At 45.1% G+C, this 121764-nt stretch overlaps 7 protein-coding genes, 1 non-coding gene, 1 pseudogene and 1 gene segment (V, D, J or C); 7 read left to right on the top strand and 3 right to left on the bottom strand.

Moving 5' to 3' along the window:
• Positions 1-1460: 1460 nt before the first annotated feature.
• Positions 1461-2402, bottom strand: LOC128329698 (olfactory receptor 10G6-like). Its single transcript, XM_053261275.1, has one exon. It carries the CDS (start codon positions 2400-2402, stop codon positions 1461-1463), a length of 942 nt encoding a protein of 313 aa, XP_053117250.1.
• Positions 2403-7738: 5336 nt separating this feature from the next.
• LOC128329697 (olfactory receptor 10G6-like) lies at positions 7739-8677 on the bottom strand. Its single transcript, XM_053261274.1, has one exon. The coding sequence runs from the start codon at positions 8675-8677 to the stop codon at positions 7739-7741; it is 939 nt and encodes a 312-aa protein (XP_053117249.1).
• Positions 8678-17399: 8722 nt separating this feature from the next.
• Positions 17400-18326, bottom strand: LOC128329696 (olfactory receptor 10G6-like; annotated as a pseudogene).
• A 7384-nt stretch (positions 18327-25710) lies between these two features.
• Positions 25711-26652, top strand: LOC128329695 (olfactory receptor 4E2-like). The gene has a single exon (XM_053261272.1). It carries the CDS (start codon positions 25711-25713, stop codon positions 26650-26652), a length of 942 nt encoding a protein of 313 aa, XP_053117247.1.
• Positions 26653-33884: 7232 nt separating this feature from the next.
• On the top strand, positions 33885-34823 carry LOC128329694 (olfactory receptor 10G6-like). Its single transcript, XM_053261271.1, has one exon. It carries the CDS (start codon positions 33885-33887, stop codon positions 34821-34823), a length of 939 nt encoding a protein of 312 aa, XP_053117246.1.
• Positions 34824-41835: 7012 nt separating this feature from the next.
• On the top strand, positions 41836-42780 carry LOC128330707 (olfactory receptor 10S1-like). Its single transcript, XM_053263933.1, has one exon. The coding sequence runs from the start codon at positions 41836-41838 to the stop codon at positions 42778-42780; it is 945 nt and encodes a 314-aa protein (XP_053119908.1).
• Positions 42781-49978: 7198 nt separating this feature from the next.
• On the top strand, positions 49979-50052 carry TRNAN-GUU (transfer RNA asparagine (anticodon GUU)). Its single transcript has one exon. It is a non-coding gene; the product is annotated as a tRNA-Asn (tRNA).
• A 38214-nt stretch (positions 50053-88266) lies between these two features.
• On the top strand, positions 88267-89196 carry LOC128329693 (olfactory receptor 6X1-like). The gene has a single exon (XM_053261270.1). The coding sequence runs from the start codon at positions 88267-88269 to the stop codon at positions 89194-89196; it is 930 nt and encodes a 309-aa protein (XP_053117245.1).
• Positions 89197-90549: 1353 nt separating this feature from the next.
• Positions 90550-92057, top strand: LOC128331988 (T cell receptor alpha variable 27-like). The segment is given in 2 exon segments: positions 90550-90662; positions 91512-92057. Coding segments are annotated over 2 exon segments (351 nt in total).
• A 6239-nt stretch (positions 92058-98296) lies between these two features.
• LOC128329692 (olfactory receptor 6X1-like) lies at positions 98297-102142 on the top strand. The gene is made up of 3 exons (XM_053261269.1): positions 98297-99209; positions 100757-100885; positions 101853-102142. Exons 1-3 carry the CDS (start codon positions 98297-98299, stop codon positions 102140-102142), a joined length of 1332 nt encoding a protein of 443 aa, XP_053117244.1.
• The last annotated feature ends 19622 nt before the right edge of the window (positions 102143-121764 follow it).

Genomic DNA, 121764 nt, shown 5'->3' with positions numbered 1-121764 from the left:
ATCCTTTCTTTTTTCATTTCATGTATATTGAAAGTCTCCTTTATCTATTAATCTGAGATGTTTTCGGTTGAGGACCATGATGAGCTTGCAGCCAATGGAAAAAAAAGAGAGAGAGAGGAAATTAACTACAGAAGACTATTTTGCATAGGGAGCTCAGGCAGAAGGAAACATCCAGTCGGAAGTTCCTTCTGATTTCAGAATAAAGGATCTATCTGCTGTTAGATGGGTCAACACACTATCAATAATGTGTTGGCTGAAAGTTCTTCACCCACAAGGACACTTCTTTATAATGTTGCATCTTCTATACATCCCTGCAGACCTCCTCTTTGTTCATTCCCACATCATGGCCATATGCACAGTTGGGAATTCAGGTGTTCATTTACCTCATATTTCATCACACACCAGCAATTACAAATGTTGTTTATTTAGAAGAAAGATAATTATTTTTGTTGATAAGCATTACAACTGGGAATCCGTTTGTGTGTGTATGTGTGTGTGTGTGTGTGTGTGTGACACGCGCGTGCACACACACACACACACACATGCACACAGTGTTCTTGCACTGAATTACAGCCTCTCCCAATACACAGTCACCTCCCCAGTGGTTTTGATGAGAGATGGAAAAGTACATTGTGTAGATCTGGAAGATTCACAGCTATTTTGAAATGGAGTAGTCACAATGAGCTTCCATTATTTGTGTCTGGGCCCTATCTGGTTTTGCAGATGTTTTGAGTTGATGGCAGATTGCATTCTGGCTCATAAATACATTTTAAATATTTTCTCCGAATGTAGCAATTTGTGTGTTGGGGCATCAATGAGATTGCTCATTATATCAAGAAAAAGAAATGTCACCTATCGTGGTGGCACCACAGCAGGATGGCCATAGCAAGAAGGAACTAGTGCTACTCTCTGTCCTTTGTGGTAGTTAGAGTGCTGGACTAAGACCAGGGAGACCCGAGTTCAAATCCTCATTCAGCCATGAGACTTGCTGGGTGACTCTGGGTCAGTCACTTCACAGGTTTGTTGTGAGGAAAAACTTAAGTATGTGTGATCATTAAACATCAATGTTTCAAAATAGAATCTAATCAAAGAGAGATATTTACCACACAGGCAGAACATAAAGAAGACTTTAGACTTTTACATGTGCATAAACAGATGAGTGGTACTAACAAACAAGTCTTTGTGGTTACAGAATTTTCTTGCAGAGGTCTTTTATATTTTGCAGGTGGAATTTTTTTAATATCCTGAAAAGGGCAAAAAACAGGATAACAGAGTTCATGTGACTATTCCATTCTGTTACCATGAAAGAAAACTGTATTTCTGTTTCTGTACCACTTGTAACACTAACGGGCCATAGAGTGCTGATATCCTCTTACCATACACCCATTCATTATACTAGCTAGAACAATAATTGTTTCCTTTGGCTTCCAGCAAAATCACCTGCAAGAAAATGATCTCATTTAATTAAGGGAGCACTGTGTTTTTCTGCTGCATAATTTCCTCACACCAACTTTCATTTCCTTATTCCTCAGTGTGAGTATAAGAGGGTTTATGAAGGGGGTCCCTGAAGCATAGAACATGGACAACACACCATCAAAGGAGTCCTGAGATGCTGGACGCAGATAAGTGTAAATCGTAGGTGCATAGTAGATCACCACCAAAGTGATATGGGCTGAGCAAGTGGAGAAGGCCCGGCGTTTCCCTTGAGCAGTGGGAATCCTCAGGATGGCAGATATGATATAGACATAGGATGTCAAGATCAAGAGGAAGCAGGCCATGGCGACCAACCCAATGTCAATCAAGGTCACCATCTCATTGATGGATGTATCCGCACAGGCCAGTTTCTGTACAGCGGGAATGTCACAGAATGTGTAGGTCACTTGGTTCCTCCGGCCAAATGGCAAGTGGAAAGTGAGGGCAGTCTCCATTGCAGAATGTAGTGAGCCTCCAAACCAGATTCCAAATGAAAGACAGAAGCAAACTCGGTTGTTCATGATGGTGCTGTAGCGGAGTGGTTTGCAGATGGCCAGAAAGCGGTCCAAGGCCAGCACGGTATATAAGAAACATTCTGTGCAACCCAGAAAGTGGAAGAAGAAGAGCTGAGACACACAGCCTGCAAAGGAGATGACCCCATTTCCCTCTGCCAGCCAAGAAATCAACTTGGGCACCACCACTGAGGAGAACATCACGTCTATGATGGCCAGGTGGCAGAGGAACCAGTACATTGGCTTGTGCAAATTGGGATCGAGAGCTACCACTGTGAGAATCAGACTATTTCCAAAAAGGGACAGTAAGTACATGAGGAAGAAGAAGAGGAGCAATGGGAACTTCAGGTCTCTGGGGTACAGGAATCCCATAATTTCAAAGTTTTCAAGCAACGATGTTACATTTTCACACTCCATTCATAGGAGAGCAAAACCTATGGCGATTATCTGTAATGGCTTAAGAAAGAAAGGGAATTGCAATTGATGTTAGAAATGATATTTACTGGCTGACATCCAGACACAGTTATTCAACGGAACCACTCAGGAGTTACTCTAAAGGACTACTTCAGTGGAATGTCCTTCAAGGCATTTTAGTCAGGATGTCAGCCACAGTTTGGATTCTTTTGTCTTAGTTGTATGTTTAATAATAAATTATAAATGTTTGTTCAGGTTTAAGTAGAATTCCAAATGCTTAATTCTAAGCAGCCAGTTTCCCTATGATGTAGATTTCTCCAGCTTCCCCTAAAGTGGCATACATTTTAATGTGAAAAGTTTTTACTCCCATGTCAGTTCTCTGGGTGTGTAGTCATAGTTATCCTTGAGGACTCTTGGTTTCGATGGGGAGTGGAAGATAGCCTTTGCGGTTACAAAATTTTCTTGCGGAGAGCTTGGCCACAGTGACTCATGCTCGATTTCCCCACCTATGCTGTTTAACATCTTCATCTAGAAAGATCTTTTTGTGAAAAAATATACTCTATATTCCTTTCTGTTTTCATCATTACCAGCATTTCTCCCCAATTTGCATTGTCGGCATCTCCTACCCTCCTCCATGAGACAGGGTTGTTTACCCAGTTAAACAGCAGGATGCCGGGAGAAACAGGGGGTTCTAGACATCAGGATAGCCCCAGTGATTACCTTTGGGGGGGTCAGGAAGGGCTCAGAGGGATGTATAACAGCTGCTGGGAGATGGGCAGGTGCAGCCCAAGAGGCAGCCGTATGGTGGAGAGGGAATAGCAAGGCTATCAGCTTCACAGCTGCGAATGGGTGCAAAAAAGGCTCACGAAGAAGGTGGAGTTGGAGAACAACTCCCCTTTGGATGCCAGGGATTGTGTGGCCAATTCACTTGCCTGGCCAGGGAAGAAGGAGCAAGTGGGGAGTGGGGAGGAGTGTCCTAAATGTAGGACTCTATGTAAGGCAGGGGCTGCCAGAGATGAGAAGATCAGCAGGGATGAGGTTTGTCTGTCTGATGGACTCTCAGATGGGAGCTCAGGCTTTTTGCTTCCGCTGATAGAGGAAAGAGTGGACTGAATATATGTCCCTCCTCCCCCAACTCTGAGGCAAATGTCTGAGCCTATAATTTAGGGCAAGAGGGTGGAAAGTTTATCTGGAGAATTCCTCCTCCCTAAACATGGACATGCATTTTATGCAAATAAAACATCTTTTCTATTCCCCCCCCCCAAAAAAAATTACCACCATTTTTTCCTCTCTTCCTTTCTCAGATCTTTCTCAATTTTGCTCCTTTGTTTTCAGTACTGCACTGATGTGTCCCTTTATCTCTCAGAATTCTCTTTTCCAAGTCTTTTGAGGAAGAGAGAGCTTTGTCAACAATACCCAGTAATCAACTGCCTCAGGTGGTCAGGAGAAACTCACTGACATCTGAACCATAAAATAACGTGTTCTTCTGAAATAGTCATCCGTATGCAAAGAAAAGACGCACCTGATCAAAATAGCAGCTCACTTTTGGCAAGATACTATTTGTTCCTCGGACATAGATTTATGCTGAAGACCTGCCCTCTGGCTCTGCTTCACATCTTGTAGCCTCTGCTTTATAGTTTGTCTGTGTTCCTTTCTTTTTCTGCTTCCCTAAATGTTTTGTGTCCATTGGGTTACTGGGATCTCTACTCATGAGACTTGAGTTAGTTATTGTAACAGTGGAACCTCCAGAGAGCCTCATTAAAATGCCAAGTAATTTGGGAGAATAAAAAGGAACCATTCCATGATGCAACCTTGTCCCTGGTTATGAGCACCTCAGCCCTGTTTAGGAGAACACTTATGGGAGAGGTGTCATCCTGTCCATGGTGACTTTCTAAATCACAACGGAAATCTAAGGCAGTGAAGCAGCCTTCTAAGTACACCAGTGTAGGCCAGCTCCTAGTCAAAGTTCCCTCTGTAAGCCCTCCCAAGAGATCATTAGCAGTGATGGAGCAAATTAGGAGTTCAGCACATGATATGTTTCTGTCATCATTTATTTTCCTACCGTCTATAGACTTTGTATTCATGGTGTGGGGCTTTAAGTTTTGTCAAACTTCAAAGAAAGATTTCTGGTAAAAAAAGGAAATTTAATCTCTAAAATTTGTTCCATTTTCTTGTGAATTTGCTTCCAGTACAATTGAGTCTTATTACAAGTCCAACACATATGGAAAAATGACCCTGGTTGGTGATTACATTTCCAATAGTTTTTTGAAAATGAATTATCTATCTTATTAATTATCAGAGGAGTCATGTACCATCTGAAAAACATCTTATACCGGTTTCCCCTTAGGTTATAACACATTGTAAATTTAATGTTTCTTTTCCACTGGTATTCCCAGTCAGAAATATCAATCGCCCTGTTGAAATTCTGCATCCACTTTATCATGCACTGTTTAACCTGCTCCATCTCTGTCTCATATTTCAGCAACAGATTATATTTTTTTCCCAACAAATGGTCCTTATTTCAGCTAATTAAGTCTTCAAAGTCAGTCAGTTCTCTAAATTTTCCACCTTGTATTTGTAACTCTTTCTGTACTATTGAACTAATCTGGATCTGTTGAAACCAAGGTGGTTGTTGAGATTCGAAATCTGACTTACTCTGTGTTACGTCTTGAGTTAGACTTTGCAAAGTATATAAATTGTCTTTCCAAAATTTGTACTTATAAGAAAATTCTTCTTCATAAAAGTAAACATTCAAAATTGACACCAAAGGAGATAGTCTAGGACTTATTCTTTTGTGGTATTTATCCCAAACACACAAAAGACTATGTCTGATAGCATATTGTTGTATCTCCAAATCTTTTCTCGTACTGGTTACCCACAAAAAATTATGCAGTCCTCTGGAAAGTCCAGAGCTCTCTCTATACTGGCAAAACAACCATAAGGGGTTGTAATCTAATCGGAAATCCAGGTCAGGCAGCTAGCATAATAATAAAGCTTCAAATTGGGAATGGCTAGCCCACCTCTCTCTTTTAGATCCTGCATAACTTTAAATTGAATTCTAGGATTTTTGTAATTCCAAATAAATGAATTTAGCTGCCTCTGCCACTTATTCAAAATCTTGTCATTGATCTTTATAGGAATCATTTGGAAAAGAAAGTTCATTCTTGGTAATATATTCATTTTTATTGCAGAAATAAATAATAGTAAGAAGTCACGGAGCCGGTGGGGGCTGCGGGGACAGGGAGCTGCTTGGCTCCCTTTGGCTCCCTTAGTCCACTTTATGGTGATTGTCAGAGTAGCTTCAAAGAGTCCTTCTATGAAGAATGAGGGTGCCATATTAAAAGAACATTAGACAGTGGTGGCACCAGAAAAACATGAGAGGGGGCACAGAAGGGTCAAAGTGCATTTATGGGTGGATGAGCTGAGTCCCACATATCAGGTTTCTGAAACAGAAATGGGGGCCAGTGGGGGAGCAAGCCACTTGTTGTGGGGTTAATTTGCCCACCCATGCCTCCACTCAGGAGCTGCCCTTGACCTTAGAGGATGACAACAACAGCTTTGATGGGGCTAAAAGCAAATTGGCAGTCAAGAGAATTGGTTGCACAGTCAACTCACCACACGCACAATGGGGTCAATCATTTATTCATTCATTTATTTATTTATACTGCCATATCTATCTATCTATCTATCTATCTATCTATCTATCTATCTATCTATCTATCTATGCAGTGTACATAATCCAAGTTACAATATAAAATACATACAATAATCAAAACACTTCCACAGAATAAAAACAATTAAAACAATTTCACAGAGTAAAACAACCACACAGCTTAAAACCAGGTTTACCTAAAAGCCTGAGAAAACAGGTGTGTCTTAAGGGTCTTTTTAAAAGCTATTAGAAATGAAGAAGCTCTTATTTTGACAGGGAGTGCATTCCAAAGCAGCCCAAGAGAAGTCCCCGCCCTGAGACTCCACCAGATGAGCTGGAGGCAACCCTAACCAGACCTCTGCAGATGATCTTAATAGAGGGCAGGGTTCATGACAAAGGTGGCACTCTCTTAAGTACCCTTCACCTAAGCCATTGAGGGCTTTATGGGTAATAACCAGCACTTTGTGTTGTGCTCAGAAACATTTCAGCAGCCAGTTCAATTTTTAAAAAATTGGTCCTGGCTGCCACATTCTGTACCAATTGTAGATTACAGACTATGTAGAAAGGCAGCTCCACGTAGGGTGCATTACACTAGTCAACCCTGGAGGTTACGAGCATATTTAGTACTGTTTTAAGTTAATTTACCTCCAGAAATGGGCATAGCTGACATATCAGCTGAAGCTGATAAAATGCGCTTCTGGCCGCTGCCTCAACCTGAGAAACCAGAGAGAATTTGGGATCCGGGAGTACTCCCCATCTACTTACTGGATTTTTCAGGGGGAGCGTAACCCCATCCAGAACAAGCAGATCTAAATAATCTATTGGGTCTTAACTTCAGCCCTAACCCGCCATCAGTACCTATGTCCCATTTGGATACAACTTCAGTTTGTTGTTAATAATAATAATAATAATAATAATAATAATAATAATAATAATAATTTGATTTCTATACCGCCTTTCCAAAAATGGCTCAGGGCGGTTTACAAAGAGAAATAACAAACAAATAAGATGGCTCCCTGTCCCCCAAAGGGCTCACATTCTAAAATGAAACATAAGATAGACACCAGCAACAGTCACTGGAAGTACTGTGCTGGGGGTGAATAGGGCCAGTTACTCTCCCCCTGCTAAATAAAGAGAATCACCATGGTAAAAGGTACCTCTTTGCCCATTATCTAGCCCATTACTGCCTCCAGGCAGGCATTTAAGGAAGTGTTGCCATTTCTTGATGAAGTTGATAGGGAGAAGTAGATTTGGGTGTCATCAGCATATTGATAACACCCTGCTCCAAATCTCCTGATGATCTCTCCCAGCAGTTTCATGTAGATGTTAAAGAGAATTGGAGACAGCATGGAGCCTTGTGGAACCCCATAAGGTAACTCTCACTTTGCAGAGCAACAGTCTCCAAGTAACACCATCTGGAATCTACCTGAGAGGTAGGGATGGAACCACTGCAAAACAGTGCCACCTAATCCCTCCTCCCTCAGGCAACCCACAAGATACCACGATCAATGGTATCAAAAGCTACCAAGAGACCCCAAAGCATCAGCAGAGTCACACTCCCTCTCAATACCTAATTAGAGATCAGGCCGACCAAGGCAGTCTTCACCCCGTAACCCGCCCAAAAGCCAGCTTGAAATGGGTCTAGATTTGAGCTCATTTGTGACCTTTTTGTATTAGCAGAACATGGTCATATGAATTCACTCATCTTTTCTCTATGCCACAGTTTCCCCAGCGCAGTTTTCATCTCCTTGTTCCTAAGTGTGTATATGACAGGGTTTAAAAATGGAGTGATTGTGGTGTAGAAGATGCTGACCACACCATCCATTGAGCCCTGAGATGTTGGCCTCAAATAGTGGTAAACTGTTGGGACATAAAATATGAACACCACTGTAACATGGGCTGTACAAGTAGAGAAGGCTCGGCGACGTCCTTCAGAGGTACTGATCCGCAGAATAGCAGAGATGATATAGACATAGGAGGTCAGGATAAGGAGGAAGCAGGTCATAGCCACTAAGCCAACGTCAACCAAGATCATAAGCTCATTGAGTGTTGTGTCAGCACAAGCCAGCTTCAACACAGCAGGGATGTCACAGAAGATGTAGTTAATTTGGTTTCTCTGACCATAGGGCAAGCGGAAGGTGAGAGTTGTCTCCAGCACTGAGTTCAGGCAGCCTCCAATCACTGTACCCAAGGAGAGGATGAGACAGACTCTCCAATTCATGATGGTGGTGTACTGGAGGGGTTTGCAAATAGCCAGAAAGCGGTCATAAGCCATCAAGGTGTACAGAAGACTTTCTGCACATCCAAGGAACTGGAAGAAGAATACCTGAGTCACACATCCTCCAAAAGAGATGAACTTTCTACCAGGAATGAACCCTGCAATCATCTTGGGAACAACCACAGAGGAGAAAGCCATGTCGAGGATGGACAGATGGCAGAGGAACCAATACATGGGCTTGTGTAGCTTGAGGTTAGACGCTACCACCCAGAGGATCAAGGAATTGCCAGAGAGGGTCAATATAAATACGAGGAAGAAGAACAAGAACAAAGGGACCTTCATCTCTGGTGGGTATGGGAACCCTGAGAGGACAAACTCAGTTGGGGATGTTTGATTTGGACATTCCATTTGCAAAAGACTTCTCACAGCAAGATAAATTCAGTCGTTCTTTAAATTATGAATAAGATTAAACAATAAAGGTCACTGACTAAGACAGTGAGATAAGTCCAGAGGAGATAGGTGTGGGGTACCTGGATGGAGATCATGAAGCTGCAGAAAGGAATAAGATATCTAGGAAGGTATTGCCCTCCTTCTACATCAGCAAAGACCTTGGTAGATCACTGAAAGCATCCTGGCTGTGGAACACAAATATATTGCATTTGTGAGGGTTATTGCACACTGATCGCCTCAGCATCCTTAACTGCATAAGAGCAATTCAGAATGAGCTGCCGCTTTGTCCTTATGCTTCCCTCTGTGTGGCTTTAGAAGATGTTCAGAGAGATGCTGTCATGGGGTTACTATCCCAAGCTACAGATCCTTGCATGAAGCACCAGTCTGCATGCATACACCCATGTTCAAGGGTCTCTGCACAGTCACCTGCAAAAATGAGAACTGCTTCTTAGTTTGATGACTCCAGTAGACCATACACATTTAGAAGGGAGCTCAATTTCAAAAAGTTTGATCAGCACTGATTTAAAGAACAAGCATCAATGCTAGGGGTAGAAATGGCAACCCATTCTCTCCATGCTCAGTTAGGCATTATATTTTTGCACATGATCAGGAATGTGATCTATGAGGAATTTGGAGTAGATATCACTACCATTCCAGAATGCTAGAGGTAACACCTAAGGAAACAATGGGGTATTGACTTCCTGTCTCCTCTCTATGTGTCTACTGCAAACATTCATAACAAAACATGAGAGCCTATGTCTTAAAGCTCGCCCCCACCCTCTGTTCAAAGGACTTGAAAAGAACTCATAAGTCCTGATTTGTCTAGCTTTTTTGGAAGTTTACTAAACTAACTCAGAAGACTCAAAAATCATCCAGGAGACCTTCAAAACAAGCATGTCACACAACTATTTTGTCCTGTTCTGTCTTTTCAAAGGCTATTGAAAGTTCTGTGAATGTATTTGCAGGGAACAATATCATCCAGCAATATACCCACCTTGCCAAGGATATGTACCCCACTGATAGTTACTGATAGCTGATAGCAACTGGCTAAATGGCCACTTTGATACAGTGAGGTGTTTCCTTCTGAATTTTCTTCTGAATTTCTCAAGATCCAATGGATCCATTCTTGGAAGAATGGATCAAAACTGTTGGTTTGTTGTAGTAAAATTTTTGTGCCTTTATAAAAATCATCGGCAAAGCTTGCAGGAAGTTACTTGTTGGCTTCGTATCATTTCAGCTTATTTCTGTTCAATAGATTGGATATTTTCCTGATAGCAGATGTAGCTCCTCAATGAGAGGAATACAATTCCAGCTCCCCCCAAATCTTCACCCAGTGACAGTATCCACTAGTTGATTCGAGAAACTCTGAAATCAAGATTTCCTTCCAAAGGGATATACATTCTAATTTGTGACAAAAGCAACATAGAATCCTTTAGCATTTAGAGTATCTGCTATATTGTGGTGAGATTCCTTTTTGGACCAGAGCACACATCGTCAGAATTTGTCCCTTGCTTCTTTTGTTGTGCATTAAAATGTTCCTTTAATATTTCAAATCTGTTTCTTTAGACTTCCAAATCTATTTCAGTTGGAGGACAATGTGAGCATGCTACCAACAAAAATAAGAGGTAATTAATTAGGGAAGGCTCTCTTCATCGACAACTAAGGTAGAAGGAAGCATCTAGGTGGGAGCTCTTCTAATTCAGAGTAGAGGTCCATCTGCTGCTATCAGTAATGTGCTGGTTGAATGTTCTGCATCAACAAGGACATGTTAAGTTTCCCCCTCATATCTTTAAAAAGGTGCATCTCCCGTGAGTCCCACAACTCCTCCCCCCTCATTCATTCATTTGATTTCTCATTGCCACAATGTCATGACCATGTGCCCTGTTGAGAATGTTTATTACCCACTCTTTCATCCATTTACAGTGATTTGAGATGTTGTTGATTTGAAGGAAAGATAATTATTTTTGTTGCTAGGAATTACACTTGGGAAACCATATGTGCAAACACGTGTACTAGCACTGAACTACCGGTGCTCCCAAAGCAAGGTCAACTCTCCAGTGATTTTGAGGAGAGGTGAGAAAGCATGCACGATATTTGTTGGAGGATTGAAATTTTGTTAAGGTGAATATTTGGAGGAATTTGCCTGCTCTTCAGGAATAGGAGGACGATTTTTTAACTTGTTATTTTGGTAAAAGTAACTTTATTGTTCCTGTTAGTTTAGTTATGGATCCTTTGCACCTATGCTGAGCAATAGAGAAGAGTTGTCTTCCTTGTATTGGATGGTGCCAAATAAAAATGCTCAGTATATTGGGATTGTTCGCCTACTTAAGTATTTCAGATGGACCTGGATTGGCCTCCTTGTGTCAGTTGATGATGATGGTGGAGAAACTTTACTATGATTCATGCTGCCTATGCTCACTGAGAGCAATATTTGTATGGCATCTCTCAGCGGCCTTTGACACTATCGATCATGCTATCCTCCTTGACCGCCTGCGTGAGTTGGGTATCGAGGGCACTGTCTTACAGTGGTTCCATTCTTACCTTAGCGGGCGTGTCCAGTCAGTATGCATTGAGGACAGATGCTCTGAGCCATGGCCACTCCTTTATGGAGTTCCCCAGGGTCCAGTTCTTGCCCCTGTCCTCTTTAACATCTATATGGAGCCGCTGGGTCAGGTCATTTCCCAGTTTGGGGTGAGATTTCATCAATACGCCGATGATACTCAGCTGTATATTGCCATCCCAGACCATTCTGGAGATGCTGTTTCTGTGCTTACTCGATGCCTGGAAGCTGTTAAGGTCTGGATGAATCAAAATAAGCTCAGACTGAATCCCACCAAGACTGAACTACTCTTACTCAGCCCTCGTACTGGCCAACAGCTGGATGTGAACCTTGTTTTAGATGGGGTGGCGCTGCCCCGAAAGAGCTTGTACATGACTTGGGGGTCCTTTTGGATTCGCACCTCCTGCTTGAACAGCAGGTGGAGGCTGCAGCCAGAAGTCCCTTTGCCCAGCTCCATCTTATTCGTCAATTACGCCCTTACCTTGATCGGCAAGCGTTAATGACAGTGACCCATGCCCTTGTTATCTCCCGCCTAGATTATTGTAACGCCCTCTATCTAGGGTTACCTTTGAGGATGATCAGAAAGCTACAATGGGTCCAGAATGCAGTGGCTCATTTACTTGTGGGTGCCAGAAAATATGACAGGGTAACACCTCTCCTGCAGTCATTGCACTGGTTGCCTATTCGCTACCGAGTTCAATTTAAGGTCCTGGTTTTGACCTTCAAAGCCTGTGGGGTTTTGCACCTGTTTACCTACAGACCCGCCTCTCCCATCCAGTTACATCCCGTCTGGTCAGATCTGGTCAGATGGCCCTTTTGTCGGTCCCCGATTTCCGAGAGGTTCGGGGAGCTAGAACCCATGAAAAGGCTTTCTCGGTTGCCACCCCACTTCTCTGGAATTCTCTTCCCTTGCAGATTCGTTTAGCTCCTTCTTTGTCAATTTTTAAATCTTTATTGAAAACTTTTCTTTTTTGCCAGGCTTTTACCCTGTAGTTTATCTCTCCCCCCCATTAGTTACCTTAGTTTTATTTAGAATGTAATGTTAATGCTGTCTTGTTTGGCATGTTTTTGTACACCGCCCAGAGTCTTCGGAGTGGGCGGTATATCGAATGTTTCAAATAAATAAAATAAAATAAAATAAAATAAAATAAAATAAAATAAAATCTCTGGAAATGATGCCAAACATAGCTTCAGAGGTGTTTTTCAACTGCACAAGATCATTACCCAAAACTTTGCTGTCCGAGTCAATGTGAGTTTTGTCTATGTGGATACTGAATTTATGGCTTCTTTTCAAACATATCTATCTGTGAATGAACTTGATCTGCAGAGATCCTTAGCAAAGGTTTGGATCATGACAGCTCAGGGGAATGGTATTGTTTTTGAAACACAGCTCTCTGTCCCTACATAATCTGTGAATGGCAGCTTGTATTTTGTGTTCTACAGCAATGCGTTACCAAGACTCCAGGATTTTCAACAGGCAATTTCTTCCTGCCACTCTGCATTTCAATTTATGAACTGGCAGACAACAGGTGATTGTACATGGCATAGAAGTGAGAGTGATCTGAGAAGAGCACTGGAGGAGGACCACACGAGGGCCAAAGTTCTTGAGGATTTATTTGAACCTGTATTTGAACCTGTGATGGTGAGAGCTATGGGATCTACAATGCTGTTTATGCCATAGCACACGATCTTCATGATGTACATTCATTGTGATCCAAGCAGAAAGCTATGGGAGATGGGGACACAAGGAATCTTCAGAATATTCATCCTTGGTGGGTAGGATCTTCTCTTAAACACAGCCTGAATGTAAGATGCTGCTTGGTTGTGTATATGGATATAATTAATCCATGTCTGAGGAGTTATTAGTAAAAGCCAAAGATGGGGGTCTGAAAATTTTCTGTGGAAATGTTTCCAAAATGCAGAATCTCCTGAAAAATTTCCATGTACTTCATTTCACAGGTGATGTGGAGCATCACTCAGCTCTCTAGTACTCCTATTGTTAAAGCCAACAATTGGAGCATCACCTATATTCGATTCTCTGCCCTTCTGCTCTGCTTTCTGTGCTCCTTGCTGTTCATTGGCTGGTCCAGGAAGATGACCTGCTTTCTCCGTCAAACATTTTTTGGAATCATCTTCTCCATTGCTGTTTCTTCTGTGTTGGCTAAAACCATCACTATGGTTCTAGCCTTCATGGCCACCAAGCCAGGAAACAGGATGAGGAAATGGGCAGGGAAGAGAAAGGCATTATCAGTCATCATTGTCTGTTCTCTTATTCAAACTGTCATTTGTGCTGTGTGGTTGTCAACCTCCCCACCATTTCCAGAGCTGGACATGCACTCCCAGGTTGGTCAGATCACATTGCAATGCAATGAAGGGTCAGAGGTCATGTTCTACCTTGTCCTGGGTTACATGGTGTTTCAGGCCATCATCAGCTTCACTGTGGCTTTCCCTGCCAGGAAATTGCCAGACACTTTCAATGAGGCCAAACTGATCACCTTTAGCATGTTGGTCTTTTGCAGCGTTTGGGTGTCCTTTGTGCCAGCCTATCAGAGCACACGGGGAAATACATGGTGGCTGTGGAGATCTTCTCCATTTTAGCCTCAAGTGCTGGATTGTTCTGCTGCATCTTTCTTCCCAAGTGCTACATTATTCAGACCTGATCTAAACAGCAGAGAGCAGCTAGTAAGGAAAAAGTATGACTGCACTGGATTATTTTAAATAACGGTGTGCACAAAACCATTTTGCCCAGTTTGGTTTGAGTCTGAACCAGTTTCAAACTGAACTGGGCATGTTCAGTTCTGTGCCCCCGAACAACCCCCTCTGGCTCAGCTCAAATTCGAGCCAGTTTGGGATTCTAAAGTCTTTTAAAATTGTTTTTTAAGACACTCACCACCTGGAGCAGCAGCCTCAGGGGCTGCTACTGCAGCCATGGGAGGGTCTCTGCCAGCTCCCCCTACCCTCGCCAACCTCCCCACAGTCTTCAAAAGGCCATTCTGACCATTTATTTGGTGGTGGTGGCCATTTTGGAGGCCACAGCACATGCGCCTGGGCCATTTGCATGGCTGGGTCATGACTCCTCTTACAGTATTCCAGATCTATTTCCCCCCTTCAGGACCACTGAGGTTGAAAACTACCTTTTCCTGGCCTGTGCAGTGGTTTGCCTTGTTGGCCGCCATCAGATCATGAGGCGCCATCAGATCATGAGGATGGCTTCACATGTCATGGCAGCAAGTAAGTACAGCAGAGCCACCAGTTCCTGCCAGGTGTGTGTTCTCAGTGGTGCTACTATTTCCGTGATGTGTGAAGCCAGAAATGTTGGGTGGAGTGAAGATAAGGTGACCATTATACATTCAGGAAGAGCGATCAGCAACAATGGAATCCTTGCAGGTTCCACCCAACACCCATTTCGCAAACAGGAATGTGGCCCCAGGATATGTTCTAGGGTATAACAAGCTCCAATTTCATGATTCAGTGTGCTTTTTGCATACCATCTACCTTGGAGTCGCCAGCTGCTTGGGTGATTTACTGTTCACGGGCCACCACGCCAGATTGTGTTCAGTTCTTCATGCCACTCTCCAGTTTGGCTTTCTTGCCTAGCCCAATCTGCCCAGTCTTCCTTGCTAACATAGGAAGCTGGTTCCATGGAGGAAGCACCCTTGTGGATTCACCTCTGTCATCTTACCCCTCTAGTCTTCTTGCTCCTGCTTCTGATTGAGCTGTCCCTGAGGAACAAGGTCCTTTGGTTGTTCCAAGAGCCCCGAGGTCTCTTCGCCCAGATCAGGTGATATGAACATTTGCCCCTTGCTGGGCCCCCACGCTATCCCTATTCCCTTTTCTTAAATCCAGATGCCTCTTTCTCTAAAAGCCTCTTTCTCTAGCCCTCTTGGGAATTTATACAATTAGGACTTTAACACAAAATGCCTCTTTGAAGTTTGTCTGGTTAGTAATATTGCTTTAACCACACATTTATTTCGCTGTACCCCTCCCTCCAATAAAAAGCTTTCTTTTGGTTTTTGAAATTTCAACCTTGCCTCCATCCCGTCTTTTCCTGGGTCCACAACTTTGTGTAAATTTAATCTGACATGGAACTGTTCCTTTCTGAGCTAATTTCCCCATGCAAGCCTGAACACAAATTTAGGGGTGTTCACCAGTCACCCTGGGGCAGTTTTATTGAGAAGACTTGGCCATTAAAAAAAGCAAAACAATATATTTCTTTTTGCTGTTGCTTTCCAGGAATGTGTTGGTTTTACATACAAAAATGTTGAATAGATCAAATTATTATTTTTAAATGCCCTTAGAGTACTTATGTGTTGAAACAAAAGCTTGAAAACAAAACCAAATAAATTGAAAAAATTGTGATTTTCACTCGTACAAATTACTGAATATCCATCTTATTACCTGAGGTAGCATGAGTGGGAGCAGGTTCTCAGAGGATGAAGTTTTAAACCCACACCTGAGAGAGGGAACATTTGAAAATTCTCAAATGAACCAGTTTGTCAGTGCACAAGAGAGGTCTGCATTCCTGAACCCCAGTGGAGTCTGTTTAGGAACATAGGAAACTGCCTTTTACTGAGTCAGACTACCATTAGTCCCTTCAGCTCATGATTGTATAAACTGATTGGCAGCAGCTCTCCAAGGTTTCAGGCAGGAGTCTTTCCCAGCCCTACCCAGATATGCCCAGGAGTGAAGCAGGGACCATCTGCATGCAAGCATGCATATGCTCTTCCCCATCCACGGAGGGGAACATCTTACAGCACTCACATGTTGTCTCTCATCCAAATGCAAACCAAAGCAGACTCAACTGAGCATAAGGGACAATTCATGCTCACTGGCACAAGGCTAGCTCTCTTCTAACCCTAACCCTGACAGAACTTGTGTGTGGGCAAAACGATACCTCATGTTAAGACCATGAATGGCCCAGGAGTGTGGAGAAACCACCTAAAACAATTCTCTAAAGTGAAGAACCCTGACATTTTATTTAAATTTCACTCTGAAGAAATGTTCACTCTAATTTTGTGTTTGAAATTCCAGATAGCAGCCAAATGGCAGGTCTGAGCTGTATCAGGATCCATGACATGGGTGGGGTGGGGTGGGGGGTTAACCTTTTGCCTTCACCATGGGTCTGATCTGGGTCACACACCTCCCCCCTATGGCTTGCTCTGGAAGAGCTCCCATTAGTGATGGTATCTATCTATCTATCTATCTATCTATCTATCTATCTATCTATCTATCTATCTATCTATCTATCATTTCTTGTAATGTACTCAAGGCAATTTACAATCCAGACACATTATTATATAGCACCATTTCAAAGGATACAGCCTGGGAGCACAGAAGAATGGGAAGGGGGCATATCGAGAGTATACCCTTCAGGACATCCTCGGACCTCTATGGGTGTCCTGATGCCCTCCTGGTGTGTCGCTTGATCACATGTGGGAGCTGCTCATCCAAATGGGTCCTAAACATGCACTCCAAATGCTTGTTGAAAGCCATTTGGATAAACAGCCCCCAAACATGACCAAAAGATGGGCTGGAAGAGTGTCAGGACATCTGTGCAGGGCATCCTAATGGGCGCCCTCTTGGCACATCCCTTCTTATTCATCTGTGCTGCTGGGCTGTATCATTTGAACTGGCCCAATATTAAACCAAATGAAAAGGGGATGTGAAAGGAAAATTAGCAAGTTCAGGTACAACAACGACAAATATTTATATCCCACTTTTCAAAAAGGTTTTCAAAGTGGTTTACATTGAGGAATAACAAATAAATAAATAAGATGGACCCCTGTCCCCGAAGGGCTCACAATCTAAAGAGAAATGTATGATAGATACCAGCAACAGTCACTGGAGGTACTGTGCTAGGGGTGGATAGGGCCAGTTACTCTCCGCCTGCTCAATAAAGACAATCACTGAAGCTCTTCTCACGATCCATGAGAAGAGCTTCTGTCGGGTCTGCATGGCTGGAAGCAAACTGGCAACCAGGTGAACTGACACAACTCTGGTTAGATAGATTGAAGCATAAATTATCCTATTCACACAATCAACTCACCACATAATGGAGTCAACTTGAGTTTATTTGAATGTCAACATGCTCAGAACATGCCCATGTGAATCTCCTCTTGCTTACTCAGTGTTGCTGTTCCATAGTTTCCCCAGAGCAGTCTTCATCTCTTTGTTCCTAAGTGTATATATGACAGGGTTCAAAAATGGGGTGACTGTGGTGTAGAAGATGCTCACCACACTATCTATTGAGTTCTGGGCCGTTGGTCTCAGATAGTGGAAACTCACTGGGACATAATATACGAGCACCACTGTAATGTGGGCTGTGCAAGTAGAGAAAGCCCGGTGTCGCCCTTCTGTGGTGCTGATCCTCAGAATAGCTGAGATGATATAGATGTAGGAGGTCAGGATAAGGAGTAAGCAGGTCATGGCCACAAGGCCTACGTCAACCAAGATCATAAGCTCATTAAATGTGGTGTCAGCACAAACCAGCTTCAGCACAGCAGGGATGTCGCAGAAGATGTAGTCAACATAGTTTCTCCGGCCAAAGGGCAAGTGAAAGGTGAGGATTGTCTCTAACATTGAGTTCAGGCAGCCCCCAATCATGGTCCCCAAGGAGAGGATGAGGCAGGCCCTCAAATTCATGATGTTGGTGTACTGGAGGGGCTTGCAAATAGCTAGGAAGCGGTCATAAGCCATCAGGGTGTAAATAAAACTTTCTGAACATCCAAAGAAGTTCAAGAAAAATATCTGAGACACACAATCTGTAAAAGACATGACTTTCCCACCAGGAAAAAACCCTGCCATCATTTTGGGGACAACCACCGCAGAGAAAGCCATGTCCAGGATGGACAAATGGCAGAGGAACTAGTACATAGGCTTGTGCAGCTTGAGGTCAGATGCGACTACCCAGAGAATCAAGGAATTTCCAGAGATAATCAATATAAACATGAGCAAGAAGAAGAGGAACAAAGGGACCTTCATCTCTTGTGGGTACGGGAGCCCAGAGAGCACAAACTCAGTTAGGGCTGTTTCATTTAAACACTCCATTTGAACAATACTTATCTCAGCAAGATCAAATGGGCTATTCTTTTTCTTATAGATGAGGGTGAGGTAAGATGCTTAACATAGAGATATGCAAACATGTGCCTGGGCCCTTCAAAGTGGGTAGGAGGCACTTCGATTTGCAGAGAGGGATAAGGTCCTGAGGCACTGGTGCCTTTTCCCGAAGCAGCTAAAACCTTGCTAGATGATTGAATGCACCCTCCTGGGGGCACTCACTGATCCACAATAGTAAGGGATATTGCATGTTCACTGCCCCATAATCCTGATGTGAACTGGGATTGGGGAATCCAAAGAAAGCTGCCGTTTTGTCCTTACGCCAACCTCTTTGTGGCTTTAGGAGCAGGTCTGAAAAATCTCTGTTAGTTCTCTGATAATTCCACTGTGTAGCTACTATCCCAGTTCACAGATCAATACATGTTGTATGCAGACAACTGGCTGCAAGGATTTTTGTACATTTGCCTGCAGGACCAATTATTTATATTAGGTTTGATTATTCCAGGAGATCATGTAAGATCACGTTTGAAGAACACTGACTTAAAGGAACCAGTTCCAGATGTAGTGATAGCAATGGATTTCCTAAATAATCAGTTAGACACATCACAGTTTGCTCATGGTCAGGAAAGTGATCTAAAAGGAATTTCAGGTGCAAACCTTCATCATTTCCAAATAGTAGAGGCAACACACAAGGAAACAACAAGCTATTGACCTCCTGTCTCCTCCCTATGTTTTGACTGCAAACACTCTTGCTATTATATTTGGAAACAGAGTCCAAATCTCAAAGATATTTCTCTCCCTTCCTCCTTTGATATTTCTCTTAGTTAACTCCTTTGTCCAAACAACTTGAAAATGCCCCAGAAGTCCTGATTTGCACACTTTTTCTATAAGCTTACAAATCTTCAATTATTTCCAAGCATTGGATATAGAATTTGGAAGACTAATAAACCACACAGGAGAACATGAAAGCAAGTATGTCAGCCCATCTTCTTAGCATGATCTGCTGCTTCAAAGACTACTTCAGGTTCTGTGAATACATTTGGAAGTCTGCATTCCAGCTATATAATCCACCTGGTCAAGGATACAAATCTCAGCTATAGCTACAGATAGCGGAAGCTTCTGATAAAATGACCTTTGTGATATACCTACATCTGAATAGCCCATGGTTTTTCTGTTCATTAAAACGTTGGTTATACAAAATGTAACTCACAAAAGCTCACAGAAGGTTACTTGTTACTTGTTGAGGTCTCATCTGAGCTTCTTTCTAATCGGTAGATTTAGCAGATATTTTACTGGAAACAAATCTGACATCCCAGACATACATAACTTCATCTGTCCCAAATGGTCCTTCACCCAGTGATAGCATCTAGGAGTTGATTTTTATGAAAATTCTGCAGCCAAGATATGCTCCCAGAGTCATAACTGTTTTAATGTGTGTCAGCAAATCTTGAAGAATCTTAAAGATTATTACCTGTATTGCAGTATATGTACAGTATTTGTGGATTAGAGCATACTTGACCAAGTGTCCTTCCAGTCATTTTCCCGTCTTTTGCTGTAGTTGCTTTAATGTCCCAAATCTACATGTCTCAGATGTTTTAGCTGGAAAACAATGATGAGCCCACTGGCAATGATAAATGAGAGCTAATTAGGGAAGATATTTTGCTTAGAGAGAGCACAGACAGAAGGAATGTTCTAGGATGGAGCTCTTCTTTAATTCAGTGTAGATGTTTCTCTGCTTTTATGGAGAACCTGTTGGTTGAATGTTCTGCACCAAGAGGAACATATTAACATCCCCCTCAGGTCTTTCTATAGTTGCATCTTCTGTGAGTCCCCAAACTCCTCGTTGCTCATCCTCACAATGTCATGCCTTGCGCACTGTTGAGAATTAAGATGTTTATTCCCTACTCTTGCTTCAAATGCTGGTGCTTACAAATGTGGTTTATTTGGAAGGAAGACAATTATTTTTGTTGCTAAGAATTGTACCTGGGAATCCATATTTGCAAACAAACAAACAAACAAACAAACAAACAAACAAACAAACAAACACATGTTCTAGCACTAAGAGAGGAAAAGAAATCTAATGCACATATGAAGATTTACAACTATTTTGAAATGGGGTTGAAACAATGCGTTGCCATGGTTTCCTTGTGGGCCCAAGGTCTAGGTTTGTGGAATGTTCTGTGTACAGCTGATTGCTTTCTGGCACATCACTACAATGTTGAACATTTTCCTGAATCTGGCAAGTTGTGAGCTTGAGTTGTATTGGAATATAAATGAGATAGTTATCACAGCAAGAAAAACAATCATCACCCATGGTGGTACCATCACGGCAAGATGGCCATAGCAAGAAGAATGGAGCTGCTGCCATGTTTGTGGGCCCTAGAGGGCTCTCTGTCCTCCTCCTGGTGCCATTCCTTGTACTATAGTTTGGGTATCTTTTCTAAAACCTGAAACTCAAACAGAGGCAGCTTTTTGACATTTCCCCCTGGAACTGAGGATATGCCTTGGTTAAGGGCCCAGGAAGGCTCTTGTTGGCCCTGGGATAGAATGTTGGGGTGGGCACCATTCCTGCCTCCCTCCTTCTGTCACTGCATTCACTACCGTCTACCAGCCCATGCCAGCATACCAACCTAGGGGGTATTGCTGCCACTGGGCACAGATGTGTGGGCTCTCCAGCCAGTGAGTACTTTCTTAGTTGACACAGCTGGGAAGCTCTCACTGGCTGGATGGGTTGCATGTGTGCAGGATCAAGGCAGCCATGGCATTCGGAAATAGCGGGAGGGGGTTGGTGTGGCACCCACTGACAATGATGGCACTGGGGAGGGAGGTGTTGGGTTGGCACATGCAGTGCCCACCAATAGCAGTTGTTGCAGCTGCTCCAGCAGCTGGACTGGGGAGTGAGGAGTGTCGTGGTAACCCCTGCACCCCTGTGGCCCAGGGACATTGCCCCCTAGCTCAGTGGTGGCTAGGCCACTGGTCCTGGGACTGTAGCCACTCCTAGGTTATGGAATGCACTCCCTACATGCATTTGTGGCTTAAATACATTATTGGCTTTTAAGTGAGCCATTAAGACTTATTTGTTTGGTCTAGTGTTCCAGGGTTTTAAATTGTTTTAATTGTTTTAAACTGTTTTAATTGTTCAGATTTTATTATTTATTGATTGATTTGATTTATTTGTATACCACCCTTCCAAAATGGCTCAGGTTTTTTATGGTTTTACATTTGATTTTTGAATGATTATATTTAGTTTTAGTTTGTAAACTGCCCAGAGCTGTTGGACTGGGTGGTGTAGAAATGTTAATGTTAATAATAATAATAATAATAATAATAATAATAATAATAATAATAATACCACCACCACACAAGCCATAAACATCTGGGCTATATCTATTAGTAGATATACTGCAGGAATAATAGACTGGACCCAGGCAGAGCTAGAGACGCTAGATCGTAAGACCAGGAAAATCATGACCATCAATCATGCTCTGCAACCCCACAGTGATGTAGATAGGCTATACCTTCACAGCTCAGGTGGAGGAGGAATGCTGCAAGTCCATCAAACAGCAGAGGAGGAGAAAAGAGGCCTTGAAGAATATATCAAGGACAGTGAAGAAGATGCACTTCAAATGGTCAATAATGAGAAACTTAATAGCCAATGAAACACCAATGAAACAAAGCAGGCCTACAAGAAAGAACAAGTAAAGAATCAAGCAGAAAAATGGAAAAATAAGCCACTGCATGGTCAATATTTGCACAATATAACTGGAAAATCAAACATCATCAAGACCTGGCAGTGACTTAAGAATGGCAACTTGAAGAAAGAAACAGAGGGTTTAATACTGGCTGCACAAGAACAGGCACTAAGAACAAATGCAATAAGAGCAAAAGTCGAAAAATCCAAAACAAACAGCAAGTGCCGCCTTTGTAAAGAAGCAGATGAAACCGTGGACCACCTAATCAGCGGTTGTAAAAAGATCGCACAAAGACATGACAAAGTAGCAGGGATGATACACTGGAAGATCTGCAAAAAATACAAGCTACCTGTAGCCAAAAATTGGTGGGACCATAAAATTGAAAAAGTTGTAGAAAATGAAGATGCAAAAATATTATGGGACTTTCGACTACAAACAGACAAACATCTGCCACACAATACACCAGATATAACTGTAGTCAAGAAAAAAGAAAAACAAGTTAAAATAATCGACATAGCAATACCAGGGGATAGCAGAATAGAAGAAAAAGAAATAGAAAAAATCACCAAATACAAAGATCCACAATTTGAAATTGAAAGGCCGTGGCAGAAGACCGAAATAATCCCAGTGGTAATTGGTGCCCTAGGTGCAATTCCAAAAGACCTTGAAGAGCACCTCAACACCATAGTGGCCACAGAAATCACCATCAGCCAATTATAAAAAGCAACTTTACTGGGAACAGCCTATATTTTGTGATGATATCTATAATAATAACAACAATATTGATAATAAAATCCAGCCATCCCAGGTCCTTGGGAAGGACTTGATGTCTGGATAAAACAAACCAGTCAATAACACCTGTCTGACTGTGTAAAAAAGAAATGATGATGATGATGTTTTAATATTTTTACATTATCATTTTGCCTAGTATGTTTCTGCTAGTTATATCAGCAATTGGTGCAACACAGTAATTGTCTGGCAATGCCTCTGTTTCCAGACTCTTTGGGGAACTTGACTTCCCTTGAGTCACTGAATGCATATAAAATATCCATATTACGTGGAGCCCCAAGATTTCCAGCCATACCATAAGAGCTTATATCAATACTTCATGAAGGGAAAAGAGCCATTGGTTATATACCCTGAACATTTAGAGGAGACTTTCTGAGCATGTTTCTTCCAAGTGTATCCTCAGATCGATTTCTATATGCACTGTTCCTAAACGTAGATCATTCCTGCAGAGAGAAAACTGGGTATTGTAAGCCAAAAAGAACTGTTTGTTTGTTTTTAAGGAGATGAAACACATTTGTATACATTGGTTAACATCTAAACTTAATTTCTCAATAGTACCACTAGGTGAGTAGTCTAAACTTAGGACTGCTAAATTTCAGTAGGACTGCTTCTATAATCAAGATGTCAGCCTTTCAGCTTAATCCACAGAAAGTTGAAATGTTGGAGATTTAAACATCTGTTGGATCCATTCTATGCAATGCTGGAGAATTCATTCAAATCTAGATTTAGATTTAGATGTTGAGATGCTATGGCTGATTAACGTAGTAGCTAATGTAGCATTTGCTACGGGCCCTGCGTTTTAGACGGGGTTAGATATTTTATCTAACATGGACCAAATAAAACAGGTAAAGTTTTAACTTTAATTCCCTGTTGGAAGCCGAGCATGCGGAAGCCCCGCATGCTCGGCTTCCAACAAGGAATTAAAGTTAAAACTTTACCTGTTTTATTTGGTCCATGTTAGATAAAATATCCCTTTCCTGCTAAATGTGCCTTTTAAGAGAAGGCCCAGCACAGCATTTGTCCAGTGGCTGTTGCTGGTGCCTACCACATTTTTCTTTTTAGAACGTGAGCCCTTGGGAGACAGAGAATCATCTATCCACTCTTTATTTTTCTATGTAAACCACTTTGAGGATTTTGATTGAAAAATGGTATATAAATGTTCACTGTCGTTGTAGTAAGTGTGAGTTTGTGGCTTGGTCTCCCATTCTCCAAAATATAGCAAATGAAAGAATTGAATTACTTTACTATGCAAGTAAATAATGTATGTTTTAATATTTATGTGCATTTTTTAAAAATTTAGGGCCCCTTTAGAACATATGCTACAGGCCCCGCACTAGCTTAATCCAGCCCTGTTGAGATGGTGTGGGATGGTGTCAAGTGTGGCCCACAGTATTGCGATGCCTAAGACAAGGTGTCAACATGCCACCTTGCCAGAAGCTCCTGATGGGGGCCAGCCGCTGTTCAAAATCAACCCTTGCAAGCTTTGAAAACGGCATGGTGGGCAGGGAGGAGGAATGATGGCCAGCACCGCCTCTTCTCTCCTTGTGCTTCTTGCAAGCTTTGCAAGGAGAATGAAGAGAGGCACTCCTTGCAAAGTTTGCAAGAGCCAGATCAGTCCCAAAGATCTGTTCTGATGGCAACAGGGTGGGGAAATATTGCCACCTGGCGAATGCCCCAATATTCTGCCATTGGAGGTGACTGCCTCATGAAAGGACCACCCCCAGATGGTGTGGGTCAGAAGGTTATGCTGGGTGTTTCCAGTGCAAATATGGATAATTAGTCAGTTCTCACTTGAAAATATGTTTGCTGTTCATAGAATATTTATGCAAGCATTCTCCTCTCTCTCCATCTTCACCTGCCTCAGCATCTCTTGCTCCCCTGCTAAGCCTTTCTGTTCCGTTCGGTCCCTCTGCTTGTGATGTTCATGCTTTTTATTCTAGTGCAATCTTTGTGTATTTTCTTATACTACTTTGTCTGCCCACAAGTAGGGACCAGCATTGGTTTATTTTGTTTTTTAAATGTCCGCAGCACTCTTTGTGTTCAAGTCTCCATTGGTTCCATTTCAGGCCCATCCCAACGTCTTTTCATAATAATTTGTACAGTCCTGATTCATTTGTGGAATCCCCCCATTCATTTCCCCTCCCCCCATTCATTTCCCCCTTTTCGATTTTTAAAAATACGTTAAACAGGTTCCTTATTGTTGCCTATGTCAGCAGCACCAGGAGTCCCAATAGGAAAGCATCTCCGGGTGGCAGCCATTTCTTTAACCTTAATTCCCTTGGAATGCAGTGTAGACTAAGGCATGTGGGTAAAAGTACTGTAAATGGCACACCATGAGAAGACTATGCTTTCAGCTTTTGCCGCTGCTGAACAACAGCACACAATTATCTATGGAATTCTCTGCCATGGGATGTGATGATGGTGATTAGCTTGAATGGCTTTAAAGGGGACTTAGACAAATTCATGGAGGACAGGTCTATCAATGGCTACTATTCTGGTGGCTATAGGTTACCTCCAGCCTCAGAGGCAAGATGGCTCTAAATACCAGTTGCAGGGGAGCAGCAGCAGGAGAGATGGCATGCCACTGGTGGGCCACTGTGGGAAACAGGATGCTGGACTATAAAAACCTTGGGCCTAATCCAGCAGGGCTGTTCTTATGAGATGGCAAATAACAAAAATAAAATGAGATTTTTTTTAAAAAAGAAAGAAAACAAAATCCTAAACACAAATGCGTAGACAAGAGAATTCCAAAAACAGAAATTGCTCCAAATTTTTCCCCCAATGTCTTGCTCTTATTGTCTCAAATTGTTCCCCACAAAACCTTTCTTTTCTTGCTTAGACAGAAGATCATGATCTCATAACAGTTGGAAAACAGACAAAACAGACAACACCAGATGAAGTCACTCAACCTCACGACTGAGATTCATTTCACCCTCCTTGGGTTTTCGGAGGTCTTGGAGCTCCAATTCCTTCTGTTCATGCTCTTCCTCACCATCTACATGCTGACTCTTTCTGGCAACATCCTCATTATCCTCACTGTACTTTCAAGCCCTCAGCTCCATTCTCCCATGTATTATTTCCTTTGTGAGCTCTCCTTCCTGGACATGTTCTATTCCAGTGTCACGGTGCCCAAAATGCTTACTGGCTTCCTTACTGGTAACCGAGCCATTTCCTTTGAGGGCTGTATTGTCCAGCTCTATACCTTCCACCTCTTTGGAGGCACTGAATGTTTCCTGCTCACTGTCATGGCATATGATCGCTATGTGGCCATATGCAAACCCCTCCATTACTCTGGGATAATGAGCAGGTTGGCTTGTGTCAGGCTGGTGGCTGGAACATGTCTGGTAGGGTCATTCCATTCCACTCTTCAGACTGTATTAACATTCCACCTCCCTTACTGTGGTCCTTATAAACTTGACCACTATTTCTGTGATGTTCCACCCTTGCTAAAGGTGGCCTGTGCAGAAACCTCTCTGAATGAGACTTTTGTCATGGTGAACATTGGCGTTGTGGCCTTGAGTAGTTTTGCTTTGATCCTGGGCTCCTACATCCACATTGTCACCACAATTCTCAAGATGCACTCCCAGGAAGGAAAGAGGAAAGCCTTTTCCACCTGTATCTCTCACCTCACTGTGGTCATCCTTCTTTATGGCCCTTGCATCCTCATCTATATGCAGCCAGCAACCAGTCATCCAGTCCTGAAAGTGGTCTCTGTCTTTTATACATCTGTGACGCCTGCCCTAAATCCAGTTATTTACACATTGAGAAATGAAGAAATCAAGAAAGCCATGAAGAAGGTGCTATTCAACAAGATCTTCTCCAGAAAGACAACATAGGAAGCTGCCATATTCTGAGCCAGACCATAGGTCCATGTAGCTCATCACGAGCTGTGATGATGAGTTGCTCTGTGATGAATCTGTTTGGTGGTTGGATTGCTATGTCTCTGAGAAACTTTACATTTAGAATAGTGGGGTGGAAAAACCATAGTGAATTTGGGTTGTTAGGTTGTGAATTTGGGTTGTTACTCCAAACCTATAAGAAAATATGGCAAGCTCTACTGGGTTGGACCACTGGTCTATCTGGTCCAGATTTTCTTTGAACCAGAAATGAACTTGCACCTGAAATCTCTTAGTTACCTTGATCCTGAACTCAAACCAAACCCCTGAATTACAGCAAGTGGTCACTGGTTCAATAATCAAGACACCCAGGATATTCTTTTGAGGGGCATTGCAGGTCCCTCTCTCCTCCAGCTAAATTTGGAGAAACTGTATTTCCCAGAGAGCCATCTGAAAAGAAGAAGTGGAAAAGACTGGTAGGCAGGGCCTGGGCTTGGCAGTCTTGCTCACCCATGGGCTGTTCTCCAGTCACAACACCTCAGTGTGGAAGATGCATGAACTGAGGCTAGAAGCTTCTTGCATTTCCTTGACACTACACTTCTTTGCTGCCATTCTAATATTCATCCGAATCAGGGGCCACATTTGCATGTAACGGTGAACTGGAGTTGCAGGGGCCAGAGGTTTTCCTACTGTTACATCCTAATGTGTGCAATTCCAGTTTGGTCTCTTCCGCGACCTGAGGTTTCACTCCAGAAACACCAGTTTGAACCCTCAGTTTGTAGTGTAGTTTTGGTGCTCAAAACCAGGGTTCCATGGAGCCTCCAGTCCATCCAAATGCAGCACTGGAGGTTGCATTTGGCTTGACTGGAGCTGAGGAAAGAGGTCCCTCCTTCTCCCTCTCTGTGATTGGCTGTGTGGGCTGTCCTTAATATATTTTATAATTATATAATTATTTTATAGTAATAAAATGAATGAATGAATGAATGAAGTATTCCAAAATGTGCTCAGAGGTTCTAATAAGGTATCTCCCTATACAACCTTTTCAGGCCAAATAAATGGATACAAATCTTGATGCTTGGCTATTAAGAATACATATATATATATATATATATATATATATAGAGAGAGAGAGAGAGAGAGAGAGAGAGAGAGAGAGAGAGAGAGAGAGAGAGAGAGAGAGAGAGAAATGGGGTCATACCAGCCTCCCCATTAGGTGGGGTTGCCATAATTCCAAACAGTAGATCACAGAAACGAATGGAAAATCTCACAACCAACAGGTACTTTGAGCTGGTTCTCGTGACCAACAACTAGACAGAAACAGTGTTCAGGTGGGCTTCAAGCCCCATGTGTAATCCCAAGCACCAGTTGGAGGAAATCAAGTAGGAGGAGGGGGAAGTGACAGTCTGCTAGCTGTGACCTGGGTAAGAGGTGGCAGCCAACCCACATCATATACCCACCACTGTATCAATGGTGGAGGAAAAGCACATCCCTCTCTGTGTCTTCCTGAGACCGAGGCTAGCAGACAACCACTTCCCTCTCCTTCTATCTTGATTTTTTCTGACACACGGCCATTTTTCTGGAGTGTGCATGGGGCTTAGAGCCTGGCTGGATGAATATCCTACCCTGGTTTGCTTGTGAAAACAAGCCCCTTCTATAACTCGCTCACCAAACCAAATGTCTATGTCTAGATGTAGAGGTGTACATGAATGGTTCATCCCAAACTGGTTCGCCTTGAACCAGGGCCACTTCGAAGGTTTGATTGCAGACCGAACTGGGGGGCAGTTCGGTCTGTGATCGGACCAAACTGGGCCTGGTTTGAGCGAACCAGTTTTGGATGGATGGTAAGGGGCATTCCTGAGGAGGTGGCATTGAGAGCAGTGGGGAACCTGCTTACCCTGGCAACTCACCACCTCTCACCCTTCCATCTAAGCAAGCGTGCTCCACGCTCCTTTACCAAGTTGGATTCCCTTTTACAAGTATATCCCACAATCCAGATTGGCCCAAATCAACTGTCTTTGTCTATATGTCTTTCAGCGTCTATTGACTGTTAACACCAGAAACATTGAATACAAACCATATGCTGTAAGCCAAACTAAATTACTCCTCAGTAGCCCTATTGAAATAAAGTAGTACAACACTCCTCCCTGAGAACTGGACTTCGCACTGATCATACAAAGTCACCCTTTTTGTTATCATTCTTGGGGTGGTTTTTTTTTAGCCTACTTTCCTTAATGAAAGCAGCTTATGAGATCACCCAGGTGTGTGTGTGTGTGTGTGTGTGTGTGTGTGTGTGTGTGTGTGTGTGATGATGTCATCCACCCTGATTCAAGATGGCAGACATGTGAACATTTTAGGCAGAAGGGGGCTAATTGTGAAGATGGTAATTTTCAATTAAGTTTATAGTGAAAGGAAAGTAGAACTTTCCAGAACTTCTTGTTGAGTTTTGATGTTTATTGTATTTCAACACTGTATTCTGCCTTGAATTATATAAGAAAGGTGGGATATAATTAGAAATAAATAAATGCATGAAGAAAGTTTTTTTAAGGTCACAAGCATAAGAAGGGTGACAATGTTACTGAAAAATCAACCAGGGGGTATCCTGAGTAGGAGAAACTGGGGCGGGGTCCAACAAGTGGGGAGGATACAACAGCTGCTACTCATGGGAGTAGCATGGGTGTTTATGGGAGGAGAGCTGGTCTTGTGGTAGCATCTCCTCTATCACAATTGTCATTTTTGCTAAGCAGGATACACCCTGGTTGGCATTTGAATGGGAGACTACAAGGTTGTTCACACGACCGGGTGGATGAATGGGGGAGGCTGACTGAACTCACCTTCCCCCCCAGACAAGTGCTGGTGTATTGCTGGGAGTGTGGACCACTCTTCCAGATGATCTGCACTGTGTTCCACAATGTGGAACTCCAGAAGCCAGGACAACATGTCCCAGCCTCCAGATATCCAACAATGCACCATGCGACATGAGCGATGCATTGGAGAATTTCCCCAGGAGATGCACACTCTAGGATCCTGTCTCTGTGTCTGCTGGGCTGAACATAGCTCCAGTGAACACATGACCCCAGAGCCCAGTTTAAGGCCCTTCTCCCAGGAACTGCTCTCTTATGAGATTGACAGGCCATCGAGACATGCATGCAGGCCAGAGGGCTGTTGTTGCCCAGCCTGGTTTCTAGATCCCTGCAAGCCCCAAGGAAAGGTACCCCAGCAACACCTTCCCCAGTTTGCCGCGAAGCAGGTGTCCAAGCACTCACTTTGGTAGTCGGGTCTCCCTGCAACACATACCCATGCGGTTGGGGGTTTTGCCCTACACAGCCAGCTTGCTTGCCAGGGATCACTCTAATCTGTGGGTGCCTTGCCCTGGGATGCCCCATGGTGGACAATTTATATATTCCACAATGCCGGTCCCAGCCTGGGCCATTTGAATGTGGACTATGATCTATCCCTGGTGTCTCCCTACTCTGCTCACCCAAGACCGCCCGGATACATGGAGTGGCCTGGACTCTTTGGGAGTCTGGAAGGGTTGAGTGGAGATGGGAAGGTATGGAGTTTGTTCTGCTATTAACCAGAGATACTAGGGGCCTCCTACAGTTGGATGACCCTAACTCATTAGGGCACAGTCCAATGGAGACCCAAAGCTCATGGAGCTTCTGGTCCTCTCCAGTAGGTGGACTGACCCTTTCAGGAGAAGGCTAATCCCTGGCCGGCAAGCCAACATGGGGGCAGGAATGTGTTGGGTCTTCCTAGACTGCTTGGCCCAGGTCTACCATTCCAAGAGCATGCTTTGTCACAGTGGACCAAACCCCAGGGGCTGTGAGCCGAGGGAAGCCCGGAGAGGCCCCAAAACCTCAAGCTGGTTCACTCAGCCCTAATGTGTGCACTGTAAGATATTCCCCTTGCTCTGGGAAGGGCACCTCCATGCTTGCATGCAGAAGGTTCCTAGTTCTCTCCCTGGCAGAGTCTCCAAGACAGGGCTGAGAGAGACTCCTGCCTGCAACCTTGGAGAAGCTGCTGCCAGTCTCTGTCAACTATTCTGAGCTCTATGGACATTGGTCTGACTTGGTAGAAAGCAGCTTCCTATGTTCACTTTAACCACTACAAGATGCTGGCTCTGTCTGGGTGTGAGCACAGCTAACCAGACCTCACCATGACAATTTTTCTTTGTTCTGGTGTCATCTTGAGCCATCAAAGGAGGAGGTGATGAGCGATCATCTCATAAGCTGAGGAGAAATTAGAATACAAATCTGAAATTAGCTTGAAGGTCTCCCTCACTTAAATCTATTTCATCACTAGTCTGTGGGACAATTGTGCTCCAGCCTCTTTCCTTCAGATAATGAAATAAGTCATCTGTTTTTCAGCTCCCCTTCCCTCCCTCCCTTGCTCCTCCCTCCCTTGCTCCCTCCCTTTTAAAATAAGGCTCATTAGAGTTTGCCAACAGGAGACATGGTTAATTTTTGTGTGTGTGTCAGGGGGTTGATAAATGAAATCCCACTGCTAACTGTGGATAGTCTTGAGGGAAAACAGATTCCTGAAATGGGGAGTGGTGGTGGTGGGAGTGGACATGATAACATAAATTACTTAAAATTACTTAAAATTAAGTAAAGAGTTGATCGAATCTCAGAAGAACCACTGGCCAAGATACTCAACAGAGGCAGGGCTATTCATTTATGCTTAGCATAGCTTCTGGAGTGACTTCTGTTGCCTTGTGATCAGAGATTCTCCTTCCAGTGTGGAAGGAACTCACTATTGGCTTCTTTGAAGTCTATTTAAAGAGACAAGACGAGAACAGCTAAGCATCAGCTTTAGATCTGCAAATGGTGGGTGGGTGAAATGTTGAAAAAGAAGGAGAAGGAGACTCTGCAAAGCACTGCAGCTTAAAGCTACTCTACAGGTTTCAGAATGTCCAGCACGGACTTAGTTGAAAGGTAAGATTCTAGCTCTAGAGTGAAAAATGTTGATGCACATATCTGAGCAGTGAAAGCTGAAATCCACATCAAAATCGAAAACTGCATTTACTGCTCCAACCACCCAAGTTGATTTGCAAGCTCTATTGGGCAGCCTCCAGATGACATTACTCCTGAGTAGTCTTATTAAAATGAAGCAGTTCTCAAGAACAATTCCCATGTAGTACTATTGAGTAACTTCATCTGTAGGTCAGCCAATAGGAATTGCTTCCAAATTAGGGTTGGAGTAATCAAGTAAAACTCTCAAATACTTAATTTGAAATAAAAGCTCAGAAATAGAAGTTCAGATGATGAACACTTTAAGTTTGGAATATCCACATGGATACTGAACACTTGATTTAGAAACCCTCCCCACACCAACACCATTTAAATAATTTCAGTCCTACTTTAAACATGTTGCAAATTGAATATATGATATAAACGGACTTTATGGCTTGGTTCAGACGTACAAGTTAACTAGAGTTGAGCACAGCTGAGGTTTCAGTTCTTAACTCCAAATCGCACCACAGACGTTCACCAAACCGTGGTTAGCCAAACTCCGGTTCAGGGAGAGGGAAGCCTCACTCAGCCGCTGAGGCACATCCATGCTGCCTCTATGATTGGAGCTTGGAATAGGCACAAAACCGCGGTTGTACATTTGGTTATACAACTGAGTCAACATCTGGGCATAATGCTTCTAAGGCAAAACCTCAGTTGTTGGCGGCGAAATGTAGAGATAGCTGAAGGTTTCAACTGGAGTTTGGTGAGGAAGATTCAAGTTAGCTTTTGGCCCGTAACTGCTGTTTTGCACGTTCAGGCATACTGCAGTTACAACCTCAGCCAGCTATAACTGTGGTTACTTTGTACATCTGAACTCAGCCTATATGTACTATATTAATCCAATCAAATCTCTTTATTTCAGTCAGCAACCAGCATAAGGTTAAAACAAATGTAGAAGATAAAATAGTCAAACTTCTACTACAAACTATAAAACCAAATAGACTAAAAAAGTCCTGCTGAACATAGATCAAGGTACTGAAAATGGATCTACCAAAACTACTAAAAATACATAACTTAGGATAAAAGGAGACAGCAGCATTCCATACTTGTGAGATTATTACATACAGATCAAGATTTAAACAGTTGCCTTCCCGACTCCTGAATCTAAAGGGGGTTAAACAATTCAAGAGCTCGGGAAAATTTAGTTGTTAGATTTGCTGTTACTATACAAATGATCCCAATACCTGAGTGCCCACCTACAGTTATCCACTCTATAGCTTCAAAAGTTACACTGGCCATCCATCACCTATTTCCCCGTTTTTAAGCTCTTAAGCAAAAGGAAGGCTGCGCTACAAAATTTTGCCATCTGTCTGGTAATGCTGGAATTACTTTCTTCCAACAGCCTGCCAATCATCTGAAGAGAGTCAAGACCTGGGCATTTAGCCATCAAAGGGTAAATGAGATCCCGACGCAGGTCTGTATAGAACAAACATTCCAACAGCACATGGGTAACCATTTCCACTTGTCTCTCCCCACATGGGCAGAGCCTCTCCCTATAGGGGGATGTACTGTATTATTAATTGGATCATAGCAACACAATACAACCTGATACAAATGCACAGTCAGGGGCGTAGCCACCTCTGGGCGACCAGGTTCAAAGAACCTGGGCCTCTGCCCCTCGGGGGCCATGCCTTGTAGCCCCAACACCCACCCCATGTCTGAGTACCATTAAATGGCCGGTGCTACATACACAATGTGGTCAGGAGTGGCTCTTCCCTGCCTTAAAGTAAGATAACGAATATATATGTGATTTATAGGAATGACATAGAAGATTACATGTAATCCTACTTGTATAGACAGTTGATGCCTATTCGGGAGGAGAGTTGGTCTTGTGGTAGGAACCCTGAATTGTCCCCTTTGCTAAGCAGGTTCCTCCCTGGTTGAATGGGAGACTAAATGTGTGAATACTGTAAGAAGTCCCCCTTAAAAGATAGAGCCACTTTAGGAAGGGCATCTGAGGTGACAAGTTCCCTCCCTGGCATCTCCAAGATACAGCTGAGAGAGAGTCTTGCTTGCAACCTTGGAGAAGCTACTGCCAGTCTGTGTGGACAATTCTGAGCTAGATCGACCAGTGGTCTAACTCACTATAAGGCAGCTTCCTATGTTCTTATGATATGGCATGCCATCTGTATTTTGCATTTTTGTACTTTGTGTTTTGCAGAGTAATTACTGAGAATACGAAGGTGGTCCCAGTTCACATCACAGACAAGTAGTGCATGAATGGAGTGTGAAAACCAAACAGGATGGTATCACTTCATCATTGTGGGTTTCCCTTATCCACATGACCTGCGTGTCCCCTTGTTCCTCTTCTTTTCACTCATCTACCTGCTGACTTTCTTTGGAAACCTGCTTATTCTCTTGGCTGTGGCATGTGAGCCCCGGTTGCACAAGCCAATGTACTGGTTCCTTTGCCACTTGTCCTTCTTGGACATGACTGTTTCCTCCGTGGTGGTGCCCAAGGTGGTGGCTGGATTTGTACAGGGTGGCGGGGCCATCTCGTTTGGGGGCTGTGTGGCCCAGTTGTTCTTCTTTCACTTCCTGGGCTGCACGGAATGCTTCCTCTACACTGTGATGGCCTACGACCGCTTCCTGGCCATCTGCAAGCCACTCCGCTACGGCATCCTCATGAACCGTAAAGCCTGTCTCTGCCTCTCCTTTGGAACCTGGTTTGGTGGTTCTCTGCACTCCATGATACAAACCAGCCTCACCTTTCACTTGCCTTACGGTCATGGGAACCAGGTGGGTTATATCTTCTGCGACATCCCAGCTGTGTTGAAATTGGCCTGCGCCGACACAGCACTCAACGAGATGATGACCTTCGTAGACATTGGCTTTTTGGCCATGACCTGCTTTGTCCTCATCCTCACATCCTACGTGTACATCATCTCTGCCATCCTGAGGATCAATAGTGCCACAGGTCGGCAGAGAGCCTTCTCCACTTGTGCAGCTCACATCACTGTGGTGGTGACTTATTATGTTCCCTTAGTGTTCATCTATCTGAGGCCAGGGTCCCAAGATCCATTGGATGGCGTGATTGCTGTGTTCTACACCACGGTGACCCCACTTCTGAATCCCATCATATACACACTGAGGAATAAAGAGATGAAATGTGCTTTAAGGAAGCTATGGAGCAGAAAGACATCTTTACCTATAGAATAATTCACTGTGCAGCTAAGAGGATTTTACTTGCCATTCATTGTTCTCATTCATAAAATGGGTATAAGACATTGTAGGTGCATACAATCAATGTATCCATTTTCCTGTGGGCCACTGGGGCCAGTCCATGTTGCGATTTGGCTGGTTCCAAGAATGTTGCTAGTTAAACTACTTCTTAAAGTTTGGGGGAAAGGAAGTGTGAGTCATGAGTGGGTTGAGTGGGTTTCTTTCATGTTGATTCAATTATTATTATTTTTTACCTTTTGAGATAGGGGTTTCTTTCATGTTGATCATGCCATTATTTATTTATTTGTTTTAGTTTTGGTGCTAAGTTCACATACAAAAGAAGGTTTGATTGCTTCATTTGAAGTGCTTGTTTTTGAAGATGACTTTTTTCAAATTGCAACATACTGGGGGTAAATGTTCCTACTAAAATATGTTTAAAATGAATCAAGCAAATATGGCCAGGACTACATATTAATTGGTTTTATATTGTGAATCACCCAGGGACTTTTTTGTATGGGGTGGTATGTAAATGTACTAAATAAATAAATAAATAAATAATTAATAATAATAATAATAATTATTATTATTATTTCTTGTTTACACAGTCAGACAGGTGTTATTGACTGGTTTGTTTTATCCAGACATCGAGTCCTTCCCAAGGACCTGGGATGCCAGTATTTTATTGTCAATTATTATTATTATGATTACAACACATCAACTACAGAAGGGCACACTACTCGGGACAGCACGAATACTATGACAATATCTTTAATTTATCTTAAGTTATCCTAGACCCTTGGAAAGGGCCCGATAATTACCAAATCCAGTCAATAACATCTGGTAGATTGTGTGCAAATAGGATAATAATAATATACATTGTCAAACACAGGAAGTCAGTTTCCAAGATCACAAGGCTGAAGTATGATTGTCAATCCTCCTGTCTGGCTATTAATCAATTTGAAATGCTGATATAAGCATATTAACTGATATTGTTTTGATTGTTTCAATGTTGTTTTTAGAATATTGTTTTAAAATTTTAAATTGTGTTTTAAATTCCTTGTTTTTAAATTCCTTGTTTTTGTTTTTAATTAATGTTTTACTTTTGTTTTTATCTTGTAAACCGCCCAGAGATGTAAGTCTTGGGCGGTATAAAAATATGTTAAATAAATAAATAATAAATAAATAAATAGTGAAAACTATATTTCTAGGTCTCTTCACATGTTGAAATGAACACCTACAGAGTGAGCACATCTGTTGTCCTGACTCCCACCTCACTGTGCTTTTGGCAAAACCTATGAAAATGTGGATGAACGTAACAACTGAATACTCCTGAGAGATGTAGAAACCCTTTCATAGGTAGGTCTCTGACTGTACATACAGATCCTATGTGTATACTCATTTTATACACATAGGCCCTTTCACAGGTCATGCTGTATGTATGCATACATACATCTCTTTATTTACGATCAAAGATCAAATATTGAAACATTTGAAATATTGAAGGACAGTTGACAGAGGAAATAGTACATCAGGGAATGAAGCTGAGGGTTCAGGCAGATAGTGAGGACAATGATGGTCTTCCCAAGCAAAGTCACAAGATATATGACTAGGAAAAAAGCAAAATGACTAGGAAAAAAGCAAAAAAGAAGCCCCAAAGGCGCTGCACTTCAGAAAAATCCAGGATGATGAATTCGATCAGAAGAGTGAGGTTGGCTCCCTCTGGCCTGATGGGCTGTCCTATTAAGAAGGAAGCCCACACAGCCAGCTCCCCCACCTCTCTGCAGTCTCACCGACCGCATAGAGACAGCTATTCCTGTTGTTGGAACACTGATAGGAGAATGCGGGGAGTGGGGTGAAGTGGGTCCATTGGAGCCACTGTTCCGTGCAATGTCTGAACCGGGCCACTGAGACATCAGGAACAGGGGCGACTGAGTCAACAAGAGTGATATAAAGAGGAAGCTCAATAGCCGCTACTCTTGGTGGCTTGATCCAGGCTCAGAGGCAGGATGCCTCAAAATACCAGTTGCCGGGGAGCAAGAGCAGGAGGGGAGGCAGGCCTTTATTTTCTGCTTGTGGGCTCCCCAGAGCCATCTGGTAGGCCACTGTGAGAAACAGGATGCTGGGCTAGATGGGCCTTGGGCTTGATCCAGCAAGGCTCTTCTTAGGTTGCTCACCATCTCCCAATGGAAAAGTTAACTGGGTGATGGTAGACATAGGTGGCAGTGGATGCTGCCTTTGGAGCAATATGGATGGAGAAGCATCTATCTGCTTTCCTCCCCCTCACCTGATGCCTGGTCTGTTCCCCTTTCCCCATGCCTAGGCACTACAGGGGTTGAGGGGCCCATCACGGCATTCCCTGTAACAGGGATTCCCAGATGTTGTTGACTGCAACTCTTATAATCCCTACCTGCAATGGTCTTTGGCTGGGGATGATGGGAGTTGTAGTCAATGGCATCTGGGAATCCCTGTTATAGGAAACACTGGCTGGAGGTCCAGGAGGACACCATAAGGGACCCAGTGCAAGGCATTGCCCCAGAGCTGCCCAGATCCTGGCACTCAACTCACCCTGGACCCTTGTCGTGCAACCTCTTTAACTCATTACCCAGGGACAGAGCCACCATTGGGCGAACGGGTTCAAAGAACCTGGGCTGTCCCCAATCAGGGGCTGTGAGCAAGGCCCCGGACACCCCCCCTGCATCTGACGTCAGACGTGGGGGTGTTATTTCAGCCAAAATTGGCCCACTCTGCGTTGGCAGCACGGCCGGAGTGACTCTCGAGTGTGAGATGAGCGGGGATTTGAAGAGAAGTCCCGGGAGCAACAGCGGCGGGGAGGCGGCAGGGCAGCAGCAGGGTAGTCGTGTCCAGCAGCCACTGATTGCACATGGAAGGGTGACTGCCCCAGCTTGCTTCCTGGCTCGCTTCCCAGCTTGCTTCCTGGCTCACTTCCCATCTTGCTTCCTGGCTCCTTCCCATCCCTTCAGCCTGGGCTGGTGACAGAGCCTTTGGAAGTGGAAGCTGTGCTGGCTCTTCGCGCAGGAAGGCTGTCTGCCCACCCGGAGCTCATGAATCATGAAGTGGGGCTGAATGTGCGGGACAGAACCTGTGCGAGCGGGGGAGTTGCAACATTTCCTCCTCCTTCCGCCTGACAGTGTGATTTGCCTCCGGCTCCTCCTGCCACAGCCATGCCTGCCTCCTGCCCTGAGGTGGAAGTGAGAGCACCCTCACGGCCACCGCCCTCGAGGGGGAAGAGGAGTAGCAGCTGCCTCAGAGGAGGGCGAGGTGGGGGCTCGATGCTTTCCCCTAGAGCAGCCCTCAAGAAGCAGGTGACTCAAGCAGGCTGGGCACCTGCACAGGCCATCTCCTCTCCAAAGGGGGCCACGCGGCCCCGTTGAAAGGAGGAGCTACAGCTGCCAAAATGCCCTCTTCCATATGAACTGTTACAGGAATAGGAATCCCGTGCCTTCCTTTGCATATGGTCACTCTTGTTGAGGTGAAAAACCCAAGGAGACCATGCCCCCGTGTCTGATGTCAGACACGGGGGCATGGCTAGCTGGGCGCATCTGATGTCAGGCGTGGGGGTGGGGCCAGGGGGCTGTGGTGGCCGCCGCCACACATAGGCCACCGTCAGCCTGCCTCTGCTCCTGTCATCACCACTCAGGGAAATGAGGAGCCTCAGCAATATGCTCAGATGGAGGTCTGAGGCTGAAGGAGAGAGCCTTGCAGAAGGCCACCGAGGGAACTCATGGCTGATTCAAACCAGGGATTTCCTCAGCCTCTAAGCTGCCAATGGGAATTAATCATCCATTATTGCTATGCTCCTAGCGGAGTACCCAGAGGTGTCTATTATATGTTCCCTGGCTGGATATGTGTCCCTGTTGGGAGGAGAAAGACAAGACTATTTGGCATGTCACTGGTGCAACAAGGATGGAGTGGACCCTGGGACAAACATTGAAGATGGGCCCTTGGCTTGCCACTCCCCCATCTTCTTCTTCAGAGAGGCATGAGGGGTTGAGCAAAGAGTTAGCTGTCACCCTGCTGACAGGCCCCGCTCCTTCAGAGATCCAGGGACATTTGCCCACCCCGTGTTCAATTATAGCTACCCCCACGCCCTCATTAGAAGCTTTCTTCATTCCCTCTTTACACCAGGCAAAGATATATAGATAGAGATATATAGCTCCCAGGTAGCTATAGATAATGTTCCCAGAGGGCCATAGTCTTTGGCAGCAGAAGTATATAGTTTGGGTCCTCAAGAAGGGGGCCATATTGAAAGCAGTGTTGGAGTCCATCGCATGCCAGCTTTACAGGAGGTGAGTGTATCTGAATATTCTATCTAAATAAAAGCAAAAACAAAAGCACTTTTAAAAATTCAGAGTGTGTATTGTCACATGCTCACCACTTCCCCGAGTATTGAGAATTTCTGGGGCAGTGCTATTTGGCTTTGGGCTTCCTTTGGAGGAGAGATCACTGAAAACATATGGTGTCTTTGTAATATTACATTTATTCACAAATATCTAAGTTGAGCATCAGGTGGAAGCAAACAGCAGGCATTTCTGGAAAGCTTCAATTAGTGGTGTGCATGGAACCGCACCTCCGTGGCCCGGCACTGGGGAGGGGGGCTCTTTAAGGGTGGGGGAGAGTGTACTTACCCCTCCCGCCGCTTTCCCCCCTCCAGTGCTCCCAGTTTTTAATGCATTTGGGGCGGCAGGGTACCTCAGCAAAAAGCTTCCCGTTCACACTGCACACTCTACAGTTTCCTGATATACCTTAAGGCAGTGGTTCCCAAACTGGGAGCCTCCAGAGGTTGCTGAACTACAGTTCCCATCATCCCCAGCCACAATAAGTTGTATCTGGGGCTGATGGGAGTTGTAGTTCAGCAACCTCCGGAGGTTCCCAGTTGGGAACCACTGGCTTAAAGCTGCTGAGCATGTGAAATGTTGGCTGCATTTGGATGTAACAGGAAACAGGAGGTCCCTTCACCTCAGGGTTCCATAGCCATATATCCAAATGCAGGTAACCGGAGTTCGTGGCAGAAAGGGACCTGTGGTTTCCCTCCTGAACTTCATTCTGAACCTTTGGTTCAGAGTGGAGTTTTGATGCCAACAACAACAACAACAACAACAACAACAACAACAACAACAACAACTCCATTTCTGCAGTGCCAGCTTTGCAACCAAACACTGGCACCACAGTTTCCCCCTCAGGGAACCGGAGTTGAAGCTCCGAACCGAAGCTCTTCCCTCACTTCAGAACCGAAGCAACTCCCTCCCTCCGGCTGCCATTGGCTGGCGGGGCTGTCCTTCATTAAAGAAGGAAGCAACAGCAACCAGTTCCCGCCCCCTCTGCAGTCACTGTGTCTACAGAGAGGCAGCTCTCCATTTTGTCAGAATGCGGGTGGGGGGAGGAGGCACGGAACCACGGGTCCAATGGACCTGCGGTTAGGTATTATGTCTGAAGGTGACAGTTATAATAGATAATATTATTATAATAATCCGTGTGTAGAGCCTTACCAGGTTCTGTGGGGAGAGCGGGCTTAGCCTGCTCTCCCCACAGACGAGCAGGCTCTCAGCCCTGTGCAGCTGGATCGGCTGCCCACATGATTACCAGCTCCATCGCGGAGCAGGTAGGGGCTGCAGGGATCGGGGGTGGCCCAGCCCCCAGAAGTCTCAGAATTACCTGCGCAGGTGCACGAGGCATTCTGGGGAGACCCCCGAGGCCAGGAGGCTTGTTTTAGCCTCCTAGTTGGGGTCTCCTTGTGAGTCACCTTGGTGCAGAGACACACCGCGGTGTCTCACGACCAAGAAAATCAGGTTAACAGAGCGCTTGCTCCATTAACCTGGTTTAAGGGGAGGGGTTCTTAGGTGAGCTAGCTGCTTTGGAACCACTGGCTCACCTGCGAGCTCGGTGGTTTCCATGATGGGGAAGAACCGGGCTAGGCTCCCTTGGCCCAGTTCTCCCCCATTGTGAGAATAGCCTCACTATTTGTTAGCTGCCCCATAACAAATTGTTCTCTCGGCGGCTTACAACACAACATTAAAACATGAGTTAAAAACACACAACACATTACATCATAACAGACCAAAAAAAAAAAAAAAGGGCAGTGAAAAAATACTAAATAAAATACAAAACAATTTTTAAAAGACATTAAAAAAAAAACAGTTATCTAATTAGAAGCAACCCGCAACAACAGGTAGAGATTAACAGGGGCAGCGCTTTACATAGCTGCATCTTTGCACTGGGAAGGAATCACCAGCTGCATCTATCCTACTGCGCATGACATAGGAGTTCGCCTCTGTCAAGAAAAAAAAAAGGAAACCGTAATTCTATATTTTCCTGAAGCAAGACCATGTTTCAAAAGACAAAGGGTGAGGGCCTTTTGAGAGATCAGCATGTAGCTATTCCATTGATCTCTCCAAGGTGATTTGGAAATTCATTTGGAAAGCATTTTTCAGGCATCCAATTCCAGTTTTGAAATGTTGAAACTGAATTTTTTGAAAATTGGGCCATGTTTAAATTTGGGTGGCATTTTATTTCAGTGTAGGCCACCACTTGGCAAATATATAGACTCATGAGCCCTCTTCAGACTTTATAAAAATGGCCCTCTATAGCTATGTACAGTGGGGCAAAGGGGGAGGAAATCCTGCCCCCACCACATCAATCATCCACATGCCCTGCTGCTCACACTTACAGTGGGGCTTATCTGAACAGGGCAGAGCCATACCTGTCTTGGCGTTTGCTCCCGTTATTGTGAGATTGGGTCAATCCACCCTCACAATCACAGGAGCACCCACCATCATGGGTAGAACTCTACCCTCTTCTGATGAGCCCTGCTGTAAATGTGAGCAGGGGCGGGACTTCCTGCTCCTTTGCCCCACTGTACACGGCTACAGCGGGGCATTTTTAAAAATACAATCTGAAGCTGCCTATGATGTCATCATGATCATGCTACAGCCATCACAATGATTATTTTCTATTCTGCATTCATCAAACTAGATTATTGTTCTTCTATCAGATGGAGCCAGGCAACCAAACCAAGGTGACTGTGTTTGTCCTTGGGGGGCTACCAAATACCACACAATCCCCCCTGCTGTTCTTCCTCATCTTCTTGACCATCTACATCTTGACAGTGATGGGGAACTTCCTGATCTTGTTCACCATCTTATCTGAACCTCAACTTCATGGTCTTCCCATGTATTTCTTTCTCTGCAACCTCTCTGTTCTCGATGCCTCTCTCTCCTCTGTCACTGTGCCCAAAATCCTCGCTGGTTTCATGGTGTCCAGCTACAGAGCCATCTCCTTTGGAGGTTGCATTGCCCAGCTCTATGCCTTCCACTTCCTGGCAAGCACCGAGTGTTTCCTGTACACTGTGATGGCTTACGACCGTTATCTTGCCATCTGCCATCCCCTGAATTACGCCACACTGATGAACAGGAAGGTCTGCTTTCAACTTGCAGTTGGTACATGGTTAACAGGATCCTTTCATGCAGCAATACATGCCAGCCTCACCTTCCGACTGCCCTACTGTGGTCCCAACCAAGTGGACTATTTCTTTTGTGACATACCACCAGTACTCAAGCTGGCTTGTGCTGACACAGTGGTGAACCAAACAGTCATCCTGGCCAACATTGGAGTGGTAGCTGCTGGCTGCCTTGTACTCATCTGTGTCTCCTATGCTTACATTGCTTCTGCCATTTTGAAAATCCGAACAAGGCAGGGAAGGCTTTGTGCTTTCTCCACTTGCAGCGCTCACCTCACGGTGGTGCTCCTCTACTATGGGCCTCCTGTCTTTATATACATGCGTCCATCTTCCAGTGACTCCAGCTATGGGCCACTGGCTGTGTTCTACACCATCATCACCCCCATGTTGAACCCATTCATCTATACGCTGAGGAACAAAGAAGTGCAAAGAGCATTAAGGAAACTGTTCTATAGGCAAGTGGTTTCTCAGGGCAAGTAGGATGGGCAATTCATCGGAGGAAACAGATAGGCAATATTGACTTCAAGTAGGGTTAGGAGCCATGGGTGTCTGCTGGTGGGGTGGGGGGGCAAACGGAGGCAGTTCCCCTGCCTTATCCCCATTTTTATTCCTAGTGATAAAATATTGTGATTCCTTGTTAAAAGAAAAAAAAAATGCAATTTCCTTGTAGCAGATGGAAACTGTACCCCCAGGAACAACTTTGTCAACATCTGTGCTTTTAATGCAAAATAAAATGGCCATCTTTTGATAGAAGTCTATGCTTTCATTTTTGACAGTGGCTTGGAACCTCTCTCATTGTTTTTAAGAAACAATGGAAGATACATCTTTTCAGAGAGGCTATTAAATATTTTTTTTGCTGCTTATATCGGGTAGGTTACTTCATTTATAGCTTTTCATTAATAACTTTTAATTTGAAACTTTCAAAATCTGTAATTTTCAAATGTGGTTTTAGCTTGGTTTTTAACTTTTTAACATTTATTAATTATTATTGTTCTTGTTGGATCTCTTTTGTTAATGTGGTAAGCTGTCCTGAGCAGTAATGTTCCGGAGGGGCAGGGTATAAATATTTTAAATAAATAAAATCTCTCCTGAGTGCGAACAGGAGTTCCCGGTGTGTCACATCTGGCAGGATGGGTTGGTGAGAGAGGGAAATTGCTGATTTTTCAGATGAAACTTAGCAACTACTGTTGAGGCACCTGTGGCTGCGAACATCCCCTGAATATGAGCCTTTATGTTTAAATGTAGCCTGTTTATGCTGATTTAAAAGTATTTGTGGCTTTGGGAGGAGGTGGAAGGATCCATCTAAATATTAGACTTGTAAAAGAATATTCCATGATACGTTTAATAGAATGGATAGAATAATTCTCCGGCATATTCTCTCCTATGCTAAATAATGCATAAGAATATTATTTCACAAGTCTGCTAAATATTTGCAATAAATAAGGGCTGAAACAGGTGACATGATGTAGCTTCACAGACTTTGCTAGCAGTGTCACTGAAGTCCATGCTGACATGGCTGGGAATATAAACATGCGTTAGAAATTGAGTGCCTTTTCACTGAAAAAGTTATTCTTGGTCTCAGCTAGTAGACTGGGTATCTGTGTTCATGCAGAGTGTAAGGAGCCCTGGGACATAACATTTCCCAGGGTGCCTGGGTGCTCAATAGGGACATGAATTGCCCTGGAAATGACATGTCCTAGGCTTCCTTGCATCCGGATAACTGCTGAGATGTTCATGACAGTGTCCCAGATTCAAGGAACCTTGGGACACTTAGATCCAGGCCACCTAATGTTCCTACTGATTACTTAAGGTGCCCTGGGAAACTATATGTTCCAGTATGCCCGGCACCTGAGACAAAGAGATTTTAGTGTCCTAGGCAACTGGTAGACCTGATTGCTGCTGCTCCAGCTTCTGCCTTAAGGCAAACTTTGGGTGACAGGAATGGGGCAGCCAGTGGTCATGTGGAGAATTTTCAGCCTGATGATGCCACTGGGAGCACAACGGGGTTTCTGGGCTCAGGGGGAAAAACAACAACACCAAGCCAGGTTCGTAATCTTTGGTCTGCTGAGCCCAGTTCCAAGTTGAGTTGAGGGAAGTGATGAAGTAAAATTCCACTGCCCCCTTTCACCTAGTTGTTTTGCCTACGTAAGTCCTAAAGGTCACAAGTTTCTGCACCCTGCTGTTACAGAGCCCCTTTTCTTGGAAACAATACTCTGCCCTGCCTGGCTAGAGATAAGCACCTGTTGAACATCCCTTACCCTCCCTGATTAGGGAGCTAAAGCTGATTCGTGCATTATTGCTGGTTTCTGCCTTGCAATTGGTTCTTCTTGTCTGCCAATGGCTGAACTTTATTCTGCTTGAACTAGTATGATTGGTGTATACCATGAAACGTGGCCTCTGATAGGCTCTGTATGCATTCCTATAGCCTGTAAACCGTATAAAGATTCTTTCCAAAAAGCCTAAGTGTGTGTTCTTGGAAAAGAGACACCTGGCATGTTGTGCTCAATAAATGCTTGGATCTGATGGACGACTTGGCCTCTGCTCATTAAACAAACCCAGAACTCCTGGAATTTTTCCATCAGAAGTTCACACAGCACTAGACTGTATCATCAAAGACCACAGGGGAGAGTAAATAGAGAGTTCGAACCCTGCCCTTATTAAAAGCTCACAAAGCTAGTGTGTCAGCAAGACAATTCTAGGTTCGCTTTCTCCTCACAAGTCAGTTTTCTATGTGAAAGAAGTTTAATTTTTTTTTTAATGTGATGGAGCATTGAAATGTCCCTTCTCCCCTTGCAGCCTGAAATGGTACAATCCATGTTGTGATAACATCACAGAGGGCTCACCTGTTTCCGCTCTTAAGAAATGCCATTCCTATACTCGTTCCACCCTACATCCAATGAACCAGCAGGATCCCCATGAGTGGAAGGCAACATGTTTCTTACTCCCCTGAGTGCCGTGATCTGTAAGGTTATATGAGGCCATTTGGCTTGGAAATGTTACATGATACACTTTATTCTGTCCTCAACATCTGCTTGACAGCCAGTGCTGCTCATTTCATTGGAAAGAGACCCACCGAGAGAAGAATTCCATGTGGTGCACAGTGCTAATGAGGCCAAAAAAAGTGACCTCCGGTTACCGCAATTGAACATTAAATCCGCTGCTGCCTGCACAGCAATCCTGATTCATAGCAACAGCGCACCTGTCCTTCCAAGACACCTGTTGCTACCTGTTTCACCATAATTGGCCTTCAGGGATTTGCAGACTCTAACTGTGGCTTTGCCTGGCTCCATTCCATTTCTGCTGTGCCAGGAATTGCTTTGGGCATTGAATTCCCTTGACGGGGTCCCAAACATCCAAACTTTGGTGCCTTCAGTGGCTTCACCTAACAAGATGCCGGGGGACTTTAATCACAGACTCTGCTTAATTAACCTGGGGGAATGGCATGTTCTGACACCATTAGCGGCTGCAGCGACAATTAAAGACTCGGCAAAGTTAAGAGCCGGGAGATGCTACGGGTATCTCTAATGAGGTCCGGTGGGGATCAGAAGTTAGGGTGGAAACATTTTGCTCTTAGCAACTGGGAATCTGCAAGGTGGAGCAGAACAATTGACAAAGGTATTTGCCTTGTCTGGATGTGTTTCTGCTAACAACCCTCAGCTTAACTCCAGAGCTACAAATTTGCTGCAGTTCTGTGGGGTCACCAAAAATTCGCCAGCCGACCTCCTCACACTGCGCTTGTGCAAACATTTGCTAGACTATTGCACTAGTGAGTTGTGCTACATATGAAGCTGGCATTCCAGAGTAGTGCTGTGCTAGTGCACACTTGTTTTGCACAGGTGCAACAAGGTGCTCGAGCTGTGGCACGCTTCATACGCTTTGCGGGGAACGTCTGTGCAAGAGTGCAGTTCCCAACCCCCCTGTGATATAGGGCAGTGGCGCGATCTTCTTGCACTAGTGCAGCTTTCTTCATTTGGATCTTTATTGCTGTGCATGGGCCAGCTCTGAAAGAGAGAGAGAGTCTGTATAGTGGACTGATCCTCGCCGTCATCCCATCATGTTAATAATGCTAATAATCATGCTAATAACCAGTACCAGCTTGATACATCAGAAAGGGATGGAGTGGGGTCTTACCTTTGAATGAAGAAGCGGCTTCTGCACAGGATGTGGCTGCCTTTTAGGCGGCTGCATTTGAAAGCATCACTTCCCCTTCCTAGGATCACCCCAGAATGCCCCAGGAAAAGGATGTGATGTCATGATATTGCATCCTTTTTGGGTGCATTCTGGGGTGATGCCAGAAAGGTGATTCCCAAGGTGAGGCTCCCAATGCTCCAGTAACATTCAATACAATATGATACCGATACAATTCGGTATTGTCTCAAATGGCATGCTTTTATCAGAAGCAGCTTTCACGGTCATTGTTTCTGATGAAAAATCCCCTGATAGGACTTCTTTGCTCTGCTGAGAGCATAATAAAATACTCTCTCTCTCTCTTTCTCTTTCTCTTTCTCTTTCTCTTTCTCTCCTTCTTGGGAAAATGCAAGGTCTCATTCATGACTGGATTTCAAGAAGGGCTTTATTTATTTCCATTTGTATACTGCCCTTCAGCCCAGGACCCTAGGGTGGTGGATAACACATTAAAAACAGCAAATAATAAAATTTCATTCAAACAATACTAAAAGTCAACAGCCAGTTACAACGGAGAGCTACTCATCAACCAAAGGCCTGCTTGAAAGGGGCAGTCTCCTCCGAAGGACTGGGAGTGAGGGAGGCATGCACTTCCACAGCCTGGGGCAACCACTGAGAAGGCCCTGTTCTGCATGCTCAACAAATGAGCTTCCGGTTCTACTTCAGGCTCCACTGGCAAACAAGCCCCCACCTCTTCCAGTGGCTGTGTCTGCTTTTATCTCGCCTACTGTGGGATTAAGAATTGAATTAACATGGATATTCAAGCTTCATTCTGTCTACATCTGGTACATCTCCCCTTTACAAACACTGGGGGAACCCTATGGGGTTTTAAAAGGGAGGGTAGGGGGCAGGTGGGAGGTTACCTTGCCCACCCGCATGGTGGCCCAGCTCCTTGAGGGTGGGGGGGGAGGCAGCAGCAGCTCCTCTAGGCCCCGATGGCACTCTGCCCATCATCTTGGACTGGTGCTCATGCAAATGGCCTCTGCACATGCATGAACCAGGCCCCCGCCAGCCTGAGCTGATGGAGGGAGTGCAGGTGGGGCCTAAGGGAGCTGCTACTGGCTCACCCCCCCCCCCCCCCGAGGTGCTGCGCCACAGTGGGAAAAGTAACCTCCCATCTGCCTCCGCCTGCCATTGCCCGTCCCTTCGGAATGGCGCTCGCCTATCTCTTAGGATTGACTGACCCCATTGGGTTCCCCCGGTGCTTGTAAAGGGTAATCCTTACTGGGTTCCCCTTTACAAGCCCTAGAACCAGAGTTGACCTGCTTCAACCCTGGTTCTTGGCATGAATCGGACTGCTGGCTGGTGAGGACCAAGTGGCTTGGTTTGAGTCTGGTTCGGACTCAAACTGAACCACCCGAAGTGCTTCTGTGCACACCCCTAGACAGCTTCTGCCTGGACTGAGGCTTAGGATCAGCTGGAACTGTGCTCCACTGGTAAGCTTGGGTGTGCTATGGGGCAGTGGGCCTGTGGACAGGCCTTTCCCCAAGGTCCACCCTCACCCGATGCTTCCAGAGGCTCAGTCAGGACCCCCAGCCTTCTGCTATTGCCTACCCTCCCATATTTCACTGAGGACAACAGAAATTCTAACATCTGTAGGGCTCAAGAAACCCACAAGTCTGCTAGTCCAAGATGAGTAAAAGATGATGCCTGTATGACGATGAATGAAAAGAATTCTGACAAGTAATGTATCAACACAGCTCAAGAAACCATCCAGAGTGAAATATTTTGTCTGGCTGGTGAACTCGGCCAACATTTCTTGACTCCTGAACATCTGTACCCAACACCCGGAGGTCCACAGGTTGGGGGTCCACTGGTGACTATAAATGACAGTAAAACTCTTAATCCAGACAGGATGGAGGTGCTGTGGGCTGTTAGCTCTGTGCACTACCAATCTGAGAGATGGTGCTCAGCCATCCTGATGTGGCTCTACTCTCCCTTAAAGATCAGGGTGGAAGCCTTCCCTGATTGAGGGCTTCTCTAGGAGGCTCATACGAGTCCACTTCCTAAGCTCCTCCTAAGCTTCACCTACCCAATTACACATTGCAGAAATCTGAATTCTGTCTGCAGTATTCATTTGTATGGCTGGCTTCAAAAAAATACCAACCAAGGAGATGTTTGTGTTTGAGAGATTATGTATTAATTATTCCCAACATTTTAAAATCACCTTCAACTGAAGCTCTCAGAGAAGCCTCCGATAAAATATACTATCAATGCTTCCCAACCTGTGGTCCTCCAGTTGTTGCTGAACTACAACTCCCATCATCCCCAGCCACAATGTATTGTTGTAGTCCAGCAATGCCTGGAGTTCCACAGGTTGGAAACCACTGGTTACTATTGATTGATTGATTGATTGATTGATTAAGTGCTGTCAAGTCAGTGTCTACTCTTAGTGACAACATAGATAGATTCTCTCCAGGATGACCTGTCCAACGTGGCCTTTAAGGTCTCACAGTGGTGCATTCATTGCTGTAGTGATCGAGTCCATCCACCTTGCTGCTGGTCGTCCTCTTCTTTTGCCTTCAACTTTCCCCAGCATTACGGACTTCTCAAGGGAGCTGGGTCTTCACATGATGTGTCCCAAGTATGATAGTTTGAGCCTGGTCATTTGTGCCTTGAGTGAAAATTCTGGACTGATTTGTTTGTTTTCGTGGCTGTCCATGGTATCCTCAAAAGTCTTCTCCAGCACCAAAGTTCAAAAGCATCAATGCTTTTTCTATCTTGCTCTTTCAAAGTCCAGCTTTCACATCCATAGAGTGTCACAGGGAAATCCATTGTCCAAACGATTCTAATTTTTGTAGGTGTAGACACGTCACCGCAGTTAAATACCCTTTCCAAGACCTTCATTGCAACCCTACCAAGTGCTAGTCTGTGGCGTATTTCTTGACTGCTAGATCCTTTACTGTTGATGGTCGATCCTAAAAGGCAGAAGCTATTCACCACTTCAATGTCTTCATTGTCAATTCCGAGGCTGGTTGCTGTACCCATTGGTTACTATATATAACAGTAAAACCCTTAATCCAGACCAGATGGAGGGACTGTGGGTGTGCGAACAATCTGAGAGATTGTGCTCTCAGCCATCCTGATGGGGCTCTACTATCCCTTAAAGATCAGGGCTGAAGCCTTCCCTGATTGAGGGCTTCTCCAGGAGGCTCATATGGATGACACAGAGGGCCTTTTACCAGTTTTGACTGGTTTGCCAGCTGTTATGGCCTCATCTTGAAACAAGATGGCAGACTGGTTTTAAAAAAAAACCACCCCTCTCATCCCTAGGACCCCCTCCCATGTGCCCCAAATCTGTCAGTATGTGGATTGCAAATGGGTGTGGTCTATACTTTGTGTGGCTGCCATCTTGAACCAATATAGTGGCTTGACAACAATATACCCTGATCAGGCTCCCCTAGGGCTGCCTCTCATATCCTGTGAAGTTGATTGGTATCAACTGCTATGAAGTTTATTGGTATCCGACTGTCAGCATGTTAATTTTTATGGGGTCTCTGTGGCGCAATTGGTTAGCGCATTTGGCTGTTAACCGGAAGGTTGGTGGTTCGAGCCCACCCAGGGACGATGTCTGTTAATTTTGGGAGAGGAGAGCTGGTCTTGTGGTAGCAAGCATGACTTGTCCCCATAGCTAAGCAGGGTCTGCCCTGGTTGCATGTGAATGGGAGACTTGATGTGTGAGCACTGCAAGATATTCCCCTCAGGGGTTGAAGCCACTTGTATCTTCTCTAAGATAGGGCTGAGAGAGATTCCTGCCTGCAACCTTGGAGAAACCGCTGCCAGTCTGTGAAGACAATACTGAGCTAGATAGACCAATGGTCTGACTCAGTATATGGCAGTTTCCTATTTTCCTATGTTCCTACCATACTGTAGTTTCCTCAAAGCTGCTGTTCAAAGATTTTTTGCCCTCTGCTGCCATCTAGTGACTTGCTTTCTAGCATAGCAAACAGAATCTCTACTAAACCTAGAGAAGGCAAGACTTTTCACGAACGGACACTGGAAATTGTAGTTGCCCAGAATTTTCCAATGGGCATCTCTAGCCCCCAAAGGAACTATATTTCCCAGGATTCCTTGGAAATGAAACTCATGGAATTAAGCCATTTGAAGCTTGTAATTTAGAGAGACCTTTAAAAGTCTTTTTAAAAATGACATATCATCAATCTGGATCCATCTTTCCAGTGGGACACAATATATATGTAGATGCTATTCTGTTCTTAGGTAATTTCTTTAGTTGTCCACAGAAGTTGTATCTCACTTTGGAAAAGATCCAACTAGGGCTGCTTCTTCCAGGAGCAACATGGAAATCCTACCTGTCACTTCAAAAGTTAAAAGACAGAAAGAGATCTTGGAAGGAGCAGTATATCCCAGCATGCTTCTTCTATCTTCCCTCTGCCTACCCATCTCTTTTGCCCCCTATTACTGGGGAGTTTCCAATATTTGTTAAAAAGTTAAAAATCCAAAGAAGCAGAATGTAGAATGGTTGTTCAAGGACATGTGTGTATTTGTTTATTTCGGCCCCAGGACATGATACTAGCGCAATCCCAGCTTATTAGCCACACCCACCAAAAGAATCTTCAGGACTAATGTTTGACTAGACCTGGAACAACTTATATATGAGTCCTGTCCAATAAGAACCAAGGAATATAAGCCAATCAGGGCCTGAGATGTCTGAGAGTGTAGAAAGTTATTTTGGGGGATGCATGGTAGTCGGCCACCTTAGGACTTCTATGGCAGCAATTCTGATGTGCTTGCTTCAGAGTAAACCCCATTCAACAAAGTGGGCTGTTACATAAGCAGCACAAAAAACTGCAGTTCCGTTGTGCATTTTGTCCTTTGGTGGATGCAAAATGTGGAACCAGATCCGAGAGACAAATGATTGGCCCAAGACCAGCCAGCGAGTCTGTGGCAGAAGTGAGATTAATTAATTAATTAATTAAAGAAAAAAGGAAAGAAAGGAAACAAAAGTTTCTTTTGCTTAACCTCCTTTCCTTTTTAATGTACGCATCTAATGATATGGGTAACTTAGCCTGAGATTTGTGGATAGGGCAAAATCAATGGAATGGGTCACTGTTTAATGGAAGAAAAGGAAAGTGCTGCGATTGGGAAGCCATCTCCCATAGTCTTCACTTAGGGCAGAGATTCTTAAACTCAGGTCCTCTTTGGCTATTGTGACTGGGGCTGATAAGAGTTGCAGTTCAACAAAATCTGGGGGTTCTCAAAAGAACCTATCTTTAAGACACCCTACCATAGGACCCAACTGCACTGTCAGAAAAAGTATCCGCTCTTCCACTTCAGAATGCAGAGGAAGTTTGAATGACTAAATAGCAAAGTGGAAAAGAAGTCCAGATGGAAATGGTCCAACCTAGCAGGTCAGTTTCCTATGTATCACAGCCCACACTCTGAAGTGATAGAGTCTGAGAGGCACTATACCACACACTAGGGCTGATCCTAGGGTTTTTGGTGCCCTAGGCAAAGTTTGGTTTTGGTAGCCACCCCAAGCTGATAAACGCGGGGCCCTGGCTTCAACTTGACCCACATAGGTTGCTCATTTGTGGGTCAAATGACTAGTCCATGCAGGTGACCACCGAATGATGGGCCTGCCCTGGTTTGGGGGGTACAGTTGGAAAGAGTTCCCGGTCTATTATGGGGGCAAAACTAACACTTCGGAGATGAAAAGATGCTGCGGCTAATTTGGAAATCCAGTCTGAGACCATTTCCTTTTGGGAACTAATGCTGAGTCAGGCAATCCGTATCCAAGAGAGGGAGTGCCGCTTGTGAGATGAGCTGCTTATTGGGGGCTGAGGAAAGATGGCTATGTCTTTTGGGGTGCTGAATGGGCAGGCCCTTTGGGGAGCAAGGTGCAGAATGACTTATCACATTCTTCCACTTATTACACTCTATTACATATTCCATTTATTGCGATCTTCCACTGTGCTGTATTTCAGGGGTGCAATACGAGAGGAAGGGAGAGAATAAGTGGCAGGCCTATATTCTGGCACTGTTTATGCACCCCACAAGAACTGGTGCCCTAGGTGACTGCCTAAGTATGCCTAGTGGATGGTCCAGCCTTACCACACCCCTTTTCTGAATGTGCTTTTCAGCTCTAGGTTGAGCTTGGAGAGTTGGCCATGGGTTTTCCTTGACATAGGACAGGGGCACCTCAGATGTTGTTCGACTACACCTCCCATCGTCCCCAGCTATAATTTATTTTGCCTGGGGATGATAGGAGTTGTAGTTCAACAACATCTGGAGTACCGCAGGCTGGGAACCCCTGACACAGGACAACATTTGATAATTTCTTGCTGCTAAAGGTTGCTCCTCTACTTCTGAAAGAGAAGAAAACCTGGTGTTTCTTTGATCTTCCAGAGACAGGAACACGAAACCACTCAGAGGTTTGTGGTCTGAGTCATAACTCTTCTGTGTATGGGAGTAATTAAAGCGTATTCACCTCTTCTGTTGAACAAAAGGACAATGGGGTCTCCTGTGCCAAGAACTGCTGCTTTGCTTCTGGCAATCTCTACAGGTACCTTTTGTCTACTAAAGGGCTGTTACCATATTGAGGAGAGCTGGTCTGTTAGGAGAGCTGGTCTTGTGATAGCAAGCATGAATTGTCCCCTTTGCTAAGCAGGGTCCACCCTACTTTGCATTTGAATGGGAGACTACATGTGTGAGCACTGTAAGATATTGTCCTTAGGGGATGGGGCCGCTCTGGGAAGAGCATCTGCATGCTCGCATGCAGAAGGTCCCAAGTTCCCCCCTTGGCATCTCCAAGATACTGCTGAGAGAGATTCCTGCCTGCAACTTTGGAGATGCTGCTGCAGTCTATATAGACAAACCTTAGCTAGATGGACCAAAGGTCTAACTCAGTATAAGGCAGCTTCCTATGTTCCTCGATTTGAATCCTGACTTGGACATGATCCAGGACTCGGGTGCACTTGTCTTCATTGGAGTGGACAGCCCAGTCTTATGCATGATTAGGATTGTAGCCATTAAGCTTATGTTATTTTAATCAGATTGTAGCTGATGCTTCCTCTTTTAAGAGAGAAAGAAATGGAACAAAACAAAGAATTCAAGGACACTCCTTGCTGGAACTCACATTATTCCATTGCATTTTCCCTTCCTTCCTTCCTTCCTTCCTTCCTTCCTTCCTTCCTTCCTTCCTTCCTCTCTCTCTCTCCCTCACTTCTCCTCTCTCCCATCCCTAATTTTTTGTTTGAAATAAAATGGAATTATAGACCCACGTGGGTCACTTCATTTGAGCAGCCCTATATATATGTGGGTGGTTTTTTTTGCATCTGATTAACTCTGTATTCATATTTACACCAGTATTCTTCTATGCACGTTATTGCGAAACGAGTTATTGTCCGGAAACCTCGCCATATGAATGCTTTTTATATGTATGTAATGATTATTGTTTGTCTTTACAGTTGCTTGTAGTGTGAGTACAGATTCATTGAATAACGAATATTTATGTTTGAATAAAATGAGAAAGATATTTCCTGACATTCCCATTCTCTTCCAGTTGTTTCAGGCCAGGATTCTGTGTCTCAGAAAGAGCCGCTTGCTTTTGCCAATGAGGGAGAACCCATCCAACTCAACTGTTCCTATTCTGGAACTCTGTACAATTTGCAATGGTATAAGCAGTACGCAGGCAGCAAGCTTCAGTTTCTGGCCTTACTGGCAGGTAATGCACAATCCAAACCTTTTGGGCGTTTCAGCATGAGTCTGGATACAACCGGGAGAACCACCACCTTATCCTTGAAGAGCGCCCAGTTGGAAGATGCTGCCGTCTATTTTTGTGCCTTGAGTCACAGTGCTGCAAAGATGCCTCTGGGCTGTCACAAAAACCTGCAGTTGACCTAAAAAGGTGAAGCAGAGGCATCACCAGGTTTTGGAGACCCCTGGTGGAGTACAGCCTCCTGCTCGCATTTTGCCTCCAAAAATATGAAAAACTCCCTTTTCTCTTCCTCACCTACTGCTTACCTTGCGAGAAAGGAATTTAAGAACTGCTCAGATATTTGGTTTGTATAAGCAACTGAGGATGGTGTATTGACGCTGAAACCGGTTTTGTTTTAACTTGTAACATCTGGTGGATGGTATTTATTTATTTATTTATTTATTTGATTTGATTTCTATGCCGCCCTTCCAAAAATGGCTCAGGGCAGTTTACACAGAGAAATAACAAATAGATAAGATGGCTCCCTGTCCCCAAAAGGCTCACAATCTAAAAAGAAACATAAGATAGACACCAGCAACAGTCACTGGAGGTCCTGTGCTGGGGGTGGATAGGGCCAGTTATTCTCCCCCTGCTAAATAAAGAGAATCATCACATTAAAAGGTGCCTCTCTGCCAAGTTAGCAGAGGTTAGGGTTATTTATTTATTTATTTATTTAACATATTTGTATACCACCCACTATTGAAGCCTCTAGGTGGTTTACAGCAATAGAACAAACTAAGAAATTTTAACAATTAAAACATACAAAAATATCAACAAAACATAAAAAAGACCAGATAGCTAAAAAGCTTGGCTGAAGAGATGTTTCTTTAGTTGTTTCCTAAAAGCCAAGGTATCTTATCTTTGCATAATAAAGAGGTCTTGGTGGAAGAATTGCTTAGAGTTAATATGCGCATTGCATTGCAAACCTATCCACTTGCCAATATACAAAGTGCTTCCCCTTCCCATTGCATGCCTCAAAATATCGGAGACTGGGGAAGGGTCTTCCAGGTCAATGGCTGGCACTGCCAAGCAACAGCTTCCCTTACATCCAGTTATGGGATCTACCCATGGAGCAAAGCAAAGATTCCTGCAGTTGGTGGGAATGGGAGATCAGAGCTCACAAGTGCATAGGCCGAGAAGATGATGGCAGGGATAGACGGTGGGACCTCAAATGAATCTGGGAATATGCCTGGCCTAACCCACAGATGATGCTGACAATGAAAATGTGGCAACATTTCAGATATGAAATTCAACCTTTTCAGCATTACTGCTTCTACTACTACTGCTACAAATATTTATATACCACTCTTCCACCAAAGTTCTCAAAGCAGTTTACAAAGAAAAATAAATACATTAAAAAGGTCCCCTGTCCCCAAAGGGCTCACTATCTAATAAGGCAGATACCAGCAACAGCCATCAAAAGACTGTTTTCTTTCACATTATGTTATACATTTTTAAAGAAAATCACATTTGAAATTTGACTTTGAGGAGAACTCAGACCTGAAAACCAGGGGATAAATTTTGACTTTAATCAAAAACCACGATCAAAAACACACGGATGATTATACATCTGTATTGGAATGACAAATGACAGTAAATACAAACAGTAATTAATAAGTAAATACAAACAGTAATTAATACATACATATTAAAAACCTGCATATGGTGAGTTTTCTAAAGAATAACTCATTCTGATACTTCATCAAACATGCTGAGAAGAATACTAATGTAAATACAAATACACAGAGGTTGTTCATACAACCGAAAATGAAAAGTGTCCTACCCAGGTTTGGGAGCTGTGTGGACTCCCAATTTTTGGTTGTGTGGAAACAAACAACTAAGTAGGAGGAGGGAAAAGTGATGGTTTGGGAGACAGGAGCTGGGTAGGACAGTATCATCCTACCCACCTGTCATACTCAGCATTTGACCAAGGTAGGAGCAAAAGCTGACCTATCTAGCCCCTTTCTCTCATGCAATCACTTGTTTCTCCTTCTACCTTGGTGCCAAATGCTGTCCCCCCATGCACATCCTATTCCCCTCCCCTCTTTTAATAAAGCAGGAGGGTATCTAGCCATCTCACTGGCCCTCCAGTAATCTGTTGCCCGAGATGAAGCAGTCACTTTGCCTCATGGAAGGGCTGCCTCTTCTTACAAGGATGCCCCCTTCACAACCAGAAGTTCCTAAGGTTCAAAATATTGCAGAGCATTGCGATCCCAGCCTAAATTATGTATTTCTTAAAGGCAAGGCTGTGCACATCAAGTATTTGTGTACAGCTGAGTGTGGTAGGGGGCGGGGTGGGGAGGTAAATCTGCACAGAGATAACACAAAGTCCATGGCAACAAATGCAGAACCCTGCAACTTGTGTTGATGATGGAATGCAAGCCAGTCAGCAGACATGTAATTTGCATTATGCTGGACACTCTTGCTAGGGATGACCGTGGGCCTCATTTGCCCACCTCTTGGCCACTGGAAATTCTGCTTAGTCTCTGGTGTTGCTTATACATTGTCCCACCCAACTTGACAACATTAAGGATGAGAAATGAGACTGAAAACAGACACTCAGGACACTGACTTCTGCCCTCTATGGATTTCTGCTTTGGCAGAGCCTGATGGCAGGACTGAAGCATCCTAGTCCTCAAAGCAGCGGTAGCCAGTGTGGGCACTGCCATGGGGGTGGTGGTGGTGGTGGTGGCGGTGGTAGTGGTGGTGGTGGTGGGAGGCACCTTTAATTGTAAATTAGTAGGTGCTTACCTCTCCTCCTGCTGCACCTGAAAGCTGTTCTGCTGAGGATCAGCTCTTCCATTCAGCTGGCCTCTGCACATGTGTGGAAGCCATTTACAAATGGCCTCCGCCCGCTGAGTGGTGGACCCGATCCTCCACCGCAGTGGGTACTAGGTATCGGTCAGCGGTGGAGTGGGAACCCCGGCGGCCTGTGTGCGGCCGTGGCGGCCACCCCTCTGACCCCGCACCCTGCGTCTGACATCAGACGCAGGGCTAGCCACGTCCCCCACATCTGACATCAGACGTGGCGGGGGGCGTGGTCTGACTCCCAAACGGAGCCTTGAGGCTCCGTAAAGGAGTTGGAGTTTAACTCCTGAAGGGGCAGCACGGCCTCTTCAGGAGCTACTGAGCAGCCAGGAGCAGCTCTTGCCTGCCTTAGCAGGGAAGAGTTGCTCCTGGCTGAAACTGCGAACGCAGCACCAGCCTTAGTTTAGATTCCGAAGGGGCCGCGCGGCCCCTGCTTGGGAGCTAAACTAGCACCCCTCTGCATCTGATGTCAGATGCGGGAGGCGTGTCAGGGCCGTGAAGCACGGCCCCTGATTGGGTGCGGCCCGGGTTCTTTGAACCCATTCGCCCAATGGTAGCTCCGTGTGTCTATAGAAGTTTATATAACTTCTCGTCATGCAGTTCTCTATATACCTGCAGCAGTACCAAGTCCTGGTGGTGCCCTGTATGCTGAGAAGGGAAGAATATTCTCCAACCACCCTAGCAGGATTGGAATACTGTAGTTTCACATATATATCCCATGGATTATGCAGCAGTGTGAAGAATACACAGGTGTGGTCTATGCATTTTAAAAAACATTAGTGCTAATTTCCCCTGGGTTATATTCATGTTTGGGTTGTGCCTGTTTGTCGGTTTTATACAGGAAAATATAAGTCCAGACATTTGGGGTTCTACTTCAGATAGGCAGAAGAGCTGTCCGTAGCTCCCAAGCTCCCTAATGCCCGCCTGTTTCATTCCACTAGAGGGCACTCAAGACTCTTCAAGTTCTCCAACAACAGTTTTATCTCCTAACCTTAAGTGGCGCGGCAGGGAAATGCTTGACTAACAAGCAGAAGGTTGCCGGTTCGAATCCCCACTGGTACTATGTTGGCTAGCAGCGATATAGGAAGATGCTGAAAGGCATCATCTCATACTGTGTGGGAGATGGGAATGGTAAACCCCTCCTGTATTAAGTAAATTACCTTAAAACCTCCAAAAATGGGTGCATATGCTGGTAACCTCCGGGCTTGATTACTGTAAGGGACTCTACATGGGGCTGCCCTTGTACATAGTCCGGAAACTACAATTGGTACAGAATGTGGCAACCAGACTGGAACAACTCGAAGAGACCATATAACACCTGTTTTCAAAGAACTGCACCAGCTGCTGATATGTTTCCAGGCAAAATACGAAGTACTGGTTATTACCTATAAATCTCTCAAAGGCTTGGGACCAGGTTATTTAAGAGAGCACCTTCTCGTTCATGAACCCTGCTGCCTATTAAGATCATCTGGAGAAGTCCGGTTATGGTTGCCACCGGCTTGTTTGGTGGCGACTCAGCTCTCTGGGCCTTCTCTGTGGCTGCCCCAGGACTTTGGAACAACTCCAAGTCAAAATAAGGGCATCTCCTTCTCTATCTGCTTTTAGGAAGACCCTCAAGACACACCTGTTCCTTCAGGCCTTCAACTGAAATTAATTTTAAACTGTTTAATTGTTTTTATCCTATGAGATTGTTTTGACTTTTTCTCTGTGAAATTGTTTTAAATGTTTTTACTTTGCACATACCGGTAGATGCACATAGCCGGTAGTATATTAATCTCTCATATTTGGACTTAACTGGATTCTATGGTTAGGGCAGAGTCTGTTATGAAGGTTTGGATCTGAGCTCTTGGTGACTGACCAGGAGAGGGATCTTGGGGTCATGGTGGACAGCTCATTGAAAGTGTCGACTCAATGTGCGGCAGCTGTGAAAAAGGCCAATTCAATGCTAGGGATCATTAGGAAGGGGACTGAAAATAAAACAACAGATATTATAATGCTCTTATACAAAACTATGGTGTGGCCACACCTGGAGTACTGTGTGCAATTCTGGTCACCACATCTCAAGAAGGACATTGTAGAACTGGAAAAGGTGCAGAGGAGGGCAACCAAGATGATCAGGGGCCTAGAGCACCTTCCTTAGGCAAGGCTACAACACCTGGAGCTATTTAGTTTAGGAAAAAGATGACTGCGGGGAGACATGATAGAGGTCTATAAAATCATGCATGGTATGGAGAAAGTGGATAGAGAGAAATTCTTCTCCCTCTCACATAACACTAGAACCAGGGGTCATGCCATGAAATTGATTGCCAGGAAATCTAGGACCAACAAACAGAGGTACTTTTTCACACAATGCATAATCAAGTTGTGGAATTCTTTGCCACAATATGTGGTGATAACCAACAACCTGGATGGCTTTAAGAGGGGTTTGGATAACTTCTATCAACGGCTACTAGTCAGAGGGCTATAGGCCACCTCCAGTCTCAGTGGCAGGATGCCTCTGAGTACCAGTTGCTAGGGATGTGCACAAAACCAGCTGCCCAGTTCAGTTTTGGCCCCCTTTGAACCCCCACCCCAGTTCAGTCCAGTGTGAGGAGGTTCGACAAACAATTTAAAAAAAATTATTTATTTATTTATTTATTTATTAAACTTATCCCCTCTGAGGGCTTCTCCAAGGTGGCGGGGGGTGGGTGGGAATCTGCCAAGGTTCCCCCTCCCCCCGCCGGCCTCCTGGGTAGTTAAAACTTGCCCAGTTCAGGTGTCTTTGGCCCTTTCCAGGCCTATTCCTTGGAGTGGTGGCCATTTTGGAGGCCACCGCACCTGCACAGTGGGACCCTGCGTGGCTGGGTCATGACCTGACCATGCAGGATCCTACTGCACAGGCGTGGCAGCCTCCAGAATGGCTGCCATGCCAGGGAATAGGCCTGGAAAGGGCTGAAGATGTCCGAACCGGGCAAGTTTTAACTACCCAGGAGGCCGGCAGGGGGAGGAGGAACCTCTGTGGACCCCTGCTGCCACCTTGGAGAAGTGTCCGGAGCGGGTAAAATTAATAAAAATTGTTTGCCTAAACCCCTGAACCGGGGGGTGGGGGGGTTGGCTTGACCCCGAACCTTTGAACTGAACCAATTAGACATGGAACCGGTTTGGTTTCGACCCTGTTTGCATACCCCTACCAGTTGCAGGGGAGTCACAGCAGGAGAGAGGGCATGCCCTCAACTCCTGCCTGTAGGCTTCCAGCGGCATCTGGTGGGCCACTGTGTGAAACAGGATGCTGGACTAGATGGACCTTGGGCCTGATCCAGCGGGGCTGTCCTTCTGTTATAATTTTTAGCAACTCCTCTGAAATTGACCTGGATGACTTTCTGTTTGTGACTCCTGAGGATGTAGAAAAGCTGTTTTGGACTGTGCGACCTACCACCTGCACTCTTGACCCTTGCCCAGTTTGGCTTGGGTCTAACAATCCGTTTGCAAAAGAGGGTCTGGTAAACATTATAAATTCCCCATTGCTCCATGGGCAAATCACTGGGCAGGACTACACTTACCAGCAGTCTGTGTGCACCTTCTAACTAGAGATGTGAACGGAACCGAATGTTGTCCAGGTCGGCTCGAATCCGGACTGGATTTGAACCACTGCTGGCAGCTCGGGTTCAGGCTTGATTGAACCTGGGCCTGGTCCGGTCATTGAAGTGGCTCGAGGGGCATGATGGGTATACTTGTAAAGGGCTAAATGTGGGGGGTGGGGGTGATGGAAAAGGTTGTAGCCTTTAAATATTTTACCTTTAAAATCAAGCAGCGGTGATGGCCAAGACTGCAGCTGCCGCTGAGGGGACAATGGAGGAGGAGGCAGAGGTGGCTGTGAGGGCTCCTTCCACCCCACCACCAGCCTCCCTTGCCAGATTCCCCTTTACAAGTATACCTCTTGAGCCGGCTTGCGAGCCGGGGGCTTGGCTTGACTTGCCCTCAGACCGGCTCCCCTCAGTCCGATTCGAGGGTGAGCCTTCGAGCAGAGCCAGCTCACACATCCCAACATCTAAAATGGAGTTGGAGCTCCATAGGGCTCTGGTTCTCTTCAAGTACCACTTTCCCAGCTCTAGGGAAGTGCAGTAATTGAAGAGATCAGCACAGTGGGAAAAGGCTTTCATACTCTTTCTTCTTCTTCCCAAATGGCTGTGCTTGAAAAATTGTGAAAGGTACTGCCCAAGGCTGAGATCAGAATGCCCAGTATTTTGAGATGTGGAACATAGGAAGCTGTCTTGTATGGAATAAGACCATTGGTCCATCTAACTCAATATAGTACACACAGACTGGCTGCAGTTTCTCCAAGTTTCTCAGCCCTATCTTGGAGATGCTAGGGAGGGCACTTCTGCATGCAGGTGCTCTTCCCAGAGCGGCCCCATCCCATAAGGAAAACACCTGACAGTGCTCACACATGTAATCTCCCATTCGAATGCAAACTGGGGCAGACCTGCTTACCAAAGGGGGAAATTCCTGCTTGCTACCACAAGACCAGTTCCCCTCCAACTAGTGATGGTGGAAAAACAATCTGTGCAATCATCCCAGAAGAGGTTCCCAAGACTTACTGGCAGGCATGTGCACTTGTTTTCATAAAGCATGGAAAGGGAGATGAATGAGCCACATTAGCATCATTCCAACGTATTCCATAATGATATGGCCATCACATTACTTGGATCCCCTTTCATTGCTATTCAGTCTGGAAACTGGAATCATAACTTGCTACTCTACAAGCTATTTGCAAACACAAGGTGGAGATGTTGAGCAAGTTCAATTCATACTTTGTCCTTTGCTGAAAATCACATTTTGAAACTTGGTTTTTCTCTACTACACATGGAGATCCTTGTTGCCAACCACATCCTGTGGCTTCTAATCTCTCTGCTTGGAGTGCTAAGGTGCATTTGTCACATTATTTACCAAGGGGAAGAATTTGGCTGCATTTCATCCCAGGCAGTGGATTGAGCAGTGGAAAGCCCAGAAGCTGATCACATCAAGATTCCTTCTGAATTTCTTCCAAATTCAACCCAAGTACTTCCACTTTGCTGCACAGGAGTATGTTTTTCCCATGGGCCTTGACTGTGCTAATTACGTCAGTCTTGAGTAAGTGATTGTTGGTTCTCCCTCCCCCTCCACCCTTCATATTTTGACAGCATTGGAAAAATGGAACGAGTTCAGATGAGGAGAGCAACCAAGATGGCGGGCAGGCTGGGAACCAAGTCTTATGAGGAATGGTTGAAGGAGCTGGTCTGTTTATCCTGGAGAAAAGGAGATTGAGGTGGGGGATATCAGAGCCACTTCCAAATATCAGGAAGAAGAGCTGAAACAGAGAAGGAGTGGACTTGTTCTCTGTTGCTCCTGAGGGCAGGACTAAACTCAATGGGTTGGAGTTACAAGGAAGCAGATTTGGGACAGATATCAGGAAGAACTTCCTAACTGTAAGAGGTGTGAGGCAGTGGAACTGTCTGCTTGGTGCAATATTGGGTTCTCCTGGCAGATTAGAAAATATTCTAATTTTCTGGGATTGTGGATTTGGGGTTCTCATGAGCTGTACGCCATGATCATCACAATTATAACAAATTAAGGCTTGACTTATCTCGCTTTGCATGTAATGCGTCTGTCTCATATATCAGTTTCACCTTTTAATTTGCATTACTGAAATTAATGGACTTTTGCACGATATTCTAATTTTCTGAGTTTCACCTGTATATAGTACCAATGTGGGTGTGGGTGCTGTGGATCTGGTCCATGACAGGGGAGCAGGGCCATTCCTCTCTATGCTCTCCTTTCATGGGGAGGGCTGGCCCAACTGCTATTTTTTAAAAAATGGTTAAACCATTATGTTTGGTTATGTGGACTTAATGTAACGTGCAGTCTGGCCACAATGGTCTTCAAACTAAACCAAAACTTTTCCTTTGGAATCTTGTGTCCTGGCAGTCCGTCGTTCTGATTCCCAAGTGACTCAGACCCCGACGTCACAGGAGATCAGGGAAGGAGACCTCTTCACCATCACCTGCAAGAACCCCACTGCTTATTGGACCCACTTCTGGTACCACCAACTGCCTGGAACTGCACCATCCCTTCTGTTGTCCAGAGCTAGCAAGGGCAATACCACTGAAGGACGTTTCACCCTGGAGTATCTGGGGACTGGGACAGAAGGCCGTCTGCATCTCTCTGGCTCTCAGCTCAGTGACTCGGGCAACTACTTCTGTGCGGTGGCAGCACAGTGGTACAGGAAGAGGAAACCCCAGAGCCATAACCCCAGCCCTTCTCAAGCTTGACGTGCTGCTTACTCAGTTATATCTGCCGCCTATTAGGATCATCTGGGGAGATCTGGGTGCCATTTCTAGCACTTGTTTGGTGGTGACTCAGGCACTGGGCCTTCTCTGTGGCTCCCATGGGGCTTTGGAATATATGCCCCCTGCCAAAATACGAGCCTTTCCATCTCCGGTTGCTTTTTAAATGACCCTCAAGAAACACCTGTTTTCTCAGGCTTTTAATTAAAATTAATTTTAAACAATTTATTTTTATTCTGTGAGATTGCCATTTATTTATTTATTTATTCATTCATTCGATTTCTGTACCGCCCTTCCAAAAATGGCTCAGGGCAGTTTACACCGAGAAATCAAATCAAATCTTTATTGTTATGGTCATTTGACCAGCAAAACACAAAGTACAAAAGCTTTACATAAAAGCGAGCTTTACATAAAAGCAAACTTGGTCAAAAAAAGTAATAAACTGTTAACACATAAAACAGAACCTGTGCTGGGGGTGGAGAGGGCCAATTACTCTCCCCCTGCTAAATAAAGAGAATCACCATGTTAAAAGGTCCTTCTTTGCCAAGTTAGCAGGGGTAAGGGTTAGGGATAGGGATTTAATTGTTTTTATTGTGTTTTATATTGTATTTGGATTAAATGCTGTTGGCCTTTAAGAGAGCCCTAAAAACCTATTTGTTTGGCCTTGCATTCCAAGGTTTGTAAAGTGTTTTTAAAAGTGTTTCAATTGGTTTTAAATGGTTTTAATTGTTTTTGAATTGTTTTTGAATTGTTTTTAGCACTGGGTTTTGAATTGTGTGTTTTTATGTCTTTTAAAAGTTATTGTATACTGCCCAGAGTCTTTAGATGGGGCGGTTTATAAATGTAATAAATACTACTACTACTAATAATAATCATAAAAATAATAATAAAAAATATCACACTGCCTAGAGATACATATATCAGGTTCATTCATTCATATGAATGAATGAATGAATGCATGAATGAATGAATGCATGAATGAATGAATGAATGAATGAATGGTTCTACTGAAATGTATTATCCAGTACTGGAAAATTCGCTGAATCCCATTCAACCGCACAAATGAGGACTTCTGGGCCCCTGTTCCAACCCCTCAATATGCCTATATTTTGAATGCCTTTCTTGTGACCTTTCACTGACTCCGCCTCAACCTGCCACCCACGACCAGGCTCCGCCCTCTTTCTCCCAGGATGTGTTGTTGTCGCCACCACTGGCTCTTTACACAGCACTCCCAGTTGGAAGATGTGCAGAGTGCCTGACTGGGCTCTCTGTTGCTGCCTGCTGGGAAGAACAAAATCCCCACAGAAAAGTGGGATCTGGAGACTGGCACCGGCAGTTAGGGGCAACTCTAGAACAACCAGTTCGGGGAAGCAATTGGGTGGCAAAGAATGATATTGATGGAGGGAGAATTTTGCAATACATTAAATCCTTACAGAGCTGAAAGAATGAATGTTGTTAGTATATTAACCATATTAATGAAGCTTCCTTGACATTGTTATACTTATCCAGGAAACTTGGCCGATTCCTTTTAGAAAGCACACTGTCTTTTTGGACTAGGCCAAACTTCCTGGTCTGCTTCCCAAGCTAGTTTTCTCTTCCTGTCCAAGACCATGTGACAGGAAAGACTGGGGTGGGGAGAGAGCTCAGTACCAGGCCAGAGGAAATCTGTAGGGGAGATGACCCTGTCCCCCACTGCACATTTGGACTCACTCTGCCCACTTCCTGGCCAGAAAGGAAGCTAAGGAGCTAGCCTGGCTTCTGGGAGGCTGGAGGAGCCGCCTACCTACCTGTTTGCACTGGCTCCTGCTGCTTGTTCCAGGGTAGAAGTCTATAAAATCATGCAGGGTGTGGAGAAAGTGGATAGAGAGAAATTCTTCTCCCTCTCACATAACTCTCGAACCAGAGGTCATGCCATGAAATTGATTGCCAGGAAATTTAGGACCAACAAACGGAAGTACGTTTTCACACAACACATAATCCACTTGTGGAATTCTCTGCCACAAGATGTGGTGACAGCCAACAACCTGGGTGGCTTTAAGAGGGGTTTGGATAACTTCATGGAGGAGAGGTCTATCTATAGGCTACTATAGTCGGTGGGCTGTAGGCCACCTCCAGCCTCAAAGGGAGGATGCCTCTTCTGAATACCAGTTGCAGGGGAGTATCAGCAGGAGGGAGGGCATGCCCTCAACTCCTGCCTGTATGCTTTTAGTGGCATCTGGTGGGCCACTGTGCGAAACAGGATGCTGGACTGGATGGGCCTTGGGCCTGATCCAGCAGGGCTGTTCTTATGTTCTTATGAGTGAAAGAAGCTTCTTTCCACTGATTAATTCAGTCTACAGGGCCGTAAAATACTATCCCAGCATTGTCTGGCACCTTGCTGTAAAGTTCTGGTCTGGTGGCTGGGGGAGTGAAATGAGTGGGAAATGTGTGTGTGTGTGTGTGGGTGGGGGGGCGGGAAGGCCTGTGACCCCTTGGCATCCTTTCTGCTGGCAATGGTCAACAAGATGGAAGCCTCATGGTATCACTGCTGCTATGGAGGTGGAAGCCGTGGTGTCTCTGTTTCCAACTAGTGCTTGTGCATGCAGCATCCCCACAGTTTCCCCATTGTGCCAAATGGGAGAAACTTCAGCCATGTTGCTTCCATCTCCAAATGGGAGAAACTTCAGCGATGTTGCTTCCATCTCCAAAGCAGTGGTGATGTCAGTGCATTCCGGAAATGTTAAGACATCCACATCATGTCAGTTGCCAAGTTCTACTTCCCGTCCCACACGATCCAATCTTCCGTCCCCTTTCGATGGTCTTTTCTGATGAAGCTGCCCCTTGGTGTTTCCACACAAGTGCCCAGGGACAGCTTCCTCTTCTTCCCAGCATGAACGGCTGTCGCCACCAGCGGTTTGAGCAGCGTGTCGAGCCGGACGAAGCCTGGATTGGCTGCCTGGACTCTCCATCACTGGCTGCTGCACCTTTGTACTCAAAGAAAGAGAGTTTGAAAATGGCATAGCCCCTCCTGTTGGAGATGGACTTCCAGTGCATCGACCTTTTGCACCAACTGTCCTAATGACCACTAGGGGCATTGGGAGTAGAGATAGTGAGTAAGGGTCTCCCTGACTGTTCTACCTGTCTGTACTGTATGGCCCCTGATCTGACTCTTCCACACTTCCTGTGCTGAGTCACGATCCTTCCTTTTCTCCTAGAGAGAAGATGGAAAGATCTCCCTTCCTCCTTACCTATCCATTATGTAGTCCTTTAGATTAGGTTTAGGTCTTTCCTTTCCAAGTGTATCTAACCAATAAATATTTAGTATTTAGTTCTACAAGGATCACCATGTGTTTTCTCTAAGTAGCTGCAACAACTAAACCATCCTCTGCTACCGATTCTGTAACTGACTCCAGTTACAGAATAGGTAGCAGAGGATGGTTTAGTTGTTACAGCTACTTAGAGAAAACACATGGAGATCTTTGTGTGCTCATTCCTCAGTGCTCTGCTGTTTTACCTATTGAGGGTAAAAATTAAGACTCTCTTACACCTCCTGCCCCCCGCCACACAGGGCCAGCCAATCAGATTTGCAGGAAGGGAAGGAAGATTTTGCAGGAAGGGAAGGAAGGGAAGGAAGATGGTGAGGGCATCTATTTGGGTGCAGGTCATACAAAATTATTTTGACATACATTTTGTCGTTTTTTTAAAAAAATCCCTTCTCTTCATGCAGTGCTCTATTTACCTGTGCTAGTGTTAAGTACAGGAGCTTCCCCAGACAGCCGGCTTTACTGCAGGTTTACTGAGAGGCTTTGCGGCGAGTTCAAATTTGCCCCCCCCAACCAGTGCAAAAAGTGAGATTTTTTTTTTTACCACGGATATAATTACATAGACTCTAACATGCAATGAAAAACCCAACTTGTGTGCAAAGTGAACCCCGATAGCTCGCAGGGACTTGGGGGTAAATTTGGACGATATGTGAATGCACACCCTCCATTCTGGAGGAGATGTGAACTAAAAGCCAGGTGCCAAAAATGTTCAGGCAGTGGGGCTGGGGCAGGTGGTGGAGAAGGTGGTGTCCTGCATGGTGAGAAAGGAGGAACATTCTCCAACCACCCTGGGAGAACGGGAGTACTGTATTTTCATGCATGTACCCCACAGGTTCTGCACCAGGGTGTGGAATGCACAGGTGCAGGTTATACTTGGTTTTAAAAACATAAACATGAGTTTCCCACAGTTATAGGAACATAGAAAGCTGCCAGATACTGAGTCAGACCATTGGTCTATCTAGCTCAGGATTGTCTTCACAGACTGGCAGTGGCTTCTCCAAGGTTGCAGGCAGGAATCTCTCTCATCCCTATCTTGGAGGTTATGCTTGTGTGTGAGTGATACCCTGAGGGGGGTATATACATGAAAACGGGCGTAGCAAGGTTGGAGTGGGCCCAGAGACAGGATGTTAAAATGGGCCCTTCCACTGAAGTAAAATTTATAATGTGTATATATATTAGAACATCATCCTTTAAAAAAAAAAAAAAAAATTGTGGACGATGCAAGTCATTTAATGGTACTAGAGAAAGTCATGCTGTTCTGGTAGCTCCAGGTCTTAACACTCACATCAGTTTCGGAGGATGAATACAACTGAAGGAAGCCGGGGGAGGGGGGTGCATGGCTGGGGGAGTCAGTCATGTGACGTGCCTCTGGGGCCCCCCCAGGGCAGTGGGCCCCCAGACAACTGTCTCCCCTTGCTCTATTATAGTTACGCCCCTGCATGAAAAGACAGGAAGCCCAGAGGCCTGGTCTGCGACATCTCATAAGCATACCAGTAGCTCCAACACTACCTGAAGCCCACCTTGACAAGCCATGCCTGCCTTTTTCCACCAGAGGGCACTAGAGACTGTCCCTTTCTTCGAGGAAGACCGTTCTCCAGCTCCGGATTTGTCTGACTGTACCTCCTGTTCAACAGGACAAGGAAGATGCATGAATACTGATGGTGTCAATCACATAGGCCATTACAAAGTGACAACCTCCACACCAAAAACAGATGGAAGAATACCCTGCAGTAATACTAGTTGCGCTGGCTGACATGATGTGCAAGGATTAGGGTGACAGGAGATTCCTGGAGAGAACCTGCCCTTGCGCTCTCAGCGTCATTGCAGCTTTTCCCTTGCGTGATAATGGGAAGGAATATGGTAACGCTTGTAGCACAATTGCCAGTGCTCAGTAACACCAGAATCCTCTCCCATTGGCCTAAGCCTTGTAGATCATATTAACCACTGTTCCACTACAACCACCACCAGTCGGCTCAACTTGTGTTGGAGATGGCGTTCCAGTGCATCGACCTTTTGCACCAGCAACTAGCCTAATGACCACTAGGGGCATTGGGAACAGAGGTAGCTAGTGAGGGTCTCCTTACCTGTCCCTGCTTTGCCTCTACTCTATGACCCCTGCATTGACTCCTCAGGTACTTCCTGTAGTTAGTTCGTCCTCTTCCTTGCCTCATAGAGAGAAGATGGAAACATCCCTCTCTCCCTACCTATTCGTTATGTAGCTGATAGATAGGATAGTCTTTCCTATCCCAAATGTACAGTGATTTCCATGCGTGTTCCTTAAATAGCTGCACCAACTAAACTCTGCACTCTGTAACTGGAGCGGTAGCTTCCTTGGTACTCTGCTAAATAATCACAAACCCTAACAATTTGCATCATCAACACATGTTGCAGCAGGATCCAGTGAGCATGGCCATGTAATCTGGGTTAGGTTTTTTTTGGATTTTCTCCCCACGCTGCAATGCACACAGCTGTCTATACAGAAGCAATTGCCATTGACTATTTTTTCACAAATATGCTCTGCACACAGATATAACCTGCACTCAAGCATTCCCTGCAGGAATGTTTGGGGGCGGGGGGGGGCGGGGCAGGATGTTGCATAAACTCTGTGTAAAGCACTAATGACAAAAGATCCAACCCAAACGCACTACATAAGAACATAAGAACAGCCCTGCTGGATCAGGCCCCAGTCCAGCATCCCGTTTCACACAGTGGCCCACCAGATGCTGCTGGAAGCCCACAGCAGGAGTTGAGGGCATGCCCTCAACTCCTGCTGTTACTCCCCTGCAACTGGTACTCAGAGGCATCTTGCCTTTGAGGCTGGAGGTGGCCTATCGGCCTCCAACTAGTAGCCCATGATAGACCTCTCCTCCATGAAGTTATCCAAACCCCTCTTCAAGCCATCCAGGTTGTTGGCTGTCACCACATCTTGTGGCAGAGAATTCCACTAGTTGATTATGCGTTGTGTGAAAAAGTACTTCCATTGTTGGTCCTAGATTTCAATTTCATGGGATGACCCCTGGTTCTAGTGGGTCTATTTAATATTTCATATAACTATAGGCATGATATTGTATAAAATAAACATCCATATATAAATACATCATACAGAACAATAGAATGCCACAAAACCATGACATAGCCATACACACATGAATGTTCACAAGGATCCACAACAGTGACAGACCTCATCATGCGTGGCTCTGACAACTGCATTTCTGCAGCTCCGTGATTGGGCAATTGACACCTGACCTCAATATACGTGGGGGGAAAGGGTTAAATCTCACACACCTGCAATTCCAGGGGGGCAGGAAATGGCCTCAGAGGTAATTTTTGGCCACCATTTTGTGGCTTTTAAACAAAAATTCCCATGATTTTTTTCTGGGGAAATGGTGACATTGCGGCTTTTGCGGGGCATTGTTTGACAGATGGAGACCCACCCAGCACTATACAGCATGTTTTCACTCATTTCTGTCTTTTGAAGCCATTTTTAGCCACTATTCTGCCCTCCAGGAACCTACCCCCATGCCCCCGATTCCCATTGCCTCAATGCCTTATTATCTATGGGTTCGCTATCCACAACTTCAGCTGAGAAGAGTACCTCTGTGGATAATGAGGGCCAGCTGTGAATCCATTTTGAGAAATATACTGTCTTTTTCAAGTGGATCAATTAATACCAACACAGATGTCAAATCCTCCAAAAAATGTCCATGATAACATTCTATTATAGGAGATGACTTGATCTACTCAGATGGTTGCTTCTCCAAGATTCCAATCAGGAGTCTCTCTTAGCCCTGTCTGGAGATGCCAGGGAGGGAACATGGAACCAGTTTCATGCAGATGCTCTTCCATTAAGCAATGGCCCCATCTCCCAAGAGGAATATCTTACAGTGCTCACATATGGAGTCTCCCATTCAAATGCAAAGCAGGCCAGACCCTGCTAAGTAGGGATGTGCATGAATTGATTTTTTCCCCATTTTGATTTGTACCTGAATTGAGTCACCCCCGATTTGTTTTCGGTCCAAATCTGCCCACCCCCGAATCACCCCATATTCAATTTGTGGGTGGTAGCTTCCTTGCACCCATTGGGCACCACCACCCACCACAACCCACTCTGGGCCATGCTGGTGCCCCCCATGTGGAGCTATAAGGCTGTTGAAATCCCCATTATTCCCTATGGGGAAAAGCTTCAAGCCAACTTATTTAAAAATCATCTCTTTGCCCAATTTATTTGAAATCTGGGTGTTAGCTTCCACCCATTGGGCACTACCACCCAACCCACTTTGGCCACAAAATGGAGGTCCAAATCTCCGACTTTTTTCTGGTCGGAATCTGGGGTGATTTGTTTTGTACCGGAATCTGGGCAATTGAGAACAGAGGTGATATGTTTTGTCTACAAATCACCCGAATTGGCCAGATTCGGTACAAATTGTTTTGTACCCGAATCATTTTGCACATTCCTACTGCTAAGCAAAGGGGACAATTCATGCTCGCTGCTACAAGACTAGCTCTCCTCCCTTAGCAGAGAAGCCACTTCATCAGCCCGAGCCCCACTGAAACCTGCTACTGCTTGTTGGGCCAGAGGATGCCTTGGAGATGCAGCCAGACCTGCAGAGCCAGGGATCTCTCAGTTCCCACATGCAGGATGGTGAGAGGCAGGAGTGGAAACAGTGAGGGGAGAGGGGAGGGGATCCATCAGCTTCAAATACCATATGCAAAGTGATAGTTGCAGGTGGGCAGGAAACTGTGTGTAAATACAAAAGAACATACCCTATACCTCCATTCACAAAAGGTAGAAAACTGCATACCATGTGGGCTGGTTCCCTCTAATAGGGATTCCCAGGTATTGTTAACTACAACTCCCATAATCCCCAGGCAAAGTCTATTGCTGCTGGAGATGCTGGGAGTTGTAGTCAACAACTGGGAATCCCTGTTAGAGGGAACACTGCCGGTGGGTTAAATATGCAGAAATTGTTTATTAGGCCCGTGCAAAGCTTCAGCCAAAGCTCAATACTTGACACAGCTCCCCTGGCACCTTGCTGACTTGCTGGAGTGCTGAAGTGATAATTATTTGGTGGTTATTTCCTAGTAATAGTGGGGTTTACTATAAGGGAAATAGAGTTGTATTGAGCCTGAGAACCATCACTGAAAGTTTGTATGGAGCCCTGGGAAGTGTAGTCCTTCCAAGCACTTTCTCCATAGGGCTCTGTAAGGGAAGCACTGGAAAGGACTGCACTTCCCAGCAGTCTGCATGATATTTTCAAGATGGAGCAGGGCTTTGAATGGGCTTTTGTTCTGCTAAATGCTGTTCTGCAGTGTTGGGGAAAGTGCAGCACTTGCACAGCATAGTGGGGAAAGGCTCTAAAATAAATGTCTGTCTGTCTGTCTATAGGCTTTTCCCACTGTGTTGAACTCTGCAAGTATATATGTATTTGCCCAAGTGGTGCTGCTTGAAAAATAGTGAAGATTACTGTCCTAGCCTGAGATGAGGATGCCCAATATTTTGAGCCATGGGGAGTGCTGGTGGTGAAGGAACCATCCTGGCAAGCACCTTGGACTGGGTTCCCAAGACTTACTGGCAGACCCATGAATGGATGGAAGGGGAGGTGAATGAACCACATTGGTATCATTCCCATGTGCTTTGAAATAAATTTGCCATGGAAAGAATGAGACAAATAACGACAACGGGCCATTATATTTCTTAAACCCCCTTTTATTGCTATTCAGATAGAAAACTGAAATCCGAACTTCTAGCTTTACAGAGAATTCCCAAACGCAAGGTGGAGATGTTGAGCAAGCTTGACTCATACTTTGTCCTGGCTGCAAATCACATTTCAAAACTTGATTTTCCGCCAGCATGCATGGGGATCCTAGTTTGTAACCACATCCTGTGGCTTGTAACCTCTCTGCTTGGAGCGTCAAGGTGCATTTTTCATCTTATTTACAAAGAGGAAGGCTGCATTCTGCCAGGTCATCTCATACAGTCAACCGGGCAGCACAAGCCTTGAAGATGATTGGATCTGCATTCCTTCTGAATTCCTCCCTACCCAGGAGTATGTCTCTCCTCTCGGCCTTGGCTTTGTGCATTATATCAGTCTTAAGTAAGTGATTGTTGAGTCTTCCCCCCCGCTTCACACTTTAATAAGTTTGATAAAATGGAAAGAGTTCAGATGAGGAGGGCAACCAAGATGGTGAGGAGATGGGAAACCATGTCCTGCAAGGAGCAGTTGCAGAGCTGGGTGTGTTTAGCCTGGAAAAGAGAAATCTAAGGGGAGATATGATTGATTGATTGATTGATTGATTGATTGGCTCATGAATGATTAAGTGCAGTCAAGTTGGTGTCGACTCTTAGTGACCACATAGGTAGATTCTCTCCAGGATGATCTGTCTTCAACTTGGCCTTTAAGGTAGATATGATAGAGAGATATGATAGCCCTATTCAAATATCTGAAGGTCTGTCATATTGAAGAAGGTGCAGACTTGTTCTCTGTTGCCCAGGATGGCAGGACTAGAGCCATTTGGTTGAAATTACAAAAGAGCAGATTAAGACTAGACATGAGAAGGAATTTCCTAAGTGTAAGAGGTGTGAGACAGTGGGACTGTCTGCATTGTGCAGTGTTGGGCTCCCGTATGCTGGAGATTCAAGGGAGAGGCTAGAGAGCATTCCCCTTCAATCGGAACCAAACCTTTCCTTTGGAATCTTGTTTCTCTGCAGTCCGTCGCTCTGACTCTCAAGTGACTCAGACTCCTGCATCACAAGAGATCAGGGAAGGAGACAACTTCACCATCACCTGCACAAAACTCATTGCTTATCAGCCCCACTTCTGGTACCATCAGCTTCTTGGAACTGCACCATCCCTTCTGTTGTCCAGAGGTAGCAAGGGCAGTACCACTGAAGGACGTTTCACCCTGGAATATCTGGGGACTGGGACAGAAGGCCGTCTGCATCTCTCTGGCTATCAGCTCAGTGACTCGGGCAACTACTTCTGTGCAGTGGAAGCACAGTGGTACAGGAAGAAGAAACCCCAGAGCCATAACCCCAGCACTTCTCAAGCTTGACGTGCTGCTTACTGGGTTATGTTGCTTTACTGAAATGTATTACCAGTATAGGACAATCCACTGAACCTCACTGAACTCCACTGGAATGAGGAACTAGGAGCATAGGAGCATAGGCAGCTGCCTTCTACCGAGTCAGACCATTGATCTCTTGAGCTCAGTAATGCCAACACAGATGAGCAGTGGCTTCTCCAAGGCTGCAGACAGGAGTCTCTCTGAGCCCTACCTTGGAGACGCCAGAGAGGGAGCTTGGGACCTTCTGCATGTAAGTGTGCAGATGTGTTTCCCAAAGCAGCCCCATCCCTTAAGGGCAATATCTTGAAGGTCATCTCCCATTCAAATGCAAACAGGGTGGACCCTGCTTAGCAAAGGGGGCAATTCATGCTTGCTACCACAAGGTCAGCGATCCTCCTCCCCATTCTGGGCCCCTATTCTAGTACACGTTGAACACCCCCCTGCCCCCATTTTGAAACTTTTTCTTCTTAATATCTCTTGTGGCTCTAGCTCTCTGCCAGTTCGATTCTGTCCCTTGCTAAATGTGAATGGTCTGACTGCTGTGCCTTTTCACTCAAAGGAAGAGACATTAGAAATGGCGCCATCATACCACCCACTCAGCCAGCCAATCAGATTTGCACAAACACAGTGTATTTGCACAAACACAGTGTTCCCTCTAACAGGGATTCCCAGATGTTCACTACAGCTCCCAGCATCCCCAGCTACAATGGCCTTTGGCTGGGGATTCTGGGAGCTGTTGTCAACAACATCTGGGAATAACTATTAGAGGCAACACTGCACACAGATACCCTTTGGGTTACACAGTTCTTTGCATCCCAAGGGAGCTATGTTGGTGAAGGTTATAGAAAATATTTTTATTCCAGCTTACCTGGCACAGAGCATCTGTGCCCCTAGTTCTCCCTGTCTCCCTCCTTCAGCTGCAGTTCGTTCTCCTCCTCCCAGTTCATTCTCCATCTGCAGCCAGCCACCCTGGCTGCCACCTGCCCTCCACAGCTGGGCTGCTGCTTGCCCTCCGTGGCCACCTCCTTCTGCCTGCCAGCGTTTTCTCCTCTGGCCAGCCACCACCACTGTTTTGTTCCTTGGTTGGCTGCCACCACCACCCTTTTCTCCCCTGTTCCCGTGGCTAATTGGCAGCTGCTCACGAACTCTTGTGAGAACTGCCATGCATGGGATTAGCCATGGGTACGTCTTAGAGAAATTAATATTTAGAATGGTTTCATCATTTTGAAAAAATAAATAAATCTTCACTTCATGCCATTCTCTGTATATCTGCAGTGGCGCCAAGTCCTGGTAGTGGTGCCCTGAGTGCTGAGAAGGGAATAATTCTCTAACCACCCTAGCAGGATTGGAATGCTGTTGTTTCACACATATACCCCATGGATTATGCAGCAGTGCAGGGAATACAAGGTGTGGTCTATGCATTTTTACTTAAATTAAGTACTTATTTCCCCTGGGTACAAGTTTTTCCTGTTTGTCAGATTCATACAGGAAGATATAATCCCAGATGTATGGTCTTCTTTTTCCGATGAGCAGAAGATCTACAGTAGCTCCCAAGCTCTCTGAAGTATCCCTGGAGCACTGGAATATCTTACAGTGCTCACACGTGTAGTCTCCCATTCAAATGCAAACTAGAGTGGACCCTGCGTAACCAAGAGGAGAATTCATGCTTGCTACAAGACCAGCTCTCCTCCCACTGCTGGTGGTGGACAAACAATGGTCACATTCTCACGTAACGTGAAACCGGAGGTTGCTGAACCTGCGGTTAATTCTCCAAACCATGAATAGTATTGCATATCTTCTTCCAAACACAGTCCAGCAACCTCTGTTTTCAGGGCAGGGGAGCCTCTCCCTCTTTCTTGTCTGCTCCGGCCACATCCCAGCAAACTGTAGCACTCGCATTGCCGGTCTGTGGGCAAGAGACATCAGCATGCCTCCAGGGCAACAACGATCTTCAGGGGCATCCTGAGCACAGTCGTGCCTTTTTGGAATGGTCCACCCACCCTTGCCTGGTATTTAAGGGCATTCAAATCCTTTCAATTGCCATGCCATGCAAGCCTTTCTTCTGACAGTGAATGCACAGCCACCTTTGTAAGAGCCCAGAAACAAAACAGTTGCACAAGCACAATTTCTGGTGGGGGGGATTCTGGGTGGGCATTATTTTCCTGTTACTCAGGAAAGGGAAGGGGACATGATGACTACCTAAGGAAGGATGTGTATATGAGGGAGGGCAAAGGATCTTGGGGTCTCACCCACAGTGACTAAGGATGTTCTTGTGAGGGCTCAGCTTGGCAAAGCATTGTAGTCCATGGAGATCAAACCATAATCCTGTCCCTGTGGTGGCTTGAGGCCAGGGGACTAGCATACTCACGAGAAGGCTGGTCTACTGGGGAGGATCTTAGGCTCGCCAACATTCCATTTTCTGTCAGACAATGGGCTCTTGAGTTGAGCTAACAAAAATAAGGGGTCCCTGCTTGCATGGGGTCCTCATTCGCTCTGGATAATGATAGAACTTTTGAACAGCAACCTTACTCTCCAGGAAAGCCTTTGATGTGCCCAAAGGAGACTTTGATGTTCCATGTCTCCAGGCATAGCCAGGTGGGCAGACTGTGGAAACACTGGGACCAGAGATCGATACTCACTCTCATTCAGATTTGAGTTGGTGTTGCACCATATGTAAATCTGCTGCTGCGGGGAATCACAGGAGAAGGGAGCCCCAGTTATCTGCAAACTCAGTAGAGTGGGGTTGCTGTTCCAGGCAAAAATAAAGATGGGCATGTTGAAATGGGTGGATGGGCTGCCAGAGGGCATGCTTGACAGATTCCTCATGGCAGTCGCCAGGACAGGGAGAACTGTTGCTTGTATAGAGCAACCTGGCTGAGTGACACCTGCTGTCTGGCCCTGATGTGCGTTTCCATGGCCTGGCACTTTTGTGAGAGACCGAATCATGGGAGAAGGGATGTCATCGCACATTATTAGTGATTCTGCCCAACACATCTGGCCCCATAGACAGTTCTTCTCATGTGTTGTGAAAGACATGACACTCTCATAAGTGAGTGTTCCACTCAGGAATAGCATCCACGTCATCACAGAGGAGGAATTTCCCCTCTCAATGTTGGCAATGCTGATCCTGCCATTTGGCTGTTCTCATGAGTAAGTCTAGGGACTACATGTTTTTTCCCCAAGGGGAAAGGGCTGCCCCTTGGTATTGGACCATACTAATCTTGCTCATTTGGTTTGCTGGGAGCAGTGGCACTCTCTAACTCTTAGATCTTTAGACTGTTTACTACCTTATCCACGGAACAACTCATTGGAATGACTAGGATCTTCCATGAGTATATATTAACAGAGCCCTGCTCCTTGAAATAGATTAGAAAATCTTAATTCATAAACCAGATGAATGATGAACTGAAGAAGTAGTCAAAACCTCGTGTTAGTGCTGCGAGTTCTTCATTTTTTGACATATCATTTGCATCTTCTTGGCTTATGTTACATCATTACTACCTTTTGTATATTTACCATTTGCTCTCTACTCATATGCAGATGGTATAACAAATAATGAAAACTACTTGGGCTGGGCACAGAGCATCTGAGCCCCTAGTTCCCCCACTCACCCGCCCACTGCTGCTGCTTTCTTCCCCTGCCACCCTCCCACCTGTCGCTTCCATTTTCTTGCCCGCCTGCTGCTGCTGTTTTCTTCCCCCACCTGCCGCCGCCGTTTTGTCTCCCTCCTGCAGCCACTTTGTTTCCCGTCTCACCTCCACCACTGCTTTCCTCTTCTCCTGCCAGCAGCTTGCTCGTGAACTCTCGTGAGAGCTGCCACACATGGGATTAGCAACAGGTACGCCTAAGGTGTGTGTGTGTGTGTGTGTGTATATATATATATATATATATATATATATATATATATATATATATATATATTTGTTATACCATCCACATATTCTATTCGTCATTAGCTTTTTACTCTTTATATAAATTACACTATTTTTCATTTCATTCTGTATCTTTCTGTATAGTGTTTATTTGTTCTTTAAAACACTTGTTTACAGCTTTTTCATTTTATTTTAAGTTCATCACATTAGTTGTTACTTTGGTTTCAGTTGAAGTGTGTACCTTTAGGTACCTTGGTTTTTGGCTCAACAGCATTGCATGCGTTCCCCCAAGGGGAAGGGGCTGCCCCTTCTTCCCCACATAACTGTGCAAAAACTAGACCTGAGCCATTCAGGATTTTCTGTTTGGGGCTGCCCTTTAACTCTGACCCTGGGTATCGCCACCCTGCCATGTGTTGACATCCCAGTGCTCTAATGGGGTTTCCCTGCTTATGTTGCCACCTCCAGTGCCTGTGCTTGTGAACATAGATCTGTTTCGCTTGATTTCTGGAGAACAAAGCACAGAGCCTCTTTTTCTCTCCTGATTGCCAGGAAAGGAGTGCAAGAGACAGAGTTGGAAGAGGGCATTCCCTGTTGTGACATTCTCATTTGGCAGGCTTTGAAGCTTGTGATGAGACACGGCAGCATCCCTGTTGCCAGGCAACTGCTTTGTTGGATCGGAGACAGGGTGTGGGGCAAGAGCTTAGAGAGGCTGCCAGTGAGACTGCCACAGGCAAGGAGCAGGCGCAATCCTGGGTGGGTCTGTGCTGCCCTCTCTGTGATTATGCTTCCAGACAGTGAATGAAACTGTGGTTATGGTGGTGTGCAGGTTTGGACGTAACACTGCTGTTGAAAAACCTCAAGTTATGGTGGTGAAACTCACTACAAACTGAAGGTTCAAACTGGAGTTTGGTGAGGCAAACCTCAGGTTGCTTTTGCTGCAAAACCGTGGCACACATTAGGACATAAACAGAACCTCTGCCCCGTTTACCTCCGGTTTTGAGTTACGTGCGAATGCAGACAATCTGTGCAAGAACCCCAGACTAGGTTCTTAAGACTTGCTGGAAGGCATGTGCACTTGTTTTCATAAAGCATGGAAAGGGAGATGAAGGAGCCACATTAGGATCATTCTGATGTGTTCCATAATAAATGTTCCATGGAAAGAATTAAACAAATAGCAAGAAATGGACTTTCCATTATGTAATCACCTTGGATTGCTATTCAGTCTGAAAAGTGGAATCATAACTTGTCGCTCTACAAGCTATTTGCAAACACAAGGTGGAGATGTTGAGCAAATTTGACTCATACTTTGTCCTTTGCAGAAAATCACATTTCAAACCTTGGTTTTTCTTTAGTACAAACGGAGATCCTAGTTGCTAACCACATCCTGTGGCTTCTAATCTCTCTGCTTGGAGTGCTAAGGTGCATTTGTCACATTATTTACCAAGGGTAAGAATTCGGCTGCACTTCAGCAAGTCGTCCCAGGCAGTGGATTGAGCAGTGGAATGCCCAGAAGCTGATCAAGATTCCTTCTGAATTCCTTCTTAATTCTACTCTTTAATTCTACTTTGCTACACAGGAGTATGTTTCTCCTATGGGCTTTCGCTGTGCTAATTACATCAGTCGAGTAAGTGATTTTTGGTTGTCCCTCCCCCTGCCCCCTTCATATTTTGACAGCATTGGAAAAATGGAACGGGTTCAGATGAGGAGAGCAACCAAGATTGCGGGCAGGCTGGGAACCAAGTCTTATGAGGAATGGTTGAAGGAGCTGGTCGGTTTATCCTGGAGAAGAGGAGACTGAGGTGGGGGATAACACAGCCACTTCCAAATATCAGGAAGAAGAGCTGAAACACAGAAGGAGTGGACGCTTTCTCTGTTGCTCCTGAGGGCAGGACTAGACTCAATGGGTTGGAGTTACAAGGAAGCAGATTTAGGCCAGATAACAGGAAGAATTTCCTAACTTTAAAGAGGTGTGAGACGGTGGAACTGTCTGCTTGGTGCAATGTTGGGTTCTCCTGTGCTGCAGGTTTCCAACACAATCTGGGTTGGCATCTGTCTGGGATACTGTAGCAGTTCCTTGCACTGAGCTGGAGACTCAGCTAGAAGATCTCTGGGGTCACTTCTCATTGTTAATTCTATAATGTCTTTTTTGCTTCACATCAGCTCCCACTGCTTGAGATCTCCAGCCCTGCAAGTTTAATCTATGTCTTCTCCCTGTTTATTGTCATTTTGACTCAGGTCATGCAAAGCCCCTTTGAGCTTCTTGCACATGGTCTGTCTGCATGTGTAGATGCCATTGATGAAGCCTAGAAAATCACTGAGGGACAATTTACAGTCCACCTTGCTTTATAATCCAGACAGGCTTTACAAATGCAGAAAATTCAGAAATAAATAAATAAATAATAAAAGAAATTATTGTGCATCATGTGTGAGAATGCCTCACACATGAATTGTGCCCATGTGGGGGGTGACAGGGGAGCAGGGCCATTCCTCTCCATTACCTCTTTCTTTGGGGCTTACCCAACAGCTATTTTAATAAGAAAAATCAAACCTCTCAGCACTAATGGGGGTTTAAAATATCATACAGTTTGGCTGGAACCATTTTCAAACCAAACCAAACCTTTCCTTTGAAATCTTGTCTCCCTGCAGTCCGTCGTTCTGATTCCCAAGTGACTCAGACCCCCAAGTCACAGGAGATCAGGGAAGGAGACCTCTTCACCATCACCTGCAAGAACCCCACTGCTTATCGGACCCACTTCTGGTACCGCCAACTGCCTGGAACTTCACCGTCCCTTCTGTTGTCCAGAGGTAGCAAGGGCAATGCCACTGAAGGACGTTTCACCCTGGAGTATCTGGAGAATGTGAAAGAAAGCCATCTGCATCTCTCTGGCTTACAGCTCAGTGACTCAGGAAGCTACTTCTGTGCAGTGGAAGCACAGTAGTACAGGAAGAGGGAGACGCAGTACCATAACCCCAGTCCTTGTCAGTCTTGATGTGATGCTCACTCATTTATATTATTCTCATGACATGTGGCATGTATTATCCAGTAATGGGCAATCCACTGAACTCCGCTGGACTCCATTGAAATGAGGACTTTTTGGCCCCTGTTCCAAAACAAGTTGTAACACACACACGCACACTTTGAAACCTTTCCTTTCCTTATCTTATCTCATGGGTAGCGTTGCACTGGAAGTGACCGGTGCGAGCGCACACATTATACACACACACACCCTGGCCACTTCTGGTACGATGCTGACCGAGGCGACAAGGAGGTATGATGCCGCCCCATGCCAGTAGTTTTTCAGACAGCACTGGTGGGGGAAACGCAGTGGTGAAGGGTGTGTGTGTAAGGGCAGCCTCCCTGCTCCTTAAAGGTGATCCCCTGCCACCAAACCGGTTCGAATGCCAGACCTCCAAACCAGTTCAGTGATCCAGAAAAGGACCACCGAACCGGTTTGTGCACCATCCCTGTTACAAAGTTATAACACAACAGCAAGAAACAGAAGGAGTACTTGTTAGGCCTCTGCAAATTCGGATTAGAAAATTCGGCTTTTATTGGCTGTGGACCCAAAGGCAGTAGCAAATACCAGGGCTGGGTGCATTTTAGCTCACCCCTAAAAAGGGTAATATGATTCATATTCAAATCAAACCAGCCAGTTTCAAATGTGAATTGATTAAATGACTGTTTATGGACATTTTGGATCCTTTAAAATGCCACTCCGGCTCCCTGACTGGTAAAAAAAAAGGGCTCCAAAATATGTAGAATTGAATCTATTCTACATATGTCAAATAGAGTCAAATTTGATTAAAATCAGCCAGTTTCAATCTGAATTCAAATTGAATCTGAAAATTTGCTTTGTGCATATCCCTACCCAATAGGCTGGTTCGCATGACCCTAATCTGGGTAGGATGATCATCCAGCCTTGGTAGGAGAGCCAAGCCTGCTCCTGATTGTTAGTTACGTAAATCCAAACAACAAGCTAGGAAGAGGGAGAGTAATTGTGTGAGAGGATAGGATGGCTGCTCCCTACCCAGATTATCTCCTCAGGATTTTACTGATGGTGGATGAAAAGCCCTTCTCCTCAATTTGCACACTGTTGTCATTGTCATAGTTCCTCCTCCTCCTCCTCCTCCTCCTCCCTTGCTTTTTGACTGCCAGTGGAGAGTATACATGCCTATGGACTATGTGTTGAGCCGAATGAGTTGCATCCTAAGAATGTTAGTCATTGATAAATCCCATTGAAATTAATGGGATCAATCTAGGTTAGTCACAACTAACCTAGATCCCATTGACTTCAATGGTGCTTAGTCAAGAAGTACCTGGAAAAACAATAATGATTTTTAAAAATGTATTGAGAAGTTGGTAGGTGCTACTGATGATAAGTAAATGCAGAGAGAGATTGAGGCATCAGCTCCTTGACTTCCTATCTTTCTCTTATTTTCTTGGAAAATTAAATCAGTAGAGAACTGTCTGCTTTGTAATGAATCTTGATCATTGGAATGGAAAACCACTCATTTCTTAGGAGCTGTTCTCATGCGAATGCCTGCATAAGTGAAAATTCCTTTGTTCTGAGACATGTCAAATAGAAGTAATTATATAACTATATATACCAGTCCTTGGTGGCATATTTCTCATGAGAAGATCCACCAGTTGGATCTGAGAAGATCCACCAATTGGATGCTCATCTCCACGTGCAGAAGACAAAGACAAACACAGATTGTTTTTAACAGGTAAATGTTGTTCAAATTTTCCTGTGTACCCAAAATTTATCAGGTTATGGTGAAAACAGAGACTTGAAGATGCAGACCAGAGAGGTTAAGAATATATTGTTTATTGTGGTTACCTTTATGGAATTTCAGTGTGAGAAGATCAGCTCTTTGAAGATGCTGAAGAAGACTTCCTATTAGAGGCTTTAATCTCTCTCTCTAATTACGTCAGTGAGTTTGTCTGTTATTTTAATGATTTCATTTACTTTTCTTCTTTTGAGGACTTTTCCTTCCTCCATGCCTGAATCATGTAGCATTATTTCCTACTGTCACAATACATGGGTAATGATCCTTCCAATAATTACTGATGCAATTTTTAATATATTTAAGTCTTCTCCATTCATGCAGGAAAACTGAATTGTAAATGTTTGCAGATATGAACATTGCTAAGGAATTTCTAAGCTGACGGTGGAAATCTGGTGTGGAAACCTTAATTAAAGTTTCAAAGAGCTCCCCCCACCAGTTGATTTGTTTTTAATATCTGTGAATATTATTTAGGTAATAGGTTACTATGTTCTTTTAAGAGCCCCCAATCGTTTTATAATCATTCTTAATTAGAAATGAAAATATATACCTGGTTAAGCTGTTGTTTTCTATTTGATCCTCATCTCATACAATGAATGTTCAGTATACACAGATACAGATCCATACATGGGTACAGTTATTCACATATTATGTTGAATGCAGGTACAGAAGTATACTTCCTATCTGTAACCTGCATTTGGAGGGAACTTACCCAGGTTCACAGGTACAGTCATTGACACAATCACATGTAAAGGTGTATAGATATCTGCACACTCGTACAACAAAATGTCTGAAGAGGGTGAATATCTTGAACAAATACAGATTTGATGCCAATGGCCAACATCCAGACTAACGCTGTTAGGGTGTGAATATGTTGCACTAGTTAGCTCCGCTACATTGAAAACTTGCATTCCAGACTAGTGTTGCGCTAATTAGAGATGTGCACGAACCTGTTCAGAGGCCTGTTTTATCCCTGATGAGGGGAGACCAGCCAGCCCCAGCCCCACCCAGGCCACAAAACTCTGACTGGTGGCTGCCTGCCAGCCTCCAAATTGGGGAGGATCCCAAAACCCACAAGGGCTGTTCCTTGGCTTGCCTGCTCACCTTAAATGGTCCTCCAGTCAAACATGGAACATTCCCCCACCCCACACTCACCTGCAAAGTGACCAAACATCTAACAATGAAAAACCCTAGGAACATAGGAACATAGGAAGCTGCCATGTACTGATTCAGACCATTGGTCCATCTAGATCAGTATTGTCTTCACAGACTGGCAGCAGCTTCTCCAAGGTCTTCTACCAGGAGAGGCAGTGGGAAATAGGTGAAAAAAGGTTACCACCACAGCCAATCAGGTGTGACCCCCAATATTCCGACTGGGCCCCAATAGGTGACCAGATAACCCTCTTTGAAACAAGATGGGAGGGTGGGTGGGTGGGTGCTTTGCTCCAGAGTGACTGAGCAGCCCGCTTAAGCAGCTGCTTCCCTGCTCCCATTGGCCGGCCCACAACATGTGCTAGGGGTTCAAAAAAGGCCAGCTGCTGTGCCCATCTATGAGGCGCACAACGCCACCCCCGCACTCCCGTGGAACGCGGCAGTGGGGAGCGGCACGGTACAAACCTTGGTCCAAATCAGCTTGGACATTCACAAGTCTGCACCTCAAACATGAACGTGTCTGCCATCTTGAATTGGGGTGGATGACATCACTGCAAACTACACTGTTGAGCTGTGCCTACATGTCACTACAGCTGTACTAAATTTGATCCAAGTCAGTTAGGTGGTTCACAAGTTAGCCCGCTTGTGCCTCAAATGTTCACGCATCCACCATAATAAACTGGGGTGGATGACATCATCACAAACTGTTCCAAATTTGGTCCATATGAGTCCAGGCATTGAGAAGTTGATCGAGGGATGCGCGCGTGCGTGCGCGCGCGCGCACACACACACACACACACACACACACACACACACACACACACACACAGAGTTGGGTGATCTCAAAAGGAAAGTAGGCTGAAAAAAATTCCCTTGTAACAACCAAGCGCATGCCATGTATTACTGTGGAGGTCCCTCCCCTACCTGTACTTACTACTGAAGTCTGCATTCCATACACTATATGCTGTGGACTGCATAGCAGTGATGTCCAGCAGGGGCGGAGCAGGGAGATGAACAAGCCATGGGTGTGACTCACTCATGCTCTTCTCTCTTTCTCACCCCAGCTCTCACAGCTGCCCCAGCTGGATATTCTTCTCACCTCAGCTGACCTTTCCCTCTTGCACTGCAGCGTTAACACCAAAGCAAAGCTGGTCTGGTTCTTTGCAGGGTTCCACAACTGAGGGAATGAGCACACCTTGGGTTAATGCTGTATTTGGGGGACACGGTGGCAGCAAGGGTGGGCCAAGAAGAGAGGGAATGAGTCACACCTGTGGCTCGTTCACCACCCTCTGCACTCCATTCCTACTGGCTGCCACTGCTGCATAGTGCCTTAATGTTGTACATTCATTCAGCTGCATTCATGATATTATGCATACACCCACCCTCCTGAAGACTTTGGGGAGGGAGATGAATTCTGAAGAATGACAACTCTATCAATTTATGTTTAAACAAGTTGTTCTAGTTAGAACTAATCTGCCTACTTTCCTTTCACTATCCCTACAACCGGTCCACAAGTTAGAGCTCTTGCACCTCAAACATTAATGTGTCCACCATTTTGGATCAGGGTGGATGGCATCAACACAAACTACTCCATTGAGATGTCCCTGTGTGTTACTCACTACAACTGTACCAAATTTGGTTCAAATCAGTTAGAGAGTCCATAAATTAGCCTACTTGTGCCTCAAAAGTTCATGCATCCACCATCTTGGTTTGGGATAGATGACATCATCACAAACTATGCTATTGGGTCATCCCAATGTGTCCCTACAACTGTAGCAAATTTGGTTCAGATTGGTTAGACAGTTCACAAGTTAGCCCACTTGTGCCTCAAAAGTTTATGAGTCTGTCATCTTGAACGGGGGAGGATGACATCATCACAAACCATGCCATTGAGGTATCCCTGTGAGTCACTCACTACAACTGTATCTAACTTGGTTCAAATGTGTTAGACAGTTCACAAGTTAGCCCACTTGCACCTCAAACCTTTACATGTCCACCATCTTGAAATAGGGTGGATGACGAAATCACAAACTATGCCATTGGAGCATCCCAATGTGTCCCTATAGATGTAGCAAATTTGGTTGAAACCGGTTAGCGGTTCACAAGTTAGCCCACTTGCGCCTCAAAAGTTTACTCATCCACCATCTTGGATAGGGGTGGATGACATCATCACAAACTACGCTGTTGAGGTGTCCCTATGTGACAGAGACAGTTGGAACCAATGTCTATGGGCCTTGAAGATCTCCTGAAAAGGGTCACTCATTCCTGTCTGAAAGGATTGTCAACCCTCCAAGTATGCCTACAGTCTCCATGAATTTTCATCAATCTCAGGTGACTATCGGAGAATTTAATAGCTGGATATTAGGAAAACCATTGGGGAAAAACATCTCCAGGAATAGCTTCTGTCAGACTCAGCAGCCAAAATCGCCAGCCGTGGGACTTTGACTCTCATGCCAAAAATTTACAGAGCGTTTGTATTCTGGTACATGAGACCCAACATCCATGCCTAGTCCTATTTAAATCCAGAAGTACTGGCCCAAAACACTGCCCCGAACCCAAAGCTGAATCTTTTCATCTATACGATCAAGAATAGGAAAGCAAAAAAAGAAAAAAAAAGTTTTTCCTGGTTCATGAATGGCATTCTACGGATGTTAGTCATGATTAAATCCCACTGAAATTTAGTCAGAAATAACTTGTCCAATTGGGCAGCTTCACAAATAACGGTGGCAAGTCTGGACGTAAGTACTGCTGGTTTCCAGCTGGTGCATGCTCATTTGGCTTCTCTGGGTTATTATTTATTTATTTATTTATTTATTTATTTATTTGTTCGATTTTTAGACCGCCCTTACAAAATAGCTCAGGATGGTTCACAAACATCAAAGACCCTTTAAAACACTTTAAGAGCACTTATGTGTTGTGTGAAGACAACTCAATGTTGAGTCAAGATGGTTGAGTATCTGCTTCTGCCCATTATTTGCCTAACATTCCAAACCAACATTTGAAGTTGGGTGGATAATGTCAGGCAAACATGGGTACCCGATATTCTCTATCAGACACAGGGACTTCAGATACCATGGAACTGGTGGAAGAAACGGGAGTGCGAACCCACCAGGAACTGATGGTTCCTTCGAATGTCTTTGCCATCATTACGTGTGAAACCACCCATTTCAATGGTGTTAGTCAAGATTCACTTTCTTAGCTTATGACCCACTAGGAATAGGACAGAGTAGGCAACCTTGGCTGTCCAGCTTTTGTTGCACCACAACTCCCATTATCCCAAGCCACAATTCACTTTTTAAAAAATCTACTGAAGAAGTTGGTAGGTACAAATGGTGATATGTGAATTCAGAGGGAGAAAGATTGGGCCACCAATCCCTCCCCATGCTTCCCGCAGCTCCTGCTATCTTTCTCTTGTGGGCTTGTAAAGTTAAATATGCCAACAACTTTCCATTTCTTAATGAATTTTGATAATTGGCATGCAAAAACACTCATTTCATGGATGTCATTCTCATGAGAATGCCTGCATAACTGAGGACTCCTTTGTTCTCAGGCACAATGAATAAAGGAAATCTTATTATTATTATATATTGGTCCTTGGGGATGAAATGTCTCATAAGAGGTTTTGAGAACATTGACAAACTGGCTGCTTTTCTCTACATGCAGAGGACTAAGACACAGACAGACGCTCACTTTCCTTAGCCGGTAAATGCCATTCAATTCTTCTTCTGTTCCCAAATTTGATCAGGTTCTGGTGAAAAAAGACCAGCAACATTAAGGCACTTCTCTTGGTTTATCGAATGTCAGTAGGAAAAGGTCAGCCCTTTGCAACATGTTGAAGACTTCCTATTAGAGCTTTTATCTATCTAGAGCAGCAGTGGGAAATAAGTATGGAGAAGTCAACGGTTCCTGGTAGGAGCCCCCTCCCATTACGTCTGCTGCTTCTGTGTCATCTGAAGCCGCCAGTGTGTGAGGTGGAGAATGTCCGTTCTGCACTTCCAACTGGCTTTCACTTGATGTCTGAAACCAGCATCTGAAATTGGGCAGAGAACGTAGTAACTTAGGAAGCCGCTTTATACGGAGAGAGATCGTTGGTCCACCTAGCTCAGCATTGTCAACTCTGATTGGCAGTGGCTCCTCAAGCTTTCGGGCAGGAGTCTCTCCCAGCCCTACCTGGAGATACTGCCAGGGATTGAACCTGGGACCTTCTGCATGCAAAGCAGATGCTCTACCGCTGAGCTGCAGCCCCATGGAGGTATTAATGAGAATGCCAGGTGGAAGTGGAGACCTGACATTCTTCACCTGACATTGGTGGTTTCAGATGACATGTTAGAGGTGGAAGTAACAGGTGTGCTTGCCCACTAGGAGCCACTGGTTCCTCCATACCTACTTGCCACCACTATGTGCGAAGCTTCCCACCATCTTGATTTATTTTCGTCTCTCCTCCCTCCCATCCTTTATTTCTTTTGCCATTTGATTAAAGGAATTGTGATTTATTTGCATTGATGGAAACAGGTGTTGTTTGGTCATGTATTGAAATATTGCCATGGGTCACAACTGGCAGCTAAAATATCTTCTCTTAACACTCGGTGCAGGTGAAAAACACAATGCTAAAACAACAGGACCTAAAGCTCTTAACTTCTTCTTAATTTTGTTAGCCACCAACGAGCCTAGGTTAATTCTAGAAAGAAACTCCTTTTTTCATGGACATGAAATTTTGGATGTCTTTTGAGCCAAGTAAGATTTTTTGGGGGACATATTTTGTTGTGCTGAAGGTGATGAATACATCAACAGTGACTGAATTTATCCTGCTGGGAATTCCCTTTCTTCCTGATCTACATAGACTTTTCTTTGTTGTGGGACTATTCATGTACATCGTAACCATCACAGGTAATGGAGTCATCCCCATTGTTGTAGCCAGTGATCGAAGGCTCCAGACTCCAATGTACATCTTCCTGAGCAACCTTGCTTGTCTGGAGATCTTCTACACCACAACGGTTGTTCCTAAGATGCTGCAGACGCTTTTAGAAACACGAACCTCTATTTGTTTCCATTGCTGCATGGCTCAGAGTTACTTCCACTTTGTGTTTGGTGCCACGGAGCTTTTCATCCTCACAGCAATGTCCTTTGACCGCTATTTGGCCATATGCAAGCCATTATGGTACCCCATGATTATGACCAATCAGGTATGTGTTCAGATGTCCATGGCCACCTGGTACGGAGGATTCATCACTATGTTTTTTCTGTTTGCTCCTTTTTGGAGTTTGCCCTTCTGTAACTCTAACATCATTGATCATTTCTACTGTGATATGGGTCCCATCTTAAGCTTAGCGTGTGCCGATACCAGTCTCAACCAGTTGCTGCTGCTGGTTGTCTGTATCCTCTTTGTTCTCATGACCTTGATCTTAAACATAGTGTCCTACATCTTTATCATCTCCACCATACTACGCATTCCTTCAGCTGTGGGGCGCAAAAAGGCATTCTCCACCTGCACCTCTCACTTGACTGTGATCTCCATATTGTATGGAGCCCTCCTCTTCATGTATCTGAGGTCAAACGTAGTTTCTTCCCCTCGCATAACCAGAGTAATAGCGATTTTGAACACCACCCTCACCCCCATGCTAAATCCATTCATATATATGATAAGGAATGCAGAGGTGAAAGCAGTGATCAGACATGTAATTGATAAGAAGAGGGGTTTGGTGTGACCAATTTTTCCATCTGCTGAGGTTTAAAATTAAAGATCAGTATGAATTAATAGATTTTAATGTTTGAGAGTTGATGATTGGAATACTGTGATCTCTTCTTTGACAATATCCATGAGCTGGCAGGTAATAACTGGGTTTTGGCTGGCATATTGCTCATTTCTCATTTGATCTGAGCAGGACATACACACACTGCTGCTGCGTTCTACACAAAGTCACACTACACTGGTTGCAAAAGTGGGATGTTTCCATGCCTAGTAAGAACAACATCATCGCTGTTCTGATGCTGTTTCCATCAGGAGCATTCATCCATTCATTCAACATCAGCATTGTTTCATTTATGACTTTTTCTTACTTTAGGAAGGACTAGTTTCAGTTATGCAAGGTTATGATGGTATGACCTTGCAGTGCGATTCTCATCATTATCCTTTGGCTTCACAAAACCTTTCCTCTGCAAAGTAGTTGTAAACTTAGTTTATTATATGTAGATGTGTGTTGAAGTTTAATATCTGCAATATCATCCATGGAAGAGAGTGGGTCTTGTGGTAAAGTAAAGTGTGCTTCAAGTCGGTGTCGACTCCTGGCGACCACAGAGTCCTGTGGTTTTCTTTGGTAGAATACAGGAGGGGTTTACCATTGCCTCCTCCTGCCACAGTATGATATTATGCCTTTCAACATCTTTCTATATCATTGCTGCCCAATATAGTACCAGCGGGGATTTGAACTGGCAACCTTCTGCTTGTTGGTCAAGCATTTCCCCACTGCGCCACTTAAGGTAGTAGCAAGCATTGCTACTACCTTAAATTGTCCCCTTTGCTAAGCTTGGTGTGCCCTGGTTTGCATTTGAATGGGGGACTACATGTGTGAGCACAAAGATATTGCCCTTAGGGGCAATATGCTTGCTTGACTGTATGCTTGCACACCGAATGTCCCAAGTTCCCTCCCTGCCATCATCAAGATAGGGTTGAGAGAGACTACTGCCTGCAGCCTTGGAGAGGCTGCTGCCAGTCTGTGTAGTCAATACTGAGCAAGATGGACCAAGAGTCTGACTCTATATATGGCCACTTCCTATGTTCCTATCTGCAAGAAACTGTGGCTAGGGATGATGGGAGTAGTAGCAGAACCTCAGTTTATCTACCCCTCAGCTAGGAGAATTTGCTCAAGAATTTAATTCTTCTTCCCTCCCTGTCTCTCCAGTTTATTTGACTTCTCCCTCAGGTTTAAGGGTCAGCCATCATTTTTGTAGGTAGTCACAAGGGGGCAGCACTATCACACATTGCAAACCAATACAAGCAGAGCTTCTTGCTGGATTTCTATCTCCTCGGTCACTGAAGTGCAAACATATTTCAACTCTGCTGGAAGAAGGAGAAGGAAGGAGAAGGAGAGTGGAGTACATCTCCTGCAACGGATGAGGATGGAGCAGGGTTGGAAGATTTCCCTGGTGGCCTTGCTGTCTGCCCAATTCCACTGTAAGCTGAACTTCTGAAGCGTATCCTCATGACTCTCTTTCCTTTCTCTCTTCATTTGTTTCTTCCCTGGTGCTCTCTGGCCCCTCTCTGCATGCAAGCATAATCCCTGTCCATCAATTCATCAACCAGTTGCACCTCCAGGCAACTTTCTGCCTGTCTCCCCTGCCAAAATATTCTGGCCACACCTTCTGCCAGATGCTCAGTATATTAAAAGGAAGGAGTTGGGACTTCTGACGTCCCTCATCCTAGTAGTCACTCTGCACATGTGTAGAGCTGCATTATTCTTTATTGTTACTTTGCATGTTCCAGGATTCATCTCAAACACTCGGAGAGCTGGAAAGGCTTTTCAAATACTCCCCATCCCCTCTTCCTCCTTCCTTCTCCCTATTTGATTATTTTTTCATTCTTCTATTTACATTTGTCCTTTGGTTCTATGAGGTTCTTGGCCCATCCCAGCACCTTCTAGTGGAATCGGAGGACTGGGGTCTAGTTTTATGGGGTGGCGAGCCAGTCCCATGGTAAGGAACATCTTTTATCCCTTTGCTAAGCAGGGTTCATCTTGGTTCATATTTGGATGGGTGACTACATGTGAGCCCTGTCTGCTGTCAGATACTCCCCTTAAAGCCATAGCTCAGTGGTAGAGCATTTGCTTGCATCAAAAAAGTCCCAAGTTCAGTCCTTGGCATTGCCAAAAAGGACTGGGAAACCCTGGAGAATCAGTGCCAACAATATGGAGCCAGGTGGACCAAGGTCCTGACTCACTATAATGCAGCTTCTATGTCCCCCTGTTTATGACTGGCTGTCTTCCAAAAACCATTCCATTGACCATGTTATGCTTTCTGTGACCAGGGATAAGTGGACAGTTGACTGTGAAGCAGAGCCCACCGTTGCTGGAGATCTCCGAAGGGCAGAACGCCACCCTCACCTGCTCGGTCTCCCTGAGCAACTTGTATTGGTACCAGCAGCTTCCCGGTGAAAAGCCCACCGTGCTGATGCACGTCTTCGGCAGTGGCAGAAAACACGAGGGGAAGCATTTCATGGGGCAGTTCAATTCACAGAAAAGGGAAGGCTATCTGTACATCATAGATGCTCAGCTGGAACACGGGGCCAACTATCTCTGCGCTGAGGATGTGCAATGAGGCAGCCTGGCTGGGAGCCTGTTCGAAAACCAGAATGCAAAGCTGCAACCACCAGGCTCACTTCCTGCCCTCAGACACATGGGTGCCAACTGGTAGATGGAGGGGACTGTCTCCTAGTCTTGCTGATGGGATTTCCCCCTCTCCAAATATTTCATGTAAATCAGGGTTATTGGGTTTTTTTTAATGCTGGGGTCCATGAGATAGGCCTAGGCAGTTCCTGGGAAATCTTGGCCGTCCAGAATTCAATTTGCTTCCAGGTGAGCCGGAATAAAGTTCCTGAAAGTAATTATCCCAAGTATTTATTTCCCTTCTCTCTCATTTTTACTAGAACTTTATGAAAATAAGTGACATAAGCGGGACCATGTGTAAGGCTTGAGGATCTATGACATGTGTTACTGCAAAAAAGGTTACAAAACCTTAATCTAAAGCCAACTCACATCTTTGGCTATTTAACCCTTTGCATTGCATTGACGCCTGTATTGAACTTCTGATGAAATTTGAAGTCAACACATTTTCCGTATTAAATATTGACTTGAATATTTGACATGGAACTATTTGACATGGAACTACTTTACATGGAGGTTGCCATGAATATACTGAAGCATCTTTAGACCAAACTCAGTATTGTCTATAGCAATCCTCCAAGGTCACCATTCTTATGTTCTGATTTTCATGGTGGTCAGATGTATCAATGATATTCTGTTCTTGTATTCATGGAGGGCCGATGTATCAATGGCTACTAGGGGTGTGCATGAAAACGGCTGGCCCGGTTCAGTCTGAGTACACACTGAACCTGAACCGGACTGGGACAGTTTGTTCCGTCACCCTCTTGGTACCCCACCCCCCCAGTTCGGTTCAGTTTGGGTGGGGTTTGCGAGCTTTTTTTGTAAAAATATATATTTTTGTACTGACCCCTCTTGGGAGTTTCTATGAGGCTGCACAGGGGGGTGTCATCCAGAGTTTCCCCCTCTCCAAGGGGCTTCCGTTCTGCCTCAAATCACCTTTGGCCTGTTCCAGGCCTCAGCCCCATCGCGGTGGCCATTTTGGAGGCCACCGCACATGCCCAATGGTTCTCTGTATGGGATTTCACATGCCTCCATCCTCCTCCTTCTCTGTTGGGCTGACCCTGTCAGTTGCCTAAGCTTTCCTGGCCTCTCCTGCCAGTTTGGCGGACCAGCTCTCCCAGTGGCGGAGGGAGTCTGGAGGCGGCTGAGCACATGGCGACTCCCTGGCCCTACCCCCTGCATCTCACGTCAAATGGGGGTGGGCTAGTCATGTCCTCCTTCTGACATCAGATGCAGGGGCGTGGTCTCCCTCCCAAATGGGGCTGTGCTTCCCCATTTGGGATGGAGATTGGCCGGACGGAGCAACTCTCTCTACTTTTAAAGGCAGGGAAAGCCGTTCTGGCCACGCTGCCAATGGAGCACAGGCTGATCTCCCTCCCAAATGGGGATGCATGGCCTTTTTGGAGAGCAAAATAACGCTGCCCACGTGTGACATCAGACATGGGGGGGCATGTCTGGGGCTGTGAGGCCCGGCCCCTCAGGGCGGCAGCCTGGGTTCTTTGATCCCGTTCGCACAATGGTGGCTCTGCCCCTAAGCCCGACCTTCCATCTTCTCCTGAAGTCTTCTGGACCCCTTCCCTTCTCTTCCCCTTTCTCTTGACTGGTTTTCAGACCAACCCCTTCCCTTAGCTCTCCCTAGCCCCTGCCGGTTTCTGTCAGTGTGCACACTTTCTGTCACCATGTCCTTTCCCCCATCCTGCTCAATAGTAAATGTTCATATAGTAACAGTATAGATAAAGTATAAGTATAAACAGATAAAGTATAAAGTCCAGATACATGAACATCTTAAGTGTACGTCTGAAATGGGAATTCCTACATCTCAAATCATTGGCAACCTTCTACTTTTTATTCAATAAAAGGTATTTATATTTGGACGTTTGAAACTGTGGTTGCGACTTTCTTTTATTACAGTGCTTACAACATCCCCAAAGGGGACAAAAAGCACCCCTCATAACAATGGGGGGGGGGGACCTCCAGGAATAGTTTCAGTCAGAGTTGGCAATCAAATGGCCAGCTGTGGGACTTAGATTATGTAGCAAAGAACATAAGAACAGCCCTGCTGGATCAGGCCCAAGGCCCATCTAGTCCAGCATCCTGTTTCGCACAGTGGCCCACCAGATGCTGCTGGAAGCCACAGGCAAGAGTTGAGGGCTTGCCCTCTCTCCTGCCATTACTCCCCTGCAACTGGTTCTCAGAGGCATCCTGCCTTTGAGGCTGGAGGTGGCCCACAGCCCTCCGAATAGTAGCCATTGATAGACCTCTCCTCCATGAAGTCATCCAAACCCCTCTTAAAGCCATCCAGGTTGTTGGCTGTCACCACATGCTGTGGCAGAGAGTTCCACAAGTGGATCAAAGATTTACATTTTTTTTTGTTCTCGTGTACATGAGGCCCAATATCCATCCCACCCTCGTTTTCTTTGAGTCTCAAACAATACCCCAACCCCGAAGCTGAATCTTTTCATAAAAATGATCAGGAATAAGGAGTTATAAGAGGCTGTAAATAATACAATCAATAGGCTGGCTCTCACGACCCTCATCTGGGTAGAGATTAGGGACGTGCATGAATCGCGATTGAACAGCAATTCACAGCACAGCTGCGGCACCTTTAAAAGGGAGGAGAGCAGGTCCCTACCTGCTCCTCCACGGCTCACGGTGCTCTCGTTTCCTGTTTTGTCAGTGCCCTCCCCAGTTACCATCGCAAACCAGCGGTCCTCCCTCCAGCTGCCCTTGTGCAATGGTGGCAAACACATGGCCTCTGCACATGCGTGGCAGTCATTTGCATGGTCAGCATGCGTGGAGGCCATGTGTGGGCTGCCATCATGTGAGGGCAGCTGGCGGAGAGGAGGCGCCACTGGTGTGCAATGGTTCCGGGGGGGGGGGCACTGTTGAAATGGGAAGCGGTGGCTAGTGGTAGAGGAACTGGTATGGACCTGCTTTTCTCCCTTTTAAATGTGCCAAGACAGTGCTGCAAACCACAGTTTGAATGGTGATCCGTGCACATCCCTAGTAGGAAAGCCAAACACACTCTTAATTGGCAATCATGTAAATCCAAAAAACAAGGTAGGAGGAGGGGAGAGTGATTGTGTGGGAGGTTGGAGCTCAGTAGGATGGATGCACCCTACGCAGATCCATTGCCCAAGGATTCACTCAGGGTGGATGAAAACCCATCCTTCTCAGCTCCCACCTCCCACACAGTCACTCTCTCCTCTTCCTCCTCCCTTGCTTTTTGAGTGCACATGACTGCCCGCCTGGTGCTCCTCCTATCAAGATGAGGACTGCATGGACGTGCCTAATGAGTGGCATCCTGAGAATGTTAGTCATGGATAAATCCCATTGAAATTAACAGGAGCTGTTAATTTCATTTGTTAATTTCATTTTCATTAGTCACAACTAAGTTGTCCGATTGACTTCAATGGTGCTTGGTTGAGAATACCCTGGAAAAAATATGTGTTTTAAAATGTATTAAGAAGTTGGTAGGTTCTACTGGAGATAAGTGAATTCAGAGAGATAGACTGGGGCACCAGTCTCCCTGACTTCCTGCTATCTTTCTGTTATGTTCTTGGAAAGATAAATCAAGACAACTTTCTACTTTGTAATGAATCTTGATCATTGGAATGGAAAAAAACACTCATTTCTTGGGAGCCATTCCCATGAGAATGCCTGCATAACTGAAAACTCCTTTGTTCTCAGACATGTCGAATAGAAGTAAATATATAGTTATTTATAGCTTAATTAATGTGAAACAACTTGAGTAATACCAGTCCTTGGTGGCTTACTTCTCTTGAGAAGTTCTGAGAACATCCACCAACTGGATGCTTCTTTCCACATGCTGAGGACAAAGACAGACACACATTGATATTTTTTAACAGGTAAATGCAGCTCAGATTTTCCTATGTACCCAAAATTTGATCAGGTTATGGTAAAAACAGATTATCTATCTATCTATCTATCTATCTATCTATCTATCTATCTATCTATCTATCTATCATATTTGTATATCGCCCAAAATGCAAGTCTCTGGGTGACATACAACAAAACAATACAACAAATAAAAAGGTTAAAATGTTACAATAATTTAAGATGTAAAACAATGCTAAAAATATTAAAAGCCATCCAACTATTAAATCAGTCATATGGTCTCTCCGAGATGACCCAGAGACCAACCTGGCTGTTGCATTCTGGACCAACTGCAGTTTCTGGACTGTGTATAAAGGCAGCCCCACATAAAGCGCATTGCAGCAGTCAAGTCTGGAGGTGACAAGCAGATGTACTACTGTTCTGAGTTCATTTGTCTCAAGCAATGGATGCAGTTGGCATATCAACAGAAGCTGATAGAAGTCACCTCTGGCCACTGCCTCAACCTGGGATAGCGGAGAGAGGTTTGTGTCCAGAAGCACCCCCAGACCATACCTGCTCTTTCTGCGGAAGTTAAAGATGCAGGCAAGAACAGTTATGGTATCTGGTGTTCTTTAGTGTAGTTACCTTTATAGAATTCCAGTGTGAAAAGACCAGCTCTTTGAGCACATTGAAAATTCCCATTAATCTCTCTACATAACTATGTCAGTCAGTCTGTCTGATATGCTATCTTGTTTACTTCTCTTCTTTTACAAACCTTTCCTTCCTCATTGCCTGAATCATATAGCTTTATTTCCCACTGTCTCAATAAATGGGTAATGATCCTTCTCATGATTACTGATGCGGTTTTTAATATATTTAAGCCTTCCTCATTCAAGAGGGTAAACTGAATGGTACATATTCACAAATATGAACATTGCCATGGAATTTCTAAGCTGATGATGAGAATCTGGTGTGGAAACATTGATGAAAGTTTGAAAGAGGGCCCCCTCTCCCCCAGTTGTGTTTTTTGTACTGCCTGTGAATATTATATAGTTTGCTTTGTTCTTTTAAGAGCACCCAATTAATTTATAATTATTCTTAAATAGAAATGAAAAATAGTGATGTGCACGGATTGTGGAGGCGCGGTCCGACACCAGGGGTGTGTGTGTTGCTTTAAGGGAGGGGGGTTGTACTTACCCCTCTTGCCGCTTTTCCCCCTCTGGCGTTCCAGTTTTTGGCAAAATTTTCAGGGCAGCAGCGTTCCTCCCTGCCACCCCTGCCACCTTGTTGTTCTCCAAACCTGGGGGCAGGGGCAGCAGGGAGCAACGCTGCTGCCCCGAAGATTTTGCCAAAAACTAGAGTGCCGGAGGGGGAGAAGTGGCGGGAGGGGTAAGTACAACCCCCCCGCCCTTAAAGCAAAACCCTGCCCTCCCGCCGGAGGTTCGTCGGACCGCCAGAAAAGTGAACAGGTTCGCTGACCTCCAACATGGCCTATGAACCAGTTCGTGCACCTCCTTAATGAAAAAGATTATCTGCTTAAGCTGTTGTTTTCTATTTGCTCCTCATCTCCTCTACATTTATTTTTTACTTCAATTTCACTTTCTTTTATTTTCCACCAGTCAGCCTGCTGTCTATAAGGGTGTGCATGAATGGTTTGATGTTGAACCGGTTTGCGTTGAACTGGGCCAGTTTGGTGAACTGGTACGGGCAGACAGTTAAAAGAGCGATCCAACCAGCGATTCGGCTGTACTGTGGGGTGGTGAGCAGTGGTGAGCTTCTCCACAGTGGCTAGGCGAAACAAGCAGCTCCTCGAGGGTGCTGCCAGAAAGGTCAAGAGTGCGCAGTGTTTGTTCAGTTGTTTAACACATTCTGAAAATGTTGCCATCGCTCATATATGGCTGCTAAAACCGCTCCTTTTATTTTTCAGTGTTGATGAAAGAAGGAATGCTAATGCAGCTGAATCCAACGGTCTGAATTGATTCTCACTTTAGTTCTTGGCCAGTGGCCAAGCATCTACTTTTCAGGCAGAAAGTCCCAAAAATCTCCTGACTGAAATCGTGGAGAGCCGCTGCCAGTCAGCGTACACAAAACTGAGCTTGATTGACTGAGGTTCTGACTCAGTATAAGGCAGCTTCCTATATTCTTATGCCATTTCCTACAGAAAGCCCGTAGCCCAGTATCAGGCACACCAGCTTTGGATGTAGAGGGTCCCAGGTTCAGTCCATGGCTTCATCAGTTAAGGGACCTCAGTGAGCAGTGCCAAGGTGGACCTCTTTCTACCTGGGACCTTTCTACCTGGGACATTTCTTAAAGTCAATGCTTAACATGATTTTTTAAACGTCAAATGTAATCAGATTTTAATAAAAAGTGTTAACTTTTCAGTGTTGACATCCTATGTACCGATATGTCAGGTGACAGGAAATGGACCAAGGGTCTGATTCAGTAAAGGGCAACCTCATTAAGTTAATTGTATAAAAGCAGATTCCCACCTATACCCTTTTAAAGTGGACTTACAAATATTTGGCTATCTTTTGAGGCAGGCAAGATTTTTTTTTAATGTAATCAGCATAATGTGATGAAATCATCAATAGTGATGTTGATGAATACATCAACAGTGACTGAATTTATCCTGCTGGGAATTCCCTTTTTTCCTGATCTGCATAGACTCTTCTTTGTCGTGGGACTCTTCATGTACATCGTAACCATCGCAGGTAATGGAATCATCCCCATCTTAGTAGCCAGTGATCGAAGGCTCCAGACACCAATGTACATCTTCCTGAGCAACCTTGCTTGTTTGGAGATCTTCTATACCACAACGGTTGTTCCTAAGATGCTGCAGACGCTTTTAGAATCACGGACGTCTATTTGTTTCCATTGCTGCATGGCTCAGAGCTTCTTCCACTATGTGTTTGGTGCCACGGAGCTTTTCATCCTCACAGCGATGTCCTTTGACCACTATCTGGCCATATGCAAGCCGCTTCAATACCCCATGATTATGACCAATCAGGTTTGCATTCAGATGTCCATGGCCACCTGGTATGGAGGATTCATCACAATGATTTTTATATTTGCTCCTTTTTGGTGTTTACCCTTCTGTGGCCCAAACATCATCGATCATTTCTACTGTGATATGGCTCCCATCTTAAATGTAGCTTGTGCCGATACCAGTCTCAATCAGTTGTTGCTGCTGGCATGCTGTATCCTCTTTGTTCTCATGACCTTGATCTTAAACACAGTTTCCTACATCTTGATCATCTCCACCATACTACGCATTCCTTCAGCTGTGGGGCGCAAGAAGGCATTCTCCACCTGCGCCTCTCATTTGATTGTGGTGTACATATTGTATGGAGCCCTGCTCTTCATATACATGAGGACAAACACACTTTCCTCGCCTCGCATAACCAGGGTAGTAGCAATTTTGAACACCACCCTCACCCCCATGCTGAATCCATTCATATATATGATAAGGAATGCAGAGGTGAAAGCAGTTATCAAGCACATCATTCGTAAGAAAAGGGATTCGGTCTGATAATTTTTTACAACTGTTGGGGTTTAAAATAAAATACCAGTATGAATTAATAGATGTTAATGTTTGCTCTTTGATCATTGGCATGCTATGATCTCTTCTTTGACACTATTCATAAGCTGGCAAGCTGATTGTTGGTTGTCATACTGCACAGTCCACTATCAATCTAAGTGGGATGTACACATACTGTTGTGTTCTACGCAAAAGCACACTAGCACTGGTAGCAGAAGTGCGGTGCCTCCATGCCTAGTAAGAACAGCATCATTGCTGTTCTGATGCTGCTCCCATCAGGAACATTCATTTATTCTTTCAACAACTGCATCATTTCATTCATGCCATTTTATTGCATTAGGAAAAACTTGTATATATTTTTTCAAGGGTCTCATGGTATGATCAGCTGCAGTGGCACAGAGGGGAAGCAGCTTACCTTGGCAGCAAGAGGCTGCTAGTTCGAATCCCCGCCGGGGTGCTTTCCAGACTGTGCCTAGTAAGTATATATTTGCAATCACCTATATCGGGCAGCAGCGATATAGGAAGGTGCTGGAGGCAGATGCTCATTTCAGTGACAATGGCAAAGGCATGATCTCACACTGCGCAGGAGGAAAACCCCTCCTGTATTCTACCAAGGAAACCACATGGCTCTGTGGTCGCCAGGAGTCGACACTGTCTCTATGGCACAATCCTTCCTTTCTTTTTTTCATGGTATGACCTTGCAGTGTCTCGTAGTCGTGAACTTAGTTAACTATATGGAGACATTTATTGCAGTTTAACATCTGCAGTGTGATGTAGGGAGGAGAGCTGGTCTTGTGGTAACAAGCATGAGTTGTCCACTTTACTAAGCATGGTCTGTTCTGGTTTGCATTTGGATGTGAGATAACATGTGTGAGCACTGGAAGAGATTCCCCTTGGGGGATGGAGCCGCTCTGGGAAGATCACCTGCCTGCTTGCATGCAGAAGGTTCCAAGTTCCCTCCCTGGCCTCTTCAAGATAGGGCTGAGTTAGACTCCTGCCTTGCAGCCTTGGAGAGGCTGCTGCCCATCTTGGTAGACAATACTGAGCTAGATGGACCAAGAGACTGACTCGCAACTTCCTATGCTCCAGTGTTCAAGAAATGAGGGCTGCGGATGATGGGAGTAACACTGGCACCCCAGAATTGGAGTTGGAGGTGCCCAAACTCCACTCTGAACCAAAGGTTCTGAACCAAAGGTTCAGAGTGGAGTTCAGAGAGGGAAACTGTGGGTCCCTTCTTGCCTTCAACTCTGGTTTTCCAAATTTGGTTGTGTGTCCAAGGAAACCGGAGGTGAAGGGACTTCCGGTTTCCTGTTATGTCTGAATTCAGCATAATTCTTCTTCCCTCCCTGACTCTCCAGTTTAGTGGAGCTCATGCATAGGTTTCAGGGTCAGCCATCACTTTTGTGGGTGGTCACAAGGAGGCAGCACTCTCACACAATGCAAACCAATACAAACCAATACAAGCAGTGCTTCTACTTCCTGGGTTCCTGGTAACTATTCCCTCCACCACTGAAGCACAAACTTATTTCAAGAAGCAGAAGCAGAAGCAGCAGAAGAAGAGTGGGGTACATCTCCTGCAGCGGATGAGCATGGAGAAGAGTTGGAAGATTTCCCTGGTGGCCTTGCTGTCTGCCCACTTGCACTGTAAGTGGAACTTTGAATTGTATCCTCAGGACTCTCTTTCCTTTCTCTCTTCATTTATTCCATCCCAGGTCTCTCTCTGGCCCCTCTCTGAATGCAAGCATCACCCCAGTCCATCAATTCATATGTTTTTATAATTCAGTCCATCAATTCATATGTTTTTATACTCTTAGCATGTTGTTTTTATTGTGTTTTCATTGTATGTTTTTAACTTTTGTAAACCGCCTTGGGGCTATATTTTAACGAAAGGCAGTATAAAAATGCAAAAATAAATAAATAAATAAATTCATCTTGCTGTCAGCCAGTTGCACCTCCAGACAACCTTCTGTCTGTTTCCCCTTCCAAAATATTCTGGCCACACCTTCTCCCCGATGCTCAATTGATTAAATGGAAGGAATTGGGACTTCTGACGGCCCTCATCCCAGTAGCCACTCTGCACATGTTTAGAGCAACATTGTTCTTTATCATTCCGGGATTGATCTCAAATTCTAGGAGATGGAGAAAAGCTCTGTCAAATACCTTCCTCCTCTCCATTTGATTATTTCTGCATTCTTCTATTTACATTTGTCCTTTTGTTCTATGAAATGCCTGCTTTGGTCCATCGCAGCAGCTGCTAATGGAATCTGGGGTCTAGTTTATCATCCCCCCTGTACTGTCTCCTTGGCTAAGCAGGGTTCATCTTGGTTTGTAGTTGGATGGGTGACTACATGTGAGCCCTGTCTGCTGTCAGATAGTCCCCTTAAAGCCATAGCTCAGTGGTAGAGCATTTGCTTGCATCAAAAAAGTCCCAAGTTCAGTCCTTGGCATTGCCAAAAAGGACTGGGAAACCCTGGAGAGTCAGTGCCAACAATACGGAGCCAGGTGGACCAAGGTCCCGACTCAGTATAATGCAGCTTCTATGTCCCCCTGTTTATGACTGACTGTCTTCAAAATATCATTCTCTTGACCACATTATGTTTTCTGTGACCAGGGGTAAGTGGACTGTTGACTGTGAAGCAGAGTCCCCCATTGTTGGAGGTCTCCGAAGGGCAGAACACTACCCTCACCTGCTCGGTCTCCATGAGCGACTTGTATTGGTACCAGCAGCTTCCCGGTGAAAAGCCCACCATGCTGATGCACGTCTTCGGCAGTGGCAGAAAACACGAGGGGAAGCATTTCATGGGGCAGTTCTATTCACAGAAAAGGGAAGGCTATCTGTACATCATAGATGCTCAGCTGGAACAGGGAGCCAACTATCTCTGCGCTGAGGAGGCACAGTGAGGCAGCCTGGCTGGGAGCCCGTTCGAAAACCAGAATTCAAAGCTGCAACCACCAGGCTCACTTCCTGCTCTCAGACACATGGGTGCCAGTTGGTAGATGGAGGGGACTGTGGCCAAGTTGTTCTGATGTGATTTCCCCTTCCCTCAATTTTTTTTAAAATGAGAGGAGAGCTGCTCTTGTGGTAGCAAGCATGACTGGTCCCCTTAGCTAAGCAGGGTCCACCCTGGTTGCATATGAATGGGAGACTAGAAGTGTGAGCACTGTAAGATATTCCCCTCAGGGGATGGAGCTGCTCTGGGAAGAGCAGAAGGTTCCAAGTTCCCTCCCTGGCAGCATCTACAAGATAGGGCTGAGAGAGATTCCTGCCTGCAACCTTGGAGAAGCTGCTACCAGTCAGTGTAGACAGTACTAAGCTTAGATCAGTATACTCTTACTCAGTATATGGCAGCTTCCTATGTTCCTATGTTCATGTAAATCAGGGTTTTTTTAACCTGTGGTCCATGAATACTGTGAGTCCATATTATGTGAGCCCATCTGGGTTTATGTAGTGCATGAGGACATTATATTCCTTAACCTGGGTTCCATGACGTTGGTCCTGGCAGTTTCTGGAAAATCTTGGCTTCCCTGAATTCAGTTTGCTTGCAGGTGAGCCAGAATAAAGTTCTTGAAAATAACTACGCTGAGTATTTATTCTCCCTCTCCCTTTCCCTCTTCCTCTCATTATAAAAAATTACTATATAAATGGGATGAGGGGCCATGGGTAAGGCCTGAAGATCTAGATTTGCATGTTTTGGTGCAATAGGGTTAAGAACCCATGATCTAAATCCAACTCAGTGGACTTCATATCTTGGATATTACACAGATTGCATTGCATAGTTGACACCTGTATTGAACGTCTGATGAAATTTGAAGTCAACACTTTTTCCATTTTAATATTGACTTGGATATTTGACATGGCACTATTCCATGTTTGAAGGCTGACATGAATAAATTGAAGGATCTTTAGACCAAATTCAGGATTGTCTACTTTTATGGACAGCAGACCTCCAAGGCCCCAGGAAGGGAGAGGTCTTTCATGCCATCACTTGCTACGGTCACTTAGCGGGAGATGTCAGGGATTGAAGCTGGGACCATCTGCATGCAGAACAGGTGTGCTACCACTGAGCTTTAGAGCCTCTGCAGGAAATAAGATGACATAGGTGTTAATAAAGGTAAAGTGTTCCATCAAGTCAGTGTTGACTCCTGGCAACCACAGAGCCCTGTGGTTGTCTTTGGTAGAATACAGGAGGGGCTTACCATTGCCATCTCCTGTGCAGTATGAGATGATACCTTTTGACATCTTCCTATATTGCTGCTGCCCAATAACAGGTGTTTCGGGGATTCGAACCAGCAACCTCTGGCTTGCCTAAGGGCCAAAACCACCCCAGCTCCCCTTTTTTGTTGCCACTGCCAGTTTTGCAAAGTTCTCTGGCTGGTGGGTGGCTGCCATTTTTATTTACCAGATGTCCCCTCCAAATGATATCACGTGATGATTTCTCATTGTTTCTAGGGAATCTCTAAAGAGTGCAAATAGCAGTTTCTAGAAAGATCAACACCCAGTGATGGATCTAGGTAATTTTGGAGACTGGACCTAAAGGCCTTTGGAACCACCCCCCACCCCTGGGTGGAGGCCCCCCCTCTGCAAGTTAAGCATCTGTGATGCCCCCTCCTGTATTTTTAAAACATGGGTTCTTTATGGCACAAAAAGCAACTGAACTAACAAGAATGTAAGAATATAAAAGAGGTACATTTATGCAAATATGCATTAGCAGAAACATTTCACTATGCAACTCAACATATTCCGATTCAACGTTTTCCTTTCCCCACTCTTCCCTCTGTCTCTAAAGCATCCAGCACAGGTCACAATCACACTCAGCCAGCCAGCACAGTGTGGGCCAGTGATGACCACACCACCCAGGACAGACTAAAGAGGATTTGGGAGCCCCCAGGGGTGTGGAGGCCCTGGACTTCGGCCCCAAAGTCCAGAGGTAAGCGTGCCACTGTCAACACCCCTGGAAAGACCCCCCCCATTTCCCCCTCCCGCATTCCCTACCTCTTTTCTACTCTTATCTGCATTTTCACATATCATACACTTTCCCTCCCCAAACCCATGTTTGGGGAGGGAAAACTAACTCCCAGGATAAGTCTCAAAGTCCTGCAGACATTTCTGTAAGTGGGCCCCACCCTTTAAAAATCAGCCTATAAAACAGAGGAAGTTGCTGTATTCTGACTGGCCTGTTGGTGAATGTAACCAAATATGGTCTCAGCTGACTTAATGGCACCTCTCAACAGCTTCAGGCAGGAGTCTTTCCCAGCACTCACTAGATGTGCTGCCAGGGACGGAACCTGGGACCTTCAGCGTGCAAAGCAGAACTCCTGCTAACTGGGCAAAGAGGCACCTTTTAACGTGGTGATTCTCTTTATTTAGCAGGGGGAGAGCAACTGACCCTATCCACCCCCAGCACAGCATCCCTTCAGTGGCCGTTGCTGGTGCCTATCTGATGTTTCTTTTTAGATTGTGAGCCCTTTGGGGACAGGGATCCATCTTATTTATTTGTTATTTCTCTGCGTAAACCGCCCTGAGCCATTTTTGGAAGGGCGGTATAGAAATTGAATGAATGAATGAATGAATGAATGAAGCAGACAGTGTGCTACCACTGGCCTACGTATGTCTCCTCTCCTCTGCCCGCCCTCTTTCAAAGTCCTTGATATTAAGCAACTGTTGTCAGTCTGCCTTTCTAGCGGGTTTCAACCAGTCCATGAGTTGGTACTTTAACAGTGCTGTATTCGATGCCACAGCTAGGGCTGCCGTATGGGAAAGAGGACAAGTCTCCTGTACCTTTAAGAACTTCTCAGAAGAGGGAATGTCAGCAGGTGTGGCTTTTCTTCAGGGCAGCTCTTAAAGGTACAGGAGATGAGGAGACCTGTCTTCTTTCCCATACAGCAGCCCTAGCCACAGTCCTCAGTATCATCTATTCTTAAAGGTGTGAGATGCTTCCTCCAGGCAAAGAGGGTGCCTTCTTTTTCCTGTTTCCTGCTGCCATCTAATGGCCATTCAGTTCCACAGTCGAATCACTCCCGTTGATTAAGTATGAAAGCTATGTGGGTGAGAGGTGTCAATCCTTTATGTTATGTTTGGAAGGGAAGGTCATAGGGACATAGGAAGCTGCCATATACTGAGTCAGACCATTGGTCCATCTAGCTGAGGATTGTCTACACAGACTGGCAGCGGCTTCTCCAAGGTTGTAGGCAGGGATCTCTCTCAGCCCTATCTTGGAGATGCTTCCAGGGAGGAAACTTGAAACCTTCTGCCCTTCCCAGAGCGGCTCCATCCCCTGAGGGGAAGATCTGACAGTGCTCACACATCAAGTCTCCCTTTCATATGCAACCAAGGCAGACCCTGTTTAGCTAAGGGGACAAGTCATGCTTGCTACCACAAGACCAGCTCTCCTCTCCTTTGGTCCAAAGGAGAGATGCTCACTTTGATTCATTGCACAGTTAGTTTCCTCCTCTTAGAGCTCAGCTAGAAAGAAAAAACAGCAAAGCTTCAGAAGGGAGGTCATGGTGAAAAGAGGAGGGTGGCAAGGCAAATGAGGTGGAGATATTGTGACAGTGTGGCTTAGCAGTTAGAGCTATGGATTCCTGTGGCTTCACTATCTTTGTGAGGAGTCAGGCAAAGCAATCAGAGCTGTGGATTGGGGGTGGTTCCACTCCTTTTGTTCATGGACAGGGCTGGACAGAAGGATGGGGAGGTCATCAGTTACATAGGAAGCCTTCATCTACTGAGTCAGACCAGTGGTCTATCCAGTACAGTATTGTCTATCGTTTGGCGGCTACTTGGGAATGGGCCTTCTCTGTTGCTGCCCCTGGACTCTGGAATGCGCTCCCTGTTGAAATAAGAGTCTCCCTTATTACTGCTGCCCAATATAGGGGTTTCCCATAGTCTGGGAAGCATACCAGCAGAGATTCGAACTGGCATCCTCTGGCTTGCTAGTCAAGTCATTTTCCGCTGTGCTGTTAGGTGGCTAGTAGTAGTAGTAGCAGCAGCAGCAGCAGCAGCAGCAGCTGTAAGAGATGTAGACATCTTAATCCTTAATTTCAGTGTAAGCATCAGATCTTACACAGGGGACTTCCTCTTTGTCCTTGCCAAACACATGCATACTTCATACACTCCAGATTGATGCATCCTTGCTTGTGCCTCTGATCATCATGTGATGCTTCTCAAGATCAGGAACTAGGTTGCCAAAGATGAGAATTTGAGTTCAGTTTTCTCTTCTCAGTGTGAGCTGCAGAAAGAGAAAATCCTTTTCAGCCATGGAGTGGAGGTTCCTCCTCTTCTCTCTTCATTTCTATCGTAAGTTCTTCAGTAGGGAAATTCTTGGTTGAAAACACTCTTTTTGTGGAAGGAGAAAGAGTAGAAGGAAGAAACATGCTTAAATATTAGTTGCAGAATAATAGTGCATTTTCTGTTACACAAAATTGATGGATGGATATCTGAAGAGATGAATAGACAGCAAATAAACCGCTCAGAGATGCAAGTTTGGGGCAGTATAGGAATATTTTAGATAAATAAATAGGCTGGCAGATAGACTGCAAAAATAATCTCTTTGTATATGGGAGGCATAGAATTCTTTGCTTATAGAGATGGCTAGCTAGATTCATGTATGTGTGCGTGTTGAAAAGATGTGCTTATATGGGGAAGGCAGAGAGATGGAAAGAATAGAGAGAGAAAAGGAGATTTACATGATCATAAAATGCCAAGTAACAAAAGATTGAATTCAATTGGTTTCTCTGCACAGTCTATTTCAATTGATTATATTTTATTATAGAATTATATCTGAGGTATAAGTTCTTTATTGTTATACTGTTTTTACATATTACACAGTTATAGATATGATTTATATTCCTGATTGTAACATCATATCTGGTGTTAAATTATCACTATATCATATTACATCTGGTCAAAGACCTCAATAAAGGATTTACTTACTTACTTACTTACAAGAGAACAAGTGGATAGTATGATTTATAGATAAGAAAGAAAGAAAGAAAGAAAGAAAGAAAGAAAGAAAGAAAGAAAGAAAGAAAGAAAGAAAATGTTATCTACTCACCCTTCTACAATACTCAAGGTGGCTTTTTGTATAGCCAGGTCACTGAACTTGCTCCTGGTTGCAACCCTACTTAGCTTTTCCTGGATGGATATGCATCTCATTCTTCATGCATAAAAGAATCCTTTCCCCCATCCAAAATGGCCACTGTGTGGAAACTGTCAAACAATCATGTCAAACAATCCTTAAAATAGTTTAAAATGTTGTTTCCCTGCAGTCTGCAGTGCCCAAGTGACTCAAACGCCCGCATCGCAGGACATCTTGGAAGGGGGTCTCTTCACCATCAGCTGCAGCAACCCTTCTAGCTATAGACCCTACTTTTGGTACCAACAGCTGCCTGAAACTGCACCGTCCCATTTCTTGAGTATAAGTTCCCAAGAAAATATCACCCAAGGACATCTCATAGCTGAGTATCTGGAGAATGGGAAGAAGAGCCGTCTGCACTTCGCTGGCTCTCAGCTCAGTGACTCAGGAACCTACTTCTGTGCAGTTGATGCACAGTGATACAGGAAGAGGGAACCTCAGTGCCATAACCTCAGCCCTTCTCAAGTCAGATGTGCCACTTAGTACACATAGGAACATAGGAAGCTGCCTTCTGCTGATGCAGATGATTGGATCATCTACCTGTAGCTCCACAACTCCAGCCCTCCTGCAGGTGTCAGACTACAATTCCCATAATTCCTGACTATTGGTCACTGAGGCTGGGGATGATGGGAGTTGCAGTCCAAAAACAGCTGGAGTGTCCAAGTTTCTGCAGCTCTGGTCTCCACTGACCGGTAGCACCTCTTCAAGGTTTCAGGCTGGAGTCTCTCCCAGCTCTGGGGACTATGTCCGGGGCCTAATCTGCATGCAAAGCAAATGCTCTACCACACCTTTTTTGAGATCAACAACCCCTCCCCCTTAATAGATCAAGCAATTTAATACTATATTAAAAATAACTGATTTCAGAGGTTGATCGTTGCCTGTGGTCGTACAGCAGGGGGAGACCTGTGACCCTAACCTCAACGATTTGTAGGACTGATGTAGTACTTACTTAGTTATAGTGACCTTGAGATGTAATGTAGAACTGTGGGTCCAATGGACCCGCGGTTCACATCCCCTCTCCCTGCTCTCCTGTCCAAATTTCTCTCTTGCTGACTGCAGAGAGAAGGGGGAAATGGCTATGCGGGCTTCCTTTCATGGACAACTTGCACAGCCAATAGAAACTAGAGTGAGGGAGGAACTCCCCCTGCTCAACTCCGGTTGGGAAACAGGCAGACTGCGATGCCAGCATTAAGATATAACACTGACAACATGGAAGCGGAGGTACAGGCAGCGAAACCTACTTCAGACTGAAGGTACAAATCTCTGTCTGGGGAGGGAAACCATGGGTCCATCTTTTGGGTTGCCCACATTCAGACGTGCAGTTTCTGAAACCAGAGTTGAAGGGACCTCCGGTTTCTTGTTACATATGAATGCGGCCAGTGTTTTATTGAAATTCATCAACGTGACCATCCTGGACATTCCATTGAAAGCCAAGGACCTCCACTGAAACTAAGATTTCTGGTCCTTAGATCAAACAAGAATTGATCATCCCTTGCATATGCATACACATTATGGAATAGTATCTGTTGGAGCACATAGCTTGGATCTGCACAGTCCTAGTACCTTTTGGATCCTTATTACAGTGCCATTTGATCTCCCATCAAAATCCTGTCACTTGAAGCTCTCTCCACACAAACCTTCCCACCTCCTACTGTTTCCCCATTAATTTTGAAAGATGCTGGTTTTTGTCTCCCCACACCTGTGGCTTGCAAAAGGAGAATTCTCATCTTTCATTCCCCACATTCCTTCTGCGCAGTTAACAAATAGTATTGCTCTATAGACTTGAATATCTCCAGAATCGACCCAAAATGTCAGATCAGGACTTTTCACAGATCTTTGATTCTTAGGGTTTCCTGAAGAGAGGTAATGACCCCTAAGCATAGACCCACTCTAAGAGAAAAAGTACTTGTTGGATGAAAAATCCATGCTTGATCTTGTAGCTTTCCTTTTTTCAGGAGGGTAGCCAATATTTTTTTCGACTTGAGAGGTGTTTCTTCAACTGTTTTACCTGCAACCTTTCCCAAGTAAAAATCCTTTCCCAAGCTGCTTTTTACCACATTGGGTGAAACCATAAGTAACCCAGCCTCTGTATTTTCTAAAATAAATTAAAAATTACCATGCGCCACAGTGTGGTTTGGAGGCTAGAGGGTTGGACTAGGGCTGGGGAGACCTGAGTTCAACCAGGAAACTCACTGGGTGACCCTGGGCTGGTCACTTCTCTCACAGTCCAGCCAACCTCAAAGGGTTGTTGTGAGGAAAAACATAACCATGCACATCACTCTGGGCTCCTTGGAGAAAAAGTGGGATATAAATGTGAAAATAAATTGAAAAGCAAAAGCAAAAAACCCTGACACGACATTGGGAAATAAAACCATGAGCCTCCTTTTAAAGGTGCACTTTGGCTTAGACCACCTTCAGACATAACAAGGAACCTCAGGCGAACTCACCTCAGGTTCGCCTGCTGTGTTGTCCAGATGATTGGGATGGCGACTCCTAGACCCAACCATGGTTCCAATTTTGCCACCAAACCTCAGAATGAACCTTCAGTCTGTAATGGTTTCACTCACCCAACCAAGGGTCCGTTCCCTTGGGAAGAGCTGAAGGTTCCAAGTTCCCTCCCTGGCAGCATCTCCAAGATAGGGCTGAGAGAGATTCCTGCCTGTCGCTGGAGAAGCCGCTGCCAGTCTGTGTAGGCAATACTGAGCTAGATGGACCAATGGTCTGACTCAGTCGATGGCAGCTTCCTATGAGTGCATGGCAGGAGGGCAGAGGGGATGGAAGCAAACAACATATGTACAAAGGGGGCTATAGTTCCCACCCAAATCATGACCGGTTCCTTCCATTAGAGGGCACCAGAAACTACTCCTTTCTCAAAGGAAGTCTTTTGTAGTTGGCCAGCTGACTTAGATTGGGCTTCTTAGGACGGAATTTGAGAATTGCTGCCTGGACCAGCATTCTAGATTAAGGGTTCAGCATTTGCCTTGGCAGATAAACACAATCTTCAGGAAGAGCTGGGGGCAGGGGTAGCCCAAAGTGTTGCAGGGCCTGTGGCAATGTGCAAAATGCAGTCTCCACCCACACACGGGCACACCTAGGAGAAGGGGGTCCTGTGTTTGCCCCCTCCCAGATTGCTCGGGAGACAGGTTACACACATGGCCCCCACCCTGCCCATGGCTCCAGTGGTGGCACACGCTTCATGCATGCGCCCCCTTATCATCATCAGCACTGCCACTTCTGTCTCAACCACCACCCACGCAGTCGGAAGCCCACCAGAGGCCAGAAGAGTGCCATTTTTGATCCCAAAATGGTTCTTGGGGTGATCAGAATATTCGGGTAGAAATGGTGTTGTTCCGTTCTGAGCTTGGAATAGGCCCTTCACTTGAAGGGCATTCTGTTCTGAGCTCGGAACACTAGAAACAACACATTTTGAGGCAGAACATTCCAAACACCGAACATTCTGCAACTCTCTACTTAGGACACGCCTGCCCAATTATAGCTCTGCCCCTGGCCCCATGTTCCTTGTGGTGGCAAGTGCATAGTGGGTGGAGAGGAGCAAAGGTTGCCAGCAGACTCCTCTTCTTCTTGCAAGCTTTGCACAGAGTATGAGGAGAGGCACTCCTGGCAAAGCTCGCAAGGGTCGTATTGGTTCCAAAGAGATGCTCCAGTGGTGGTGGTAGTGGCATCTTATAGCCCTGCTGCCACCCCTCATGAAAGGGCCACCCCCTTTGCTAGGGCCTAGGGGCACAGAGTACCCCTGTTATCCCTGTGTTTAGATACTGTATTTACCTGAATCCAAGACTAGGTTTCCCCCAAGTTTTTTGATATTAGAAACGAGGTTAAAAGGTAAAGTGTGCCGTTGAGTTGGTGTTGACTCCTGGCGACCACAGAGCCCTGTGGTTGTCTTTGGTAGACTACAGGAGGGATTTACCATTGCCTCCTCCTATGCAGTGTGAATTGATGCCTTCCAGCATCTTCCTATATCTCTGCTGCCCAATATAGGTGTTTCCCATAGTCTGGGAAACATACCAGCAGGGATTCAAACTGGCAGCCTCTGGCTTGCTAGTCAAGTCATTTCCCTGCTGCACCATTAGGTGGCGCGGTCATCCTAAATTCAGAGTCCTGTTCTTTTCAAGTAAATGCAGGCATAACCTCAAATTCTTAAGGGGGTCATCTTAAATTCAGAGTCATCTTTGATTTGTGTAAATACAAATCACACACTCTTCCTGAATACAATAATGACTGGACAGGGCTAATGATTGTTTCTGCACCACATGACAAGAGCAAGATCTGACATTGTATTTGATCCTCAAAAAGCAGGAGCTGGAAATTACCCAGGAGACCGCGGTTTGTCAGAGTTCTGCTATGTATGAGACTATAGCTTCTCAGGGCAAAATTTAAAATTCTCACTGTATCTAAGTTGCCCCTCCACCGCTAGAACAGAGCAAAGTCTGACATTTCCTTTGATCTTGAAAGACAGGGAAATGAAACCACCCAGAAGACTGTGGTATAGATAGCTCTGCTGTGTATGAGACTATCTGAGGCATGTTTCTCACATCACTCACAGGAAAGATGTGGCCCCTGGCCAGGAGGATCGTCGCATTGCTCCTGGCCTTCTCCGCAGGTATGTCCTCTCCACTGAGGTCCTAGTTTCATTTGGAACCTGACTTAGACTTGATCCAACGTTCAGTTAAGTGTCCTTGGCTTCATGATGAAGGACAGCCCAGTCTTATGCATGGAGTAAGACCCATTAAGTCCAAATGGACTTAAGTATGTAGGTGGCATTAGACTGTGGTCATTCGGCTTCGATTCCCTTGCTCATCAAATTGTGTCCATCGACTCTTTTTTAAGAAAGAAAGTTCAAGGACAGACTACTGGAATCTTTCTTTCTTTCTTTCTTTCTTTCTTTCTTTCTTTCTTTCTTTCTTTCTTTCTTTCTTTCTTTCTTTCTTTCTTTTTTCTCTCCCTCTCCCTCTCTCCCATCTTAATTTATCTCTGTTAAAAGTCTATCATCTTCCTTCTGATGACTCGCACATCCTAACATTTCTCATTCCCTTCCAGTTGTTTCCGGCCAGGATTCCGTGTCTCAGAAGGAGCCATATGCTTTTGCCAAGGAGGGAGAACCCATCCAACTCAACTGCTCCTATTCTGGAATTGAATATAGTTTGCAATGGTATAAGCAGTACCAGAATGGCCAGCTTCAGTTTCTGGCCTTACTGACTAGTAATGCCAAATCCAAACCGTTTGGGCGTTTCAACATGTGTCTGGATACCAGAGAGAAAACCTCCACCTTATCCCTGAAGAGAGCCCAGCTGGATGATTCTGCTGTCTATTTTTGTGCTTTTGAGCCACAGTGCTACAAAGATGCATCTGGCCCATCACAAAAGCCTGCAGCTGAGTCTACAGAGGGAAACCAAGTTGGGCACCAGTGCAGCTCTTCCACAACTGAAAGGCAATCTTTTTAGCATTTTACCTTTTCAATATATGACTCTGCTGTGGGGTGGGTGGGTGGACTCTGCTTGAAGAACACTGGAAGAATTCTGTTGAAAACCACCTAGCCACATTTAAGCTTGTAAGATGTCCAGGTATCACAGTTGGGAGCATAGGATCATAGGAAGCTGCCTTATATGGAGTAAGACCATTGGTCCATCTAGTTCAGTATTGTCTATACAGACTGGCAGTGGCTTCTCCAAGGTTGCAGGCAGGAATCTCTCTCAACCCTATCTTGGAGGTGCCAGAGAGGGGAACTTGGAACTTTCTGCACGCAAATGTTCTTCCCAGAGTGGCTCCATCCCCTAAGGGGAATATCTTACAGTGCTAAAACATGTAGTCTCCCATTCAAATGCAAACCATGTTGGACCCTGCTTAGCAAAGGGGACAATTCATGCTTGCGACCACAAGACCAGCTATCTGCCCATGGACCTCAACATCACATACATTTAATTGTAAAATCTATTTGCTTAATATCGGGATTTAAAGGTCAACTAATGTCATTGGATTTTAAAGGGGACCAAAAGATCCTCTATTATGGTACAAACTCCACTGGGAAATACACCCCCCACAAGACTGGCCCTCCAACATTTAGATGTTGTTACACAGTGGAATTATAAAATGAAATGTTGAGATGACTTTGTTTTTTTTATCTCCTCACTATAAATTCCTGCTTTCAGCATAATCTGGACCTGTCCATGGCTGGAGACCAAAGACCAGCCTGGACATCTTGATACACTTGACCCCACCCTGATTATGGGAATTTCCTGCTGCAAAAGTATCTTTTTTGCATTGGGGTGTGGACACTTAAAAACATCCCCCCAAGGCTGGCATTAGCATATGGCATCTTTGGGCATTTGCTGGGGCTAAAATTTTCTAGTTGACCCACTAAGGATATCTACCGATGCATGTTCTTGCCCTCACTAGGGAGCATTGAGATGCCGTTACCTCCCAACAGTGCTTCTAGTGCAGCTATGTCAGCGACAGGGTAAGGTAGCAACCATCAGAAATGTGCTTAGATACTTATAAGATCTGGGTGCTGGGACCACAGGGCCAGGATCCACCCCCATAGCCCCCATTCTGATAAGGAAACCTCTTCATGCTTCTCTCTTCATGCTTCATGCTTCTTTGTCCAACACTCTCTTCCAGATTTTGAAGACATGATTCACTACTTCATGTTTCATGCTTCAAGCTTCATACTTCACTTCATACTTCATGATTCACCTCTTCATGCTTCTCTGTCCAACACTCTCTTCCAGCTTTTGAAGCCATGATTCACCACTGCATCCACAAATCTCAGGCAGCACCGAACATAAGAAGAGCCCTGCTGAATCAGGCCCAAGGTTCCATCTAATCGTCTAGTCCAGCATCCTGTTTCCCACAGAGGCCCACTAGGTGCCTCTGGGAAGCCCACAGGCAAGAGGTGAAGAAATACCCTCTCTCCTGCATCCTGCCTCTGAGCCTGGAAGCCACCTACAGTCCTTGGGGCTATTAGCCATTGATAGACCCGTCCTCCACGAATGTGTCGTCATCCAAGCTGATTCCATAGATTAACTATGTGAGGTGTGAAAAAGTAGTTCCTTTTGCCAGTCCTAAATTTCCTGGTCATCAGTTTTGTGGGATGGCCCCTGATTCTAGCATTGTGAAAGAGGCAGAAAAATTCCTCTTGACTTTCTCCACAAAATGCATAATAAACAAACAAACTAAAAAGTGCAGATGCTGTAGCCTTGCCTCATATGGAAGCTCCAAGCCCCTGATCATCTTGGTTGCCCTTGTCCGCACCTTTCCCACTTCTATAATGTCCTTTCTGAGATATGGTGGCTGTACGCAGTACTCCCAATCCGGCTGCACCATAGATTTATATAAGGGTATTATAATATTAGAATTTTTTATTTTCAACCCTAATTATCCCCAGCATGGAATTTGCCTTTTTCACAGCTGCCAAACACTGAGTTTGGCTTTCAACAAGTTGTACACCACAAAACTTTCAACAAGTTGTACACCACAACACTGAACCGCATATCATGCCCTAGAGGACCAGGGAACTAAAGAATTGACCCAGGGCATGTGCCCTGGTGGTCCAATGTGGCCATTGTAACTCTTGTTAATGAAAATGAACAAATGAATAAACTTTATTTTGCTCCATGACTGACAAAGTAAATAACACCAAACAGTCGAGGAGAAACTTAATCCTATAATTAATCTACAGTCTCAACAATTTATCAGCCGCACCAAACATGGATTACGTTAGAAATGACCTGTTGCCCTGTTGTGCTAGCAGCTACGCAGAATGTAGCCATATTGAATGAAACAGGAGAGACTTGATCTGCCAAGAGTTAATAAATATTTGCTCTGTTCAGTATGACTGTACCTTGCCTTGCTCCCATTCCAAATTACAATTAGCAAGACGTTAATGGGAAAGCTGGTCTCGTGGTAGCAAGCATGACTTGTCCCCCTAGCTAAACAGGGTCTGCCCTGGTTGCATATGAAAGGGAGACTAGAAGTGTGAGCACTGTAAGATATTCCCCTCAGGGGATGGAGCTGCTCTGGGAAGAGCAGAAGGTTCCAAGTTCCCTTCCTGGCAGCATCTCCAAGATAGGGCTGAGAGAGATTACTCCTGCCTGCAACCTTGGAGAAGCCGCTGCCAGTCTGTGTAGACAATACTGAGCTAGATAGACCAATGGTCTGACTCAGTATATGGCAGCTTCCTATGTTCCTAACCTGTATGGAAGGAATGAATGGAGGGAGGAGAGCTGGTCTTGTGGTAGCAGGCATGACTTGTCTCCTTAGCTAAGCAGAGTCTGCCCTGGTTGCATTTGAATGGTTGACTAGAAGTGTGAGCCCTGGAAGAGATTCCCCTCAGGGGATGAAGCTGCTCTGGGAAGAGCAGAAGGTTCCAAGTTCCATCCCTGGCTTCTCCAAGATAGGGCTGAGAGAGATTCCTGCCTGCAACCTTGGAGAAGCCGCTGCCAGTCTGTGTAGACAATACTGAGCTAGATAGACCAATGGTCTGACTCAGTGTATGGCAGCTTCCTATGTTCCCATGGAAGCAAATTGCTCTTAGGGCAGAGGTGGCCAACCAGTTGCCCCTACTAAATGGACAAAGAGGCACCTGTTTCACGTGGTGATTATCTTTATTTAACGGGGGAGAGCAATTGGCCTTATCCACCCCCAGCACAATATCGCTTCAGTGACTGTAGCTGGTATCTGCCTTATGTTTCTTTTTAGATTGTGACCCCTTTGGGGATAGGGAGCCATCTCCTTCATGTATTGTTTATTTTTCTATGTAAACCGCTTTGGAAACTTTTTTTTGTTGAAAAGCTGTATATAAATATTTGTTGTTGTTGTTGTTGGCTCTCCAGCAGTTGTGGACTAAAACTCCTGTCACCTTCAGCCACAATTTATGGGAGCTGAAGTCAAAGAATCCCCACCCCTGAACTAGGAGAATTTGCTCAATAGATTAATTCTTCTTCCCACCCTCACTCTCAGGTTCAGTTCAGCTCAACAGCAGGTCTGAGAGTCAGCCAACATTTTTGTGGGTGGCCACAAGGGGGCACCGGCCTCACACTCTGAAAATCAAAACAAACAGTGCTGCTTCTTGGATGTCTGGTAACATTCTCTCCCGCCACTGAAGTAAAGACATATTTCAGCTCTGCAGGAAGAAGAAGATGAGTGGGGAACATCTCTTGCAACGGACAAGAATGGAGCAGGCTTGGAAGATTTCCCTGGTGGCCTTGCTGTCTGCCCACTGTAAGTGACTCTTTTAGGTGTATCGTCTTGGCTTTCTTCCCCGTTTACAGTGGTCCCTCTACTTACGAAATTAATCCGTTCCGAATGCACATTTGTAAGTCGAAAAGTTCGTAAGTCGAAAAGCGGTTTCCCATAGGAATGCATTGGGAACGGATTAATGCGTTCCGGAGCCTAGAAAAAAGACCCAGACCCCCAGTAAGGCTTGCAAACTGCACAGGAACAGTTCTTTTCAAGAATAAACAGGCAGTAAACAGGCAGGCAAGTCAAGGAAACCGCATGTAAAATTCGTAAGTTGAGGAAACCCCATCTAAAAATTTGTAAGTCGAAAAAACCGCATCTAAAACCGGATCTAAAACTGCTGTTTGTAACTCGAAAAATACTTATGTCGAGTAGTTCGTAAGTCGAGGGACCACTGTATCTCCATTTGTTCCTTTGCTCATGCTCTCTGTCCCTTCTCTGCATGCACACATGATTCATTATTCATGATTATTCATCATAACCAACCCCAGACTTCCATCTCTGGACAGTTTACAACAGGGGCACACAACTCAAATGCCCCATTGGGCCAGAACCAACCATGAGTTGGCATGCAGGGGGCCGAGGTCAATTTTCAGTGCATCATGACATTAAAATTATTAAAAACATTAATGAAAGCAACTATTAGTTACTTCTGGATCTTTCCCCCTGCCAAGGGACCCACAATTTTCATCAAGGAGAGTGCCCATAAAATACGCCTTATCCCTGTTCAGTCCGTGGCGCACCTGGAGTGCATGCCAGGCCCAAATAAACACTGTCATCTCCTCTTCTTCCTTAATCACAGTTGCTTTTAAGCTCCAATCTTAGGCATGCAGTCCTAACGCTCTTCATGGATCCTGCTGTTCATGGTTGCTTCTGTAGGATACTCCTACGTTGGGGCCAGCAAAAAAGTTTCTGCGGGCCAGATCGGACCTTATGTTATGCAGGCCTGGTTTACAACAAAAAGCAAATGAGAACAAAAATGAAAACCTGCCTATAAATTTATCTTTTGGCCTGCCAGTTCAGCCAAACATCTAGCTCATTGCACCTCAAGACGATCTTCTGTCTGGTTCCTCTCCTGGCTATCTTTACGCCTCTGATGCCTGACCTTTTCTCCAGTGCTGAACATATAAAATGTTACAGCACAGGTAGGAGAGCTGGTATTGTGGTAGCAAGCATGACTTGTCCCCTTAGCTAAGCAGGGTCTGCCCTGGCTGCTTATGAATGGGAGACTAGAAGTGTGAGCACTGTAAGACAGGGTTTCTTAACCTTGGGCCCCCAGATGTTGATGGACTACAACTCCCATCTTCCCCAGCCACAATGGACATGGCTGGAGATGATGTGAGTTGTAGTCCATCAACATCTGGGGGCCCAAGGTTAAGAAACCCTGCTGTAAGATATTCCCCTCAGGGGATGGAGCCGCTCTGGGAAGAGCAGAAGGTTCCAAGTTCCCTCCCTGCCTTCTCCATGACAGGGCTTGGAGAGATTCCTGTCTGCAACCTTGGAGAAGCCACTGCCAGTCTGTGAAGACAATACTGAACTAGATAGACCAATGGTCTGATTCAGTATATGGCAGCTTCCTATTTTCCTAAAATGAAAGGTGCTGGAACTTCTGATGGTGGTTTTAATTTGTGAGTGAGACGAAAGTTTGGGGCACTGTACAAATTTGATTAATAAACAACAACAACAATAACAAATAATAAATAAATAGGGTGAGGGGATAGGGGTAATACTTGAGGATCTGGGATGTGTGGAGATGCAAAAAGGTTAAGAAGCCCTGATCTCAGTGAATTTTTCCATTGAGCTTTTCCTGTGTGGACTCCACATCATCGGATATTTGACAGATTACATTGGATAGTTGACACATGTATTTAACATCTGATAAAATTTGTGGGATGCAATGAACATATGAAGCATCCTTAGACCAAATTCAGTATTGTCTACTCTGATGGACAGCAGTTTGCCAAGGTCCCAGGTAGAGAGAGATCTTTCCTGGCTCTGCTTGCTGAGGCTTCATAACTGGAGATGTCAGGGATCCAACTTGGGGCCACCTACATGCAAAGGAGGTGTGATACTACTGAGCTTCAGACCCTCTGCAGGAAATAAAATGACATAGGTGTTAATATGCAACTGACATGCAATTGTGTGCAGTATATTTAACAGAAATAAAGATGCCAGGATTTGAACCTGGGGCCTTGCACACGCAAAGCAGTTGTGCTACTGCAGAACTACAGACCCTCTGCAGGAAATGAGATGAAATAGGCATTAACATGTGACTGTATTTGAAAGATGACATGCAATAGAATGTAGCATATTTGACAGAAGATGATTGTATCATTAATGATTGGTGAAAGGGAGTGCAAAAGTGTACATCATTAAAAAAAGAGAGAGTTCTGGTGGTCCATTCTGAGCTGCCTGGAAAGGTATGGTCTGCTAGCAGCTCCTTCCATTGGCCTAAACCTTGTTTCCAGCTGTTGTCCTGTGGTCTGTCTTGCCCAACGACCAAAGCTGCCCCCAGCTCACCTGTTGTGTTACCACAGGCAGTTTTGCAACACTGGCAGCAGTTGTCTGGCTGGTGGGTGGCTGCCATTTTTATTTCCCAGAAGTCCCCTCTGAATGACACCACGTGAGGATGTGCCATTATTTCCAGGGGACCCCTAAGGAATTCAAATGGCAGTTTCTGGCAAGAGCAGTGCCCCAGGCAAGCCCCCCCCCCACCACATTTTGTCCCTGCTCCCAAGCTCAATTGCTTCTTTCCAGAAAATGGGGAAAATCAGTAAAACAGGGAGAGCTAATCTTAATAACCCAAAGAGATGCAAACCAACTTGAAATTGCTGAATTCTGTGCTCTTTGGCATTCTTTCTTTTTTTCTCTTTTTTTGCAATGGTAGAATTACAGTATGACCCCTTCCAGCTCTGGCTGTCACCCAGCTGGTATAGGTCTCTCTCTCTCGCTCCCTCTTTCCCTCTCAGTTGGTCTCTCTCCCACTCCCTCCCTCTCGGTTGGTCTCTCTCAATCTCCTTCCTTCCTTCCTTCCTTCCTTCCCTCTCAGTTGGTCTCCCTCCCTCTCAGTTTGTCTTTCTCTCCCTCCCACCCTCTCACCTTCCCTCTCGGTTGGGGTGTCTCTCTCTCCCCCCCTCTCTCAATCTCAATCTCAATCTCCTTCCCTCCTTCCCTCCCTCTCGGTTGGGGACTCTCTCTCCCTTCCCCCCTCTCCCCCTCTCTCCTTCCTTCCTTCCTTCCTTCCCTCCCTCTCAGTTGGTCTCTCTCTCCCTCCCTCCATCCCTCCCTCTTGGTTGGTCTCTCTATCTCTTTCACTCCCTCCCTCCCACCCTCCCTCTCAGTTGGTCTCTCTCAATCTCAATCTCTCCCTCCCTCTCATTTGGGGTCTCTCTCTCTCTCTCTCTCTCTCTCTCTCTCTCTCTCTCTCTCCTTCCATTCTTCCTTCCTTCCTTCCCTCCCTGCCTCCCTCCCTCCCTCTCAGTTGGTCTCCCACCCTTCCTCAGTTGGACTTTCTCTCCCTCCCTCTTGGTTGATCTCTCTATCTCTCTCAATCCCAATCTCTCTCTCTCCTTCCCTCCCTCTCGATTGGGGTCTCTCTCTCTCTCTCTCTCTCTCTCTCTCTCTCTCTCAATCTATCTCCTTCCATTCTTCCTTCCTTCCTTCCCTCCCTGCCTCCCTCCCTCCCTCTCAGTTGGTCTCCCATCCTTCCTCAGTTGGACTTTCTTTCCCTCCCTCTTGGTTGATCTCTCTATCTCTCTCAATCCCAATCTCTCTCTCTCCTTCCCTCCCTCTCGATTGGGGTCTCTCTCTCTCTCTCTCTCTCTCTCTCACACACACACACACACACACACACCTTTCCCACTCTTACCTGCATTTTCACACCACTTCACACATGGTAATATTCCTTGGTGTACACTGTCATCCCCCACCCCCAACCCATGTACAAAAGCTAACATGCATGATAAATCTCAAGTCTTGCAGACATTTCTATATGTGGGACCCATGCTTCAAATTCACCTATAAAATAAAGAATATACGAAGTTGCTGTATACTGGTTTGGTCTGTTGGTGAATGTAGCCAAATATGGCCGAGGCTAACTGATAGCACCTTTCTAGGGTTTCGGGCAGGGGTCCTTCCCAGGCCTACCTGCAGATGCTGCCAGGGATCAAACCTGGGACCTTCTGCATGCAAAGCAGATACTCTACCACTGACCTACCTCCTCTGTATCATCTGTGATAGGTTGTGAGATGCTCCCTCGAGGCTGAGAAGATGCCTTCTTTTCCCTGTCACATACTACCATCTAATGACCGTTCCGTTCCACAGTGGACTCACTCTCATTGATTCAGTATAGACAAAGATGAGAATATTCACCAACTATGGGTTTTCTGAATATTCTTCACCTGGAGGGGAGGGAAATGCTTAAGAGAGTCATTCTCTGGTTCACAAATTCTCAGCTTGTGAATTTCTCCAAACAGGAATAATTCACATATCCATAGATGGCTCCTTGGGAGCATGGCTAAGAAGACCTCAAAACATATTAAAGAGCATAAAGGAGATGTGAGGAACCACAACAAATTAAGACTTCTGTTAAGGCTGCATAGTGGCTGAGAGAATCTTTTTAATTTTCTAACCAAGTTTATGAACAATTATTTTCCAAGATGAGAGGGAAAAAGATCACTTATTGTCTCAACAGATATTTCTTCTGCAGGCTAGGGCCACAAAATATTAATTTGAAATTCTAAAGGCGCCTGAGCAGCTGAAAGTTAGGGATGTGCCCGAAACACAGTTCGAAGCATGGTTCGAGCACTTTTAGGGAAATTTGAAAGGGAACTGCCGACCACACAAATTCTCCCCAACTTTAATTAAATATGGAATTTATGCTGTGAAAGACATCTGTCCTTTATGGTCAGCAATGGGGAGGGAACTTGGAACCTTCTGCTCTTCCCAGAGCGGCTCTGTCCCCTGAAGGGAATATCTCACACTTCTAGTCTATAAATAAATAAATAAATAAATAAATAAGAATGAATGAATGAATAAATAAATATTTACTTATTTACCCCCATGCATCAGCCAGGACTGGCTCCCAGAAAAGCTTACAATTAAATTTCCACACAAATATCCAATATGATCTGGCCT

The sequence above is a fragment of the Hemicordylus capensis genome, chromosome 6 (assembly GCF_027244095.1).
Source record: "Hemicordylus capensis ecotype Gifberg chromosome 6, rHemCap1.1.pri, whole genome shotgun sequence".
Lineage (NCBI taxonomy): Eukaryota > Metazoa > Chordata > Lepidosauria > Squamata > Cordylidae > Hemicordylus > Hemicordylus capensis.
This window is presented reverse-complemented; position numbering and strand designations above follow the sequence as displayed.

Excerpts from the sequence above, each read along its gene's own strand:
- LOC128329698 (XM_053261275.1), bottom strand. The coding sequence starts at position 2,402 with ATGGAGTGTGAAAATGTAACATCGTTGCTTGAAAACTTTGAAATTATG.
- LOC128329697 (XM_053261274.1), bottom strand. The coding sequence starts at position 8,677 with ATGGAATGTCCAAATCAAACATCCCCAACTGAGTTTGTCCTCTCAGGG.
- LOC128329695 (XM_053261272.1), top strand. The coding sequence starts at position 25,711 with ATGAAGTCACTCAACCTCACGACTGAGATTCATTTCACCCTCCTTGGG.
- LOC128329694 (XM_053261271.1), top strand. The coding sequence starts at position 33,885 with ATGGAGTGTGAAAACCAAACAGGATGGTATCACTTCATCATTGTGGGT.
- LOC128330707 (XM_053263933.1), top strand. The coding sequence starts at position 41,836 with ATGGAGCCAGGCAACCAAACCAAGGTGACTGTGTTTGTCCTTGGGGGG.
- LOC128329693 (XM_053261270.1), top strand. The coding sequence starts at position 88,267 with ATGAATACATCAACAGTGACTGAATTTATCCTGCTGGGAATTCCCTTT.
- LOC128329692 (XM_053261269.1), top strand. The coding sequence starts at position 98,297 with ATGTTGATGAATACATCAACAGTGACTGAATTTATCCTGCTGGGAATT. Across the intron at positions 99,210-100,756 it reads AGTTATCAAGCACATCATTC|CACAAACTTATTTCAAGAAG; the intron begins GTAAGAAAAGGG and ends CCACCACTGAAG. Across the intron at positions 100,886-101,852 it reads GCTGTCTGCCCACTTGCACT|GGGTAAGTGGACTGTTGACT; the intron begins GTAAGTGGAACT and ends TTCTGTGACCAG.